Source organism: Suncus etruscus, chromosome 17 (assembly GCF_024139225.1).
Source record: "Suncus etruscus isolate mSunEtr1 chromosome 17, mSunEtr1.pri.cur, whole genome shotgun sequence".
In the NCBI taxonomy this organism is placed as follows: domain Eukaryota; kingdom Metazoa; phylum Chordata; class Mammalia; order Eulipotyphla; family Soricidae; genus Suncus; species Suncus etruscus.
In genome coordinates, this window is record NC_064864.1 from 64,810,606 (window position 1) to 64,938,816 (window position 128,211).

Sequence of the window (128,211 nt, forward strand, 5' to 3'; positions counted from 1 at the left end):
CACTGCTCTGCAGGTGCTGGAAAGGCCAGAGTACCCTGATATCTCTGTCATCTCCCTCCCCCTAACTCAGTTGGTTGACCCCACCCCCACCCTCAGGGCTTGCTTGCTCACTCCCACTGGAGTGCCAGGCTAAGGATGGGTGCTGCTGCTGGGTCCTTGCAAACCAGTGCTACCCTCTCCCCCAGCTGTGCTCTGTATCTCTTCCTCCACCTGCCCTCCCTTCACCTCTACTGTTACAAGCCTGGCACAAGCACCATGCTTCCTGGTTGGTGAACGGAGCTACTGCATGTGTCGGCAAGGCTGCTCCCCTTTCAGTGCTCACAGCCCACATGCCCTCCCGACTAACAAGTGGCATCTGAAGTTGGCATCTGTCTCCACCAAAAAGAATTCAGGCACTATTGCTGCCCCCCCATGTGTCACACCTGTAGCATTTCCTTCCCTTGTCATGCTGAGGGTGCCAAGCTCAGTGAAATGCTAATGCTCACCCCTTAATCTGTGTCCCCTTATCATGTGGTATAATAAGTCCCAATTCATGCAGATGGCATTGCCCTAGGCCCCCCACCTCACCTCCCAGATACCTTCCTGGGTCACTGCTAGGACATGCTCCCTAGTTCCTTGATTCTGAGTTCAGCTCACCTGCATGGGCCCCACTAGATAAGAGCCCAGGGCCTGCATACACAGGCCTTTCCTGCAGGAAAAGGCAAGTTCACTTTGGGCCACTGGCCTATGGGACTGCAAAAACTTCATGGGGTGTGGCAAAGGCACTAATCCATGCCTCAAGGAGTCAGCAGGTATAAACCAAACTGACTTGTGGGATCCTGGAATATATTCCTATCCTAAGATCCTCCCACATCAACCAAGAGACCCTAGCAGGGTCTTAAACTCAAGTCAAAGGGCAATATTAGACAGGGACACTGCCCTGGCTTCGAAGCCTAGAGAAAGACACATTTTAACCTCAGTTTCCCCTTCTGCCTGAAGCTTCACCCTTAAACCTGTAGGTGAGTCCATATGTTCAAGGCTGCAGAGATAGAACAGCGGGTACATGTCTGCCTTGCATGCAGCCAATTTGGCTCCATCCCCAGCACTTCAGATGGTACCCTGAACCTCACCACCAGGGGTGATCCCTGAGCAGATCCAGGAGTAAGGGCTGAGTACTGCTGGTGTGACTCAACATTCTCCCTCTCCCCTACTCCCTAAAATAGTGTGCCTCCAGGACCCAGAGCAGGAGGTGGGGGTGTTGTTCACTCTGGCACCTACCACCCTGCACACCAACCTTCCCTCCCGGCCCTGACCTATGAAAACTAGGCTGTTGTCTCCAGCCACTGAAGACTGGAGGCAAGAGACAAAGGAAAGTAATGGAACCCACGTAGACTAGGAGAAAATGAAAGTTCCTCTAGCAAGAGATAGGGCCCCGGGTGAACTGGGGGTGACCCAGCTCTTGTTTATCTTCCCACCAAGCCCCGAGGCCACAGCTCCTATCTCCAGGGTCCTCTGCACCTCCACAACCAGACAGAGACCCTCCTCCTGGGGCTCGCATATATACAAGCTGTTTCAACTCCCTCAGGTGGGTTGAGAGCTTGTCTCTCTTCCCTGCTCAGACCTACTTTTCCTTCCCCCACTACCCATGACCATGTCAGTGATGATGGGACTGGGACACCAAGATCCAGGGAACCCTGCAGACTGGCAACCTTCACATTCGCCAGCACTGACCCCCACAAAAAAAAAAACTTACGAAAACATGTCACTCAATTGCCCTCCTACATTTACATCTTTCTAATTTTTATTTCCCTTTTGCTTCCATCTCCTGTAAATTAGCAACAAAATACCCAATATAGGAAGATATTGCTTTACTATTAAAGAAATGAAAGCAATGACTAACTTGCTTCTCCTTGGTACTGAAACCCCACCTCTTAATAGTCTGTTCAAAACAAACCATTCACCCATTCTCAGTTTCAGTGGTACATCTCTTAGTTAAATGAAAGTACCATATTTTCCAGCATATAAGATGACTGGGCATTAAAAGACGACCCCCCCTACTTTTCCTATTAAAATACAGGGTTTGGGCTGTATTCATCATTTAAGACTACCTCTCTTTTAATGCACACCAAATGAAAATTAAAAAACGTAAGAGAAAAAGAGTAGAACCCTCAAAGGTTAACAGTACATGTTTAATAAAACTAGACTTTGGAGTGCCAACAATCATTTTACACTTGTCATTTGTAGTGACTGTGATTTTTTAATTGTGATCTACATTGAAAGCAGGAAGAGGGGGTTCCTCCAAGAGCAGCTGGCTGGGGTGCAGTGATTAATAGGACAGCTAGAGGAAGAGAGAGCACCTCCTCTGTGTCCCATCAAAGATAAACAGAGGACTGAGCACCGGAGCTGCATATCCAGTGGCTGGATGAGATGCGGCATTCAGTAACTCAGCTCTTCTGTGTGCCCTGCAAGATGAATCAGGTCAAGCAGAGGACTGAGCACCAGAAAGCTGCATACCAGCGATGACACTGGCTGGTTGGGATGCAGCGCTCGGTAAATCAGCTCCTCTATGGGCCCTAAAAGATTAATCAGGACAAGCAGAGGACTGATGACACCTGGCAGCTGGATGGGACACGACCTTAAGAGGGGGGTGGATCACTCATCCCTGAAGCTGGAATAAGTTTCAGCATGCTGTATACTGGCGCTGCCAGTGTACAAGATGACCCCTGACTTTTAAGAAGTTTATCATGGGTTAAAAAGTAGTCTTATATGCTGGAAAATATGGTAACTGTATCTAAATAACTACGTTTCCTTCAAAGACTGGTTAGTTTCCTGGCCTCTGCTTTCCTTCATGTGAGACTCTTGTCCACATCCATTTCTGAACTGAACTAAACTGGTTCTCCTTGGTTCACACTCTGCTTCTATCAGCTTCTCTCTGCACGTATGTAAGTTATCTTCGCTGTTAAATCCTTTGTTGGGTATTTGTGAATCCAAGAACAGTCCCCAGAATGAGAAATTACTTCCCATCCCCTTGTCCCCTTTCGGGGGGAGACCTTGGTAATATGTATCTGCAGCAAATAATAATCCACACAGACAAGAAGGATAGGGTGTAAAAGATTGGGCAAAGAGAGCGAGAGAATCCTCCTGCAGCCTGCAGCTTTCGAAAAAGGACCCCTCTCCCCTGTCCATTCAGCTATTTATTGCCAATTCCACAGTGCCCCACCTGGAAGGGCTAGGTGGGGCAATAGTCACAGAACAATCCTAAGGAAATACTTTTATATACAATAATTCCAAGAATAATCTTATGGAAACGTTTTCATATACTACACATGTACATGTAGGTTCTCTTGAGCCCAGCACTTGTTTCAATATTAAAGTCAGCTCTGACACTCTCTGGGGACAGTGCTCAGTGCCACAGAAAGTGCCACATCACACTTTCAGACAGCAGGCTTCAGGTTATCAATGTCCCACGAACCCTTCTTGAGTTTGAGAACTTCCTAAAACAAATCACGAAACTCAGGAAAAGTATTTCATCACTAAAGTGTGGGTCTATTATAAAATGACCTTTTTTGTGGACCTAATAGGACACAGAGCCAAAGGGAAAGATGATAAAGGTCACGTTTGGGGGAAGGTGCAGGTTTATGCCCCCTGCCAGGAATTTGTGAGATAAGCAACATGTCCTTTCTGAAGTGATGTGAAGCTCATGGTCCGGACTTAGAGATAAAGGTAGAATCATTGACGAACAGTGACTAAGTTCATCTTTAGCCTCCCAGAAGGTAGGCTGAGGAACTGAAAATTGGGCCTCTCTTACGGTGGGTTTCTAGAGTTTTCCAAAGTCACCTCATTAAAATCAATTCAGGTGTGCTTGAAAAGAAAGCTATAAGAATAACAAAAGTCCTTTATTTCACTTTCTGCTTCTGGGATTATTTCAGAATAAAAATAAATGACAGGGCCCGGAGAGATAGCACAGCGGTGTTTGCCTTGCAAGCAGCCGATCCAGGACCAAAGGTGGTTGGTTCGAATCCCGGTGTCCCATATGGTCCCCCGTGCCTGCCAGGAGCTATTTCTGAGCAGACAGCCAGGAATGACCCCTGAGCACTGCTGGGTGTGGCCCAAAAACCAAATAAATAAATAAATAAATAAATAAATGACAATAAAAATAACAAATTTCAACAAAAGATAGCTCTTCCCACTTAGAATCTTACTGAGAGTTTAGAGGCTCAGTGTAAGGAACTATGTCTAAAGAACAAAATATCCTTCCTTATATCATATTAACATTTTCTCCTCTCAACTTTTTTTTTTTTTTTTTTGGTTTTTGGGCCACACCCGTTTGACGCTCAGGGGTTACTCCTGGCTATGTGCTCAGAAATCGCCCCTGGCTTGGGGGGACCATATGGGACGCCGGGGGATTGAACCGCGGTCCTTCCTTGGCTAGCAGTTGCAAGGCAGACACCTTACCTCCAGCGCCACCTACCCGGCCCCTCCTCTCAACTTTTTATATAGATTTCTAACTAGTTCTTCAAAGTGTTTTCAGACACCATAATTTTCAGGCACCATTCTACAAAGGATTCACCCACAAGAGTCACATTATGACATAAGCCAAGAGTCACATTATGACATTTCAGTTTCAGTGTCAGTCTCCTTACAGTTTGATCTTTCTCAGCATCAATACAAAGAATTGTGTATCGGTGCCAGAGATAATACAGTGCCAAGAACACAGCTGACCTGGTACCATGTATGGTCCCCTGAGCACTACCAACCCCAGCACCATGTATGGTCCCCTAAGCACTGCCAGGAATGATCTATGGGCACAAAGCCAGGAGTAACCCTCAGCACCACTGGATGTGGCCACCAAACAAAGAGATCAGGAACGTAGATGAGAGTTCCAGGAACACACATTGGTCAGTGAACTACAGGACCAACTGGAAATGACATCTTCCCAGTGACAAGAAGGAGAGAACATCTTCACTCTATAGTGCTAACAAGGAGTATAAAATTAGGGGGAGTAAAGCACATGTGTGTCTTGCGATGAGGCTGTACTTTCTAAATATTCCTCCTATTTCCATGGAAATCCTTTGGTCGATGGTGTAACTGAAAGTTTTTGTCTTAGGTCAGCATCCTGGCTGCAGACCCCAGTGACTTGAGTGATGGGAAGTGAGACATGCTTAAGGGAAGGTCACTTTTCCACCATGGCACATGCTGTGTTGAATTTTTGTTTGGTTTTTTATTTTTGAGGCACATCTGATAATACTCAGGGATCACTCCTGGTTCTGTGCTCAGGGATCATTCCTGGTGCCCTGGGAACCATATGTGATGTTGGGAATTGAACTTGGGTCAGCCGCCTGTATTATTTTTTGGGCCCTCAGATGCTGTGTTTGAGGTCTTGACATCCAATCAAGTCGATGCCATAGCAATAGCAGCTGTGGTTTTCCAAAGCAGATGGAAGCAAAAGCATTGGGCATGGCCCAGCCACCAAGCATATAGTCCCAGATTAGTTGGGGCATTTGAGCCCTGGGCATGAGTCAAATCCAAACACTGAGAACCGGAGGAGCATTGTGCCATTCAGCAGAAGCACAAAAGCAATCCACATTTTTCAAAGCAGAGGTGCAAATTCTACATTCATACAGCTGCCTTTGCAATGATGAAAAACAAGTGGGAAACCAGAGATCCCTGCACTCAGGGAGCCTCCTTTATACCTCAGGAGATGCTCTTTGCAAATAAAATCACCTTCAAGGCCAACACTGCTAAGCCAGCTGTATTGAAAAGCCTGTGACAACAGGCAGATGAGAAGATTGTCAACCAGGACTTCTTTCTAACACGGAGAAAGCACCAAGAAACTCTTGCTCAGAAGACACTGGAGAGTCTACTGACTGACAGTTGCATTGAAATGCAGAGCAGAAAAGGGTGACAAAAACACTGACCAACTCTGTCACTCCCTGGCCTCCCTCATTTTGCATGGTGGAGAGAGAATGTCTGTCCAAGAATTAGCGAGGGAATCTTGTGAAAAGTTTGGGCTGGTAATGTTTGGCCCTTCTCTGGAACTTTCTCTCTTTATTATTTATTTATTTATTTTTTGTGGTTTTTGGGTCACACCCGGCAGTGCTCAGGGGTTACTCCTGGCTCCATGCTCAGAAATTGCTCCTGGCAGGCACAGGGGATCATATGGGATGCCGGGATTAGAACCGATGACCTCCTGCATGAAAGGCAAATGCCTTACCTCCATGCTATCTCTCCGGCCCCTACTTTCTCTCTTTCTAAAACACATAAAAAGCAGCTAGCACAGTGAAAGGTCCATGGCAAACACACATGGATGTTGGCTTTCTTTCATAAGAACCATAACAAAAGTGCTAAATGAGGTGTAGGATTAACAACCTATCTCCAACCCTCTTCATGCTTTGGAACTGAACAAGTCAAGATGTGTTCCTGTAAAGATGACATCATAATCATGACACTCTTGACTAAACACACATCTTGACTGTGTAAGATCATTTTATTTACTTCTCCTACATCTTGCAAGGGAGATGATATTAGCTTCTGTTTAAAAGATGACAAGGCCCGGAGAGATAGCACAGCGGTGTTTACCTTGCAAGCAGCCAATCCAGAACCAAAGGTGGTTGGTTTGAATCCCGGTGTCCCATATGGTCCTCTGTGCCTGCCAGGAGCTATTTCTGAGCAGACAGCCAGGAGTAACCCCTGAGCACCACCGGGTGTGACCCAAAAACAAAACAAAACAAAATGACAAAAGTAGGATTAAATTTTGCCTAAAGTTGCATAGCTTATAAACAGCTTGGCTTTTAAACCAAATCTCTTCATTAAACCATTGAAATAAATCACCTCTGTAAAGAGAAAAAGATCTCAGCAAAACAGTCAAGGACAGATATAGAAACACCAAAACCAAAGGAACAAAACTGGGGCCCAGTGCTGCAGGCATCTTGCGTCCCAGCAATTCTAGTGGGACGGAGTCCTTTCACGTAGGAAAACGGGTAACACAAGTGGCCGAATATGAAATATGAAATAATGATGCCACACACAGTGTATGTGGGGTCAACACACTTCTGGCAGGAGTGTGACAAATTTAATCTTCAGGCAAGGGAGTATATAAAGAGTAAAGAGAGAATCATATCATAAAAGGAATGCCAACATTTGTTTCTTTCAAAGTATAGGAACTATCAATGTACATTGTTTGATTTTAAAACAAATACACATAGCTTTAGGTGGTTTGTAACCTTAGAATAGAATAGGTTTCAGTTAGGAGTCAGAAGATAAAAGGAAGGCTAATTTCTTACATATCAAAGTAGATCCTGGCCCTACGTGTCATTACTGATGTAAATTAAGGGATAGCAGGAATCCTGGTTTTCTCCTAATAACAAATATCCTCAATCTGAGGGAATAGTATTCTAGCTAGGGTATAAGACCCACTTCCTATGATCTGGTAATAGAAAGATAAAACTTATGAAAGGGGTACAGAATTATACCTAGTAAAATAGCCTAATTCTACACTGGCCAAACCTGTTTGTAAGCAGGTATTCAAAGTGACAGGGAAAGTTCCTGAGGCAAAATCAGTTGCTGTGGTGCTCAAAGGCAAGGAAAGAAGACCATTGTCTTGAAGATGCTAAGTTTTGACTTGGCCTTTAGAAGTAAATAGGCTGACAGAGAGGTAGCTGGCTGGACTTTGAGTTGCAAATATACTTAGCCAGCAGGGAACTTCTAGCAACTTTCTTTGGTACTGAAATTTCTTTAGACTGCAAGAATAACTGAGGCCAAATTTCTGTGTATTGGAAGGGAGACAAAGTCAAATAAAAGGAAAAGAGAACTATAATGTCACAGCCATGTCAGAAATATAGCCAGTAATCCACACAGGGGTTATAATTGACTTCCACCGACAGGCCTTCTGGCTAAATTATTTCTTGGGGAAAATTAGGCACTTCACCAGGAAAGCCAATAGACACATCTGGAGTGTGCTTTCCCTTTATAAAGGAGACATGCATACTGCATGCCTTGACAGCCCAGAAATGAATTCAAACATCAGTGTCTACTGATCTTCAATAAGGATATCGAGAATATATAAAATAGTAAAGAGAATTTTAATAAATGGTCTTTGGGGTCCAGACAGATGGTACAGTGTGGATAGTTGCTTGCTTTGCACACAGCTGTACTGGGTTCAATCCTCATGACCCCAGATTGCACCCCAAACACTGCCAGGAGTGGTTCCTAAGCATAGTCAGGAATAAGCCCTGAGCATCACCATCAGGGAACCAAAAACACAAAAATGAAGCCAAATAAATTATGCCTGAAAAAATACACAAAGGAATAAAATGCAACCTCTATTTCATGCCATATAAAAATCAAACAAAAGTGGATTAAAGACAAACATTTACCTGGAATTATAAAACTACTATAATAAAACACATGGTAGGAGAGACTTGATCTTTGTCTGGGTAATTTTTTCTTTTTGCTATGATACCGAAGAACAGTAAGAAAAGCAAAAATAGACTAATGGGATTGCGTCAAGAGAAACCACTTCTGTTCAACAAAGGAACAAATCAATCTAGTGAAAAGATACCCCATGGAGTGGAGAAGATATCTGCAAGCTATAAATCTGATAAACAGTTAAAGTCCAAAATGCAGAAGAAATCTGTCCACTTGTATAGAAAAAGAATTAAATAACCCAGTTTTTAAATGCACAAGAAGCCTAAATAGAAATTTCTCATAAGAAGATGAACAAAGGGCCAATAACTATATGCAAAGGTGCTAAGTATCGGTAATCATCAGGGAAATACAAACCCAAACCACAATGAGACATTCTCTCATACCCATGGGAATGCCTATTAGCATAATGATAAGAAATAAATGGCCCTAGGGTCTTAAACTGGCACAACCACTATTAAAAAACAATTTGAACATTTATCCAAAGCATGAAAAATAGAACTATCTTATGTTCCACCAAACTGATCTCTGGGTATATATCTAAAGAAAGTGAAATCAGGAACTCAAAGATATCCTCATTCTGGGGGGCAGGGTAAAAAAAAAAGATATCCACATTCTGATGTTCACTGCAATATTAGTCAGAATAAGCAAGACATGGAAACACCCTAATTATGTCTCGATAAAGAAAATGTATGTGTAGATACATAGATAGCAGAAACATTCATCATCCTGCCATTTGTAATATGGTTGAATCTGTGCATAATGAAGTTAATAAACCAATCACAGAAATGCAAGCTACACAATCTCACTTATATATGGAATCAAAAATAGTCAAACTATATGAGCAGAAAGTAACAGTGATAGCTGTGGCTGGGGAACGAAGGAAGTGGAAAGGCGTTGACAAAGGGGGCCAGCTTTAGGTTAAAGATAATTAAGTTCTGGTGATTTCTTGAACACAATGTCATGAACATGAGTCTGGTGATTTCATGTTCATGGCAATGTCATGAACATGAGTCTCATAAACATGACTAGCTCATTCTAAAAGACATAAAATAACTAACTGTCAGAGTGTGCAGATTAGCATTGTGATGATTTCACAATAAATACCTAGTATCAAAGTATCAATTTATAGTTCATAGACATTTTTGTCTATATCTTAAGATATTTGAAAAGACATTATTATTATTATTATTATTATTATTATTCTAGACCTTATGTGACCACACTTATAGTGTGAAGCCAAACATTTCATTGGTTGATCACTTATCCTGGTTTGCCCAAACTGAGATGTTTCTTAGTTCAAGAAACTGGGCTAGTCTTATAGATGAGAAGAATCAAGTCCCTTGACTTTTGAGAATTAAAGGGAATATCATTAATCAATCCTTGTAGGGATCTATTCATGCTTTGCCTGTGAGAGGTTCTGGGTTTGATTGCTGGCACCATAAACAAAATAAATGTAGTATTTAATTTTCAGACATTTGAAGATATTCTAGCTATCTTGCTGCTTTTTTTAAAAAATAGAATTCCATTTCAGCCAGAAATAACCTTTGTTTAGGGGATGTCCCACAGGCAGCCAGGTGGTATTCCAGGGGGTGGTACTGGGGCTCAAACTTGAGGTTCATGAATGCCAAAAATTTATTTCAGCTCTTTGAGATGTTTTCCCATGTCCTGGGAGCATTCTTTTTATGATTTTTTGGGAGGCTGGGTCACAACTGGCTGTGCTTGATGCTTACTACTGTGGAGGTTACTCTGTGCTCAGGGATGACACGTAAGAATTGGGGATCAAACCTCTGTCTGTTGAGTGCAGAACAAGACCCTACCTTCTGTTCTATCGCTCTGGCCCTCTTTTTTATGATTTTCAGGTTATTTGAGACGTTTTTGTTTTGTCTTGTTTTGTTTTTGGGTCACCAAAAACCGGCAGCGCTCAGAAGTTACTCCTGGCTTTATGCTCAGAAATCACTCCTGGCAGGCTCAGGAGACCATATGGGATGCGGGGATTCGAACCACCGACCTTCTGCATACAAGGCAAATGCCTTACTTCCCTGGTATCTTTCTAGCCCAAGACTTTTGACTTTTTTTTTTTATTAATTTTTTTTAATTATTTTTTTATTATTTTAATTATGACAACAAAGATGCAAAGAAAGAGGACTGGTAAAGTTACAGTGGAAGCCCAATCACCCATAAACAGAATTCTCGGTAGTCCCATCGATGATATCCCAGCCTTGAACTTTCAGCCAAAGAACATTAAGAAAAACAAAACTGAACCCATGTACAATACAATTACTTTGTCCATCAAATCCCCAGTTGTAGTACATACTATTTCTTAGCAGCCCACAATATAATCTAAAGACATTAGACTTATGTAACTCCTTAAACATTGAGGGCAAAGTACATTTATCTAGTTTCATGCACATGCTTACTAGTTTAAGTTAACCTCAAAAGTTTTAGTGGGTTGTTTTTCTTAAGGATTGGAGTCAAGGGAACATAGTAAAAAATGGTGTTAGAGTGGCATTTGTTTGCATAGGCCCACCAAAATATAAGGGACATGGAAAGAAAAATTATGGTCTAAATACAAGGAAACCCTACCCCTGAAGTTTCCTGGCACAGGACTGACTCTAGGCTCCAGGCAAACTAGTTTGTCCAATCCAAGTCATCGTCCGTAGTGGCAATACACCTCCATTCCTCACATAGTCTCTGTTGTTGGTATCATGCTTCTGTATTAAAGATCCTGGAGTCTGAATATCCCATATGCAGTCAGGATGGTGCAGAGCATCCTCTCGTTTCACCTCACACTTAAGGGGGACTAGAGAGAACCATGTCCTGTAGAGCAGGTCATTGTTACTGTCAAGTCTTCTCAGTGTAAACGGAAGTCTCTTTTTAAGAGGTCGATGTCAGACCCTTGGTAGTGTCTTTCCTGGTAGAGGACTGCTTCCAGCTGTTGCTGTAAAAGACCTTGGATGTTTCGTAGATAGCTTGCCTGGTTCCGGCGTGAATGGAGGATGCCCATTCTTCTGAGGCCTGTGCCAGGTCATTATATCAATGTTCAGGGTGTAAGGTACATTGTACTGAGATTTATTAGATAAGAACTTATCTGTATGTATGATGTTTTCCCATTTTAATGTGTCTATGCAAACAAGAATCAATGCCATGGGGCGTTATTGGTGCCTCTAGAGGCACTAGGAACAAGACCAGCAATTTCCATGACATAGTTCAATCATAGGCATCAAACTGGGGGACAGTTCCAACAACAATCCTTACTGAACAGCTTACAAAGAAAAGACAAGATGAAAAGTGAATAGAAACATCATGGTAGAAGACTATATAGAGTGTTACATCAGCTAAAGAAAATACCATTAAAATATTCAAAAGATATATGTGTTCAATTTATGTCCTTCTAAATAGTTCTGGGATTTGTTCAATATACTGTATGTCTTAGGTCAGAGATTAGAACTATGTGTTACTGAAGTTAAGAAGGGTAAATCTGGGGTACTGATGGTTGGAAGGAGCAAGTGTTAGCGCGGGGGCGCTAGCCCCCGCGCGGTTTGCAAAATGTAGACTGGTATGAAATTACCAGTGACAGACTGAGTATAACTAAGCAGCTATCTGCCACCCACCAAATCAAACTCCACCCCCTAAGCCCCACCCTAGGCCTGTCCATGCCGGCTAAAAATCCTGCTCCAGGAAGGGAGGGAGACCCTCCCAAGCCCGGAGTTCAGGGATTTGCTCCCCACCCTAGGCCAGGGACCCGGCCCGGCCCGGCCTGGGAGTGGGGAAAACCCCGGGTGCCCCATCAGCTCCTCCCAGGAACCCACCTGGAGATCTGGAGGAATGGGGGAGGGGGCTCGGTTGACCCCGATCCAAGCCCCCTACCCTAGGCTGGACCATGCGGCCGCTGGCATATGGGGGGGCCTGCCAGCTGCCTGTCCATGCCGGCTAAAAATCCTGCTCCGGGAAGGGAGGGAGACCCTCCCAAGCCCGGAGTTCAGGGATTTGCTCCCCACCCTAGGCCAGGGACCCGGCCCGGCCCGGCCTGGGAGTGGGGAAAACCCCGGGTGCCCCATCAGCTCCTCCCAGGAACCCACCTGGAGATCCGGAGGAATGGGGGAGGGGGCTCGGTTGACCCCGATCCAAGCCCCCTACCCTAGGCTGGACCATGCGGCCGCTGGCATATGGGGGGGCCTGCCAGCTGCCTGTCCATGCCGGCTCGACTTTTTTTTTTTTAAGGCTAGTCAAGTGAAGCAGTGGGAGTGGATTAGGAATAAAGAAATCTGTAATTGGCTGTGATCAATTAATTGTAAACATCACTACACTCGGAACAGCTGAGACTTTTGACTTTTAACATTTTTTTTAGTATAGTCTCTGGCTGATCTTCGTGAATGAATGTTCTATTTGCAGGAGAAAGACTGTTTTGAGTACAAGAGTCCAAAAAAGTCACCCAATTCAAGTAGGCCAACACTTTTATCCAGATATTCCATATCCTTTGTTTACTTGCTCTATTGATTACTCAACTACTATGTGGAGTGACAGAATCTCCTACCGTGATAGTATATTTGTTTGTTTCTCCCTCCAGTTGTCAGATTGATTTGCTCTGAGTAGTTCGAAACTCTATATGGGCTGTAATATGTTTTGGATGCTATAACTTTCAATGAGTCAGATTGGGGCTGATGTGATAGGACAGTGAGTTGTGCATTTGCTTTGCACGCTGTCAACCCAGGTTTGATCTCCCACATCTCAGGGTTCCTCGAGCACTGCCAGCAATGATTCTTGAGTACAGAGTCAGGAATATCACCTGAGTATGCCCAGATGTGGCCCAAAAATCAAAACTTCAAAAAAAAAAAAAAAAAAAAAGAAAAGGAAAAAGAAACTGTTTGTTTGGTTTAAACTTACCCTGCAGCCCAGGGGAAAAAACTGTTTTGTTCTGTCAAAGAGCTGGTAGGTCTTCGGTCTTGAGAAAAAGTGGACACTGGCTAGCTTAGAGGCTCCTAAATAACTGGCTCTGAGAAGGCAGATGCCAACACTGCCCTTTACATCAGATGATTTCTATCCTGATGCTCAGCAATTCTGGACTTGTGTGAGGATTAAGCAAATGAGTGGGATGAGGCAGCTGGAAACAAGCTCTGCTTCTGGCTCTCTTCCAGTCCTGTTTTCCCTGAACACATATTTCCCTTCTCTCTCCTTGCACATTTTTCTAAACAAGATTTAGTCCATAAAAGGCTCTTGCTTCATTCAAAATAAAAGAAAATAAAATGATCACAGCTTCTGCTCCTGATTGTACAAGTCTTCCCTGCTGTGTGAATGTGTCTGTGCACACGAGTGTGAGTACGAACATGCATGTGCCTATGTGAACATGTGTAAATGAGTGTACATATGTGTATTTAAGTGTATGCATGTGGGTATGTGGGTAAGTAAATGTGTTTATGTGGGATGAGTTGCATGTATATGTCTGAGTACATGTGTGTACATGTGTGAGTGTATGCACTTGTGTGTGCACACACACATGCTCAGCACACTGGGGCAGGGGCAGAGGCCAAGTCTACTGCTACCCCCAGAACAGGAGAAGGGGTCTCTGGGTCTGTGGTCCTGTCCAGCCCCTCCCCAGAGTTCCCAGTAAGCCAAGTCTGAGGGCATGAGAAAGGAATCCTGCAAGTCATTCTCCAGTCCAAGCCTCCCCCAGGTGCAAGGCATACCCCAGACTCCTTCAGTAAACTGCTCCCAGGACAAGCGGATCTGGGACCACACAGAATGTACTTGCTTAGAGAAGACTTACCCCTTGGGCCTCTGGACAAGTCTGGGGTGGGGGGGTGACTCTGGGTACAGACAAGGGCACAAGGCCTGGAGAAGGCCAGTGAGGAGGAGACCAGGAAAGAATGTTCATTCATCCATAGCAGTGATAAGAAGCTAGAGAAAAGGCAACAGAAGAGGCTCTGAACCAGGAGTCTGGGCAGGGCTGGGGCCAGACTGAGGCTCAGAGGCCCTTGGAGGGGCCTGGAGAACTTGGCATTGGCCTGGTCTGACCATATGATCCCCTGATCAAGGGGACATCCACCCTTTCCATGTGGCTTGCAGTGGGAACAAAACACCCCAAAGGGAACCGGGAACTGTGTGTGACAGAGGGAGCAAAGGCCCCTCCAAGGCCCCGCATCTTTGTACCTTATAGTCCCACGTCTGAGAGCATGGCAAGGGACACACAGTACCCCAGAGCCAAAGCTGGCCTCAGGGCACTCTCTGAGCCAGCCTCTGATGATGCTGTTTCCATAACTCTCGAAATCTTCTCTGCCTTCTTGCCCAGATGGAAATTAAGGCCTCGACCCAATGCACCACTCACTGCTATGACGTGGGGCACCCTTGGGCAGAAGGGCCCCACTCCAGCACGGCTGCAGATGCTCCTTCCCATGCCAGCTGGCAGGAGGACGTGCCTAGGCCACACAATGAGGAAGCCCAGGAGGACCAAGTCAGCTACTACGCAAGGCAGGACTCGGGCCGGGTGTGCAGAAGTGCCCATAGATGTTGTTAGGGTAACTGAAGAGCGTGAGACAGCAGGGCCTGCACTGCTCCCAGACCCCTCTTCCTGCATGGCCCCCCACAGTGAGGAGATCTAGTTTGGGTGGAGTGGAAGCTTCCAGCAGAGCTGCAATGGCCTGTTGGTTTCTTGAACAAGCTCAGATCACACGTGAGACAAGCATTTCGGAAACTTCTCTGGGTCATCTTGTCAGCGTGAGAAGAACCGATGTTAGGCCAAGCTGTTCTCCAAGAGAGGATAGGAAGAATGGGGTGAGGGGTGGGGGGATGTTGTGTTCTAAATCTGTAGAGGCCTCTTCAGCCTGAGGCTGTTTGTAGCAGGTGCACATGGGTCTGCATGCTGGATGGAGGACACGCACCATGTGTGTTGAGTGTGTGGGGGCTGTCCGGCCTCTGCAGTTAACTTTTGGGGCTGCGCGTTATAGGGAGGTGTGTGGGGCGTTGAAGGGTGGTCAGCAGTGTCTCCTCCCTTTGGATACCAGGAATGCCCTCATTTCCATCTCTTACCCATCCCAGCCCCACCAAGGCAACCCCACCCTATTACAGCAATCCATGACAGCTGGGTCAGAACTGGGGCTTTGGTTTATTAAAGCTTTGCCATCTATAGGCAAAATGGGTTCATCCCCACCTCTGCCTCCTCAGGACGCTCAGAAAGATATCCGGGGGTTCGGGGGACAGAAGAGGATGAGGAAGAGAAATTAATGGGGTACAGGAGTCAAGGGTCTTGGAGATATTAGTAATGGGGGTGCAGTTATATCCGAATCAGAGTCAACAACACTGAAAACAGAAGATCCAAATTACAGGCCTTCAAATCCACCTGGAGGCAGGTGGGAGATTGTGAGAGGGAACTTGGGGACATTGTGGGAGGGAACTGGGGAAATTGACACTGGTGGGGGGACTGGTGCTGGAACATCGTCTAAAGCTCAACTATTTCGGATGATCACTAGAACTAGACAAGAACTGGGTGCTGAAAGGATATGAAAGTGATATGCATGTTACCCCTTTATTAACAATATTACCAACCATAGTGTCTAAAAAGGATAAAAGAGAATAAGAGGAGGAGGAGGAGGAGGAGAAAGGGGCCATAAAGGCAAAGGGGGAGGGCGAAGGGAAACTGGGACATTGGTGGAGGGAAATGAGCCCTGGCGAAGGGTATTGGATACCGTATATCTGAGACTCAGTCCTGAACAACTTTGAATTGTGCATCTGATGGTGATTCCATTAGAGTTTCACGATCATCTTTCTCTTCATCACAGCACTGGAACATGGGTGACAGAAGCACAATTTCCCCCAAGGGCAGCAGGGGAAACTGAGGCCCTTAAAACATTATGTCCCCTCACCCCAGTGCCCTTATTCAAGTTTGCTCTGGGTTCACGCCACAAACGAGAGCCCAGAGGAATGTGCCGTAAGGTGCTCATATGGACGAGGAGCACGGCAGGATCCACCGGCATTCACCACAGTCGGGATGGGTATGGTTCCCCCTCTGGCCTGGGGATGGGGCGGAGTTAGGGGAGAGCCAATGGTGTGCCAGAGAACTGGGGTCCTACATGGCAGAGCCATTGTACTTCACACACACCCCGAGGAGATCCCAAGAGCAGGCAGTGAAGGATATGCAACCCAAAGCTCCTCAACTCCTACCAGGAAGCTGCACCTCTCAACCCCATTCATGTGGCAGGCCTGGTCGGGTGCCCCATCTCTTCCTGCCCTCTGGTCTGTCTGCAACTGAGCCAACCTCCCAACCCCTCCCCAGACTGACCACAGAACAGATTATATCAGGAAAGAATGAGCTGGTTTGCTGCTGGAATGATGGCCCCAAGTTCATTTATTAGAGGAAAACAAGACTCTTGTCTATGGCTTTAATCTATGAACAAGAATCCCCATTGCCCAGGGCAAAGCCCCCAGCCACTCCTGCTCAACCCAACTGAGTTATAGACAGCAGACTCCTCAGAGATGAGCAGCAAACTCCAAGGAGGTGAGGGTTCACCGACCGTTGTGCATCCCATTTGACCCCCACCAAGGTGCTCTGCAGTGGGTGCTCTGGGCATATGGGGATTTGAATGTTCAACATAGCTTGGGAATCTCTGACTTCTAGAAGTCAGAAGACAACTTAGAAATGGGTGTCCTGGGCCCGGAGAGATAGCACAGCGGTGTTTGCCTTGCAAGCAGCCCATCCAGGACCAAAGGTAGTTGGTTCGAATCCCGGTGTCCCATATGGTCCCCCGTGCCTGCCAGGAGCTATTTCTGAGCAGACAGCCAGGAGTAACTCCTGAGCACAGCCGGGTGTGACCCAAAAACCAAAAAAAAAAAAAAAAAAAAAAAAAAAAAAAGAAATGGGTGTCCTGTCAGACAATGCAGAAACAGGGACCTCTCAGCTCTCCCCCAGCCTTCCTATGGGGGTGTGTGCAGGGGGTGAAAACTCACCTGATGAAGCTGTCACCTCCTCTTCCTGCTGGAGGCCAGAGGAACAACCCTTGTCCATGGCCCCTGCCAGGTAACAGTCAAGTGGGGTGGAGTGCACCATGGGAAATAAGCCTTGGCTGGGGAGGAACCACCTCTCATTTTGGGGACTGGGCAGAGGCACTGAGCTTGGGCAAAAATGATGGAGCGCAGCTGCATGTAGGGGCCCTGGTTCCAGGCAGCTCTCTGCAGTCTGATAGACACAACATCAAGCAGGGCAAAGGGGGTGTCAGGAAGCTGTGGGCTCACTGGCCTGGGAGCTCCAAAACCAGAGTGGGGTTTGGGCTGAGTCTAGCTAAGACTCTGCCTCCTTCTGCTTGGATGGTTTCATCCCAGGGCATGAGCTGGTCGGAGCTCACATGAGCTTTCTGTATCTGAAGAGTCTACAGTGTGGCCAGGACTATTAGGGGACAACCCATGCTGTGTTCAACTCTTGCTGGGCTAGATTTGGCATCAAAGACTATTTCCCTGAACCTCCCTTACCCACCCAGGAGGGCAGATCCAGCAGCTGCTTCTCTTCCCCTTCCATGCTCCATGCGGCCCCGTGCAGAAGGGGACAGACGGCGCTGCGGGGACACATTCAGTAATTTAAAGTGACTGTTCCCCTCCACGGATCCCATCCGCAGCTCAGCCTAAGGAAGCACCAAGATGCCTCTGATCACCATGGAGATGGGCTAATCGAATCCTGGGAGGCTGCTCAGAGGCTGCTGATTGAGTTAAGGGGGAGCAGGAATCCAATTTCAACCCCTGAGAGGCGATGAAAGGCTGCAGGAACAATGGGTAACAGGAGCGGGGCTCAGCACTTACGGCTAACAGCTCTTTCAAGAACAAGGATGCCAACTTGTTCTAATGGGCACCGCTGTCACCGCCCAGCCACTGCCAGCCCCAGGAATCCAGGGAACTGTCACTGGGCTATCTTGGGGTTCTGACGCCCGCCCACCTGGTCTCCAGAAAGAGTGTCAGGCTAACTGCTCAGTTTCACTCCCATCCATCCAGGGGTGGCCCCCCGGCAGGTCCCCAATAGCCCACCCAGGTGACTCCCAGGTTGCCATGGGCAGGGGCTGTTGGGGATGAGGTCTGGAGGGTGGCTGAGACCTCGGTCTGTCCCCTATTCATCCCCTTTTCTGGGAACCAACCTCACAAAGAAAATGTGATGAAGGCTGAAAGGCGCTGAACGTCAAGACAGTAAAGACCTACGTCCACGTTCACAGGGCCCAGTGGCCCCAGTGTGGCCTCCCTACCCACCCCACCCCCACCTCCCTGGCAGGTCAGCAGGCCCCATGGGCTCCCACTGGGTTGTGCAGATTGGAATAGCGCTTTCACTGTCCAGGCAATTTGCAGCCAGTGAAAAGGGCACATGGCATTTGTCATAACACCCAACGACCGGACACCGCTTCCTGCTGGGAGTTACTTGAAGTAAGGGGGCAGCTCAGCCAGCCCACTCACCAGCATGGAACCCCCTCTTGCTCTTCCTAAAGAGCAGTGAGGACTCCTGGGTCTGAGCACAGGCCAAGAACTCCAGTGAGCTTCTGGCTCCAGAGCATGGCTTGGGAGACCTCCCCCCAATAAGACATTTAAGTCACTGTCATGTATATCTCCTCACTGAGCACTTGCCCTAGTGGATACACCGGTTTCGCTTCCCACAGCTTCTCTGCAGCCAGGGCTAGAACCTTTCCAGCTGCGAGTTTGCTCTCAGTCTAGCCAACTCCCCAGGTACAGCCAGAGTCCCCAATGGGGTCACAGGACTCGAGTGACCTTCCTGCATATTCTTCTCCAGTCTTGCCACAAGCTGTGTCCTACGCCTGTTTTCTCAGGTGTAGATGGAAACAGTGGCTCAGACCCTTGTGCTCTCAGGCTCTCTCACTTGCTCCCCCCTTCCTTGAGTGTCTGCTCCTGAGTGTTTCTAGCAGCTGTTCCATGGTGTCCTAGCGCCGTTATGGCTCTACATAGAGAAAGGCAACCCATTCCCCCATGCATGGTAGGATGGCACCCAAGTGCTAAAACCTCATCAGCACCTACAGATTTCCCGAGGGAATGGCATAAAGGGACATAGTCAAGGGAACACTCAGGCCAGAAACTCCTCGGCGGCCCAACTTCAGTCAGCTAAGCCCCCCGCCCATCTATGTTAGCGTGTAAAGGACGCTACCTCAGGATGCCAACCACTGACCACACTGCTTCCTTCCACCTCCTTCAGGCTCCTGCTCATCCATATCAACCGGCCACACCACTAGGACAGAGTCCACAGTACGAGATGGGGCCACCCCAGTCTAGGGCCACCCGGCTAATCCCCCCACCAGTTAGCAATTGGGAGCTTTCATGAGTCCCAGTTTCGTCCAGGGAAGTCAGGACAAAAAAAGATGGTGGACTTCTCAGACATTCCTTCAGTGGGGGAATGGGCAGGGACCTGAATCCAAGCCTCTGGGGATAGCAGCAGAATGAAGCTCGTGTGAAGGTGCGAGGCTTCGGAATGAGGTCAATGAACTATCAATTTATCCCCCCGCCCCAGGGACCACACAGCCAAGGGGCTGCTGGGCTAAACTCTCCTCTTAAATGGCTAAGCCAGGAGAGCAAGACCTGGAGAGGGGCAGAAGTTCCTGGTTCATCAAAACACAAAGAGCATGGGCAGGACAGATAGCAAAGCAGTAGGGCATTTGCCATGCACACAGCCAGCCTAGGACAGATGGTGGTTCAAATTCTAGCATCCTAGATGGTCCCCCGAGCCTGGAAAGAGATTTTTGAGTGCAGAGCCAGGAGTAACCCCTGAGCACCAACGTGTATGACCTCTCTTCCCCCCTCCCCCCCCAAAAAAAAACCCCACAAAGGGCAGAGGACTGTGGTGTGGGTGGAAGTAGGTAGTGAGGTGGGCATGGGCATGGGAGGGGCCAGGGCCAGCACTTCCAGCTTTAGAGAACAGGTGGTAATACCTGCTGTGGGTCAAATCCAGCCCTGAGAAGAATGGAACTTGAACGAAACGGAAAAATGAGCCACAGCAGGACTTGAACCCACTTGACAGAAGGGAGAAGAGCCTCTCCCAGTGACTGAGAATAAGGCAGACTGTGGGAAGATGAAGATTTCAAGAAACACTAGTGGGTGGAAGAGAGAAGTTACAACAGTTCTCTAAAAAGCTGCCCTGGGAACTGCAGTTTCAGCAGTAACAGCTGTTCAAACCTCGTTTTTAAATAAGCTTATCTGAGCCAGACATTAATTTTTATGGGGTGGTGGTCATCCCTAGCACTTCTTGTGGTTATTCATGTGGTGCTAAGGATTAAATAAAGCCGGGACTCCCACGTGCAAAACACACACAGACACAGTCTCCTTTCTCTCTCTCTCTCTCCTCTCTCTTTCTCTCTCTCTCTTTTTCCCCCCCTTCCTCCCTCCCTCCCTCTCCCCCCCTCTCTCTCACTCACTCCGGCCATTTGAGTCATCTCTAAACCCAGACTTCTAAAAATTGTTAAAATGAGTGATTTCAAAAACAAGGGATTACAATTATGAATCTCACTAGAACATTTTTAGAAAGAGCAAGTTTTCACTACAATGAGCTAAAGCGCTTTATCTCATTTATCTTTCCTTCAGGTACAATCCACAAATTAAAAATATGTGGTGGGCCCTTTACTAAGGGCAGAGCTTGCCTGCCGGGTGCATCACTGGTTCTGTCTCATGTCTGAGACATGAGTATTCTCATGTCAACGTATTCTCAGAGTCAATGTCTCCAGTCCCAAGAAAATATTCACTATATTACTGTCTCATTTTATCTTCTTTTACATTTTTAGCTCATCTGAAACTTTTTGATGCATGGTATGACAGGATCAATTTTTATTTTCCCACTGATACTACTAACATCTTTTATTGAATAATCCATCATGCTTGGAATTATTTCAAAAAGCCACCTGTTACATACTCAATATTCTTATAAGTATTTGAGTCTGTTTTTAAAACTACTTTTCATTTCTATTTTAATACAGAGCAAATTTAATTGCACTTGAAAAAGTCATTTGTTTCCTGCTACTTGCCTCAACTTTTCACCTTTTCAAGGAATATTCCCCTATTTTCATAAAAACATTTGGATTTTTTAATTCAAAATTACTATTACAGTTGAATTAGTTTTTGCCCTGAATTTACATAGTAACTCAAGAACCAACATGTTTACTAAGATCAACAAATATTTAATTTGGGGGGGGGGCCCCACACCCAGTGGTGCTCAGGACTCAAGAATTACTTCTGGTAATGCTCAGGGAACCATTTAGGATGGCAGGGATTTAACTTGGGTTGGTTATCTGCAAGGAAAATGCCTCCTCCCTGTACTATCTCTCTGGCACAACTAATAAAGTTTATGATCAAAGATCTGAAGAGCGCCTGCATATCCTTCTCAACCACCCCCAAGGATCAATGACTATCCATCAATGTTAACAGATTCTCTGCTTCACTCTCCTATGGTTCTTGCTAGACCTTTAGGTCTCCAGAGCGACAAGATTCTTACCCTCCTACCTCCTATTTTATCAGCATGATTCATCTCCATGGCTAGGAAAGCTAGCACCGAATACAGCTCCCAGAACCCCCTGCCCACATGTACTTGCACTTCCCTGGAATCCCACTCTGCATACTCCATTCACTCTTCAGCTTATGTTGTGAGTTGATAATCCTTCCTGGGCTCAGGGAAATGAAAAGTGAAAGTCAAACAGTAAAAGTTTCTCACATTCCACAAATTGTCAGCGAAGTCATGAAATACAGATGCTTCTGACGGGGTCAGCCCATGTTGTTTCTCGGGTGCTAAGGGGTGAAGAGTGGAAAAAGTCTAAGATGTCCAGCTGGGGGGTGACCCCAGGCCCTCTTCTTCCCACCTTTTTAGGATTACGGTTAATAATGCTATGTGAGCACGCTCTTGTGGGTCCAAACATAAGTTTCTCTAGGAGCACAAATCCTGGACTACTAACCTTACCCAGTACTCAACTGCCCTGATTAACACGCCATCAGCAGCAGATAAAGTTCCTGCTGTCAACTATCCAATTACTGGTATATAATTTTCTGACGCCTTCACTGCTGCCAATTTGGTGGAGACAACGCAGAATATGAAATGGTGCATCTTTGCCATTTCAAAACACAATTCCTGACAGCTACCCGTCTTCTGTTAAATGTCTGCTGTACTGTTTGCCAGACTCTTCTGAGTCATTTTTATGGTTGATGTACACCTACATGCTCTGCTGACATGTGCATTGGGATTATTTGTATCTGGTCCCAGTTGACTTTTTAATTCTATGGCAATTTTGGAAAGTGCAAGTACTATCCACGCAGCCAAGTTATCTTGGTTTGGGGCCATACCTGCCAGTACTTAGGGGCTACTCCTAGCATGGTGCTCCATGGTTTCTCCCTACAGTGCTTAAGGAACCATGGGGTGCTGGGGACTTGACCTAGGACATTCACATGCAAAAATTGTGCTTTAGTCTTTTGAGCCATCTCTCCAGACCCCCAAATTAACTTTTAATGAATGGTCTGCACAATTTTATTTACAAAATACCCCCCCCCCTTCCTGGAAGTCAAACTATTCTATATTTCTAAAAATTTTATACTTTTAAACTTTTCTATGCAAATATTTAATCCACCAGGGATTGCCTTTTGGACCCAATGCAAAGTAGAGGTCCAATTCATATTTCTCCTGTTAGTTACCGAAGTTCCACTCTTAAATTCACTCTTCTTCATGAAACAAAATGAATGCTGGCCTTTAAAAATCAAGACATGAATAACTAACTCCATTCCTGAGCCTTTCACTCTTTCCAGTTCAATTTACATAAACTTGATACCAAATACATGGTTTTGACTAGTTATACTAAACTTTGTAATGTAATGGTGCTAGAGCCACTCACATATCACATGCCATATATGTTACACACACACACACACACACACAGACCATGTCTTAAATACCCTTTCCTTGATTCTCTGCTTGTCAACTAACAACTAGGATTGGGGGGAGGGGTTTGGGGATGGAGGGTGTTGGAATTGCATTTGTCTGTTAACCATTTTATTGAACATCTTTTCACTTTCTTTGGTCAATAAAAGGGTTTTTATTGGGAATTTCTTGACCACATCCAGCTGGCTCTGTGCTCTGGAATCATTCCTAGAGGAATAATAAAGGGACCATCATATGGGGTGTCGGGAATTGAACACAGGTTGGGCACAGCAAGGCAAAAAATGCTCTACCTGCTGTACTATCTCTTTATCCCTGAAGTTTTTGTTTAAAGTTAGTACTTAATCTGTTTTTTGGTGTTTTTTCGTTTTATGTTTTTTTGTTTTGTTTTGTTTTGGGGCCACACCTGTAGCTGCTCAGGGGTTACTCCTGGCTCTGCAGTTAGAAATTACACCTGGCAGGCTCAAAGGACCATGGAGGATGCTGGGGATAAAACCTGGGTTAAACACATGCAAGGCAAACATCCTCCCGTTGTGTTATTGCTTCGGCTCCTAAAGTTCTTACCATTTTTTTTTTTTTGGTTTTTGGGTCACACCCAGCAGCGTTCAGGGGTTACTCCTGACTCTATGCTCAGAAATCACTCCTGGCAGGCTCGGGGGATCATATGGGATGCCGGGATTGGAACCAATGACCTTCTGCATGAAAGGCAAACACCTTACCTCCATGTTATCTCTCCGGCCCCAAGTTCTTACTTTCTTAACTAAAGTCTTGTACAACATTCGGTAATTTTTTTTTTTTTTTTTGTGGTTTTTGGGTCGCACCCGGCAGTGCTCAGGGGTTATTTCTGGCTCCACGCTCAGAAATTGCTCCTGGCAGGCACAGAGGACCATATGGGGCGCCGGGATTTGAACTGATGACCTCCTGCATGAAAGGCAAACGCCTTACCTCCATGCTATCTCTCCGGCCCCAACATTCGGTAATTTTATTTTAGGTACTTGATTTTTTTTTTTGGGTAACTACCGTAAATTAATTTAATTACATTAAAAATATCACTATGCATAAACATAAAATTGACATTTGCATGCTGATTTTGTTCCAGCAACCTTGACAAATTTTGAAGTCTTCTAATTTTTGCAGATTTTCAATTTTATCAGACAATAAACCATCAATGTTAGTCATTGGTTTTCTTTTCTTTTCTTTTTTTGGCTTTTGAGTCACACCCAGCAGCACTCAGGGGCTACTCCTGACTCTATGCTCAGAAATCATCCCCAGCAGACTCTGGGGACCATATAGAATGCCAGAATTTGAACCACCATCCTTCTGCATGCAAGGCAAACGCCTTACCTCCATGCTATCTCTCTGGCCCACGAGTCATTGGTTTTCTAACATAAGAGATCATCCCTGAGATAAATCACTTTTATACTTTATCAGTGGTACTCAAACTATGGCCCGCAGGCCACATATTGTATTTGTATCTGTTTTGTTTCTTCATTGCAAAATAAGATCTATGCAGTGTGCATAAGAATTCGTTCATAAGTTTTGTTTTTACTATAGTCAGACCCTCCAATGGCCTGAGGGACAGTGAACTGGGCCCCTGTTTAAAAAGTTTGAGGACCCCTGCTTTAGATAATTGTTAAGATTGTAAAAAAGCAAAACACATCCCTTCTCTTATTAGAGTGCAACTACTATGTACATGACATACATACAATCTCCATAGAATTCTTGAAATTTTTAATGCTCCTAACAATCATGATTGTCTCCTGTGTGATCATTAAAGAGGGCTTTAGATACACCACCAAATGGATATTTCTCATTGCAGTTATGCCATTTTTTCTTTATTACATTTTAAAGTATGATAGCTTAAAATAATTATATTCTTTCGGTGTAATAAACCATTTCCCGAATGTTGATGCTATCACTAATAACAGGGAGGAAGGAAAAAGCATTAACAATACAGTAAATTTAAGATTTAGCAAAGGAACCTGTTCAAGAATCTTGATCTAGTTACACTGACCCAAAGACTGTCAGATTCTGTGCCATGTTCATTCCCTGATACCAAGCTTTAAAGCTTTATTGCATGTTATTGATATATGATAATTTCAGAAATACAAATGCATGTAAACACAAAGAAATGCTTATTGTAGAAAAGTTTTGTATGCAATAAAAAATTTTGCTAAGATTTAAATGTTGAAAATGGCAACTGCTGGGTGATTGAAATGAAAAGAAAATGCAGAGCCAGTGAATCCAGCTGTGTGTGGTAATGAGAGAATCCACACCAGCACAGCACAAGTCAGCCTACAAAGGAGGATGAAAATGAGCACTGCAGACCCCTTTGGAAGGACACTCTTCCAGAGAGCAGACAAACCACAATCGTCAAGGAAGATTACTAAAACCTTGGGCGACTGTTCATTTTATAGCAAGAAATCAGTTATTTTTAAAAGGCATGGTGTAACAAAAGCAAGATAATCCCAAGTCTGATTAAAGATCTATAAAGCACTGTTCAAAACAATTACTAGAGGGGCCAGAGAGATAGCACAGCAGCAGAGCATTTGCTTTGCACGCGTTAGATCCGGGACGAACCCGGGTTCGAGTCCCAGTATCCCATATGGTCCCCTGAGCCTGTCAGGGGTGATTTCTGAGTGCAGAGCTGGGAGTTACCTTTAAGCGCCACCAGGTGTGGGCCCTCCCTCAAAAAAAGCCAAAACAATTTCTGAGTGCAGAGCCAGTAGTAACCCCAGAGTGCCACTGGGTGTGACACAAAAAAACAAAAACAAAAAACAAAAACAATGAAAGCCAAAACAATTACTACACGGAGCGGGAGCCACAGGAAAGCGAGGAGGGCATTTGCGTTGCACACAACCAACCCAGGGGTTTGATCCCTGGCATCCCATATGGTCCCTGAGCACTGTCAGGGTGCAGAGCCAGAAGTAATCCCTGTGCAACATTGTATTATGGCTCCCAAAGAAATTAGCACATACAACACACATACACAGTGTGTAACTGTCCAGTTAAATATACACTTTTTTCCCCAAGGACAGGAACAGGGGACGGGCTGAATGACTACTCACACTGCGGGCTAATTAACTACAGTGAATCAGACATGCGCTAAGCATGGTTATATCCAAGGTGGGATTATACCTATACTGTAAGCTAAACCGTATGTTCTCTAATAGAATAACATTCCAGTGAACAAGGCCAAGGATATCTGTACAAGATTTATTTCAGGAACCACAATGTTTTAGTGTTGGCATTCACCCTAATACAGAAGGATTGACTCAAAATTCAGTTAAAGAGTCAAAGTGAGTGGCTTTGAATTCTGGGTGGCAAAGTCTCATCCACCCTCTTTCTTTGGAACTAAGAAGGAGCTGATTCTGAAACACCCTAGCCTACACCCCATGTGTCCAACAACCAAGCAACACGGCTGTCTTACCTTTAGTGCTTCCTTCTCACTCTGGCAGTGTCGGATAGCAAAGCCTTTCTCAGATGTCTGCACTTGACCTCCCACCTTTGGCATTTCTGCTTCCAAGTACCATTCTACAAGGTCCTGAAGGTAAATACCTCCTCCGAACTGCACAGCCAAGGGTAGACGGGTACGAGGAAGCTGCCATCAGCTTAACAAAACATTCCCATTTAAGGGAGCAGCCACACAATCACAATATCAAAATGAAGTGCAAATCAATATAAAATATTTTTTTTTTCAAACCGTAGAATTCACCCCAGAGCCAACACTATAATTGTAAACCATTACCATCTTTCTGAATAATACAGTCCAACCAGAAATGAGATGGTTTCCAGCCAGTAGGGTGCAGAGCGCAAGTACCCGTATACCGCTGAAGGCATGTTCTAAACACCCCTTCAAGGAACCCAACAGAAGAGCAGAAGTACTGGTACTGCCCACTTGCCTCTGGAAAGAGCTTCAAGCCAGGGTCTTGGCCAGAGGACGCAGGAACGTGCCAATGACTCAGTTCGACAGACACGGAAGAGGAACCATTTATCCTCCTTAGGAAAGAAATGGGGTGTTCTCAGACACACCAGGGGCCCTAAACTGGAGCATATTTCAACAAGGTAATGAAAGGGATACCATGTCCTAAAAACTCCTAGGACTGCAAGTTCACTTTATGATAAAGGTGAAGCTTATCCCATAAAAAAAAACTTCCAGCCAAAAAGGTCCTAGAGGTGCCAGGTGCCAGTCACATTCTGATCTTAGTCAGTCTCCTTTAGAGGCACAGATCTGGATTAAAGTAAACATAATACCTCGAGCTAAGAAGCTCTATCAAGTTACCAAAACAAAACAAAACAAAAAGCAAAAAAAAAAAAAAAAAAAAAAAAAAAAAAAAAAAAACAAAAAAACAAGGGCCCAGAGAGATAGCATAGCAGCATTTGCCTAGCAAGCAGCTGATCCAGGACCAAAAGTAGTTGGTTTGAATCCTGGTGTCCCATATGGTCCCCCTTGCCTGCTAGGAGCTATTTCTGAGGAGACAGCCAGGAGTAACCCCTGAGCACTGCCGGGTGTGGCCCAAAAACCAAAACAAACAAACAAACAAAAACAAAAAACAAAAAAAACTCCAAACAAACAAAACCACTCAACTCGGGCCAGAGCAGTGGCACAAGCAGTAGGGCATTTATTTGCCTTGCACGTGCTAACCTAGGAAGGACTGCGGTGTCCCATATGGTCCCCCAAGCCAGGAACAATTTCTGAGTGCATAGCCAGGAGTAACCCCTGAGGAACACCAGGTGTGGCCCCAAAACAAACAAACAAAAAACCAAAACACTCAACTCAAAACATTCCCCCCTAAAATGATGGTTGCTGATAGTTTTAGCTGTAAAATCTAAAAACAAATTTCATATTAGTGTATTTTTATAAATATTGTTGTTTTAATAACTGCTTATTAAGCAACTGAATGTCTGCTCCAGGGCAACACACCCTACATAAGGATAAGGAAATTACTTACAATGAAACTGTAAATAGCGGGCTGGAGAGATAGCATGGAGGTAAGGTGTTTGCCTTTCATGCAGGAGGTCATCGGTTTGAATCCCTGCGTCCCATATGGTCCCCCGTGCCTGCCAGGAGCAATTTCTGAGCCTGGAGCCAGGAATAACCCCTGAGCACTGCCAGGTGTGACCCAAAAACCACAAAAAAAAAAAAAAAAAAAAAAAACTGTAAATAGCCTAGAAAAAGAAAACAGCCAGCCTCAGATAGAGATGGAGAGAAACCTGGGAGGCCACCTGCGAGGGGTTCCGTGTACTGAAACGACAGATTCCCTTCTGGTCCCCTCATGAGAACTGTCCCATTCCTAGCTCAGTCAGAATAGAACATTTGGGGCTCCATGATGACACAGGTGCAGACTCTTTCTGATGAATCTTCCATGTATGTAAATATGCAACCTGAGAGAGTCTGGCAGACTAGGGCGTCTACTCTGCAGGCTCACCCACTCACAAGATCTTTCCCCGGACACCACAAAGACGAGGGGAGAGCAAAAATTATTTTTCACAAACTTTAATAACACTCACGCATCTCGGTTTGAGGTTCTTATTAACTCTACCCAGGCCCCAGCACCAGGCTTTACTTTTAACTCCACAGAAAACCCAAGCGGCAGTTCAGTCCCTGAGGGTTTGGGGAAACACTAGGGCAACAGGACAGAGCAGATACTGGCACAGAAGTTTTAAGGCCCAGTACAAGGTAAGTCCAATTTCTCCAAACAATGAGCATCTTTACACCCTCGGCCTTTCTTTGCAGAAGACTGAGCTGCCTTCTTGCTGGCTTCTCTCAGGCCAGGCCCCACAACCCACCCCATCAGGATCAGCCAAGGCAGCCCGTGACAACCAAGACAGTCAACCTGTACCAACAACTGCATGTCTCCAAGGACTGGGCCCCCCAAAGACGCTGGCATTTTGCGGAGGGTGAGGAAACCGTACACTGCAGTGGCAAGAAAAAGACAATTAAACAAGGGAAGGAAATACTTTCTGGTACACACAAAGTGGAGGACACATCTCATTTACGCTTGTGCCGTCATCTGAGAATTTCGGTCAAGAATTCCAACTAAACAAGCAAAGTTAATTTCCATTAATTTATGTAAATAAAGATATTCTCCAGGGGCCGGGCGGTGGCGCTGGAGGTAAGGTAAGCCTTACCTGCGCTAGCCTAGGAGACGGACCTCGGTTCGATCCCCTGGCGTCCCATATGGTCCCCCAAGCCAGGAGCGACTTCTGAGCGCATAGCCAGGAGTAACCCCTGAGCGTCACCGGGTGTGGCCCAAAAACCAAAAAAAAAAAAAAAAAAAAAGAAAAAAGATATTCTCCATAGCATAATGTACCTTGAGAGAAAAAAAAAAAAAGAAGAAGAAGAAGAAGAAGAAGAAGAAAGGAAAAAAAAAGAGTAGCGGCCAGGTGAAAATCACAGAAGGGGAAAAACCGCGTCGATGCTTCTCCAAAGGTTGTTCCGTAGGGCCATACTTGGACCCCGACTTGAACCAGGAGGGCCACCATCACTGCAGACCACTGACTGGAACTGCTTTTTGCACGCTTGATTCTGCCCACTTTTTTGTTAACACATATAATAAAAGACAATATAAAATCTTTCTTCATTAAATAATGTAAAATCATCCAAAGATTTTAATGCCAATTCACATCATAATACAATGCTTTTATAGGGAAAGTTTCTGTTGTTGGCCAAAAAGAAAAAGAATACTTCTTCCCCAAAAAAACACTTGGGTATATTATTAAAGATACTGAAAAAGTCATCCACATTGAAAGAAAGTTCCACTGTATTCCTTTCAGAAGCCTCATTAAAACCACTGAGGAGAGACTTCAGCTGCAGAGCTTATTTCTAAGCCCGTGATGAGCATTCCATGGAGAATGGTAAATCAGGACTTCATGATAAAAAGGAATTCTTCCTTAGGACTCGGGTGTTACTGGTGTAGCAAAACAAAATGTACAGCAAGGGAGAGCCTGTGTACATTCTTACAGTCACTGAGTGTTTATCAATACAGTCGAAGATGTTCACAGTAAACTGAATCCTATTCAAAGTCCTCCCCAAACCCAACTTGGGTCGTTATGTACTTAAAAAAAAAACAAAACAAAAACAGCTCTTGACCACCATTACTTTCATGTTTCTGAATAGACATTGTACACAGAGAAGATTTCTATTGCATGACTTATTTGTTCCCCAGTATTACACACCTAATCCTCCACTCACCACCAGCCATAGTGGGCAAGACCTGTCGGCTGCAGCAGTTGGAAGAATAGACATGCAAAAGCCAGAGGCCTGGACAGTTCTCTGGGCACAGGTAATAATGATCACCCAGAGACAGAAAACCCAATAAAGACTAACTGGCAGCCACTTCTTTTAATCAAGCAAAACTGGGAACAAACTTGGTGTCTTGCCACATCTTGCAATTCTTCTTTGTCCTTCAAAACCAACTAGAGTCTGCTTCAGGTTCTTTATAAGAAACAAATCACAGGTGCAAGTAGAAACACAGAAACTGTAACATTGCCATAGTGGGGAGGGGCCAGAGAACAGCAGTGTTGCTCCTCTCCCCCGACCCTCAGGTAAAATGTGTTAGAGAGACTTATTTGTGAGTACTTATCTCAACCATTTAAAATGAAAAAGGTCAGGGATACCACTGTATTAACTGAATTTAGGGGTTAGTAACCGTATCTGCTTCCTAGAGCATCACAGGAGCCAGCTTTCACCGGCAGGTACAATTCTCTAGTGCTAAAATTCCCCTCCCCATCCCTAAACTAGCAGCTGGTGACATCATGGTAAGTGACAAGAGGGAATGGAAATGTTCTAGAAGAGTTGGTCCCCAACGTTAGCACAGACAAGCGACAGGAAGCAGAAACTCAAACCAGTGTACAGACTGTTTCCACCCCCATTAGCATCCCGCCCGGATGCCACACTGCCTGCTAGTAGGTGAGTCTGTCCTGCCATTATGTTTCCCAGGAAGCATCTGTGAGCTTGACAACATGGTCACAGACTTGCAAAGTGCACAAAGCTCAAGGCACAGAGTAGAAAAAAGTCATGAACTGGGGGGAGGAGGGAGAGTTACAGTTAAAGCAAACTTAGTATTTACTTTCAACAAGACTAATGCTAAACAAAGACCAACTCTTTCAAAGGGGTTTGTTTTTGGTTATGGGTGAAAAACACTGCATTACACCGAACTGCTTCCTTTTAAAGCAAAAAGATAATCTTGACATGTGAAACCAATATGTCAATGTGCCAAGTTCATAAATGAACAAAACAAGTGCTTTTAAAGGATGAAAAGATTCTTCTGCTCTTCTGTTTTTGGAGGAAGCTGCTAATTTTGGCTGCTGGATTTCACACAGAAATGGTCACTTTTGGAGACAACTGTTCCTCAGAACTCCGTAGACACGCTCACTCCAAGATTGTCCCATTTCAAAACCTCCCCCAATCTAGCAGCAACTGACCATTTTTGTTTTATTAGTTTCTTGTTTTTCAAAATGACAAACCAAAGGAAGAAGTCCTGTGTGATCTTCCAGAATAGCTGTGTGGCAGAACGGGTGTCAGCAGGGCCCCGCTGCCTCTGCCTGCAGTCTGCAGCTCGCTCCTCAGCTCCGGGTGGCCTCTTGGAAAGGAAAGCACACCGGACCATTCACTATCTGTACCCTCGAGAGCTCGCACATGTGGATGAGCTGTCTGAAAAAAAGTCCAAACGAGATAAAGCATAAATAGCCAATATCCAATTTTAACCCTCGCCCAACTCCACATCAAAGGAGATTAAAACAAACAAACAACAACAAAAACCACACAACCCTCCAAGTCATATGGCCTGAAGTAAAGTGAAAGGAGCTAACTTACCAACAACAAGGATGGTCACTGCTGTGTTCTAGCAGAGACTAAAGAAACTGGGCGCCTCTTTAGTGAGTGCCCCAGCTCTCCTGTTCTCCAGAGCTACCACATCTGAGAGAGGATCCTAATCCTCACCTCACTCACAACATGCCTACGAGACTATTACAAGGATAGTTTTACAACAGTGTCAGTGCCAGAGGCAGCCTGCTACCACAGACACATCAAGTGGAGGGATGTATGGTTAAAAAAACCACCACTACTTACTATATGCCAACTCTTCCCCAGCTCTCTTCCGGGACTGGTCACCCCTGGGGATAAGAAAAGAGAAAATCAAGAGCTGAACTGACAGGACCAGAGTGGTGGTGCAAGGGGTAGGGTGTCTACCTTGCATGCGCTAACCTAGGACGGATCGCAGTTCAATCCCCCGGCGTCCCATATGATCCCCCAAGCCAGGACTGATTACTGAGCACAAAGCCAGGAGTAAACCCCTGAGCACCACTGGGTGTGGCCCAAAAAACAAACAAACAAACAAACAAACAAAAAAGGTCTAACTGACATCTTCATATATCGAAATAGAAAAAATGAGCTGATATAACAGAAGCATTAGTGAATATTTCAACTTGAGGCATCTATTTTAAAATAATTAAACAAAATATTTATAACTAGAATACTATCACTTTAAAAAGTGCAGCCTCCAGAATTGGAGTGCTAATACAGTGTAAGGTGATTGCCTAACACAAAGCCGACCTGAGTTAGATCCCCAGCATCCCTCATGGTCCCCCGAGTACCTCTAGGAGTGATCCCTGAGCAGAGCCAGGAAGGCATAAGCCCCAAGTTGGGTCTGGCACAAAATTAAAAAAAAAAAAAAAAGGCAAACCAAACGTGCTTTCTCAAATACAGAATACTAAATGAAGAAAATAATTATCTATAAAAATGTCTTAGAAGATAAGCCTGGCTCAGCTAGCAATACATCTAGTATGGCAAATTTCAAATATGAACTTGAATAATTAGACCTTTCCCCTGTAGACTTATTTCGAGACTAGAAACTGCTTTAAGGCTTTAAGTCCTTAAAACATCAAAATATATATTTTTTGTTTTTGGTGAGGTTTTTTGGTTTGTTTTTGGGCCACAACCGGTGGCGCTCAGGGATTACTCCTGGCTCTACACTCAGAAATAGCTCCTGGCAGGCTCAGGGGACCACATGGGATGCCAGGGATCGAACCCAGTTCCAACTGTGTTTGGCAGCGTGCACAGCAAATGTCCTACTCTGTGCTATCTCTCCAGCCCCTAAACATCGAAATCTTAATGTACACGAATATCTGTCTCACAGATATATATGTCTCACATATCATTCCCATTTCATCTGCAAACACCAACAAAAGTTCTAGTCTGACTTCAAAGGTAAGAAAAGAGAGCTTCTAATTAGGGCTTATGTTACCTACAAAGTCTTTTTGTCTCTCTAATTTCTCAGACAAATGACTAAACTGCCAACATGCAATAATGACCATGTCATTAGCTGTTTCTTTTTTTGGTTTCTTAGCAGCCTTTGCACTGTGTTCTTTTCCTTCCCGAGACTACTGACTTTGCTCAACACGCTGCCTTCAGCCACTTTTCTCATTTATGCATATTTTCCAGACTCTAGGAACTATCCTCAACTACATTCTAGTTCATTTAAGTTTCATACTTGAACCCTCCCTCCATATATATAATAGCCCTTACTAGATTGTTCTAGCTCCTACTTTCTTCCCTGTTTTATCATTCATCACTGAATGATTTTACATACTGCAAATTTACCATGGCCAGAATGAACCCCAGACTCCTTTACTTCACCCCATGACTTCCTTGGTCTTCCTCAATCAACATCAACCTATCTATCCAATTCCTCAGGTGCAAATCCATTCCTCTCTTCCCTCCCTCCAACAGCTGGTCCTTGATCCTAAATCAGCCTCCTTTCACTGAGTTAAGACTAAAATCCCAAGTCACTATCTCTCCTTTACACAGCTTAGTCTTATTATTAACACTCAGATGAGCCAGAGTGACCTTATATAAAAATAAAAACAAACAAAAATACGTAAATAGAATTTCATGCCTGATTCAAACCCTCTGGTGGCTTTCCATTAGAGTTAAGATCCATTCAAATTCGCTGTCTGGCCCTGTGAGATGCAACTCCTGCCTGCCTCTCACCCCTATATTCTTGTCTGTTCACTAGAACTTCAGCCAATCTAGCTTTTTTCCCTGCAAACTCCCCAACCCCAGATGGTTTGGTTTCTACAGTATTCTGTCCTCCTACTGGCTTCACAGCTGACCCCTCATCTGTGTTCTTGCTGGGATGATGACTCTTCAAAGACATCTCAGTCAAAATTCCCACAGGCCCTATTCCTCCACTCTCCATCCTACTTGCAATGACATGTTTAAGATGTTTCTTATCTCTGCCAACCTGAGTATCAGTTCCACTGGCAGGCGCTCTGGTGCTAATTCATTCCAGTGCACAAAGCAATGTCTCTCATGCTGCAGACAGTAGTTACTCGCTGAGTTAACAAATCAAGACACTGATTTGTAAATGGCATTTACAGATGGTTTAGTAATGTTTTATCAAGGAATTATTTTTTATTGATTTTGAGTGATCTTCCAGACAACCAAACTTTCCCCTGTTCTTTTTTCCAGTTATGTCTAGGACTGGAACTGAAGTCTGAGCGACTGATAGGAAAAGAACATGCAACCTCTGGAGGGTGGTTTCCACGGAGAGAAAAATAGCCCCCCAAATTTAGCCCAATGAGCCTCAAGCAGCCTGCTCTAAGAATGTGCGAGTGCCCTTTACACTATAAAAAAGCAGTGAGGGCCGAGTGAGATAGCAGAGGTAGGGCATTTGCCTTGCACGCAGAAGACTTGGGATGGAGCTGGGTTCAATCTCTGGCATTCCATATGATCCCCCAAGCCTGCCAGGAGCAATTTCTGAGCACAGAGCAAGGAGTAATGCCTGAGTACCACCAGGTGTGACCTAAAAATCAAAGGGGGGGGGCAAAAAAAAGCAGCAAGAACCTCACTACTATTTATCCTGCCCCTTCCAATGACAGCAAAGAAATTAGTGCTAATCAACATAATTGGATATTAAAGTGTATAATCCACCATGACTGTGATGTCCACCCCTCTGGGATTAGATAAAACAGGTAAAAATAACAGGAGAAAAACACATCCATGAAAACTAAGTGGAAATACGATGTGGAGTGGGCAAGAGGCTGCAGCAGACTTGAATTAGCTCTGCCACAACATGAAGATAGACACTGTGCTAGAAGCCAGACCTATGATCTTAAATGGAAAGGTGCCAATTCGAGAGAGTCTCACAGCTAAAAAACAAAACCAACACGACTTCATGGGGTTTTAATTTGTTCCCAAAACCCAGGTGACACTCACGCAGAAAGAACACTACCTTTCAGAGATTCTTGGCACCCCCTAAAGAGGATGGCAGGCCATTTCCATGGTTTACCCCACCTGAGCGTACGCAGTAGGGAGTTCCCCATAACCACAGAGTAGAGACCAAGTGTCCTCCCTCAAATCTTACCATCAGCTCAGACAGGTAGGCAGCAGGGAAAGTGTTGCTCTTAGTTGACAGGTTAACCTGACTCCCAGGCTTCCCTGATTTTCATGCACCAAGCTCCCTAACTACATGAACCCAGTGTCTGTGATTGCATTCTTAAGGCACTGGGTCTGTCTGACACTCTCCTTGCAGGATTTCAGAAGCTCCAAGAAGTCTTAATCTGTGTTATGTTGAGACGAGAGCTACGTATTCAGAATTCCCTGCTTTATGTCTGTAAATGGAATATATTTCACATAAAAAGTAGCTTGCATCTACGAAACATCCAAGGTCTTTTACAGCAACAGCTGGAAGCAGTCTTCTACCAGGAAAGACACTATCAAGGGTCTGACATCGACCCCCTAAAAAGAGACTTCCGTTTACACTGAGAAGACTTGACAACATCAATGACCTGCTCTATAGGACATGGTTCTCTCTAGTGCCCCTTAAGTGTGAGGTGAAACGAGAGGAAGCTATGCACCATCCTGACTGCAATATGGGATATGCAGACTCCAGGATCTTTAATACAGAAGCATGATACCAACAACAGAGTCTATGTGAGGAATGGAGGTGTATTGCCACTACAGACGATGACTCGAATTGGACAAACTAATACGCCTGGAGCCTAGAGTCAGTCCTGTGCCAGGAAACTTCAGGGTTAGGGTCTCCTTGTATTTAGACCATAATTTGTCTTTCCATGTCCCTTATGTTTTGATGGGCCTATGCAAACAAATGCCACTTTAATACCATTTTTTACTATGTTCCCTTGACTCTAATTCTTAAGAAAAACAAGCCACTAAAACTCTCGAGGTTAACTTAAATTAGTTTGTATGTACATGGAACTAGAGAAATGTACTTTGCCCCCAATGTGTAAGGAGCTACATAAGTATAATGTCTTTAGATTATATTGTGTGCTGCTAAGAAATAGTATGTACTACAACTGGGGATTTGAAGGACAAGGAATTGTATTATACATGGGTTCAGTTTTGTTTTTATTAATGCTCTTTGGCTGAAAGTTCAAGGCTGGGATATCGATGGGACTACCGAGAATTCTGTTTATGGGTGATTGGGCTTCCACTGTAACTTTACCCTGTCCTCTTCTTTACATCTTTGTTGTCATAATTAAAATAAAAAAAGAAATTAAAAAAAAAAGTAGCTTGCAATCTCAGCAGCAATCCTTCACTTCAGCATAAATGATAAAATGACCATTTATATAAGAAGAGTAATAAAATTTTTGTTAAATAGCCATTCCTCGGGCCGGAGAGATAGCATGGAGGTAGCATGTTTGCCTTGCACGCAGAAGGACGGTGGTTCGAATCAGGCATCCCATATGGTCTCCGAGCCTGCCAGGAGCGATTTCTGAGCATAGAGCCAGGAGTAACACCTGAGCACTGCCAGGTGTGACCCCACCCCAAAATAATAAAAAATAAATAGCCACTCCTATGTTTTCGATTTGTTTTGTTTTGAGTTTTGCTCTCAGTGGACATCTCCCCACCCCCACCCCCCACCCCCGATCGTATGCAAGATCAGGCAGAACAGCTCAAGGGCAGCATGTGCCAGTCCAGGCAGCAGGCATGACTCTCACCTGCCCAGCACAGGTGAGGGCCTAGCCTTTCTGGTCCATTTGGACAGTTCAGTGAAGGGTGGAAAAAGCCTGAGAATATCCGTTTGGGCACGGCACACATACAGAATCATTTATGAAGCAGACTTTAATGCTCATAGGAAGGATGTAGTAATAAAACTGGCCATTTAATCTAGAAAGGCTCAGGCCAGTTTGTAAAATAAAACAGTCAAGTTTCATTACCACTTGAAATATTTATATCTAAATATTTAACCATTTAAATTTAAATTTTAGGCAGAAGTGGTTCAAAAGAATTCAACTAAAGGACACACACAAAAAAATTCCCATTTACTTAGCATTACTGGGAAATAAGGCATTTTTGTACTAAGCCATTCCTATACAAAGGCAGTGAAAGGTCCAGGAGTTATGGAAGGGGTCGGTTGCTCATCTCAGCCTAGTCATATTTTACAGAGGTTCCACACTACCCAGGTTCTCTTTCTCCACTTTCAAAACCAGGAGTAGGAAAATTTCTCTGGAAGTGTTTAAGTAGTTCCACACACGACTGTAGACGGTGAATTCCAGATGGCACCCTGAGAAATTCACAAGAGCTACTAACTTCCAACATATTTCATAGAAATAAAAGCTTTCAGAAGACTTCAGTTTTTCAAAAGATACCAAAATGTTCATCGTAGGAATGAATAAAAGCACAAAAGATTTTAAATTATGGTGAGTCTACACAAAATATAAACATTTGTACTCATTATTTTACACTTATTTAAGAATTAAGGAAAAGGGGCCGGGTAGGTGGCGCTGGAGGTAAGGTGTCTGCCTTGCAAGCGCTAGCCAAGGAAGGACCGCGGTTCGATCCCCCGGCGTCCCATATGGTCCCCCCAAGCCAGGGGCGATTTCTGAGCACATAGCCAGGAGTAACCCCTGAGCGTCAAACGGGTGTGGCCCAAAAACCAAAAAAAAAAAAAAAAAAAAAAAAAAAAAAGAATTAAGGAAAAAACTTGTAAAATATAAACAAGCCAGAAAGAAAAATATCATGGTACAGTTAGTTACACAAAAACATGTGTAAAGCTACCACAGGCAGGACTGGGGCAACAAATAGTCCAAGGGATATGGAGTTTGCTTTAAATGTGGCCAAGCTGGACACCCCGGACGGACGGTTCCCTGAGTACTGCCAGGAGTGATTCCTGACTACAGAGCCAAGAGTAAGTCCTAAGCACCACAGCGTGTGGCCCTAAAGCCAATCAAACTAAACAAAAAGTCACTCCAAGCAAAGCCAATTTGAAAAAAATAACTCTTTAATATCTCAGAGCAAGAATCAATCTCACTACAGGCAGAACTTTGAGAAACTAATAATCAAATGGGGGATGAGATGGGGGGGATGAGCAAAGAACATAAACAGACCATTTTCAGAAAATGAAATATAGGAGTGGCGATTAGAAGGGACACTTGACTTGCATACAACTAGTTGGAGCTCAATTCCGGGTACCTTATATGGTCCCTGGAGCCTGCTAAGTGATCCCTGAGCTAGAGCCCCAAGCATGGGAGGGAAAGGGAAAATAAAAGGCAGAGGGAAAGAGAGAGACAGAGACAGAGAGGAGGGAGGGAGAGAGACAGAGACAGAAACAGAGAGAGACACACAGAGAGGAAGGAGAGGGAAAAAGACAGAGACACAGAGAAGAAATACAAGCTAGGCAAGAGAGATAGCACAGCAGTAGGGTGTTTGCCTGGCATGCAGCTGGTATGAGATGGCGGTTCAAATCTTGGCATCCCATATGGTCCCCCGTGCCTGCCAGGAGCGATTTCTGACTGCAGAGCCAGGAGTAGCAAGTGCCACAGGGTGTGACCCAAAAACTAAACAAACGAAAAGAAATACAAGCAGGGGCCAAAGAGGTGGCGCTAGAGGTAAGGTGTCTGCTTTGCAAGCACTAGCCAAGGAAGGACCTCGGTTGATCCCCCAGCATCCCATATGGTCCTCCCAAGCCAGGGGCAATTTCTGAGTGCTTAGCCAGGAGTAACCCCTGAGCATCAAACGGGTGTGGGCCCCCCCCCCAAAAAAAAGAAAAGAAAAAAAATACAAGCAAAGGATAAGGAAGCTGGAGAGATTTTAAGTACAGGTCCTGACCCCAGTAGATTCCCAGGCATCACATGGCTCCCCCGAGGATCTGGCCCTAGGGAATCCAGGGAATCCCAGTTACACAGGCTGAGTAGTCCTGTGTTCTTGGGTCCTCACACTGAACCTCCTCCACCCAGGTTGCGTGGGAACCGCTGGAAGGGGCCCCCAGATGCCCTTATGCTATTTGGTAGGACCCATCTTCCAGAAATGTAAGCGTACTCTTAGCTTTACCCATAAGATAAATGGGAATTCAACCAACTCTGAGTAATTAGTTTTCATCTGCTTGATCGGCAGAAACCCAAAAGTTAACATCCTCAACAGACAAACCATGAAGATACTTTCTAACTCTGCTGATGGCACAGCTGATAGAGAGCAATTTGGCAACTTTAGTCAGAACTCTACTGCAGCTACCTTGAGCTGGCAATTCCACTTACGGGAACAGATTCTCCACGTGTACCTGCAGTAGATGATCTAATGTGGATGCGCACAAGGTTATGCAGTGCAATGTCCTCAGGACAGCAAAGGACTGGAATCACTCTTGATGCTATTGACCAAGACTGATTAAGCCAGTTACAGCATTTCAACATAATGGGGTACATAAGAAAAAAAAATAAGAGCATATACTTTACTGACCTCAATGTATTTATTTATTTATTTTTAGGGTCACACCCGGCAGCGCTCAGGGTTTACTCCTGGCTCCACACTCAGAAATCGTTCCTGGCAGGCTGGGGGACCATATGGGATGTTGGGATTTGAACCAATGACCTTCTGCATGAAAGGCAACGCCTTACTTCCATGCTATCTCTCCGGCCCCGACCTCAATGTATTTAAAAACTTTAACAAACTGAAAATAGTCACCTTGTACAATAGGAAAAGGCAGAAAAAGAGGGAGAAGCTAATTCATAGAAATTAATAAATATGGGGCCCAAGAGAGAACAGACTACTCTGCTTTCTTCCCTAGTCTCTGCTGACATGATCTTGATCAACAGTGGTACATTCTGAGGTTTCAGCTGATCTTAGGATCATGAGAAAAATTCTCACCCAACCAGTTGTGGTTCTATTTATCCTAAGTGAGCAGCCCTGCAGTCCTTCCACCACAGCTTCCCTTTAATATCAAGAATTCAAATGAAAGGAGATGTGAAAAAGCACTAAGAGTAAAAATTATGAAAACACAGGTATTAAGGCAGCTGCTGATGATCTGGTAACATAATAGTGTTTTCTCACAGAGCGTCATGTTTTATGTAATTTATTTCAGTAAAAAAAATATGTATTTTATAAGATTTTCTTGGATATAGGTATAATTTTAGAAAAGTCTTGTAGAGGTAACACATACAAAGAGACACTTTACTTTTTTGAGGAAACAACTAGAATTTCAGGCAAAGTGAAAATATGAAAACAGAATGTTAAGCCTCTTTCTTACTCCTAAAACTAGTCATTTGGTGGTTTATTCGTCGGAGCATATACATCACACTTCTATAATTCCATATGTTCAAGACAAAAATTGGAAGAGTTTTGGGGACTACAAGGTGTAAGTCTCCAGCATAAAGAAACCCACTGAGTGGTGAATGGCTGCCATAGAGCCAGACCCCAGCTGTAGCCCACCTGAGATGGGGACAATACTTCCCGCATCTGGACTTGCCTACCATTGATTTCCATTGCAGGAATCTTAGCATCCCCCTCCCTAGACCAAATGGGGCTAAGGAAACACCTTTTATTCTGAAAGGTAATAACTTGCCTTGTAAAACCGTTCTGTATAAGTTCTCTCTGAAGTTTCTGATCTTGGGCAGCATATTCCGAAAGTTCAGATTCCACTGCCGGAGGGAGAATGTTTGGAATAAATTTAGAAAACAGAGTTGGAGCCATCTGAACCCACTCTGCAAAGGAAGGAAAAAGCCATTAAGAAACTCACATAGATTAAATGGGAAAGTGACATTTTCTTTTGTTCAGAGGACAAAAAATGTACATATTAATCCAGACTTAAAACAGGAAAACTAGTGCAATCTCCTTATTTTCTTCATTATGACTATTATCATTCTCAAGTACCAGAGACTGAACTCAGGGTCCCACACATAGGCATGCACTCCACCACGGAGCCCAATCCCAGCTGTAATCTCATTCTCATCTGTTGGTTTGTTTTTCTGGTTACTCCTGGCAGTGTTCATAGCTTACTCCTGAATGGGGTCAAGGATCACTCTTGAGGGTGCTTGGGATACTATCTGAGGTACTGAGGATCAAACCTGTGTTGGCTGGATGTAATGTATGTGCCCTGCCCACTGTACTAGTCCTTCTGATAAAGAACAGATCAAGAAATTAAATTTTTCTCTCTCCTATAGTGAATTTACAGTCTAGAGAAGGCAAAGGTTCATACTGTATGAATTAAACAATATTTAAAAGAAAAATCCCTAGAGAACTTTTTAATAGAACTTATAGAAAATTCTGAATATGGAGAAAAACATAAATGAGACAACCAAGGAATTTTGAGTGGGAAGAAAAGAGTTTGGGGCCCGGAGAGATAGGCACAGTGGCGCTTGCCTTGCAAGCAGCCGATCCAAGACCAAAGTGGTTGGTTCAAATCCCGGTGTCCCATATGGTTCTTCCCCCCCCCCCCCCCCCCCCCCCCCCCCCCCCCCCCCCCCCCCCCCCCCCCCCCCCCCCCCCACCCCCCCCCCCCGTGCCTGCCAGGAGCTATTTTTGAGCAGACAGCCAGGAGTAACCCCTAAGCACTGCCGGGTGTGGCCCAGAAACCAAAAAAAAAAAAAAAGAAAAAAAGAAAAGAGTTTGGTGGAAATACCAGCTCAAGTAATCAACATCAATTAAAACAATATGTTGATACAAGAGACTAATAGAGGTAGCAGTAAATAGACATAAACAGAAGTGCCATAATTTACTAATCATGCTTTTAAAGACACTGATGCTTTCAAGTTTGGTTCTGCTACCTTATCTCATGCCTCACAGAATCATTATGAAATGAACTTTATCAATATCCAAGTTTGATGTAAGTTATGTACTAGGACTAAAAAGATGGAGTTGTGAATATGTATGTAGAAGCTGGTGTAGATTTGCAGTGTGGAGGAGAAAAAAGGAGAAACACTGCAACACTGCAACAAGAGAGATTTGGAACCGAACAGGAGAGTAAACTTTCCTAACTTCTATAATTTATTTCTATTTCCCAAATTCACTGTCTTACTAGTAGAGAAAGAGAGCCCTGAGTCCCAATGATAAATACCTACTCGATATTTTTGTTCCAGCAAATCCAAATAGCACACGGCTTTACCACAGTCCTTCTGACAGGACTAGAACTGCCATAAGCAAACAGTTCCAACCCCGACAGGAAAGATGGATGTTTACCTGGTCTGAGGGTGTACAGGCCTTTCACGATATTTGCCATAGTTGATGGTGTGACCTGAAATGGTGTTGACTGAGCTTCTAAAAGTAAAGCTGAAATATAAAGGAAAAATGAGTTAGAAACATGACTGAAATGACTTGTTGTTCAGGCTCGTTTATTGCTACCTCTCCCAAAGACCAATGAATAAACAGGAAGAGAACAACCTGAGAGAATATCAAGTTATACTCTCAAAAAGTTTTATTTTTTCAATCAAATGCAGCAGCACTTCCACTGAAGGAGTAAATATGTGCAGGCCTGCTGAAGCTCTAATGAAAATGATTGGATTCACTGAAGTTCTGGAACCAACAGTATTCATGGACTTAAGTGAGTGGGCAAATACAGTGCTTCCCATTAAGTTCATGACTCATTAAATCTCCATCTGAAGAATAAAACGTTCTGTCAATTTTTAAATGAACCCCCTTCTATGTCCTCCTTTTCCTCCCAAATCACCATTATTTGGTGCTTCTGGAATTTTATTAGAGATATATTAATAGTGACTTTAGTAGCTGCAGTCAAGTATTCCAGTTCCTTTGCTCAGAGGTAAGACAGCGATCATGCCAGTTCACCCACCCCATTTTCACAGTTCCATTAACAGTCGGTCTAGACTGAACAGGCCAACAGTTTTCTTTTAGCAGTCTATTTCCACACAAATATTCTATTTAAACATTTTTAGATGGCTAAGGATGATTCCCCTTAACATCATCATTAATGGGTACAAATAACTTTCAATATTGAATGCAGGGATGGCCAATCTTTATTTTTCGCCAAGGACTATTTGAACATTTAGCACACATCATTCATGGACCACACTACATAGGCAGGTGGGCTGCAGGCAGCTAATGAGGAGCAAGCGTGTTTGGTTTGTCATATACCAGAACTAGATCACAGGACTTCATGGGCCTTAAATGGACAGCTGGACATTTCCTATCTCTGAATGAGTGGGCTCATCTTTAATTTGTCAAACACCTGTATTTTACTCACCCCACTTTGTATAATCTAATCAAAAGTCAAATTTGTAAAACCATATAAAATGAGTAACAGCTGGAGTAAAGTTAGAAAATACTGAATAGATGCTAAGCTTCCTTATTTGTTATTGATTAAATCTCCTAATATTTAGTCCATTTAAGAATTATAGCCTCACACTTAATTATCATGTACTTTCTCTTACAGATAAGGAAATTGAGGCAAAAAACAAAACACCCAGAACAAACCCTCCAAAGTCATAGAGCAGCAAGGACAGCAAGATCCAAGATCCTGTGTTTCACCAGAAATCCTATATTTTTGCTAGGTTGACCTAGTCCACCACTGTGGAAATGCTGATTTTACATGTAAATTGGTGCTAGTCTAGGATTACTCTCAGGATTTTCTTTCCAAAGTAACATCATTTAGATTTAGAAGAACCAAAAGGATCGGCCAACAATCCCACCAATTCCCTCACCGTGGTTAGGTGGGTAGACAGAAAATGGTCAGGGTGAGGTCACGAGTTTGTGAGACAGAAGGAGACTGGAGGCCTTGGTAACAGCCTACCTGGCAAGAGGAGTCTGGCAAGGTTCGGTCCAAACTTACAGCAGTAAAACACTTGCTGAAGTTTTGACAACACACACACACACACACACACACACACACACACACACACACACACACTTACAGCAGTAAAACACTTGCTGAAGTTTTGACAACACACACACACAAACACACACACACACACACACACACACACACACCTCAGTCCCAGGTGACCACCAAGTAAACATTTCTTAAGCAATCATTATAAAAACCATCTTTAAGGGGCCAGAGTGATAAGGCATCTGCCTTGCCAGTGCTAGCATAGGACGGACCACAGTTCGATCCTCCGGCGTCCCCCAAGCCAGGAGCGATTTCTGAGCGCATAGCCAGGAGTAACCCCTGAGCGTCACCGTGTGTGGCCCAAACAAATATGCAAAAAAATCTATTAAAATTCACAGCCACCAGCACCATGATAATTTACAATTACAATGAAAACCATGGGAAGTAACAAATATTGTCAGGGTTTTAGAATAACCACCCTCCCCATCTCACCCAGGAATCCCTGCGAGTTTGGGACAAGTGGGAAGAAACAGAAAATAAAGGAAGTCTGAAACCATCTGGGAGTGGCCACTCCAGAGACTGCAGCAAGGGAGCAATCACCTTGGCTAAGCCCCTCCTGTCAGGCGATGGCAGCCATCACCATACTGGCACCTACAAATGCAACCCCACTACCACCAGTGATGAAAACTGGCAGTTGGACCTCTGCTGGCTGGCTATACACTATCAGTTTTCAGTTATTGACCAGTTGGTGGGACTTGGACATCACAAAAGCTGACAGCAGCAGTCATTAGGAATCTGGGCTAGAGCACAGGCCAGCTGGACCCTCATGCTACAGCAGCCACACAGTGCTGGTGACCAGAGACCCCAAGCTGTCAAGAAGGTGCACACAACTCAGGCCCAAAGGCCCAAAGGTCATGCAAATGTTCAATGCTTAAAAGGCATCTGTGGCTGCCAGAATTCATTAGAATCACATGGACCAGCCTGATCTTACAAATGGGCACACCAGCCAGCTAGAACTCTGGTGACCAGAGGCAACAGGACCAGGCAATCATCATCCTAGAGACCAAGAGGCAACAGAAATAACAAAAAGCAAAACCCAGAGAAACTCAGCAGCACCTGTAGTTAAAACAACAAACTCAACTACATCAGAACTTTCTAAGTTGACCAAGGATGATTTCAAAGCAACAATCCTCTCACTGTTAACTTCACTGAGAAAATCACAGGAAGAGTGAATAAGTAAATTAGAAAGAAAACTGATGAGGGAAAAAAACGATAATACTCATTCAAATACAAAAAAAAAAAATACAGTAGCAATAGCAGACCTATGGAATGAAATGAAATAAGCTGAAAAATTCAATTAGTGCCTCAAAGACAAAGTAGACAATATCATAAAGAGGTAACTTTTCTGTTGTGATTTTTTTTGCTGTTTTGTTTTATTTCGTTTTGTTTTCGGACCACACCCAGTGACTCTCAGGGATTACTCCTGGTTATGCACTCAGAAATTACTCCGGGCTTGGGAGACCATATGGGATGGCAGGGGATGGAACTGAGGTCCGTTCTAAGTTAGCACATATAAGGCAAACATCCTACTGCTTGCACCACCGCTCCGGCCCCTCTTGTGATTTTTAACTCTGGGGAGAGGCATCCCACATAGTGCTCGTGGGCCTCGGGATTCCTATCAGAGCTCCAGAGCTACTCCTGACAATGCTCTGGAGGTTATCTGATGACAGCAATTAAACCTGGGTCAGATGTACAACCAATGAACTATCTCCCAACCCCTAGAAGAGATTTCTTTTAATGAACAGAATTTGATACCTCCAATAAAACTGCAAAATAAATAACCTGATGCCTCATAGAAAATGAAAAAAAAATTTTTTTAAATACCAATAGATGAAATACAGCTGATAAGTTCCCCAAAAGAGACATGCACTGATCCTGGAGAGGCTCAGACTACCAAACAAAATGAACCGTAATAAAACATCAAGACACTGTCTTCAAAATGGCAAGAATCAGAGGCCAGAGCAATAATACAGTATGTAGAATACTTGCCTTGCATGCTACCAGACCAGGTTCAATCCCAACATCCTACATCCTATCTGCTCCCAAGCCCATTGGGAATGATCTCTGAACAGAGAGCCAGGAATAAAACCTGAGCACCACCTCTGAACATGTGGATCCCCACCCAAAAAAGAACAAGTGCCAAAAAAGATTCCTCAAAGCAGCACAATACACAAAGACTCCAGTATGAGGAAATAAGGCACTGTAAGACTCAAATAGGACTTCTCAAATGAAACTCTACATGCAAATTGAGAAGGGAATGATATAGTCAAATTCTAAATAACAATAAAAGTTCAACCAAGAATCCTCTACCCCACAGGTTATCACTCATATTTGAGGGAAGGATTAAAAACATTCCCAGGCAAGTAACAGCTGAGGGCAGTTCTTGTCAGTAAACTAATTTTACAAAGAATACCAAATGTCTCCTATGAAAATCAAGGCAATTCCATTTGCAAGCAGAAAAATTCGTAGAAGTCTTAAAAAGATGCAAAGATAGAGTGTACATAAGGGAATCACAGACAAGGTTCTAAACTTATGTGTCTTCAACTTAAAAGTGGAAATGAACAAAGGACAAATGTAAACATATGTCAATCTCGAAGCAAAATCACTTAAAAAAAAGTGAGGAGGGGCAAATGGAAGCAGGTTATTTACCCCCCAAAAAACCCACAAAAACCGATCAGATTATTACTTGCACAGGTTCAAAATCAAAGTAGAGAAAATAAGAAAATGCAAAGAGCAGAAACATCAAAAATTTCCATTAAAATAAAATGGGTACAGGGCTGGAGCAATAGCACACCAGGTAGGACGTTTACCTTGAATGCAGTCAACCCGGGTTCAATCTGGGTCCCTCAAGCCCACCAGGAGATATTCCTGAGAGCAGAGCAAGGAGGAACCCCTGAGTGCTATCAGGTGTGGCCCAAAATAAAAATAAATAAATAAAAAGGTTACAAAACTCTTTCATATTAGTATTTTCTTAAAATGTCAATGAATAAAACTCACCTATCAAAAGGCAGAGAGGCTGGATGAATGAGGATATAAAATCCAACCCCCTGTTGGTTACAATGACACTGGAACAGCAAACTCAATACAAAAATATGAAAGCCTTCCTTCTGAGATCAGGCACAAGGGTGTCCATTTTCTCCACTATGTTTCAATTAGTTTTAGAAGTCCTCACCACAACAACTGGGAAGAAAAAGAAATCAAAGGCATCCAAATTGGGAAAAAAAAAAGTTAAATTATTGTTATTTATAGATGAAATAACATGCATAGAAGACCCTAAAGACTCCACTAAAAAAGAAACCTCAGAAGCAGTAATATAGTCAAGTGGCAGCCTATAAAATTAATACACAAAACAGTGCATTTCTGTATGCTAGCAACTAGAAGGAAAAGACATTTTAAAAGAACTCTACATGACCCTTCTCACACACACACACACCCTAAATGCGAACTGTTACATGCTATCGGATTCAGCTCCAAAAGGACCCACGGCTCAAGGACACTACCTGATCCCTTACTGCTGCAAATTATTTCTCAAACTCAACAAGACCACAGTGTAGGATGAAAAGGTGCCCTGGATATCACCTCCACTAGAATATCTCAAAAGACTAAATGGGGATACCTATATTTCCTGTGTATGTTTAATACCTCCATAGTAATACCTCTTAGTGTGTTAATTCCCAAATTTAAAGGTAGCCTCCTCCATCCTTTTTATTTCTTTAATTATTTTTAACTTATTTTTTATTTATTTCTTCTATTTTCTATACATATATATTTTTTTCTGTTTTGAGGATTCTGCCTGGTACGAAAACCTAGAAGAAAATGTCTTGCTTGGGATAAAAGCTCATGTCAAAACCAGGGCACAGAGATTGTGTAGCCTGAGATTCTTACCCCAAAATGCAACAGCAATATAATAGGCACCATTTCCTTTTGCAAACGCATACTAAAAAAGGGGAATTTTATGTATAGAAACAAGCTCTTATCTACTAGAGATAAGAACCCATACATTTTAGAAACAAGCACTAATCTACTAGGGATAAGAACTCATACACTTTACAACACAGGGGCACCTCCCACGTTGAACATATGTCATGTGGACCCAATTTAGATTCCAGGTGATAAGACAGCATCCAACCCTGAACCCTAAATCCCAAACATAGAACCGACACAGTTCTCCACAATAGCTCCAGGAATCAATCTCCCTCTGGGACATTCTTAATACTGCTCTGACAACAACATGTGCAGGTTTTGATAAGACATCCTGACAATGATGAAACGGCAACAACGTGGTCTAAGAGCAGGTTGTCTTACCTCACCTCCTAACGATAAGATGAAATCAGAAGATATGTCATCCTTTGATTTGTATAAAAGCCAAGTTCGCTATCTACAGAAGACTGACTGTGACAACCATGACTGGGCAGAACTTATCGTGGGATCAATAAAAAAGATCCTAGTCTAGGCCTTGGCCAATGATCTGTACAACCACCAAGATCTCTAATTCCAGAGGTCTGACTGAAACAACTGCAACTGAGAAGATCTTCTGGAAACAATGGAAGACTCTCTCCTAGGCTTCGTCCTACGATTGGCACAAAAACCAAGACCACCAACTACAGAGGACTGTTTAAAACAACAGGGATGGAACAGAACTCCTAGAACCGTAAAGAAAGACTCCATCCTAGGCTCCATCCTTTGACCGGTGCAAATATCAAGATCTCTAGCTACAGAGGCATGATTTTATCATCCATGACGAAGCGGAAAGTTTCCAGACATCACAAAAGGATCTAGGGGAGAGTAAAAGAACATGTACAGAGCCTGTAGTTATTCCCATGACGGTATACTTCAAGGGCGGAGAAACCCTGTATCTCCCAGTGGTTGGCAACCTTTTTTTTTTTTTCAACTGAGCCAAATCTCGCCAAAACCACGACTGAAATTTATTTTGAGAGCCACACAGGGCGCGCACTGACAGAGGCTAGGAGAGAGTCCTGACTCCTGGAGCGGCCGCCCGGCACACAGAAGAGCCAAATTAAAAGTGGAAAGAGCCACATGTGGCTCGCGAGCTGCAGGTTGCCAACCACTGTCTTAGGCCAAAGGAATTCCCTTTCTAATCTCCCCCAATATTTACTGTGCCTATGCCAAAAAAAAAGAGAGAGAGAGAAGCACAAATTAATTTTTTTTTGGTTTTGTTATGTTATTGTTTGTTTTTTCCTGTGTGTGTGCTTTGTTTTGTTTTAATTTCAGTATCGTGGTTATTATGTGGTTGTTGTTTTTATTGCTGTGGTGCTTTTTGAGTTTTTTGTTTGATTTTATTGTACTGCTATTATGTTTTTTTTCTTTTTCCCTTTCTTCTCTTAAATTGGTATTTATAGCCTCTAGTCTAGAAGGACTCCTTCCATTTTTTGCTTGTCTGATTTTGCCTCATTTTATTTTTTTTTTCTTTTCTTCAAACAGAACCACATAACTTGAACCATCTTGTTCAGCCTCACAAATTGAGGGGGAAATAATGGAGAGTACCAAGACCAAACAGTCATATGAACATTAAATAGAAATAAAAAAAATTGATCAGACTTAAACATCAAATCCAAAGCCAATGCCAACAGAATCGATACCCAATCTACAACATGCTAGACACAGAGGAACCACTTATACTAGCAGTCTGGGGGGTAAAGAAGGGGAATATGGGATGCATGCTGGGAACAGGGATGGAGGGAGGACAACAATGGTGGTGGGAATGCCCCTGATTCAATGTTGCTATGTACCTAAAATATTACTGTGAAAATTTGTGATCCACTTTAATCAAAATAAAAATTAAAAAAAAAGAACCCATACATTTTATAATACAGGGGCGCCTCCCACCCTGAACATGTGTCATGTGGACCCAACTTAAGACTCCATGTGATCGGATAGTGACTGTCCAACCCAAACATAGAACTGGCACAGTTCTCTTACAACAGCACTAGGAACCAAACTCCCCCTGGAGAATCCCTAATACCGCTCTGGCACCAACTTGCACCAGTTTTGATAAAACATCCTGACGAGATGAGGAAACAGCAACATCTTGATCTAAGAGCAGACTGCCTTACCTCATCACCTAACAGTAAGAAGAAATCATAAGACACGTCCCTTGACCTCTGCAAAAACCAAGATCACTAATTACAAAAGACTGATTTTGACAACCGCGACTGGGCAGATTTCATCCTGGTATCAATAATAAGAAAGATCCTAGCCTAGGCATCGGTCTAGGATTTGTACAAAGATCAAGATCTCTAATTCCAGAGGTCTGACTTTGACAAATGCAACAGAGCAGAACTTCTGGAACCATAATGAAAGACTCTTTCCTAGGATTCATCCTAGGATCTGCACAAAAATCAAGACAACTAATTACAGAAGACTGATTACAACAACGGTGATGGAACAGAACTTCTAGCATAAAGGACTGTATCCTAGACTTCGTCCTATGACCTGTGCAAATACCAAGATGTCTAGCTACAGAAGATTGATTTTATCATCCACAACTGAGCGGAACATTTCCTGGCACCATAAAAAGACCTTGAGGTTGGATAATGAGCGTATATGGAGCCTGTGGTTGTTCCCATGACAGTATGCTTCAAGGGCAGAGAAACTCTAAGGAGAAATCTCTTAGGCCAAAGGAATTTCCCTTTCTAATTTCCCCAATACTTACTGTGCCTATACAAAAGGAAAAAAAAAAGCACAAAACCTTGCCACACCAGCCCTCCTTCCTTTGTTTCCTTCCTTCCTTATTTTTATTTCTTGTGGTTGTTGCTTTATTATTGCTGTTATTTTTGTTGTTGCTACTGTGCCTTTTTGTAGTTGCTTGGGTTTTTTGTGTTTATTTTTGTTATATTTTTCCCCCTTCTTTTAAATCGATATTTATAGCCTCTAAGACAGACTCCTCCCAGCTTTCTTTTTTTTTTTTTCCTTTTATCAACAGAACCACAGAACTTGAATCATCTTGTTCAGCTTCATAAAGCGAGGGAGAAAAAAATGGATGGTACCAGAAGCAAACAGTCTTATGAACATTGAGTAGAAATAAAAATGATCAGATTTAAACACCAAACCCAAAGTCAAAGACAACAGAATCGATACCCAATCTACAACAAGCTATACACAGAGGGGACCAGTTATACTAGTAGTCTAGGGGACAAAGGAAGAAAATATAGGAGGCATATTGGGAATAGGGGTGGAGGGAAGACAACACTGGTGATGGGAATGGCCCTGATTCATTGTCACCATGTACCTTAAAAGTTACTGTGAAAGATTTATAATTCACTTTGGTCACAATAAAAATTATTTTAAAAAAAGATAATTAAGATAATTTGGGGGAGAACCACATCCAGCAATGTTCAGCAATGATCAGTAACTCCTGGTTATGTACTCAGAAATTACTCCTGGTGGTGCTTAGGATCCATATGGGATGCCAGGGAATGAATCTAGGTTGGTCACTGCAAGGCAAGCACCCTACCTGCTGTCTTATTACTACTTCAGCCCCTCCAAAAGACAATTCTCAAAATAGCATCTCATAAGATTAAGTACTTAGGAATCTATTCAACAATGAATGTGAAACAAGTCACTAATGAAAGAAATAAAGACCCTGGAATGAATCAACCTAGATTATCAAAACAACTGTCTTGGGCTGGAGAGACAGCACAGTGGTAGAGCGTTTGCCTTGCAAGCAGCCAACCCAGGACAGATGGTGGTTCTAATCCCAGCATCCCGTATGGTCCCCGAGCCAGCCAGAAGCGATTTCTGAGTACAAAGCCAGGAATAACCCCTGTGCCGACGGGTGTGACCCAAAAACAAACAAAAAAATAAAACAAGAAAGTCTTGCCCAAAGCACTATAAAGATTCAGTGCAATACCTGTCAAAGTTCCAAAGACATTCTCAAAGACTTTAACTACCTATATACTCAGTATAAGCCAACCTGAGCATAAACCGCCCCCCCCCCTAACTTTACCCTACAAACTGGGAAAAAAAAAACTTAATGACTCGAGTATAAGCCATAGTGGAAAAATGTTACCCAAATAAAAAACAAAACAAAACAAAAAGAAAAAAAACCTGCAGTATCAAGCAGTGGGGAAGCCAGGTAAAGGAAGAGGCAGAGCAGAAATGACTTAATGACTCAGGAGACTGTCGTGGGCACTATGGTGGTGGTGACGGAATAGTGACCATAAACAATAGCAATTCATAATATTACCTAAATATAATAAAAACTTGAAACAATAAAAATTTTAACCAAGACAAAGTAAAATAAAATATTCAACTTAAAAAATTTCAAGCTGTTACGACCTGCACAACAACCATGATCCCCAGTTCCAAAGGTCTGGCAGAGACAACTGTAACGGAATGGGGCTTCTGAGAACGCAAGGAAAGGCTCTAACCTAGGTGCCATCCCAGGGCTAGTGCCAAGACCAAGACCACCAACCACAGAAGATGGACTGAAGTGACACAGAGGGAACAGAACTTCTACAACCACAAAGACTGACTTCATCATAAGTTCCACCCCTGTAACTATGCAGATACTGAGATTTCTAAATACAGAGGTCTCACTATAACACCCAGGATGGAGCAGAAGCCTCCCAAACTCCACAAATGCACCACCGGGAGATAAAGGATCATGAACAGAGTCTATAGTTGATCCCATGACAATGTACTCCAAGGGCGGAGAAATCCCAGATATCTTAGGCCATGTGAATCCCTTTTTGAATGACCCCAATATTTACTGTGCCTGGGCAGGAGGGAAAAAAAAAAAACACATTGTTTTTCATATATTACATTTTATCCTCATGTACTACTATTATTATTTTTATTTACCTATCTATTTTTGGTCGATTTCTTTGTTTTAGTGTGGTTATTGAAGTTATTGCCCCCCACTTATCTTTTTTTCTCCCTTTTTTTTTTTCTTCTTTTCAGATTTCTGGGTGGCACCCGGCAGTGCTCAGGGACTATGCCTGGCTCCGGGCTCAGAGATTGCCCCTGGCGGGCATGAGGGACCATGTGGGGCGCAGAGATTCGAGCCGATGACTTCCTACATGAAAGGCAGACGCCTTGCCCCCATGTGATCTCTCAGGCCCCTTCTTTTCCCTCTTCATGGTCTCTGCCATGATGCCTTTCTCAAGACCACGACATTTTTTTTGTTTGTTTGTTTTGTTCTGTTTTTGGGGTGCTTAGCGTTATGGTTGGAACTCTTAATAGATATTTGACACTTCATTTCGTAGGGGTGGACTGCTTCACCTTTTTTTTTTCTCCTTCGTCTCTCAAACCGATGGCGAGAGCCTCTAAAAGAACTCTGCTTATTCCCGGCGTATTAGACTTTTACCCCAGTTTATTATTTTTCTCCTCTTCAAACAAAACCACATAACTTGAACTAGCTAGTCCTGCCCCCCAATTAGAAGGGGAAATAAAGGAGGCATCAGGACCAAACAGGTGTAAGACTACGAAGTAATAGGATAGGTACAGAGGGGACCACATATTCTAGTAGCACTGGGGGTGAGGGAAGAGGATATAGAAGGTAGGACAAAAAAGGAGGAGTAGGGAAGACAAACCGGTGATGGGAATCCCCCCTGATTTTATGTAAATATGTACCTAAAATATTATTGTCAACAATATGTAAGCCACTATGATCAAAATAAAAATTATATTAAAAAAAATAAATAAAATTTGTTTAAAACACACAAAAAAAAATTTCAAGCTGTGTCTGCTCAAAAAGGTTGAAGATGAGTGTAAAGGTGAGAAACTGAATTGAGGTAAGGTTCAAAACCCTTTGTGTGACTGAACTATAAATCTATAACAGCCAACTTACTGTACTTTCTCAGGAACTTTTATCAGTAATTAAATCAAGGCAACAATATTAGTGATAACGTAATTAATGTCAATTCTAGTACTCCAAGGTTTTCAAAGGAAAAAATAATTTACTAGCCTAGTAAAATCAATTTACTTATGCACTGATATTATATCAATAATATACAGTATCTTTTTATAAGTATATGAGAAATCTCATGAAAACATGTCGCTCTATCTAGTGAGAAGACACATCCTCATTCATACAAAAAACTAATAGATAACTGGCAATCAAGTACCAGTTAATTACTAGGTAAATGTTCAGTTTTTCCAGATATATTGGTTTTAAAATACAATGTTCCAAATTTTTTTTGCTGGAGGGGGAAGGAATTCGACCACATTCTGAGCTTAGTCCTGGTTCTGGAGTGCTGAGGAGACCTATGTGCTGCTGGGAATCAAGCCCAGGTCGGCTGCATGCAAGTCAGGGCCTCATCTTTGGAACTCTCCCTCCATTCTCTGGCCATGCCTCCCACTGAGAGTCGTGTCCTACTTCTTACACCGGATTTGTGTTCTGCAGCTAACTGCAGAGAACACAGCAAAAGTCACACTGGTGTTTTCCATTTGCTGTATCATACTGCTCAGTCCAAAGGATCCAAGCAAAGTAGAGATCAGTACAACTGGCTCAGCAGGTGAGTCAATCAGAGCCAAGATGCCTTGCTAACTCACACCAAGTGATGCTGGCTAAGGTAGAGAGAAATTGCCCTTCCATGCCCTGACCAAACTTTAAAAGTGTTTTAAAGCCACTATATTTTAGGGCCATTTGCTAGGCAGTAATACTAAATAAGACATGAGTATTTCTTCTCTTTTTTGGGGGGAGGAGGGTGGTCATACAGGAGGTACTCAGGGATCACTCCTGGCTCTGTGCTCAAAAGTCACTCCTGGCAAGGGGCCGGAGAGATAGTATAGCGGTAGGATATTTTCCTTAGATGCAGAAGGACAGTGGTTCAAATCCCAGCATCCCAGATGGTCCCCTGAGCCAGCCAGGCATGATTTCTGAGCATAGAGCAAGATGTGACCCCAGAAAACAAACAAACAAAAAAAATCACTCCTGGGGCTGGGTAGGTGGCGCTGGAGGTAAGGTGTCTGCCTTGCAAGCGCTAGCCAAGGAAGGACCGCGGTTCGATCCCCCGGCGTCCCATATGGTCCCCCCAAGCCAGGGGCGATTTCTGAGCACATAGCCAGGAGTAACCCCTGAGCGTCAAATGGGTGTGGCCCAAAAACCAAAAAAAATCACTCCTGGAAGGCTCAGGGACTACATAGGATTCTGAGGATCGAACCCAGGTCAGCAGCTTGCAAAGCAAACTCTCCCTGCTATGCTATCACTCTGGACCTAAGGCAACAGTGTTTCTAGATAGATCTGAAGACAGAAGGAAAATATTAATCAGATTTTAGAAAAATTAAAGAAATGGAATATAATAAAGTGATGCTTTGGGAGATAGTATAGAAACACATGTAGAGATTTCAGTTTTTAAACTATAAAATGGTGGTACTATAGGAACTATAGTTTTTAAACCACAAAATGGTGGTACTGACAGTGCCCACCTTTTAAGAAGAAACAAACAGAAACAAATTTATTTTAATAGAAACAAATGAAGTTCATATTTGTAAGTGTCTAGGACTGGTCCTACAAAGAGTAAGCAGTACCTGTGTTTGGGATGACCAGCTCCTAGCATAACTAAACAAAGCCCCTCATTGTTAAAGTCTGAACCAACGATACTAATGTGGTCTTTCATCTCTCATTCAAGCACAAATCCCAGTGACTGTTCACCATGTAATTCACTTTTATCCAATTTGTGAAAGCATAAAAGCCTTTTGTAGTTTACTAGGAAAAGAAATTATGACATTTTCCAAAGTAATTTTTACTGTAAATCAAACTAGGTAACACACAAAGGAGAACATAATTTATCTTTCTCACCACATACAAACTAATATGCCTATCTCTGAGACTGGCTTTTGCCTATGTCAATTAAATTCATTTCCAAATTACCAACATATAAATATCTATTTGTTTGTTGAATAGGCTTTCCTCCAAGTCACAGCAATTATCTAAAGGATATTAATAGGAAAGACTCCAAAAGACTGTGCTCTATCTGAAAAGAAAAGCAAAAGACAGCACCAACATCAGACAGAACATTTAACTGATGGTAATCAATAGCTGGAATAGCTATTAGTTTACAAAATCTGCAAACATTTGTCCAACCTATGGTGGGGAAAAGCTCTATTCCCAAGATCTGGGGCTCAATTATGACCATAATCTCTTGGGAACATAATGATGAAGCACATTACCTTCACCTAAAAAACTACATGGGGGACAGGAGCGGTGGCACGAGCTGTAAGGCATCTGCCTTGCACGTGCTAGCCTAGGGTGGACGGCGGTTTGATCCCCATCCCATATGGTCCCCCAAGCCAGGAGTGATTTCTGAGCGCATAGCCAGGAGTAACCCCTGAGCATCACCACGTGTGGCCAAAAAACCAAAAAAAAAAAAAAAAAAGGAAAGAAAAGAAAACTATGTGGGGGTAGTGTTGAGTTTGGAAATGTTTGATTTTTCAAACGTTTGGCCTTGAGTCCAGATTTAGGAATAGTAGATATAAGCTCTTAGTTTAGAATAATATAGTAAGCAAGAAACTAGTTTTCCCTCTGACAAAGTTTGTGTTTTCCCTTTTTCATACAGCTTAGAAAACCCTCTCCTTGACTTGAAAGTTGTTTTTTTCCTCAGCAAGTTATTTCAGAACCCCTGACAGGCAGACAGACCCACACTACAGGATGGGCCCCAGACTAGCTGGTTACCTGGCCCAGAAAGATAAATACTCCTGCTCACACTCGGGCCCTGCATTTTAAATTTTTGGTCTTAAGACAGCAATATCTTCAAGTTAATACTGATGATACAACAGAGGTTTAACATCACTCTGCGGCCAGGTATGCAGTGGGAGAGCCCTCCCTACAAGTATGGTCTCACTCAGGGACCTCCACAGAGATATCCTGGCATGGCAATCATACGCCACTAAGCCTTAAAACGGCATGCCAAGGAACACTACATGGCCTGAGGGTCAGCCTGACTGGCAGGGTCAAGCCTGTGGCAGGGGAGACAAAATGCTTTCACTGTTTGTGTCCTTCTTTGCTTAAGAGAGTTGCTCACCATTTTCCCCTGACTCTCAGGTGGAACCACACCCTGGTCCCACTGGGTGTCAGGGACCTCAGGTCCCAAACATGCTCCCACCATCTGTTAAAGCGACCCGGGAATATGACCCCAACTAAAACGGCTAGTACTTCCTCAGATCTGTAAGGCTTGGGAAACAGACAAAACTAAAAGTTTGAGCCTCCCTGTTCAGCACCCCCCCCCCAATGACCTTAGCTTGATTTGGGGAAATTTCTCTGACCCCACCAAGGGAACATTGGCTTTCTTCAGTCATACATGGCCTGACGTAATGGAATAAGCCTGATCCTGCAACAGACACTCCACATTCCATGATTTGAATGGTTCCGTTAGAAAAGGGAGGAGATGTTGAGTTTAGAAATGTTTGATTTTTCAAAAGTTTGGCCTTGAGTCCAGATTTAGAAATAGTAGATATAAGCTATTAGCTTAGAGTGGTAGGCAAACCGTGAGCCGCATGCTTGCCGACTGGCTTAGAATAATATAGTAAGCAAGAAACTAGATCTTTCCTCTTACAAAGTTTGTGTTTTCCCTTTTTCATACAGCTTAGAAACACTCTCCTTGCCTTAAAGTTGTTTTTTTCCCCAGCAAGTTATTTCAGAACCCCTGAGAGGCAGACAGAGCCTCACTGTCCAAGGGGGCCCAGGCTAGCTAGATGACTGGCCCAAGAAGATAAGAATTACTCCTGCTCACTTGATGCATATTGAGGAAATAACAAGATCAAAAAGACATCTAGGCACTTTAAAACATAACCTAATAACTAAGAGTAAAACGTTAGGTCAAAAGTAGTTATGAGTCAAGAACATGCTAAATTTGTTTCTGTCATTTGCTGGCTAAAAAGTTCTAACAGCCCAGAGTGACACCTCCACCCAGTACATAACTAGTACATGATAAGACACTCAAACATCAAGCAGGAAAAGCAGACTCTGAAACAGTTTCAAAAGGAAATCAAAGCACTATGAAATACAGCATAACAAATATGGAGTGATATAGAAAACATAAAAATAGCTAAGACTAATGCTGATCTTGCTTCTGTCACTAGCTTGCTAGAAGATTTTTCTTTAACAAAATAACTTCATGACCTCCCCCACAGTCAAGCTCACAACCCCAGTGACAACTCCACCCTGGCACAGGGGACCTCCACCCTACCAGTTAAGGGACATTCCCCAAGCCAAATCAGTACACACTTAGGGACCACCTGGGAGGTCATGAAAGGGCAGGATTTGTGCCATTTTCTGAGATTGTCATTGGTAAAATTTAAATTCATACAATTTGTACAACCTATGAAATGCTTTGACCTGTTTGCTAATTATCATGTAAAACTCCTTAAAAACCTATTTGAGGAATAGCTCAGGGTCTTACTACAGACCGAAATTCCCACTTCGTCAGGTGGCTGTGATGGACCCAGAGCTCCGTAATTAAAGTAAACCAACATGTGATTGCATCCTCCAAGGTTTGTGTCTCCTCAATTGAGCAGTGGGCTTTCCTCGGACCCTGGGCATCCCCAATTCCTGGGACCTCTCCCCAGGCTCGGGCATCTCCAACCCCAGACCCCAACATGGGTCCAGGCCAGCTTTGGTCACCTTTAACAGTAGCAGCAATAGTACAGTAGGGAGAGCCCTTGCCTTGAATGCAGGTAACCCAGGTTTGACCCCAAGCAACCTACATGGACCCCCAAGCACTGCGAAGAACAATTCCGAAGTTCAGTGCCAGGAGTAACCCCTAAGCACTGCCTAATGTGGTCCCAAATACAAAACCAAAACAATAATATTATTATAATACAATAATATATGGAAGGCTGTTTTTCTAAAATAAAGTGACCCAAAATGTTTAATACTTCCTGTAATTTAAAAAAAGTAATAATTCCTTTATAAATTCTGGTAAAAGTTCAGGGCAACAGGCACTAATTATTACTGTTATAAATGCAAAAATAAATATTGCAAACCTGAATAAGTCATCAAGTTCTTAAAAAAGTGACTTCACAGGGCTGGAACAATAGTACAGTGATAGGGCGTTTGCCTTGCACATGGCTGATCTAGAATGGGACGCTGGGGAGTGACTTCTGAGCACATAGCCAGGAATAACCCCTGAGTATCAATGGGTGTGGTCCCCCCCCAAAAAAAATTGCTGAAACAGGATCAGAGAGATTGTACAGCAAGGAGGGTGCTTGCCTTGCTAGGGTTGACCTGGATTAGATCCCTAATACCAATAATGACTAATTCCAATAATCCCTGAGCACAGAGGAGTCAGTCCTGAGCACCTCTGGTATGATGCCTCCCCAACAAAAAAAGCTGCTGAAACAGAGCTTCAACAAAAAAAATCAAGCTCCTTAATTTTGCTTGGAGAGCTGTATTCCTGTAGATAAATGATGCCACATATTGTGAGGAGGCAGGGATCTGAAGCAGAAGTCCTGGTCCAGGAGAGAGCACTCTGATCTGCTTCTTATTCATCTACATAGCCATGTAAACTATCTACAAAACCCAGAATGCAGAAGAATGAATGCAGGGTCCAGGTTATGAAGCAGGAAATGAAAAGTCAGATCAGAGAAAAGTCCTAAGGGTGAAAATTAGATTCTTTACTGCCACTTCCAAAATAGAATAGTCCAAATCTTCTGTAGCTATCAGTCACAACGTTACTATCAGCATAGGTTATTCAAGTTAGTAGTAAATAAACCCCTCAATTATATTTCTCCCATTGTGGGGGCAGTAGGGGGTAGGGAAAAATAGCAACTGTCAGGTCTGATACGAAGACAGTGTCCAGTTAGCAAACTCACTGGGTGACTTTTAAGTCCTATTTTCAGTTCTTTCTCTAGAAAACTAGCCTTTAAGACTTCTGGCTACTTGATTAAAAACATACAGACTTTGGGATTTATATGCCAGTGCATTCTAGCCCCCCAAAAAGAGATGCTTGTTCTCTACCCCTTACTTACGCATTAGGCTATAAATGTGCTTTTCTGCAACATGTTCCGTAAACAGCTTTATAAGGTCATCTTTTAAGTCTCTGTTAAGCTTGGTTTCGATGTAAAACTTATTCTGAAAAAGAAAAGTTATTTTTCATTGCATCAAGTAGGAATATATATCACTAATATGTTTTATTGTTTATTCTTTTCTAAAATATTTTTATTTAAGCACCATGTAATATTCTAATGAAACTGAAGCATAAAAAAAGAAATATTTTAAGAAATTAAAATAGGCATTAATTAAAATATGAATATCAACTAATAAGAGACTCTACCACTACTCCAGGTTTCTGTTGTGACTTATTCCATTTTTCTGTGTCAGGGCCTCATGAATGCAAGACCTCTGTTCCACCAGAGCCACACTGTATCTTTCTGGCAATTAAAGGCAACAAGATGACACCCATGACCCATACATAAGAACACAGAATATACCTGACATTAAGCAGACAAGGGTGCCCAGAACAGGTGATGTGATAGGCGCCAAATGAAAGACAAGTAATCCAGGGCAGCCCAATTAGAATGACAGAGAACTTAGAAAGTTTTGGAAGGAAAAGTTTCTGATGAATGATCTTATGTTCATTTCATGTAAATCTTTTTTTTTAATTTTTTTATTTTGAATTATGAGAACAAAATATGCAAAGAAAGAGGACAAGGTAAAGTTACAGTGGAAGGACAATCGCCTATAACATAATTCTCAGAAGAAGTCCCCTCGCTGATATCTTAACTTTGAACTTTCAGCCAAAGAACGTTAAGATAAATAAAACAGAATCCATGTACAATTACTTTGTCCCTCAAGTCCCCAGATTGTAATACATTATAATATTTCTTAACAGCACACAAGGCAATCTAAAGCCATAAAACTTACGTAACTCCTTAAACATTTCCATGTACATACATATTAGCTTAAGTTAATCTCTAATTTTAAGTGTTTTTTTTTTTTTTAAGGATTAGAGTCAAAGGAGCACAGTAAAAACGGTACTAGAGTGGCAATTGTTGTTTGCATAGGCCCACCAAAATATGAGAGGCATGGAAAGGAATAACCTTGGCCTAAATACAAAGAGATCCTACCCATGAAGTTTCCTGGCATAAGACCAACTCTAGGCTTTAGGCAAGTTATCGTCCAATCCAAGACATTGTCCGTAGTGCCAACACACTTTTCACACAGTCTCTGTTGTTGGTATCATGTTTCTGTATTAAAGATCCTGGAATCTGCATATCCTACATTGAAGTCATGATGTGGAGCGTCTTCTTGTTTCACCTCACCATTAAAGGGCAATGCAGGAAGCCCTGTCCTGTAAGCAGGTCGTTGTTGTTAAGTCTTCTCAGTGTTAAGGGAAGTCTCTTTTGAGCAGGTCGATGTCTGAGCAGTGGTAGGGTCTTCTGTGGTAGAGGATTGCTTCCAGGTGATGTTATAGACAAACCTCACAATTAAGAGGCAATACAGCAAGCCCTGTCCAGTAAGCAGGTCATTGTTCTTGATAAGTCTTCTCAGTGTTAAGTCTCTTTTGAGTAGATCGATGTCAGAACAGCTGTAGGGTCTTCCCTGGTAGAGGAATGTCTCCAGGTAATGTTATAGACAACCTTGGATGTTTTGTAGATGTCTTCTCTAGATCAGGGCTGAATGGAGAATGCCCATTCTTCTGAGGCCTGTGCCAGGTCTTTATGTCAATGTTCAGGATGTAAGGTCCCATTGCACTACAAGATTTGTGTGTTCCCATCTCTATTAGATAAGAACTTATTGGTATGTACAGTATTTTCTCGTTTTAGTGTGCCTAAGCAAACAAGAAATAAAGCCACGTGGCACTATCAGAGTTATGGGGGCGTAAGAACATTTCCAACAATACCCATGACTTGGTTCAAACATAAGCATTAAACTGAGGGATTCTTTCACACCAAATTCCATATTGAGCAGTTCACAAAGAGAAGATAAGGGGCCGGAGAGATAGCATGGAGGTAAGGCGTTTGCCTTTCATGCAGAAGGTCATCGGTTCAAATCCTGGCATCCCATATGGTCCCCCGTGCCTGCCAGGAGCAATTTCTGAGCATGGAGCCAGGAGTAACCCCTGAGCACTGCCGGGTGTGACCCCCCCCAAAAAAAAAAAAAAAAACCACAAAAAAAAAAAAAAGAGAAGATAAAAAAAATGGGTTGGGGGATCGTCACTGTATAAGAAAATATTCAGCAAAAGTTATAGCCATCAAAGAAAACACCCATAAAATGTTGAAAAGACATAACTGTCCTTTTTATGCCTTTTTAAATAGTTGGGTGGGTGTTAACTCCAGGGCACCACTTTGGTCTGTGACTTAGGACTCTACAGTACTTAAGTTAGAAAGGGTAAATGAGGAGTAATGATGATAGGAGTTAAGGAAGTTAAAGAGAAATATGATCTCTTAAAGGGGTATGCAAAAGGGCAGAGTACAAAATGGACATTCTGCATACATAAAAACATAATTCAATGAAAGTGAGTACTATTAATGTTTCTTGTGCGATTTTGAAAATACAGACTGGGGCCCGGAGAGATAGCACAGCGGTGTTTGCCTTGCAAGCAACCGATCCAGGACCAAAGGTGGTTGGTTCGAATCCCAGTGTCCCATATAGTCCCCAGTGCCTGCCAGGAGCTATTTCTGAGCAGACAGCCAGGAGTAACCCCTGAGCACTGCCGGGTGTGACCCAAAAACACCAAAAAAAAAGAAAATATAGACTGGAAAGAGATTACCAGTGACTTCAAGAAGCTGGGAGGCCAGAAGTTCAGAGCCCCACCTAGACCCTCCCTAAGGAGCTGAATGGATAATGGGGGAAAGCCTAGGGTACCTTCAAGCTCCACCAAGGGGCCAACTCACTGGCTTACCCAGGCACGTGGCCCGGGGAAGCCCTGGAGATCTGGAGCAAGGCTGTAGAGGGGTGCTGGGGTTACCCAAGTCCTGCACCCACCCCAGGCCTGGTTAAAGCCTCTGGCATGGCGGGGGCCTGCCGAACCCCATACTGCTAGACTCCCGGCTCCCAGGAAGAAGCCATTTCATGTAAATCTTAAAATGCATTGGCATGATAATAATTTTTAAATTACCTACAAAATAAGAAGATACAGTTTTTGGGGGGAAAAGTATCAATTCTGCAGAATTCCAGTTTAGTTCCATTCACCTATGTATGTAGGTGTCACCACTTCCACAATTAAAACAAATTTTTATGAGAGATCTTGGGCCTGGAGAGATAGCACAGTGGCGTTTGCCTTGCAAGCAGCCGATCCAGGACTAAAGGTGGTTGGTTCGAATCCCAGTGTCCCATATGGTCACCCGGTGCCTGCCAGGAACTATTTCTGAGTAGACAGCCAGGAATAACCCCTGAGAAAAACCGAGAGAGAGAGGAGAGAGAGGAGAGAGAGGAGAGAGAGGAGAGAGAGGAGAGAGAGGAGAGAGAGAGAGAGAGAGAGAGAGAGAGAGAGAGAGAGAGAGAGAGAGTAGACAGCCAGGAATAACCCCTGAGAAAAACCGAGAGAGAGAGAGAGAGAGAGAGAGAGAGAGAGAGAGAGAGAGAGAGAGAGAGAGAGTAGACAGCCAGGAATAACCCCTGAGAAAAACCGAGAGAGAGAGAGAGAGAGAGAGAGAGAGAGAGAGATCTAACCCAAATATATCTTGCAAGATAATACATAGTGGGTGGGGTTCCATCCTGGCATCCATCCATAAGCACCAACAAGAGTAATTTCTGAGTGAAGAGCCAGGAGTAAAGCCCTGAGCACTGGTGGGTGTAGCCCCAAAACCAAATATAAGATATAAAGAAGCGGGGCCGGAGAGATAGTATGGAGGTAAGGCGTTTGCCTTTCATGCAGGAGGTCATCGGTTCGAATCCCGGCGTCCCATATGGTCCCCCTTGCCTGCCAGGAGCAATTTCTGAGCATGGAGCCAGGAATAACCCCTGAGCACCACCGGGTGTGACCCAAAAACCACCAAAAAAAAAAAAAAAAAAAAAAAGATATAAAGAAGCATAGTAAGGGCGCAACAAATAGGCAAAGCCATCAGAACTGCAGCCTCTGCAGTTCTCAGCCATGGAACTCCACTGTTTACGGGGGTCCTTGGACACAGGTGAAGATGAGGCTCCTGTGACAGATGTAGTGCTGGAATTACATCTCCAGAAAAGGTAAACTGCCAGTAAATTCCAATACAGCAATAAGAGTGGTTTGGGAAAAAGAAAAGTTACCTTATAACTTGAGAACAAGATGAAAAACTCTGGACAAGCAAAGAAACACAAAAGAGCCCAAAGAAGACTTCACACCACTAAGGAAGCCACAGAACAACCAAGCCTGGAGATGGTTGTTCTAGAGGTTTCTTTTACAAGAGACAATAATACTTCTAGTTTACTCAAATAACTTCAATTAAGGCTCTGTTTCTTGTTAGCCAAAGCATCATGATTAAAATTAATGACAAGTCAAAATAAAACTTTTTCATTTAGATGTTAACACAATTACAGAAATGAGAAATGAAGAAATTTTAACAAGCTACTTGATTTAGAAATTTGACACATTTTCTTCTTCTTTAAAAAATGTATAAAAATATGGGCCAGAGAAGCCAGAGAGATAGCATGGAGGTAGGGCATTTGCCTTGCATGCAGAAGAATGATGGTTCAAATCCTGGCATCCCATATGGTCCCCTGAGCCTGCCAGGAGCAATTTCTGAGTGTAGAGCCAGGAGTAACCTGAGTGTTGCAAGGTGTGCCCCAAAACAAAACAAAAAAGGGGGGAGGGGCCGGAGCAGTGGCACAAGTGGTAGAGTGTTGTCCTTGCATGCACTAATCTAGTACAGACCTCGGTTGGATCTCGAGGCATCCCATATGGTCCCCCAAGCAGGAGAGATTTCTGAGCACATAGCCAGGAGTAACCCCTCAGCATCATCGGTGTGGCCCAAAAACCAAAGAATATATATAAATAAATAAATAATAATAATATACATGTGGTTATAAATAAAACTATATAATAAGGTTATCAAGAACTGGACACTGGAGAGAATATTTGCATTCTTTCTAAAATGCTGCCTGTTTGTTTTAGAGCCACACCCAGAAATCCCCCAAAGCTCATGGATCATTTCTAGCAGGACAACAAATTTTTTGGTCAAATGCACAGTAAGCACTCTACCCTCTGTACTATCTAGACAAAGTTTATTAGTTTCATAATTCATAAGCACTCAGAAACTTTAGCTCAAAGAAAATGTCTTTTTAAATTCACTTCCAGACGTCTTGGTAAAAAGGTCGAATTCCTTTCTTCCAAATTTAATGTTATCAATAGCCAAGAAATAAATGAATTAAAATAAAAACATTTTGGAAACACCTTTCTAAACTGAAGAAAGCTAGAGACAATTTTAAAACATTCTTAATACACTGTATATTACAAAGAACTAATCATTCTGAAAACCTGTATTTCAAATATGATCTATGCTACAGAACATAGGATCATTCTAACAGTCTACATCCTTAAAAAATTAAAAAATAAAACACTTTATTTGGGGGCCAGAGCAATAGCACAGCAGTAGGGTGTTTGCTTTGCATGAAGTTGGGAAGGACTGGGGTTCAATCCCGGGTATCCCAATGATTCCCCAAGCCTGGCAGGAGCACAGAGGGTGTGGCCCAAAAGCCAAAAAAATTTTTAATTTAATTTTAAAACTTTATTTAATTGCTGGTTTGCATAGCTGCTAGTAATGCAATTATTTCACATTCAATATTCCAGCACCTATTCCACCACCAGTGCGACCTTCCTCTATCATTGTCCCATTTCCTACCGAAAGCCACACCTCCCTTCTTAGCAAGCATAAAATAATGTATTTTCTATTGCTTTTATACAACAAAATGGCTAATGAAATTTCTGAGACTACTACAGTAAAAGAAAATCTGTGAAAATTGTTACATTCCACATGAGGTCATTGAAGTTATTGTCTGAGTGTTTACTGAGCTGTTTGCTGCTCAGTTTTTGTTTACTGAGCTTAGATTTTATGCTACTTTCTTATCTAATTTGATGTCTAATATTGTGGAATATGGAGGTGTCCACAGTCGTTTATGTGGACATAAGGCTCCAGGAACTCTAGAATCTGTAGAACTTGGTCCACCCTATTTCCAAGAAGGCCAAAGTTTACAGCCTCAAGACCAGTCCCGTGAGTTTCAGTGGCTTGTCTTGCACTCTTCTGAGATTAGCTTTTGTTTGCTTGTTTAGGTTTTGGTTTTTGGGCTACACCCAATAGCGTTCAGGTTTTACTCCTGGATCTGCACTCAGAAATCGCTTCTGGCAGGCTCGGGGGACCATATGGTATGCAGGGGATCGAACTCAGGTTCATGCCGGGTTGGCAGCAAGCAAGGTAAACATCCTACCATTGTGCTATCAATCCAGCCCCTGAAATTTTGAAGTTTGAAGTTGGGGTATTTAGGACCACTTTTCAGTGTAAAGACTTACATGGCATTTAATGTAACAACATATATTTAGACATATTAAATTTTAATGTTTCACTCTCTGAGGACAAGATGCATTTTTATAACATATCTTTATATTCTAAGCATATGATCTAGCAGTGTCTTCTACTTGGCAGGAATAAAATGCCTAGTGGGCAACTAATTTCTAATGCCTGTTATTGTGTCTACTCAGCTACTTGTGAAATTTTTTAAAAAAGGTAAATAATACTTATAAAGCAACACTATCAAACATTATTGAAATAGATTATTTCCTATCTACAGCCATAGCACCCTGAATGTGCCCAATCTTGTCTTAAATAGATTAATTTCCACTTGTAATATAATACAAGAAAGCCTTGCATCTGTGCTAAGATCAATAATCCTAGGGATTTGAAAAGGAGAACAGTGTAAACTTACCATATATATGAAAAGAGGCACAATGCTCTGCAATGCTCCCATATATTGTCCAAGAGCTATATTAAATCTTTCAATATAAAGATCTGGAGGGCTGGCCTATGGAAAAAAAATTGAATCACGTTGGACACAAAGTACAAAAATTATCTACTACAAACTAAAATACTAACAGACTCCAAATTCATACTCAATTTCACAATAAAGTGAAGGTTTGTAGCCTCTAGTTTAGATTTTTTCCCAAAATACTAACACAAATCACTTTACTGAATGCAATCTGTTCAGGAGAGAAAGTAGGAGAAAACTGAGGGAGCGTATAAAGTAAAAGGAAGGAATGTTCCAAGAATGGGATGCACTGGTGGCTTTTTTTTTATCATTATCTTAAGTGAGTAAAAAGAGTTGTATTCATAATCGAGATAAACATGAATTTAAAATTATCAATGAATTATGTAGACATTTTTTTACAATTTGTGCCTGGATAGGAAAGAAAATTTTTAAAGAAGTAGAATACGTTTACTATACTATTAGAATGCCTGCTGAGTTTTTGTGACTATCTGTAAATGTAAGCACAGTAATAATCTGAGTTCTATATTAACTTGGCTTTGAACTACTTTTATAGTTAATTATAAACATTATTAGTTAGAAAGCAGGTATTAAAATAAATCGTATGTGCCTGCAATTGTGGAGAGCAGTAAATTAAATATAAGATTGACATTGCATGCAATTATTCGTAACTGAAGACTGTGTCTCAAAGTCAACGAAAGAAACACTTGATTTGGGCCCGGAGAGATAGCATAACGGCGTTTGCCTTGCAAGCAGCCGATCCAGGACCAAAGGTGGTTGGTTCGAATCCCGGTGTCCCATATGGTCCCCCATGCCTGCCAGAAGCTATTTCTGAGCAGACAGCCAGGAGTTAACCCCTGAGCACCGCCGGGTGTGACCCAAAAACCAAAAAAAAAAAAAAAACACTTGATTTCAGTGTTTCAGGAGGCAAATGCTCTCCTACATGTCTATGTTGAATCCTCAAGACCCAGTATTTGAATTAAGGGAATAATGAAGTCTCATGTGAAATCTCAGAGTGAAGACCTGATCTACACAATTAGCATCCTCAAAAGAACAAGAAAGATTTTGACTCGGCCCATCTCCAATAAGAGTAAAGGTCAAAGGAGCAATAAGTTAAGCTTGGCTTTCTGCAGATGGATCAAGCCCATGAAAAATAAAATAAGCTACAACAGGGCCCGGAGAGATAGCACAGCGGCATTTGCCTTGCAAGCAGCCGATCCAGGACCCAAGGTGGTTGGTTCGAATCCCAGTGTCCCATATGGTCCCCCGTGCCTGCCAAGAGCTATTTCTGAGCAGACAGCCAGGAGTAACCCCTGAGCACTGCCGGGTGTGGCCCAAAAACCAAAAAAAAAAAAAAAAAAAAAAAGATCAGCTACAACAAACACATTCCTGTTTGTGGCATTTTGTTATGGCTGCGCAAATACAGTAAGACACTGACTTAAACTGGTCTATCCAGGGGCCAGAGTGATAGCGCAGTGGTAGGGCATTTGCCTAGCATGCAGCTGATCCAGGATGGACCTCGGTTCAATCCACAGTGTTCTATATGGTCCCCCAAGCCAAGAGTAGTCGATTTCTGAGGGCATAGTCAGGAGTAACCCCTGAGTGTCACTGGGTGTAGCCCAAAACCCAAAAAATAAAATAAACTGGTGTATCCAATAAGCCTAGCTCCTCATTTCCTGAACCCCAACTTGATCCCCTATCCTCCAAGGTGAAATCAGTCTGCTGCTGACATCTCTGGGGCCTTTTGGGGACCAAGGTGGCCCTCCAGGTGACCTAGCACAGATCCAGTTCCACAGTTCCTGAAGCTCCTGAAACATGCAGCCTACTTTCTCATCGAATCTCACACTGCTCAGTTATACTTCCTGTCACTTGGGGAAGAAAAGAGAAAGTGCTCAGGGACTAACCCCTCACAAGAGTCCCAGGAGGACTAACTACAGAAATTTGCTGTCGGCACAGCAGTCCAATGGACAAGACTTGCAGAAGCCCACCAAGCTTAGTGAGTGAAACTAAGGCAGATGGCTCAACCAGCACCAACCAGATCTGTAAATTCTCGGAGAAGGACTTTAGTGACACCGTGTAAGGATATTCGATGAGCTCAAAGACACAATAACATAGAATAACAGCAAAGCACAAGTATAAAAGTCAAAATGAGAAAACTACAGTCAGAAATGACAGAAATAACAAATACAGTAGGTGATATAAAATTAAAAAAAAAATTTTTTTTGGATTTTGGGCCATACTTGGCAGCACTCAGGAGTTACTCCTGGTTGTGCTCAGAAATCACTGTGGCAGAAATGGGGGACCATATGGGATGCCACGAATTGAAACCAGATCCATCCAGAGTCAGCTGCGTGCAAGGCAAACACCTACTGCTATGCTATCTCTTCAGCCCCAAACTTTAAAATTTTATATAGAGGCCTAAGTATCAGAATAGTTGCAACTAAGAAAAGATCAAGAAACTTCATGATGAGATGTAGAAAACCTCATATACAGAGATAAATACAACAGACAGTAGAAAAATAAACCTGAGAACAAATTTAGGTCCTTAGACATGTAATGAATGTGTCTCTGACTAGAGCTATGTGGTCAAGGCAGGTGTCCCCTGTCCCTCTAGTTTCTTTTTTTAAGCAAGTAAAAGCATACCACATTGTATTTTCATTGTCTTACATACTACTTTCTAATAAATTACTTTTTAAGAAAAAAAATCTACATTAGTGCTTCAGTTTATTCTTATAAAAGAAAAATATCATTCTAACATTGAAGAAACAAGTAATTTGCCTATAATGAGAGTATTAGAAACAGTAAACCAAAATATGTCAATACAATTGCTCCTAGATGAGGGCTATTTCATAGCAGCTTCTCTCTCATCTGACAGCCCTATCTTACAAACCCTTACTTTCAAAAAAGGATATGAAGACGTGCTACACAGAAAATGTCTGTCAAACAGGTGAAATTATAAAACCATTCTAAGTTTTTTTTCTTTTTTTAGAAATGTTGTATGTTCCAATCTTATTGTGAAACAGTACATTTCCCATTTGCTTCAGTCCTACTTCAAAGCAGAAAATGTGTGGTAGTCTGTTCTATTTCATCCATAATAGCATCTTTCCAGGCTTGGTGTTATCTATTAGCTGCTTTCTTTCCATAGAACTGGATGCCTAAAGATGAATGTTGTTTTCATCTTACTTAGGAGTGTCTGGGCTCAGAAATGTTTAGTCTCTAGTCTCTAATTAGTTCCACACATAATAAACCTAAGAACGAACACTCAAACCTGGTTTAAAGTTTGAGTCCTTCCAAATATTGTGTTCTTTTCTGAGAACCCCTAAATCTGAGAACAGTGCTGACCCCCAGTGGAGGGCACTCAGTACAGAGCTCTGCTTTCATTTCCTTTTTTGTTTGTTTGTTTTGTTTGATTTTTTGTTGTTGTTTTGTTTTGGGGGTCACACCAGGCAGTACTCAGGGGTTACTCCTGGCTCTACGCTCAGAAATAGCTCCTGGCAGGCTTGGGGGACCATATGGGAGACAGGGATTCAAACCACCGTCCTTCTGCATGCGAGGCAAACACCCTACACCTCCATGCTATATCTCCGGCCCCTGGTCTCACTTCTTGTTCCTTAAAACATGTGGTCCACCAGCTGAGTGATTAAATGAGGTTATAGATCAAATAAATTAAGTTTCCAAAACACCATGTGGTTTTAGAATTCCTTATCTGCTCTTTCTACCTCAACACTTTAATCCCAACTCCCTAAATGACTGTTAACTTCTATTTGCCCTCAAAAGCTATCACTTCCTCAAAACAGCTGGTCTCTGAACAGGGTACCCAGGAACCGTCCCACACTTTATTTACTCCTCCCACTACAACGCATGTCCACAGAGGGTAAGATCTCTGTATGGCCTTTCTTTTTATTAGTTTTTGGGTCACACCCGGTAGCACTCCGGGGTTACTCCTGGCTCTGTGCTCAGAAATTACTCCTGGCAGGCACGGGAGACCATATGGGATGCCAGGATTCGAACCACCATCCATTCTGGATCGGCTGCATGCAAGGTAAATGCCCTGCCCCATGTGTGTTGTCTTTCTATATCGAGAACCAACCACAAAGCCTGAAACAAGTATAGATAATTGCATCATTTTTTATAAATAGCCCATAAATAGACTTTCCCAAAATTCCATTAAATTATTAAAAGGATTTCCAATTAAAGAAATTTGCAGAAGTGGTTTTCAAACAGCTGCAAAGAATTCTGGGTGAGCCAGAGAAATAGCATGAAGGTAGGGCTTTTGCCTTTCATGTGGAAGGATTGTGGTTCAAATCCCCGGCATCCCATATGGTCCCCTGAGCCTGCCAGGAGTAACCCCTGAGCGCTGCTGGGTGTGACCCAAAAACCAAAAACCAAACAAAACAAAAAAAAGAATTCTGGAAATGATATTTTAGTATTCAAAGAAACATGTTTTGAGAACTTAAAAAAAAATCACAGAACTTTTTACATTAAAATAATTTTCACTTTTCATAAAAGAACACTTTAACCAAAAAGTAAAAAAAAAAAAAAAAAAAAAGCCTAAATGATCAAAAAGCACACTTAAAAGCAGAGAGAATAATAAAATTTAATTTCTGAGTTAGTCTCTCCAAGAATTCCCAAAGTCTCAAAGGTTATGAATAGTAAAAGTACTTTTTGTACTAAATCAAATGTCTGAGCATTTATTTAGCTTTCTTACTTCCACATTTTAGACAGCACTTATTCAAAACGTTTTAGATAAAACCATCTTATTACTAGGAAGCTAGCAATCACTGCCATTTAAAAAAAAAATCAAATCACTCCTTAAGATTTAAATTCTAGTGTACTGTGGGTCCCACCAGGGAAATTGCTACCTATTTGATTTACATTATTTCAACATAAATGTATTTGACTTGGACGGCAAATGGAATTTTTTACCCTTAAAAAAAAATAAGCTTCATTTTCTTCTCAAACTAAACTTAAAAATGCAAGTCATCAGAAAAATATTCATTACTCTAAACTTATTGCAACTTTCATGAGAACAACAGTTCCCTGGAATTTTTAATAAAGCAGATGAGAATATAATGATTTCTGAAAGAAAAAAAAACATATTCACTGGTTTTAAATATGAGTTCAAAAGGTTTTTAAAGAATTTTCCTTCTTTTCACTCTTTTTCAGAATGAACAATCTCTTCCTATCATTCCAGGAAAATTTTATATAACAACAACAACAAAAAAAAAAAACACAAATATCCTATATATACCTCTTCGTATATAAACAGTGTGTATAATCATACTAACCTGTTCTTTTCCCAACAATAAATCTTGTTTAGGGGGCTGGGGAGAGGAGACAATTCTCAACCAAGAATTCTCACCGCTCAAGAATGCGGTGGTGATCCTGCCCTGAGGTGCCAGTGTTGGATGCTCAGGAGGCTGTGATGCCAGAGATGAACCCTAGTCAGGTAAAAGCAAGCCCAATGCCCTACACCCTGTACTATCCTCATGGTACATGGGAATAAAATGTATCTTATAAACCTTAATTTTGGTTCTAGAACACTGTAGTCCCAGGAACCCTGTTTTTTTTTTTTAAGGTTTACTGGGCTATTTTATTGCTCGTTGTTATTGGTTTTGCTTTTTTTATTATTATTATTAATTTATTTAAAGAAAATGCATTACATAGTTGACATAACTGATAAAATACATTTGTTTTATAAAGACTAAAAGCAACATGATTTAAAAAAATAGAAAATTGAAAGAAAAACTAGAGATGGAAGAGAAAGGAAAGAATAGTTTTGAAATTTATTGAATCACAATGAATTATTTGAAGCACCAGCAGAAAGTTTAGTAAGCTAAATTTTAAATTTTAAAATAATTTTCATTTTTTATAAAAGAATACTTTAGCCAAAAAGTAAAAAAGCAGTTAAAAAACAGTTTAAAAAATACAGTAATAACAGTGTGAAAGTGGCAATTGTTGTTTGCATAGGCCCAGCAAAATATGGGAAAAATGGGAAGAAGAAGAAAAGCCTTGGCTTAAATACAAGGAGACCTTTTTATCCCTGATGTTTTCTGGCAAAAGACTGACTCTGGGTTCCAGGCATACTAGGTCATCTAACCCCTGAGTCATTCTCTGTGGTCCCAATGAAACTTTTTTTGCACATTAGCCGTTATTGGTGTCAGGTTTCTGTAGTTAAAGATTCTGATTTCTGTGCATTTCCTTCATCAAAGTCAGGATGATGTGGAACGTCCTCTAGTTTCACCTCATCATTAGATGCAAAGAGTCCTGCCCTGCCCTGCCCCAGGAACCCTTTTGTCTATAATGCTGGTTTATCTATGTTATAGGTTAGAAACTAAAATTGGGGGCTGGAGCAATAGCGTAGCAGTAGGACGCTTGCCTTGCACATGACTGACCTAGGACAGACCTCGGTTCAATCCTCTGACAGCGTTCCATATGGTCCCCCAAGCCAGGAGCGATTTCTGAGCGCATAGACAGGAGTAACCCCTGAGCATCACTGAGTGTGGTCCAAACAAAAAAACCATAACTTTATTGATTGGTTTTTGGGGTCACACCCAGTGATGCTCAGGGGTTACTCCTGGCTCTGCACTCAGAAATTGGTCCTGGCAGGCTGGGGGACAATATGGAATGCCCGGAATTGAACCCAGGTCTGTCCCGAGTGGGCCATGTTCAAGGCAAATGCCCTACCACTATGCTATCTCTCTGGCCCTGATACATCGTTTTTGAAACTTGACACAAGTTTGTTGGTTTTTTGTTTATCTGTGGGCCATACCCAGTGGTGTTCTGGGAACTACATGAGCTACTGGGGACCCCTGGCCATTCATGTTCAAGGAAAAATACCATGCTATATTAAATTGAACTGGGCCTATATGGTAGTTTTTTTGTAAAGGTAATGGCAAAATGACTCTGAAACTACCAGTGAATTCTTTTTTTTTTGGGGGGGGGGCCCCCACACCCGGTGGTGCTCAGGGGTTACTCCTGGCTGTCTGCTCAGAAATAGCTCCTGGCAGGCACAGGGGACCAACCACCTTTGGTCCTGGATCGGCTGCTTGCAAGGCAAACGCCGCTGTGTTATCTCTCCGGGCCCACCAGTGAATTCTTTGTTCTCCATCACATTAAAACTCACCAGTCTGCTGCTTTAAATGGGTCTGACACATCATTTTTATAACACCATAAACTGTTCACTGAATCATGGAGATCTTCCAAATAACATGCTTTGCTCTGTAGCATTAAAAAAGATTCTATTTCCTAGTATCAGCTGTTTAGCTAATCATAAGAGCTTTTAAAGTATTAATACACAACTGAGGTCAGTAGTAAGTAGGCATTTCTACATTCCCTTTTTTTTTTAATATGGAACGCTTCACGAATTTGCGTGGCATCCTTACGTAGGGCCATGCTAAACTTCTCTGTATCGTTCCAATTTTAGTATATGTGCTGCCAAAGCAAGCACCTACATTCCCATTTTTACCTCAAAGCTTGAATTTCACCATTGGCCAAAAAAAAAAAAAAAAAAAATACTGTCAGTTGTTTTCCTTGATACAACCTTTTTTAAGGAAACTGCCTATCAAATAAAATCTAAAGAGCCATGTTTTATTAGTCATTCTTTCAAATTAAAAGTGCTACCTAGAAAATAACCCAACAGGTTTAGCTCAAAATTCTGCAATCTCATATGTAAGTACTTTTTCAAAAAATAGCCCTAAACTGGAGCTGCAGCTCCAGGACACAGTCCTAGTCTTGTATGTTTACAGTTCTAGGTTTGATCCCCAGTGCTGTAAAAGCAAAATAAAAACAATCTTCCTGCTTTGGAAGACAGCTTCCTATTTCTCATATTTTAAAAATATTCAGGGGCCGGAGAGATAGTACAGCGGCATTTGCCTTGCAAACAGCCGATCCAAGACCAAAGGTGGTTGGTTCGAATCCCCAGCGTCTCATGGTCTCCCATGCCTGCCAGGAGCTATTTCTGATCAGATAGCCAGGAGTAACCCCTGAGTACTCCCAGGTGTGGCCCAAGCCCCCCCCCCCCAAATTCTCATAGCCAAAATTATAAATTTACTAAAATTATAAAATTCCTTCATCTGAAATTTGCTTTGGTGAGCCAGGACTTTGGTGTGTTTTTTCTGAGTTATTTTTTTGTTTGTTTGTTTGTTTTTGGGTCACACCGGTAATATTCAGGGGTTACTACTGGCTCTATGCTCAGAAATCGTTCCTGGCAGCCTTAGGGAACCATATGGGATGCCAGGATTCGAACCCCATCCTTCTGCATGCAAGACAAAATGCCCTACCTCCATGCTATCTCTCCGGACCAAGGACTTTGTTTTTGAAGAGTGAGGCAGGCCACAAAGAATAGTAGAGTAATGTTAAAGTACCAAGTTTGATCACCCTCTGTACCACCAGAGAAAAAAGGCCACAAAGTGAAAACGACAAATATCATCCTGCTGTTTTACAGCAGTTGGAATCCAACTTTAACAAATCTACTCTTTTGCTCTTTTGTATGTGTGTGATTTTCAGCCACATCCACTGGCACTCAGGGGTTACACCTGGCTGTGCACTCAGAAATCTACACTCCATCCTGGTAGGCTTGGGATGCTGGGGATCGAACCTGGTCAGCTGTGTGCAAAGCAAATGCTCTATTACCCACTATGTTATATCTCCTACTCTTCTGCTATTAACTCTTCTGCTACTAACAACTTGTTGCTAATATGTTATTACCATGAAGAATATTTAAACAAGTAACTTTTTATACATGGTTATTTTGTAGATAAAAGCTTTAAAGAAAATTGTGTTAAAAGAGTTATAACTGGGACTGAATGATTGCATAGCGGATAGAGCCTTTGCTTTGGATGCAGCCATCAGGAGTTCAATCCCTAGCATCCTATAAGGTTCCCCCAAGCACAATCAGGATAATTCCTGAGCAAAGAGTCAGGAGCACTAATGGGTGTGACCACAAAACAAAACAAAAAAAAAAGAAAGAAAAGTACAACTAAGGGACCAAGGCAGTAGTAATTGAGTACTCAGGGGCATTGTTTCCATATGTAGAACTGAGGTTCTATCCTCACCACCGGGTGTGGCCCTGTTGGCATAAGATCAAATCTACCCAGCCTTAGAAGCTGAGAATTTGGGGTGTGAACACTCAGACCCCCACATCCTGCTTAGGAGCAAACCCTCTCATAAAAGAGAAAGGTACATCCATTACGTGATAATTGCTTATGTCATTATATAAAAGCAAATTCATTGTTGTACCTAGGTTTTGAGTGGGGTGTTGTTTGTTTTGGGGTCACACCCAGCAGCGCTCAGGGGTTACTCCTGGCTCTACGCTCAAAAATCACTCCTGGCAGGCTTGGGGGACCATATGGGATGCTGGGATTCAAACCACCATCCTTCTGCATGCAAGGCAAATGCCCTACCTCCATGCTATCTCTCTGACCCCGTTGTTGTACCAGGTTTATTGGAGAAAGTTTTGAAGAGAAAGTAATTCTTGGTACCTAGCCTTTGCTTTTATTTTAGGGCCACACCCAGTGATGCTCAGGGGATACTCAGTGATGCTCCTGAAATCAGGAGACTTTATGGGATGCTGGGGATTGAACTCAGGTCCATCTGGGTCTGCCTGTGCAAGGCAAATGCCCTACCGCTGTGCTATTGCTCTGGCATCTTAGTGTACCTTGTTTTAAGGCACCAAAAACATAACAAGAAAAGCAGAAAAAAGCAAAAGGATATAATTTGAATTCCTAGTATTATCTGTGATTTTAAAAATCTATTATTTCTATATTGATACCAAAATGAATTTAAATGGCAAAAAATAAAAAAATAAAAAGTCAAATTTGATCTCAAAGCTCCACAGGAGAGAAGGTGAAGGAAAGCTTAACATGTTTAACTCTAAAACCCAGTTTGGTCGGTCATTCTAATTAATGCACATTCATTTTAGAACAACATGACCCTGGTTATTAACACACAATAGAGATGTTCTTTATCTGGACTCGCCACCTACTAGCCATGTATACTTACTGAGTACAGACAATTTACTTAATTATATCAAGAACTCAAGTTTTATTTTTATACTAATAATTACAGGAGCTAGTAACTGCCAGAGTGGGTAGCTGAATGCAGGGCTATCACCTCAGCCCTCTGTGATATACTACAGCTATGTACTGCTGTATCGTTCTGCCCACAGGACAAGTGTAGTGGAACAGGGTGTTCTAAGAGTAAAGGCTAAACAGGAGGGGGCACTAAGACTAGAGGAGCCACCACCACCACCAGAGGAATCACCACAGTGAAACTCAAGCCCTCAGCAACTGAGCAGGCTCCAGTGCTTGGGTGAAGAGCAGAGAGGGGCTGTGCTCCCTGCCTCCAGCCAGCTCCATAATCCTCATCAACCAACCATGACTCTCTCCTGGAGTTCGGCTCAATGTTAAACCCTAGGAGGGAACCTTACAAACCCAAACAGGTGCTGCCTTGAAAAGCTAATGGTGAATACACTGAATTCTGGTCTGAACATGAGTCTGGCACGAGGTGTGTCACTGGCAAACTCTCGAGGACAAGAACTTTGCCAATACTGCATTAAGTTCTCGTTCAGATTAACAAACAGATCTCTAAAAGTATTCAGAAAACATTTTAGTAGAAGTTTATCAATTAGAAAATAAATGGTATTTCTTTTATTCAAAATCTACATAGAAAGAAAACAGGCACTTTCTTATCATCTATGATAGCAATGGTATTTCTTTTATTCAAAATCTACATAGAAAAACAGGCACTTTCTTATCTATGATAGCATCATTTGGGTGGAATCAAAGTTTATAAAACACATTTTGTATTTCGTTCTAATTTTAGTTTATGTGCTGCCAAAGCGAGCACTATTTTGTATTTCAATAGATACAAAAATTATAGCTTTTAACAACCACACAGCAGCCTAGCTGAGTTATGCTGCCACTCACTGGATAAAACACAAACAGCAGGACACAGGCACCTATTTCAAAGGAAGGAAGGTTTGTTGGCAGCTTGGCACTAAAGCTTGTATCTAAAATATCAGGTAGCTCTCCAGCTTCAGGAGAACTTTGACTCAAGAATCCTGAGCATGAAAGGACCATAGGACAGTTCTGGGAGTCTAGGACATTGGCCATTAAATTCCATGATTCAAAGCTGGTAATGAGATAAAACAGTAGTCAAATGATATTGGTTCAAATATGTATCCTCTCAAACATTCCAAATTCTCAGTGACTTCAAGTAAAGTTGGGGTGAATTGGAAAAAGAGCCTTGTCTCAAAATGGAGACCACAATCCAAAGGAAACAAAATCAAAATACCCTGGATCACTGCTTTGAGCCTTGTAAAACATTCAGAGAAACAGGGCTCACTTACATACAGGCTATGTGGTGCTGGGAGACACCCCAAAACAGAACACCTCAGGGCTTTGGTTTTCTGGAGTGTGCTAAAGAGGTGGATGGATGCAGCAGAGTGAGATTGAGAACACTGGCTGAGGGGCATGAAGGAGATGTTTCTAGAGTAGAATCTGTAAACCACCAACACTTTAGGAAGTTTTGGGTGGTTGGTAGTAAAGAAGGGTCAGAAGAATAACAAGTGAAAGAATACACTGGAAAATATGGATAAACTGAAACCATCAGTTATAGAGATAAGAAAAAAGAGGATTTTCTTCAGTAACTTTTGATCATCAGGATACAGTGGGCATCGAACTGTTAGCTGTCCAAAAATACCAGAATAAAAACACAAGTTTTGAAGGGAAAGGGCCCTTTCTAAACCAGAAAGGCAGTCTGCGGGTCATAGAGGTCACTCTGGAAGTAGTGAGGAAGTTCTAAGGTAGAAACTGGAAGAGACCATGGTGATGGCAGCAGAGGTAGGTGTGAAGGAGGTGATGGCGATCGAATGGCTTTGGAAGAAATAAAGGCAACTATGACGGAAGTCCTGATTAGAGAAAAAAAAAAAAGATTATGGTGGGGGACCAAGATGTAGAAATGAAGACAAAAAGAAGAAAACAGAGCTTGTACTATTGATATTATATATAATATAATATAATATAACTATACAATAACATAATTAGTATAATATGTTCGTATGTGTGGAGTATTAGTCATAAAAAAGAAGTCTTAATTGTGCTAAGGACCATAAGAAAGCCTTGAAAACATTAGCATGTCATAATGCCAAATATAAATGGTCACAAACTGTATTTTACCAAGTAAGTGATACCAACTTAATTTTTGTTTGTTTGGGTTCTACACCCAGCAGTGTTCAGGGTTGATTCCTAGGTCTACGCTCAGGAATCACTCCTGGCAGAGTTTCAAGGATCAACTGGAGCACTGAGAATTGAACCTGAATTTACTTTGTTCAAGGCAAGTGCTCTAACTGGTATCCCATCACTTCAGCTCCACTCTTTCCCAAAATAATTTTCAAAAAGCTTCACAAACCCTTTGCTGTTCTTGTTCACTTTTAAAAAAAAGTGTTTTAAGGGGGGCCACACTCAGCAGAGCTCAGGGTTTACTACTGGCTTTGGATTCAGGGGACCATGTGGGGTGCCAGAGATAGAACAGCCACCCCACCCCGCCCACTGTACTATTTCTCTAACTCCCTCCCACAAGTTTTTTTGTCATAAAATCTATGACAACTATCTTGTGAAATGCAGTGTTATTGCCTTATTCCACTGAGACAGAGATAAGACTGCCAGAAGTTGAGAGGAGGTAGAATAGGAAGTGACTGCTAATTAGCCCCAGGCTCTATACAGGGGTGAATGAACACTTAAATGCACAGCAAAACTGACACAACATTTTGATTACTTAAAGTTCACTGAGTGGTACAAGTTCAGAAGGTCATTTTAGGGCACATAAATTGCATCGTGATAAAATTAACTAAAGGCTTCCAAGTGGGTTAAAAATCAGGAAGAAATGCTAATCAAGTTCTCTCCCTCGATCATGTCACATGTCTATCTTGAGGGTTGCTCCCTATCGCTCACATGAAGTGAACCTCTCCCCATGAGAAATGTGCTTAAAGGCTCCAGATCTTAGGCTGGAGCTATGTACAATGGGTAGGGCATTTGCCTTGCATGCAGCCATTCAGGTTCAATCTCCAGCATCTCATATGTCTCCCCAGCCTGTCAGGAGTAATTCCTAAGCACAGAACCAGAAGTAAACCCTGAGCATGGCAAGGTATGGCAGGAAAAAAAAACAACCAGGGGCTGGAGCGATAGCGCAGCAGTAGGGCTTTTGCCATTAACACAGCTGATCCAGGACGGACCTTGGTTCGATCCCCACTATCCCAGATGGTCCCCCAAGCCAGGAGCAATTTCTGAGCATCACCGAGTGTGCCCCCCCCCTCCAAAAGGGCAAACAAGCAAACAAAAAAACCTTCAGATCTTCGGGCATCCACTTCACCATAGACATTTTGTTCTCACGATTCATAGGCCAAAGCAAGTCTCTTGGCCAAATGTTAATTTACATGGGCTAGAGGGCTACAATCCTACCATGTTCCTGAAGGAGAGAATTAGAATGTGTGGTCAACTGCACTAGGACTAACATGCCAGGACCCAATGAGAATTTAATTTGATGCTCCAACAGAGACACTGAACCTAGTAAGACAGGATTTGCATCGTTACGTAGTGGCACAAGCTGGACATTCTGCTGAATGAACACAAGCCCAAGTACTCAGGACCACAGCTGCCATGCAAACAAAGCACTGCCAAGTAAAAAAAATGCTTCATGAAGCTGGTGAGAAATAGTGAAACAGAAAGCAGAGGGAATCCTCCAGGATAGTAAATGGCCATTTGCAGCGGGCTATTAGTAGCAACAGAAACTTGTGAGAAAGACAAAGATGAAAGGACACAATCCAATACATTTCAAAATGTGTTACAGTAGATTAGCCTGCTGTGCCCACTGTGTGAGGAAACTGGAACTCCCATGGTCTTGGCTCACTGAGGAAACAGTCAAAGAGATTAAGAAAATGGATGGCCTGGCTCAGCCTGGAAAAATACAGTAAAAAAGCATAGCAGGATAGCACAGGGCCAAGGCACAAAGCAGAAATTACAGTTATTGTTCAGTAATTTCCAAAGAGGACCTGCGGGTGGGGATGAGAGGGCGAAGCAAGGGTGAGCATATATTTTTAAAAGAAAAATTAGTGACTCATGTTCTCTTTCTCTTTCCTTTCCCCTGACCATGCTCGAGAATCAACCACTCCATCCCCACCACCTAGGTGATGCATGAGCACCAAAGACTGTGAAATGGGACACTCAAAAACCACAGTCATTTCTCCTTCCCTCACTCCCAAGTCTCCTCTATTTTATTTTTTTTTTGGGGGGGGGGGAGAACTTTTGAGTCCCATCTGGCTGTGTTCAGGCTCTGTGCTCTTGGCTGTGTACTCAGGGATCACTCCTGGAAGGCTTAGGGGACCAGAGAGGGTATCAGGGATTCAACATAGGTCAGCCGGGCACTGGGTCTCTCTGAACCCTCAACTTGTAACATTCCTATTAAAATCAAATAATCTCTAAATCCTCTCACCTCATCTCTCCCCCACAACGAATAATTATTGTCTCACCTAAACTGCTTCATTCATCCCTGCAATGTGACTCAAATCTCTCTCTAAACAGGTTTTATTTTGACATTCTGAGAAAGGGAAGAGGAGAGGGAGTCAAGAGAGAGAGAGAAAGAGGGGAAGAGATGAGAGGAGAAGGAAGAGAAAAAGAGAGAGAAACATGCTCAAGAGAGGTGTTTTTTTTCTCAGAAGGAGGAAAAAGCCCCAGGACACATCCCAATGCAAGTCTGCAAGTATGACAGATCCCATAAGTTTATTTCTGGGAGAAAATATATGAAAGCTCCCCCTAAGTTCCTCGTATGAATTTAGATTAAGTTACATAGCTCATGAGTTTGGGATATGTAAACTTCTGGAGTAAAGTTTCATTTTCAAAGTTATTTGAATTTCTGAATTGCAGGTAAAGGCCTGTTATTTTGAATCCAGCCAATAGACTACAATCAGTTTTCTTCATCTCGAGAATGTTTTCCTACTCCAACCTGGGATTATCGAATCACAAGAATCTTTTGAAGAAGCAACTCCAGGCATTTGAGGGTTTCTACAGATGGGCTCCAAAGAATCTCATCTCCAACCAATCTCCCTCAAAAACCTTCCATGCTATTCTCAAAAAAGCACTCCCTGTTACCTAATTCTCAAAAAGGTTTTCTTTCCCTAGAAATTTTGCCTTCAATTCCCCCTCCTAAGCTTTTACCATAACATTCTCTTTTTCTGTATGACATATTCAGGGATTGTAGTCTGTGCTGGGGATGGAACCCAGACTCCATCTGCCAATAAGTCCTCTTCCTGACCCCGTGACATCTAGATATATTCTTCTCCTTCCCCTTCATTCTGCTACCTGGATAGATAGATCATTCACCTTTATGCAGAAAAGGCTGCCACGTGCCATAACCCTTTGAATACTTCCCATTTTCCAAAACTATACTAGCAGAAATTGTGACCTAATTACATTTTTTGGAGTTTCATTTATTACTCATTTTCTAATTTCTAGAGCAAAATGCTAAGTCACTGATGTGTTAATTTCTATGATTGTGGGTTTGCTTCTTCTCTCCATCTGTTCATTTTTGTGGCTCTATTATTGGTTGCATAAAAAAATTTAGAATTGTTATTGTCCTCTTAACAGCCTGTTCATAATAAAAGGTACTCTTTTTACCAAACAATACTTTCTGCTCAAAATCGACATAATAGCAATGTAGTTACATTACCTTTCTTTTGGGCTTATTTTTGCATGTTATCTTTTTCCTTCATTTACTTGGAATCCTTCTGTATCCTTAATTTAGAGAGGTCTCACAGTAGCAGTATCTTATTACAACCTGGGAACTGCTTATTTAAATGTAGTATTAGTCTTTTTTTGTTTGTTTTGTTTTGTTTTTGGGTCATACCCAGCAGCACTCAGAAACTACTCCTGGCTCTGCGCTCAGAAACTGCTTTTGGCAGGTATATGGGATGCCGGAATTTGAACCACCATCTGTCCTGGATTGGCTATGTGCAAGGCAAACACCCTACCACTGTGCTATCTCTCCAGCCATAAATGTAGCATTAGTCTTTTAAACATTTTTCCACTGGTAAAAGTATAAATCTTTTTTTTTTTTTTTTTTTTTTTTTTGGTTTTTGGGCCACACCCGATGGTGCTCAGGGGTTACCCCTGGCTCTGCCCACAGAAATCACTCCTGACAGGCTCAGGAGACCATATGGGATGCTGGGGACAGAACCAGGATCTGTCCCCAGTAAGCAGCATACAAGGCAAACGCTCGCTGTGCTACGGCTCTGCTATGGTTCCGGCCTGTTATAGTATAAATCTTAGCTATTTTCCCTGTCTCTGGGATCTCCTTTTCTATCTTTTTTTAAACAAATTTAAAGGGGTCAGAGAAAGTACAGCAAATAAGGCACTATCTTGAATTTGATTCTCAGCACTATATATGGTCCCCAGAGCGATAGTAAGCCATAGGGAGTAATCCCTAAGCAAAGATCCAGGAGAAAACGCTTAGCATTGCCAGGTGTAGCCCAAAAATTAAAAAATAATAAAGAGGGGCCAGTGAGGTGGCGCTAGAGGCAAGGTGTCTGCCTTGTAAGCGCTAGCCAAGGAAGGACGGTGGTTCAATCCCCCGGCGTCCCATATGGTCCCCCCAAGCCAGGGGCAATTTCTGAGCACTTAAGCCAGGAGTAACCCCTGAGCATCAAACAGGTGTGGCCCGAAAAACCAAAACTAATATAATAATATAATAATAATAATAATAATAAAGAAAGAAAAACAACCAAAAGTCCTTTAATTTCCCTATTATATTGTCAATTATATTTTCTGTGTTTTGTCATTAACTAAGGATACAGGCAGTGTCCTTAACTTATCAGAGTCCATAACTAGCCCTTTTTACCTCCTAAAAAATGCAAAAACTTTAGCATATTTTAGACTCATTCATTCCCTCCACATTCCATCTAAGTGTCTCAAGTATTCTAGTTACAAATTTTATTCCCTTTAAGACATTATCTTTGTTCTAGAATTATCATCTCTGCTGTTCCTCATTCCTACTGATTCTCTGAGTCTATATTCAGATCTTTCTATCTAAAAAACACTATTCTGTGTTTCTTCTAAGTGAGATAGTATAGCAATGGTGCATAATTTGGGGAGGGGGTTGGGCCACACCCAGTGATGCTCAGGGCTTACTCCTGGCTATGCGCTCAGAAATCGCTACTGGCTTGGAGGACCACATAGGACGTCAGATATCAAACTGAGGTCCATCCTGGATCAGCTGCATGAAAGGAAAACGCCCTACTGCTGCACTATTGCTCAGGTCCTATTTCTCTCCACTTTTATCTTTATTTTATGACTACTTCCTCTCTTAATATAAATGGTGCTTATGATGCCCAGGGTAATGTTCTTTCTCCAGTGAGAATTTACTTTTTCTTCTGTAACTACAGATACTACAAAATAGGAACATTTCAGTTCAGTCAGGACTTGTGTTCTAGCTATACAAAGACAGTATATGTCATGCTTCCTGCCTTTCCTAAGATATGACCCTGGTAAGTTTTATGGACCCTAAACTCAATGCCATCTGGGAACTTTCTGTTCCCAGAATATATTACTGGCCTCACTCAGCACCCAACCTAGTGATGCAGTGCTTCTTGGGGTCCCCAGGCTATACATTGCAGTGCTGGGGGCACTCAGTACCTCAAACTGAGGCCTCATACGCAAAGCCTATGAACTATCTCACAGGCCCAAATGCTTCACTTTTTTATGGTCTCCCTGATTCTTTTTTTGTTCTGTTTTTTTCTTTGTTTTTCTGAGTCAGTATCACCTGGCAGCGCTCAGTGGTTACTCCTGGCTCTGCACTCAGAAATCGCTCCTGGCAGGCTCGGGAGACCATATGGGATGCCGAGATTCAAACCGCTGTCCTTCTGTATGCAAGGCAAATGACCTACTTCCATGCTATCTCTCCGGCCCCCGATTCACTTTTTGGTCCATTCAAATTACCAGTAATTAATCGATCAAATTAATTACCTAATCTCTCATCTCTACTGATACATCTTGTGTACTTGGATAGGAAAGTGCAAGGTGTATCACGGTTCCCACCAGAAACCCCCTCCGATCCATCAATTTGCTCTGATTTTTGCATTGACCACACAACTAAGAGTGAGAAAGACAACTGAGTGAATCTTTGACATTTTTGTTTTGTTTTGTGTTTTTCAGCCGCACTTGACAGTCATTCCTGGCTCTGACTCAAAAATTACTCCTTGCAGGATCAGGGGACCATAAGGGATACGAAGGATGGAACCCCATTCAGCCAGGTGCAACACAAACATGCTTCCTGATATGCTATCACTCAGGCCCCAAATCTTTGAGAGTTCTAGAGCAGAAAGTATGCCCATCTAATTTTCATCTTAAGGTGATTACTAAGCAACAATAAAGGGAAGGGGCTGGAGTGGTAGCGCAAGGGATAAGGAATCTGCCTTGCCCACGCTAGCCTGGGATGGACTGTGGTTCGATCCCCGGTGTCCCATAAGGTCCCTCAAGCCAGGAGCGATTTCTGAGAGCATAACCAGGAGTAACCCCTGAGCATCACGGGTTTTGCCCCACCCACCCACCCCAAAAACAGACAAGGAAAGCGAAACCAATTACTGCACTAATGGAGGCATGAGCCAATAATGATACAAAAAAAGAGTGATAGCAAGCATATCATTGGGAACAACAGCAAGTAAAATTACAGACTAGTCAACTAGGCTCTCTCATAAATGAGAGGTAAAAGGGGAAGAGGCAGCAGAGAGGAGTCACAAAGAACCAAGAAGTCTGAGCCTGAGAGTGAAACTGTTGGGGTGAAGAATTTGGAACCAGGCCTAAATATGAAGCATCCATAAGAAAAGCCCAAGTTTAAATGTTCTACAGAAAGTAGAAAAACGTGGTGCAATCTTTCATTAAAAGTATAGTGACAAATTGGGGCCAGAGAGATAGCATGGAGATAGGATGTTTGCCTTCCATACAAGACAGTGGTTTGAATCCCAGCATCCCATATGGTCCCCCGTGCCTGCCAGGGAAGATTTCTGAACGCAGAGCCAGGAGTAACCCAAGCGCTGCCGGGTGTGGCTCAAAAAAAAAATATAGTGACAAATACAAGTTTCAACAGTATTTCCCACGATAGATCAGATTATCTTCAAAAACCTAGTAAATAGTAGCCATCTATTTCCATCGGTATATTTTAAAAAAATAAGAATGTACATTTGGAGGTGTTAGGAGCATAGAAAGCAAAAGAGAATATAAATCAGGGGTCTCAAACTCAATTTACCTGGAGGCCGCAGGAGGCAAAGTCGGGGTGAGGCAGGGCCGCATAAGGGATTTTGCTTACTGAATATTCACAATAAAAAATCGCATTAAACATTTGCATACCCTGAATGGAACTGCTCATGCAAATGTTTAATGCGATTTTTTTCTTACTAATGCGATTTTTATTGTGATTATTCGGTATAGTGAATAATCGCGACTACTGTGATATTTGAAGGCCAGCCGCGGGCCACAAAATGTGCGGAGGGCCGCAAACGGCCTGAGGGCCGCGAGTTTGAGACCCCTGATATAAATGAAGAAAAGACATTTGCATCTGTTTCCTGTAGCACAGTCCATAATAGCCAACAACTGGAAACAACACAAGTGGCCAAGAACAGAGGAGTGGATAAAGCAACTATGGTACAGACACTATGAACTACTATTCGGCCATAAGAAAAGATAAAGTCATGTGATTTGATGTTATGGAGGAACCTGGAGAGTGTCATGATACTGGTCAAATTTCTACAAGTGAAAGCAAAACAGTTTAACACACATTACGAAGTTTCTAATGCATGTCCAGAGAACTTTTATCAAGAAGGTTCACTTCTTGATACCTTACATGCTCACCCAGCACTGCCAGGAGTGATCCCTGAAATCTAAGCCCTGAGCAACACTGGGTGTGTAGAAAAAAAAAAAAAAGAAGCCTGAAGAAAAAGAATATTCCAGGATTAAATAAACATGACCAAAGTTAAGAGATGATAGAGTACAGAAATGTTCAAGGAAACTTAGTATGCAGAAGTACAGAGGAAAATGCCAGGCTGAAGAAACAAACAGGAATCCTAAAGAAATGCTTCCTAAGTCATACCAAGAACTTTAGAATTTATTCTACAGAAATAATAACCAGACTGGGGTGTTAGAAACTGTCACTGACTCAACAAGAATAAGTTAAAAAGATAGCACAGCAGTAGGACAGGTTGCCTTGCATGCAAGCAAACTCGGGACAGACCAGGGTTCAATTCCCAGCATCCTATATGGTTCCCAAGCCTGTCAGGAGCGATTTCTGAGTGCAGAACCAGGAGTAACCCCTGAGCACTGCTGGGCATGGTCAAAAAATAAATAAATAAATAAATAAATAAATAAATAAATAATAAATTAAAGATGTTGAAACTAAAGGCAGAACAATCAGCTAAGATAAGCATTTCAATAAAACACTTGAGATGACGGTGGCCTGAATGGCAATACAAAGCAGGCAGGAGTCAAGAGAGAGGAAAAGAGGAATAAATATTTGGTAACAAACTGGAGGTGGGAATTCAGGGAGACAGTGAAGTCCAGGAACAGTGAGCAAATCATTCAAAGATCTGAGGTCCAGAGAAATATGGAGAGTCTGGCACTTGCCTTGCACATGGCTGAGCCAGGTTCAAACCCTGGTTCAACCCCCTTGAGTACCCTGAACATACCAGGAGTGATCCCTGAGCACAGATCCAGGAGTAAGCTCAGCACTTACTGAAACTGCTGGGTGTGGTCCAGAAACCAAACTACAAATAAATAGGTATAGATCTTGTAGATAGGCATCTATAACTTCTATATAACACCAAGGAATTAAAGTGTTTAAATGAATGAAGATTTCTGAATTTAGTGGCAAATAGTTGAAGGAAGCAACTTAACTAAAAACAGGAAAAATATTTGTTTTACTATGATAAAACCTGGCCATGGCCATGATATTTTTAACTACTAGTGCAGCAGCCATTAGGGATAAACAAGATGAAGGGAAATGAAGAATATCCAAGTTCCAATCATAACCAGCACTAATTCAAAACTGGGTTATTTCAAAATACTGAGCACTCTGGTAATCGAACAACAGCGCAAGCGAAACCGGCCTGCACAAAGTATACAGAAGCCACATGGTGAGATCAGCGTGGAACAAATTAATCATCTGGACTTATGATTTTAAGTGTAGGGACTAAGCAGGTAGTCATATATTTCACTCATAGTTGGTGATGGGATAAGTTTTAGTGAGTTAGTGGTTTAAAAAAAAAAATAGGGAGGTAATACAGCTTAGCCCAACTAAAACATCTAATTTCTAACCGCCTGCATCTTTGTCTTAAGTCATTTTCTTTATAATTTAAATGTGTTTTGTTGTCTTTCATAGTTAATATTTTCAATTGCAAAATGTTTTACTGTGTGTATTTTAATGTACTTAGCCTGTTTTTAAAATGTATGTTATGCATTTATGCTGTAGTACTTGTGTGTAGAAAAGGTTAATAGGAACAGGAAGTTCCCCCAATATAGTTTAAAAGTATAGGAACATGAAAGTTCCAAAATAGTGCTTGGTAAAAAAGCATTAAGAAAATGTTAAGTTACAGGTGTATAGTATATTTTGCAAAAATGTTATGTTTTTGAAAAGGGCTGGTATATTAATTTTCACTTTATTACGTTGTTGTATGAAAATATTAACCCACCTTTGGCTAAAGGTGGAGTCAGAATTACAAAAGGGTCTTTATAATTCAGAAAGGGGGGAAATGTAACTCCACCCTGGATTTAGGTGTTCCTATCTGAGACCCACCCATTTCTGGGAGGGGTCTTGGGAACCAGATATTAGGTGTGACCTTACCTGCAAAACCCGGCCCATTCCTGGGAGGGGTCTTGGATTAGGGCGATAAACCCTGGAGCCAGGAGATTAGGGCTCTTTGCCCTTTCTGTGCTGCTGGGCGCTCTGGCTTTTGGGTTTCTGTGTTCTGGTCTTTAACCAGCATGGAGCCAAAAGGGAAGATGGCTAACAGGAGATAAGACGCAGGGCTAGCAAAGTATTGCTGTGCTTGAAAGGTTATGAGTAGGCCACACACATGTGGTGGATAGGGCATGAATAAAGTTGTTGCTTCCTGATGCCTGCCTGTGAGTCAGTGATTTCGCCTTTAACCTGGGCCTGGGACCCGCCGGCTGAATGGGGTTGCAGAGCCACGTGACTTGGGGTGGCAGAGAGAAATCCTTCACCATCCATCGCCATCCAGCCCCATCGTTATTTATTTGATACAACAGAACATGAACTAGCTTTTCTGTACCTTGCACTTCACTACTCTACTGCAGAATGGGAATGTGATCTGCTTCTGGCATAAAGACAGTAGCTGGCCTACATCACTGCAAATCTCTGAAGCAGAGTGAGGAACAAAAGGTGGCATGCTTCTTTAAACAGACCATTTTCCACACTTGCTCCCCATAACTGATCACTAGAATGATGGTCATCTATGAAAGATTCAACAAGAGAAAGCTAACTTGGCTGTTCATAGGAGTAAAACTTAGAAATTATCTGAAAAATCACCAAACACAGTTAAAAACAATTGGCATAAAAACTTAAAATATGGGGGCCAGAGCAATAGCACCCAGAGGGGCTAGAGTGATAGTCTAGTACATAGGGTGTTTGCCTTGCATGCAGCCATTCTAGATCTGATCCCTGGTATCTCATATAGTCCCCAAACAGAGCCAGGAATGACCCTTGAATGCAGAGCCAGGAGTAACACTTGAGCACTGCCAGGTGTGGTCCAACTACCCCCCAAAAATAACACCACCAAATTTAGGCACAAGAGAAATAGTACAATAGAAAGATAAGGGCACTTACCGTACATGTAGCCAACCTGGATTCAATCCCCAGGTTAAGAGCCAGGAGTACTATTTGGTATGGCCCACACATACACACAAATATTTACATACATTTATATTATAAATATCACCAAATACTGAAGTGAAATCATCAAAAAAGAATGATAAAAGAAATGGGATCAGTTTGACTTTAGAGTAATTCCAATCTACAAACTTTTTCAATGTATAAAGTTTTTAATTAAATTTAAATGATCATGGGGCCGGGCGGTTGCGCTAAAGGTAAGGTGCCTGCCTTGCCTGCGCTAGCCTTGGACGGACCGCGGTTTGATCCCCCGGTGTCCCATATGGTCCCCCAAGCCAGGAGCAACTTCTGAGCACATAGCCAGGAGTAACCCCTGAGCGTCACCAGGTGTGGCCCAAAAACCAAAAAAAAAAAAAAAAAAATTTAAATGATCAGGGACCAGAGAGGTGGCGCTAGAGGTAAGGTGTCTATCTGCCTTGCAAGCGCTAGCCAAGGAAGGGTCGCGGTTCGATCCCCCAACATCCCATATGGTCCCCCCAAGCAAGGGGCAATTTCTGAGCGCTTAGCCAGGAGTAACCCCCTGAGCATCAAATGGGTGTGGCCTGACAAAAAAAAAAAAGATTAAATGCTCAATACTAACTTAGAAAATATTTATAAATTTATTAGCAAGGGGGCCAGAATGATAGCACAGCAGGAGGGCGTTTGCCTTGCACAGGACTGACCCAGGATGGACCTTAGTTTGATCCCCCTGGCATCCCCAAGCCAGGAGCGATTTCTGAGCACAAAGTTAGGAGTAACCCCTAAGAGTCACCGAGTGTGGTCCAAAAACCAAAAAAGAAAAAAAAGAAGAAGAAATTTATTATCAAAATAAAAATAAGCTTCCAAATGAATATTAGGTAGCTGGCAAACCCCAAGGAGAGAAAAGCCTGTCTTTACCTGCAGCTCCTCTGAGACTCTCTGTAAGTGACTGGTTATCTTCTTAATCAGATCACTATACATCTGCTCCGAGTGCTGCTGGCACACACATTTATACACACAACTGTGGAAAACGACAACAGAAAAACCCAGTTAACAATCGAGTGCTTCATTCAACCTAAAGTGAAATAATGATTTTGATAAATAAATCACACACATAATTTGAGCCTAAAGTAAATGACCAACCACAATCTGGTTGTCAGGTCTAATCACAGCTACACTTTTTTTTTCTTTTTTCTTTCTTTTTTTTTTTTTTTTTTTTTTGCTTTTTGGGCCATACCTGGTGATGCTCAGGGTTTACTCCTGGCTATGCACTCAGAAATTGCTCCAGACTTGGGAGACCATACAGGACACTGGGGGATTGAACCGGGATTCATCCTAGGTTAGCAAGTGCAAGGTAAACACCCTACCACTTGAGGCCACCACTCCAGCCCCCACAGCTACACTTTTAAACAAAATTTTACCTGCCTCATCCTTCAGATATAAAAAGAGATTCCGGGGGCTGGAGCGATAAGGCAGCAGTAGGGCATTTGCCCTCCGGACCTCAATTTGATCCCTGGTGTCCCATATGGTGTCCCCAAGCCAGGAGTAATTTCTGAATGCATAGACAGGAATAACCCCTAAGCATCACTGGGTGTGGCCCAAAAACCAAAAAAGTAAATAAATAGATTCCCACAGAAGCAAATTCTCTGTGCACTCATTTTATCAGTATTCAACAACACAAAATTGGGTAATAATCTGAGCCTTTACACCACTGATAAATCAGCTTCTTTCTTAGGGTCTCATATAAATTAATGGCAAATATGAAAGAATCAGACAATCAGCACAAAATTTCAAAAAGTTTGCAATATAACATCAGTGTGCACTACTTGTGTAGAAAATCCAACTGTCACTTCTTCCTCTTGTACTGGCTAAACGTGTACTATTCCCTTTTTGCTGCTTATATTGACCAGGAGCTGAGGGGGAAAATACCTAAAAACCAAACTAGGGGCCAGAATGATAGCACAATGGTAGGGTGCTTGTCTTGCATGTGGCTGATCGATCTTCTGAGTCCCATATAGTCCCCCAAGCCAGGAGCAATTTCTGAGCACATAGCCAGGGTAACCCCTGAGTGTCACCAGATGTGGCTCAAAAACAAAAATAAAAATAAAAACCAAACTGTTTGTGCCCAAGCTGAGGAGATGAACTTCAGTGGTAGAGAACAGACTTCAGCAGAACCAGGCCCAGGGTTCAATGATATCCCCAAAATACAAAATAAAACAACCAGTAGGTAAGCTGGGAACTTACTAACAGAATCCAAATATGTATTACTACACCAGCTTCAGCAATTCGTGCTTGTCACTTACACATCTCCATGATTTCTGAGTTAAGTCTGATGGATTGTAGATCATTTTATATCTTGATATAAAACCAATTCTGAAGCAAAATATACCAACCAAACCTCTAATCATACAAATAAATTAGTCTCATATTATATGAATACTTAGTGTCATAATTTAGGTGTCCAAGAACCTGAAAATAGTCTTTTAAACTCAGGGAAATTAGAGGGCCAGAGTAATAGCACAGTGGATAGAGCTTGCACCGGCTGACCCACATTCAACTTCCAGCATCCTATAGCCCAGTACCCCAAGCCTTCCAGGAGTAACTCCCAAGCGCCACAAGATGCGGCCCAAAAATAACCCAAACACCCAGGGAAATGAAATCTTGACTTACCTGTATATCTGTTCATAGGATATGGGGATATAGTCACCAGGACTCTGGGTTAAAAGCTGATCTATGGCACCATCCAATTTTGGCCAGTATGTGCTCTTATAATCTTCAATGGTTATAACATTCATCACTGAAAGCAAAAAAAAAATTAAAATAACTGTTACTGTATGTCAAAAATCAGCAATTTTGTACTCAATTATTCTTTTTAAAGTTTTTAATTGATATTCTTACTTGAATATAACTATTATCCAATTTCCATTTTTTAATTTAATCTTTGAAATTTTAAAGTAATTAGTGGGGCTAGGGAGATAAAATAAAAAGGGGGGGGATAGAACATCTTCCTCAGTGAGGTCACAACTTTATCAATCCCTGGTTCCACCTGGTCCCCTTCTCATGCTCCTCCCACCCCTGGTGAAATCTAAGTATCATTGAGAGGGGCCCCCAGGACCCTCAGCAACACTGGAGTTGTCCCAAAAAGTGATGAGCAAGAATCTACATCTTGAACAAGAAAAACAGAAGGAGCAACTATCAATGATTTCTTTTCCCGTGTTTTGCAAGTTTCTACTATAAAGAGTATTCTCAAAACACACACTCACAGTTACAACGGTCTGGTCAGAATGGGTCAGAGTCCAGCAGTGACAGTGAGAAGGAGGATGTTGGACAAGGGCACCACAGCCCTACTCAGGATAACCACTACTATCTTACACTTGGCTACGTCATCTGAACAGACAAATTGGACAAGACTGAAGTGGTTTCTTCACTCAGGTCTAAGAAAGCATCGAGAACAGTGGGTAACAATCACCTTGAAATTCAGGGTGATAACTGCTTAACTGCGGTGGAAAGTGAACATTAAAAGGAACTATGCAGGGCCGGAGAGACAGCATGGAGGTAAGGCATTTGCCTTTCATGGAGAAGGACGGTGGTTTGAATCCCGGCATCCCATATGGTCCCCTGTGCCTGCCAGGATCGATTTCTGAGCAGATAGCCAGGAGTAACCCCTGAGCGCCGCCAGGTGTGGCCCAAAAACAAAACAAAACAAAAAGTCTTTTTGTTTTGGTTTGGCTTTTCAGTTTTTGGGCCACACCTTGTGATGCTCACGGATTACTCCTGGCTATGTGCTCAGAAATCGCTCCTGGCTTGGGGGATCATATGGGACACCGGGGATAGAACTGAGGTCTGTCCTTCGTCAGCCTCGTGCAAGGCAAGTACCCTGCCGCTGAACTAAAAAAAGCAAAAAATTGAGGTAATCTTAACTAAGCAACTAAGTGGGGAGGGAGCAGAGCAGGACAGAAAGTCATAAGCTGATGGTGTCTGTCTGATGATAGACAGTAACAAATATGTCAGATTCTGAGGGTAGGACAGACAGTAGCAAGGATGACAACAGTCAGATTCTGAAGATATATCACAGGGAGAGCCAGCAAGGTGTGCTGGTGGGTTGCATGTGAGACGTAAAAGGGTAAAAGGGTAACTGCGAGGTTTGGGGCTGAGCACCAAAGGCTGTAGTTACTATTTTAATGAGAAGAGAAAAATGCTGGGAAAGCTTCCACTTGACAATGTAAAGAAACTGTTGGGGCACACCCATTTACTCTGTCCACACAGTTGTCTGTCTACACCTTCTGTTGTTTGCTTAAGGGTTTTCTCTGGATGTTCTCCTGAAGGTGGTGCCTTGGAGGTAACGAGAATCCAAGGAAACTGCCTCACGTCTCCTTCACTCCAGCTCAGCCACAAACACTGCCTGGCTCCCCTGAGATGATGTCTTCTGAGCCCACAGTGGACACTTTTTCACTCGTTTCCTTAAACTTAACCTTGCCCCATCCCCTATATAGGTCCCGTAGCCTCATCCCCTTGCAATAGACTTGACATATACTTAGTATTTTGTAAAGTCACCCATCAAAAACAGAAAAGCAGGGCCGGAGAGATAGCATGGAGGTAGGGCGTTTGCCCTGCATACAGAAGGACAATGGTTCAAATTCCAGCATCCCATATAGTCCCCCAAGCCTGCCAGGAGCAATTTCTTAGCATAGAGCCAGGAGTAACTCCTGAAAGCTGTCGGGTGTGACCCAAAACCCCAATAAAGAAAAAAAAAAGAAAAGCGATGTCATTAAGCCATTCATAAGCCATATCATAAGCCATATCATAAGCCATTCAAAAGAAAGAAAGAAACTGATACAATAGTATCAAATCTGAGTTAGCCCCAAACACCAGCAAGATTGGCAGGAACTGAAAAGTTCCATACCAACCCCAAAATACCACCCTCCTGCTTTCAGGATTAAAATTAAAAATATATATTTAAAAAAGGAAACGGGGGGGGGGGGGGCCTGGAGAGATAGCATGGAGGTAGCACATTTGCCTTGTATGCAGAAGGATGGTGGTTCAAATCCTGGCATCCAATATGGAACCCTGAGCCTGCCAAGAGCGATTTCTGAGCGTAGAGCCAGAAGAAACCCCTGAGCTCTGCCGGCTTTGACCCAAAAACCAAAAAAACAAAAACAAAAACAAAAAAAAGGGAAGGGGGGCTCTGGAGGGATAGTGTGGAGATAGGGCATTTGCCTTGCATGCAGAGGGCCCCCGGGCCTGCCAGGAGGGATTTCTGAAAGTAGAGCCAGTCGTGAGCCCCTGACGCTGAAAGCTGCCGGGTGTGACCAAAAAAAAAGGAAACAGGCTGTAGCAGTGGCACAGCGGTAGGGCGTTTGCCTTGCATGAGGCTGACCTGGGTCGCAGTTCGATCCCCGGGGTCCCATATGGGTGTGGCTCAAAAAACCAAAAATAAAATAAATTAAAAAGGAAACAGCTGAAGGAGAATCAATTTTCTACAGTGTGATTCTAGGTCACTGAAACCCCTTATCATTACTACTAAACCATGCAGATGCCTTCTCTCCACAAAAGGTTAGTGACAGGTCCAGAAGGAAAATTTCCAAGGCCAGGCAAGAACTATGGGGCTCTGAGCTCCTCCTCCTGAGACCAGGCTTCCAGTGGAACCAGCAGGAGGAAGAAAGCCAAAACTACAACTTCTACCAGTAACTACTGAGCCCCTCTTCCCTCTCCCCTTCCCTCTCCCTCCTTCCCCCTCCTTTCCCCACTCCCTCTCAGCTTTTTCTTTGAAAAGCAACTTTAAAATGTAAAGGGCCAGAGCGGTGGAACAATGGTAGGGCATTTGCAGTGAACACGGCTGACCTAGGATAGACCATGGTTCAATCCCCAGGCATCCTATATGGTCTCCCAAGCCAGGAGTGATTTCTAAGCACAAAGCCAGGAGTAACCCCTGGGCGTCACGGGGTGTGGCAAAAATAAAACAAAACAAAACAAAAAAATAAAATGCTAAGGGCATGCACTTATTGAAAAATAATTAGAAAATTCACTATAACTTTATTGCTTTTATTTTAGTTAGGTTTGTTTGTGGGCCACATACAGCAGCGCTCAAAGGGTACTCCTGATTCTGCACTCAGAAAGTATTCCTTGAAGGCTTGGGGGAACTTACGGGATGCACCCAGTTCGAGCTCAGCCTGTGCAAGGCAAATGACCTACCTGCTGTGCTACCACTTTAGCCCCGAATTTTATTACTTTTAAAGCTTATTTTTATTATAGTTTTTAACAATGTGGTTGCACAAGACTAATGTGTATGGTTTGACATGGAAATAACTTCATCCTTACCACTAGCACAGTGCCCAATGTCCCAGTGACACTTCTACTCTTTGTTCTCAATGGTTTGTCAACCTCAGTTTTATAGGCTAAATCATCACCTGATACTGTCTATCTCCCTGTTCTGTTTCTCATTTTGGACACGAGTCAGAACATCGGCTACTTGTCCTTCTCCCCTATGATTTACGTTACTTAACATGAAGCCCCACCCCACCCCCAGGGCCAACAGTTGCTGCGGCAACCTACAGCCTTCATCTTCTTTTAGCTGCCCTATACTCCCTCAGTAGGTATCCCCACAGCTCCTTTATTTATCTGTCACTGGACATTCTAGTTGTTGCTCTATCCTGACCTATTTTTCTTTGTACCACAATGAGTATTAGTGGCCATACATCTTTGAAAGCTGCTATTTGAGAGTATTTTTGTTCTTGGAATTGATGCCAAGAAGTAGAATCAATGAATCGTATGAATGTTCTATTTTCATTTCACAAGATGTCACCATATTTTTTTTCCCAAAGAGGCTGAACCAGAATCTATAAACAGTAGTTACATGAAGTGGAGGAGGGTCCCATTGCCACATCCTACGGATACTATTGTTTGTGGTCTGACATATGCCATTCTCACTGGTGTGAAATGCTGTATCACTGACTTTTGGTCTGTATTTCCTTGATAATAAATGATGGACATTTTTTCATATGTCACCTATAAATTTCTTCTTCTAAGAAAAGTGTCTGTTCATCTTTCACCATTTTTGGATTTGAAATTGTTTTCCTATTGTTTTGTGAATAATTTACATATCTCATATATTAACTTTTATGAAGTATAGATATTTTATTCCAATCAATCTTTCCCTTTAGACAAATGTGTAATCATTGTGTAATCATTTTATTTTGATATAGTTCTCATTTGTTTTTGCTTTCTTTGCCAAGGGAATTACATTATTGAAGACACCAATGAGGTCCATATACTAGAGTTCTGTTTTCCTAGGTGTATTTTATGGATTCTGATCCTATCTCCAGGCCTTTAAACCATTGGTAATTAACTTTAGCATATGGTGTCCAGTCTCATTTCTTTAAATGGGGATCTCAAGCAGTGGGGCCTTAGGTGTCTAAGGCCCCTGAGCTGAAGGTTCAGTATAAAGCCACAAGGATGCCATGCTGCCCAGGCACTGTGGTGCTGGGGTTACCTGGAGTAATCACCCCCATGATGCTCAAGGACCTCCAGGGCCATACCTGGAGGTAATGCACATTAATCCCACTGTATACTCTCTCTCTCTCTCTTTCTCTCTCTCTCTCTCTCTCTTCTCTCTCTCCCTCTCTCCCTCCTTCCCTCCCTAACTACTTTTTTCAAACATGTGACTATCCATTTCTCCCAGCACCATTTGTTTAAGACTTTCCTAGCTCCATTTTATGCCTCGAGCTCCCCTTTGTTATAGATTTATTATGACAGTTTATCTTAGGGCTCTCAATTCTCTTCCACTGATCCAAGTCTGTCTTTATCCCAGTACCAGAGTCTTCATTTTGATAGCTTTCTAGCATGATTTGGGTTTTTCTTATTTTGGTGGTGGTAGGAATCAAACTCAGGATTTCACACATATAAGGCAAATGTACTAACAGTCACATCTCAGTCCCTTTAGCAAGGGTCCTCAAACTTTTTAAACAGGGGGCCAGTTCACTGTCCTTCAAACTGTTGGAGGGCCAAATTATAGTAAAAACAAAAATTATGAACAAATTTCTATGCACACTGCATATATCTTATTTAGAAGTGAAGAAACAAAATGGGAATAAATACAATATGTGGCCCGCGGGCCGTAGTTTGAGGACCATTGCTTAGAGCATGATTTAAAATCAGGGACTATTAGCTCCAACCTTCACTTTTCTCAGAATTATTTTGGCTATTCAGGAGTTTCTATGATTCCATATAAACTTCAATAGCATTTAAGTTATTTAAGTTCAAAGACTGTCATTGGCAATTGCATTGGCAATACAATCTGGATTGCCCTGAATCTGTACAATAATACATGAGGTAGGATAGTATTTTGACACTATTAACTCTTCCAATCTATATGATATTCTATTTTTCTTTCAGTGACTTACAGTTTTTGAGAAATACATTTTTTTTGAAAAATACATCTTTTATACCCTTTTTGAGCACTAGACACTTAATATCTTTGGGCACTATGTATAATACGGTGGTCTCTTTTGGGGGTGAAGAATCTTCCCAAGCAGTGTGGTCCCCTGAGGCATCAGTTAATGTAAACTTCCTTCTCTAGAGAACAAACTTCACCACAACATAAGAACTTTTACATTTATTTTTCTTTCTTTCTTTTTGTTTTGTTGTTGTTGTTGTTGGACCACATCCAACTGTGTTTGAGACTTGTTCCGCCTCAGGGGAACACATGTGCTGGGGATCAAATGGAGTTGGCAGAGTCCAAGGCAAACACCTTGCCCACTGCACTGTCTCTCTGATCTTAGTATACACTTTTTTCAGGGGCAACCTAGCTGTACTCAGGAATTACTCCTGGTTCTTTTCTTAAGAAATCACTTCTGTCGGGGCTTAGGGACCATATGTGGTGCCATGGACTGAACTGAGTCTGCCACATGCAAGGCAAGAGCCCTCCCCACTGTGCTCTATTATGATGCTCCATCCCCCTTGTGCTACTGCAAGACAAACCCATTACATTGCCTGAGTGGTTTACAAAACTGTGGTACCTAAAGCAGCGACAGCATCATCTATCAACTTTGACTTATCCCAACTGAAACCTCAGAAAGTGAAGAAAGGAAGCAGAACAAGGAAGACACAACTGAAACCACATATGACTGGACTGTTTGCCAAGCCAGGTGACTCTATGCTACTAAAGTTTGAGAATCATTGTTGACAATTTTGTTGTTGGTTGTTTTTTGTTTTGGGGCCACATCCAGTGGTGCTAAGAGTTACTCCTGGCTCTACACTCAAAAATTATTCCTGGGGCCGGGCGGTGGCGCTAAAGGTAAGGTGCCTGCCTTGCCTGCACTAGCCTTGGACGGACCGTGGTTCGATCCCCCGGTGTCCCATATGGTTCCCCAAGCCAGGAGCAACTTCTGAGCACATAGCCAGGAGTAACCCCTGAGCGTCACCGGGTGTGGCCCAAAAACCAAAAAAAAAAAATTCCTGGCAGGCTCAGAGACTGTTGTTGTACCTGAGACCCTAGATTTGGGTGTGGCTACCTAAGACCCACCCATTTCTGGGAGGGGTCTTGGGAACCAGATATTAGGTGTAACCTTACCTGCAAAACCCCGCCCATTCCTGGGAGGGGTCTTGGAATAGGTAGATAAACCCTGAAGCCAGGGAATTAAGGGTCTTTGCCCTGCTGCGCTCGCGGGCTTTAGGTTCTTTGCCTCTTTTGGTCTTTGACCAGGATGGAGGCCAAAGGAAGATGGCTGAATTATAAGATGCAGGGCTAAGAATGGCCGAATGCTTGAAAGGTTATGAGATAGGCCACACACCTGTGGTGGTCAGTGCATGAATAAAGACGATGCTTCCTAATGCCTGCCTGTGAGTGAGTTCAATACCCGTTGCTTCCCTGAACCCCAGACCCGCCGGCTGGATGGGGGTTGCGGAGCCACGTGGCCTGGGATGGCATCCACTTCCATCCAGCTCCATCGTTAATTATTTGATACTACAAGAGACCATATGGGATGCCATGGATCAAACCCGGGTCAGCCACGTGCAAGGCAAGCGCCCTCCCCTCTGTGCTATTGCTCTGGTCCCGTAAGAATTATTGCTTAGGGGCCGGGCGGTGGTGCTAGAGGTAAGGTGCCTGCCTTGCCTGCGCTGGCCTAGGACGGACCGCGGTTCGATCCCCCGGTGTCCCATATGGTCCCCCAAGCCAGGAGCGACTTCTGAGCGCATAGCCAGGAGTAACCCGAGCGTCACCGGGTGTGGCCCAAAAACCAAAAAAAAAAAAAAAAAAAAAAAGAATTATTGCTTAATGCCAATACTACAATGGCTGAGAACTACAGTGTTCCTTCAATTCTCTACTGCTAGTTCATGTTTGGTTTTTTTGTTGTTGTTTTGTTTTCTTTTGTTTTTGGGTCATACCCGGTGGTGCTCAGGGGGTTACTCCTGGCTCTGTCCTCGAAATTGCCCCTGGCAGGCATTGAGGGGGGGAACCATATAGGATGCCAGGATTCAAACCACCATCCTTTCTGGATCAGCTGCGTGCAAAGCAAATGCCCTACCGCTGTGCTATCTCTACGGCCCCCTGCTAGTTCATGTTAAAACTTTCTATGTGAAATAAAAATATAGTATATCAACAGTAAATTTTAAATAGCAGCCAGGAACTACCTTCATGTCAAAGATCGTTAGTTCTGGGGCCAGAGAGATAGCACAGTGGTAGAGCATTTGCCTTGCACAAGGCCGGCCTGGGACAGACCAGGTTCCATTCCCAGTATTCCATGTGGTCCCCCAAGCCTGCCAGGAGTGATTTTTGAACGCAGAGCCAGGAGTAACCCCTGAGCACTGCAGGGCATGCCCCAAAACCCTAAATAAATAAATAAATAAATAAATAAATAAAGCCTTGCATTAAAAAAAAAAGTCATTAGTTCTACTTTTCCTGGACTAGAGATGGTACAGGAGGCAAGGCACTTGGTTTGCATGTGGCTGATTCAGATTCATCCCCAGTACAAGATCCCTTAAGCAGTTACCAGGAGTGATTCCTGAGCAGAGAGCCCGAAAGCTTTGAGCATAGCCAAGTGTGACCCAAACAGTTCCCTTTCTCCCCTCCAAAAAACTTCTACTTTTCTCTTCCCATCAAAATAAGCAAATTTCATTCAGGACTGACTCCTAAGGAATACAGTAATAATAGTTATAAATGAATTAAACCAATTTAACAGATTGAGTAGATTTTAAATACAAGGTACTTAGCAATAATATTAATACAAAAGAATGCACTAGGAGAAAATTTTTCAATCACATCAACCTAAATAGTTAATGCTGATGTTTTGTTAAAAAGCTCATTAGGGCCGGAGAGATATCATGGAGATATGGCATTTGCCTTGCATGCACAAGGACGGTGGTTCGAGCCCAACATACCATATGATCCTCCCGAATGAGCCTGCCAGGAGTGATTTCTGAGCATAGAGCCAGGAGGAACCCCTGAACGCTGCTGGGTGTGACCCAAAAAACAAAAAGCTCTCATTAACACAGACTCTTTTAAGGGTTTCTATGCTTCCCATTCCAACTTATTTTATCAGTCCGAAAGGGTTATATTGACATTGTTGACCCAGATAGACTATCACATATTAACAATGTCAATATAACCTGCCTTGCATTGTTTCAAAGTACAGGTTGCACCAAAATACCTTAAAACTTGTAAAGGAGGGGGCCGGAGAGATAGCACAGGGGTGTTTTTGCAAGCAGCCAACCCAGGACCTAAGGTGATTGGTTTGAATCCTGACATCCCATGTGGTCCCCTGTGCCTGCCAGGAGCTATTTCTAAGCAGATAGCCCTGAATAACCCCTGAGCAACACCAGGTGTGGCTTAAAAAAAAAAAGAAACAAACAAACAAAACAAAACAAAAAAAAACTTGTAAAGGAAATGCACTTATCATAGCTTAATAAATCTACACATTTCCCAATTTAAGGAAATGTAATAAAATATTTTAGAAACTTCCCTGTCAATAAAACTGACCTCACTATTCCTTTAGTTACTATACATTGCTATATAATTATGTCATGTCGTATCTCTGCAACCATTCTCAGAATGAACTATTTAGTAAATCAGCAGGATCTAACGAGCCTAGAAAAATCCCAATACTCACATCAAAATCTACTCAACTGAGATTATCTAAGTGTAAACCATGCTAACTGCAGGTCCACGACTGAATTAATAACTGCGGTTTTCTGCAAGAATCAACAAACTTAGTTCTTCGTGCCAGTAAAGAGAGTAGTAGCTCACAAAGCAGTGTACTGGCTGTGAGTCTTTTTTTTTTTGTTTTGTTTTGGTTTTTGGGCCACACCTGGAGATGCTCACTGGCTATCTGCTCAGAAATAGCTCCTGGCAGGCACGGGAACCATATGGGGCACCGGGATTTGAACCAACCACCTTTGGTCCTGGATCGGCTGCTTGCAAGGCAAACGCCACTGTGCTATCTCTCCGGGCCTGGATCCTCAAACTTTTTAAACAGGGGTCCAGACCTCTGTCCCTTGGACTGTTGGGAGCTGGACTATAGTTTAAAAAAAAAAAAAAAAACTATGAACAGTAGTGGTCAGTGGGCCGTAGTTTGAGGACCCCTGGCCAAGATTTCGAGGAGATGAGACAGAAAAAAGGGGAATCGGAGAATGCAACACACATTCCACACATGCACACTGTGGGCCTAAGACGAGTTGGCTGCTAAGCAGAACAAGTAGTGGCAACAAGTAGTGGCAGCAAAATCACCAGTGTGCCAGATAAATGTCCTGGCTGGCCACTTGTGGCCCATGAGTCATAGTTTGAGGATCCCTGGATTAAACAGTTTGAGGGGGGGAATAAAAACCAAACAGCTGGTGATTCTATCGCATTTGGTAGATTAAGAAAAATTCAAAAGACCACTTAAGATATGCTCCACTTCCTCTGTTCTGCAGCAGACTGTGGCAAATGCATTTACATTTCATGTTCCACCTATCCACTCCCAACACTGTACCAGAAGAGAAGACATTTCCCAACAGAAACTGAATCTCCCAAGAAAAAGACATTCACATAGTTATCTGGCAGTTTCCCAACAAAGTAACAGCTCTGCATCCAATTAGCCTAAAGTGAATCCTAACACTTCAACTTTGGCAAGGACCCTGGTAAACAGAGAACTGCCAATTAGTCTTTTTCACTTTTAAAAGGATTGGAAAGGTCTGCAGAAATTCTCAGACACCTAATGATCAGAATAAACATAAAGTGAGGCTTAAAACAAAAATAATTGAAATTTTTAAAGAAAAGCAAATGGGGAAATGCCTGTAATTATCCTCCAAAAGAAAGATTAAAATTGAGACTGTTATTGAAAAAATCCAAATATTCTTAAAATTGAAAAGTTAGTCATTAAAAATCCAGAAGAAAACACCAAGGATCTCTCTGGAATAGTTTTTTAAGTTAATAGATTTTAAGTAGATAACATAATGTAAAATAGTAAGCATTATTAATAATACAGTTAAAGAGAAAATCTAAGGACAGAAAATACTAGCATTACTATTCCAGAAATGCTCCAAAGGTCACATGCAATGTGTGATAAAAGGTCAAACACAAATGAACACGAAATAAGGTCACAAACAAAAAAACAAGAAGATGGCACCTGAATTCTTCATTGCAAGAACTGAGTGCATGAGGCAACACTTAAAAAATTCAAGGTAAAAAATGTGCATAGAATTTCTGAGAGATTTCTATACCCAGGCTGGGGATGGGATGCAGTATCTAGATAGTAAATCTTGCATATGGAGGAAGTGAACATCAACCCAGCAAAACCCAAACAGAAAAACCTGCATCCAATCTGAGTGCTGATCAAGTATGAAAGTGCATTTCACTTGCAAGATGTAAAACATTTTACTTAGAATGAGATGTTACAAAGAGAAAAACAGACATCGAGTAACAATCATGCCAGCTATTTGGGAAATCCCTTAAGCACCTATGCAGTGGCCCTAACCAGGGGTCTCAAACTCGCGGCCCCTGGACCGCAAGCGACCCTCCGTACAACGTTTTGTGGCCCTGCCCTAGAGGAATCTTTTTTTGTTTTGTTTTGTTTTAGTTGTTTGGGTCACACACCCCCAATGTTCAAGGCTTACTACTGACTTGGCACTCAAGGATCACCCCGACTTTGCCTCCTGCGGCCCCCAGGTAAATTGAGTTTGAGACCCCTGCGTGGCCTAAGCAATAAATAAAAAAAGACCAACCAACAGCTTCACAGTTAAGACAAAAATCTGACTGAGGGGCCGGAGAGATAGCATGGAGGTAAGGCGTCTGTCTGCCTTTCATGCAGAAAAGGTCACTGGTTAGAATCCCAGCATTCCATATGATCGTCTTCCCCCACCCCCACCCCCCAGTCTGCCAGGAGCGATTTCTGAGCATGGAGCCAGGAGTAATCAATCCCTGAGCACTGCCCGGTGTGACCCCCCCCCCCCACCCAAAATCTGACTGAGCATTTGAAGAACAAAGGATAGAAGGTACATTGGATGAAGTTGTTGACAAATTCTAAGAATTACATTAACCAAAATTATACAAATATAAAGGCAACTAACTAAACCATAGAGGCCAACTAAATCCACACAGTCCTATATGAGAGAAAATATAATCTACGTACAATCTTGGCCATTCAGCAAATATCTACTTAGCCTCAATGTAAATATGATTTATTGACAATAACAACTGAAGGGCTGGGGGACTACCCAGTGTTTGATCACCAGTACCATAGTTACAGCCCTGCTAGCTCCAGAGTTCTCCTGTTCAATGTGGCTCTGGGGGGGCTCCAGCATTGGCAAGTGGGGCCCTTGTGGCCCAGGAACACCAAGTACTGGAGGCTGAGCTCCACTGGGTCTGACTCCAATTAGGGAGGGAGGGAGGGAGGGAGGGAGGGAGGGAGGGAGGGAGGGAGGGAGGGAGAGAGAGAGAGAGAGAGAGAGAGAGAGAGAGAGAGAGAGAGAGAGAGAGAGAGAGAGAGAGAGAGAGAGAACTGAAGAGGTAAGAAAGGTTCAGTAAACAGTTGGTGAAGTCCTCGCTCTTTTGTTTGTTTTTGGACAATACCCAGCGATGCTCAGGGGTTGCTCCTGGCTGTTCTCAGGAATTACTTCTGGAGGGTGCTCCGGGATGCCACAAATCAAGCCCAGGGTGGCCACATGCAAAGGCCTGAGGCGCTGCACTATCTAGCACCGTCTAAGCTTAAGCCTATACAGAATAACACTGTAAATACTGAAACAAGAATTTAATTACAGTAAATTTCTAGTGACAGAAGATTCATTAAACTCTGGCCATAAAACAAAACTTTGTCCTATTAAAATACAGGGCTACAATTTAAAATGAACTGTAAAAAGGCAATGACAGTCAGGGATCCCACCCCTCCTGCCCTTTTCTGTTCCGGCCATTTGACCAGGATCAGTGACTTCTAATTCATTCAGCGATTTATTGTATTTATCCATATATTTATCCTCACACCACAAGTGTTACTATTGTTACCGCTTTATTTACCACTGAATTATCTCCCCAACAAACTTCATTTTCATGGATTCTCTTTATCCTCTACACTATCCGGTATATACCAAACTGTAATATAGAATTTTATCACACTGTATCATAGTGTGCTAAAAATCTCTCATTTTTCACTAGGGACTGAAATATTACATACAGAACATAACATACTATAATTAGTACACAGAATACTAAACATTCATAAACAAAAGTGTCATCAGATGTGTGGTCAGGACACCTTCAAATACAACTTGCTAATGTCTGCAGCTCATAACAATCAAATGTCCACAAGAGGAGGAAGGAACCTGGTGTAAGTGGCTAAAACCTACTACAAACACTTATCACTGTTTTACATAGCACCTACCATAAAAGAAATACATATTTTTAAAACCATCAAAATAGTACTCAATCACAAAAGTAGTAACTGATACATACAAGAACCTGGATGAATCTTTAAAATACAGTGCAATAAAGAAACCAGCTTCCACTGACATGAAAAACATAAAAAACTAGCAACAGAAAGCAGCTAAGTGGATGCCTGGGGCCAGGGTTAGAGATAGTGGCTACAAACAGGCACAGGGAGTATCCCTGGTACTGGAACATTCCATTTCTTGACTGTCTCAATGTTACAGTAGTGACCTGGGGAGACTCTCCTTCAACTTCTTAAAACTCCTACATGTCTTAGTGAGTGTGTTGTGACTTGCAGTTTCTAACCAGCTGCTTCGAACCTTGCTCCTCCATACAGGTAGCCTTAAGATTTAAGTGAAGTGGTCCTGTGACAAGAGCAGGTTGCTTACTCACTTCTACAAAGGCAGTGGATTTCCCCAAGTTCAATATTCTTCAATGTCAACACAATTCCACTGAGGGAGCAAATATCTAAACTCTTAAGGGTTCCCTGCAAATTCAAAGTCTCACGCTGGTTTCTGTGATGGGAATAAGATAATTCTCTCTGACCCAGGCATCTCCTAATTTCTGCACATTCAGTTGCTACACTGATTAGATTTAAACTGGCCAAATCCCAGCTCAGATATATGACACATGGGTCAAATACACCTATAGGAGGCACAAGCAATGGGGGGAAGGGAAATGATGTTGCAGAAAGGAGGAAAAAGAAAAACTAGGAAGAGAAGGAAAAGAAGGGGGAAGAATATGGGACACTGGGCATTTCTAGTATGCAGAGGAATGAATCCAGATTTTTAAAATGACAGAAATGTTAGTGGTTCGGTTTTGTTTTGGGTATCTATTCAAGAGACAGTGCATCTGGGACACAGGATCACAGAGCCTTTTTAGGGGTTAGTAAACTCTGGCTCTAAGCCATTTCTGACCTTCAGGGATTAAAATGGCAAGCCAAGCAGATCAGAAGCTGTGGAAGTCACAATGAAAAAAAAAAAGTATGTTAGCCTCAATCCTTCTTACAGTGGCAGGGAATCTGAAGTCACTCTAGTTCCCCAGAGTTCCTGAGATCAGAGTTAAAGGCCCCTCCATAAGAAAGGAGTGGGATATACATGAACACATGGGGTCTCCTCCCACCAAAATAATAAACCCAAGATAGCAGCATATATCTGTGGAAACTGCAGAGCGTACCCATTTCACAGACTAATAAGGTGGTTGGTGACTATTGAGACATTCTAATTTCATCAGTCAGTGCAAAGAAATAAGGCAAATCAAGCGCCTCCCGCAGTTGCTGTTCCACAAAACATTACTGACCCACACCTAGAATATATTCAAGTTCTTTCTTATTCCATACACAGGCCACCAGGAGCACTTCACATCTTACAGCCCAGAAGTACCCTTCACTATCACAGCTCAGAGATTATCAACAATACATGCTATCTGATCCAGAATCTCTCAATCTTCAGAGGAGAGATAATGGGAGTGAAGGGGGGGGAAACCTCAGGCTATCAATGAAGGGAAGCATGCATGCACTGTGGTGGCATGTTGCTGAAATGTTGTATGCATGAAAGTAATTACTATAAATCACAGTGATCCAAAAGAAAAAAAAAACACAAATACATCATTTTTAATCTTTCATTTCTCTCATTACTTAATAACTCCAAACAACTTTCTATACACCAGGGGTCCTCAAACTTTTTAAACAGGGGCCAGTCCACTGCCCCTCAAGCCAATGGGGGATCTGTAGTTTATAATTTACTATGAGGGGACCTGAGAGATAGCATAAAGGTAGGGCATTTGCCTTGCATGCAGAAGGATGGTGGTTCAAATCCCAGCATCCCATATGGTCCCGAGCCTGCCAGGAGCGATTTCTGTGTAAGAGCCAGGAGTTACCCGAGAGCTGCCTGGTGTGACTCAAAAAATAAAAAATTCACTCATCGATGGGTTTTAAGAAAAATGAAAGACATCCTTGCAATAATAATTTTCAGACACAAAAGAGAAAAGAGCTGGAAGTTCCAGCTCACCTCAGGAAGCTCACCACAAAGAGTGATGAGTTTAGTTAGAGAAATAACTACATTTTGAACTGTCCTAATAATGAGAATGTATGAGGGAAATGGAGAGCCTGTTTAGAGTACAGGCGGGGGTCGGGTGGGGAGGAGGGAGACTTGGGACATTGGTGATGGGAATGTTGCACTGGTGATGGGTGGTGTTCTTTACATGACTGAAACCCAAACACAATCATGTATGTAATCAAGGTGTTTAAATAAAAAATAAATAAATAAATAAATTACTATGAATAATAGTGGCCTGCAGGCTGTAGTTTAAGGACCCCTGAGACTAAAACTGAGAGTCAAGGAAAGGAAGAAGGGAAGTCAGAGTGTGCGGCACACATCCCACACATGTGCTCTGGGGATAAGTGGATAATGTGCCCAGGATAAGTGGGCTAAACAGGACAGGCAGTAAGGGCAAAAACAGCTGGCTGGCAGGGATAAAAAGCCTTGTAGGGCAGCATGTGGTCCTGGCCCTAGGGCTGTAGTTTAAAGACCTCTACTCTACACATTAGAATGTGTAATTCTATTTGTTGTATAAACTACTTATTAGTATCTTTTTCCTATTAGGGATAGTTGCCCTCTTTCTTGATGCAATGCCCCCGGTCTACTCTAAAAGATAATCCCTTATCATATTTAGACATGCAAATATTTTGTCTTTTGTTAAAAGAAAATCTGTAACTTTCATGTATTCAAAGCTATTGCCTTTGATCACTGATAAGAGTTACCTTTTATCCAGTAGAAAGGCAATAAGAAGTACTTCCCTACCCCTAGGAAAAGAGCAGCTTCCAGATAGCCTCCCACCAATTGTAGTTTTTCCTTTTATTTAGCTCTTTAATTTATCCAATTAGCCAGGTTAAGGTGCTGGGTTGGGTTTTCCTCCAATGAGCTACCTCCCTCACAGCAGGCCTCTCTCCTAATTCCCAATCCCATTTTTAATTTCCATTCCTGAACAGGATAAACTCTGCCCCTAATTTGTGCCCTGATCTATTTTTCTGTTCCTTCATTTTTATCAGCTTTTATTACTACTTCCTTGAACCAGTGCCTTCTGATAAGGCAAATCCAAGACAAGAAAACTTGATACTGACTTAACTATTCACAAATGTGATCCCGCTACAGAGCTTGTCAGATTAACTGGAATTGTGAAACATTTTAATCTGTAAATCCAAATGAAAATTTGTGGGGCTAAAATGATAGTACAGCAAGTGAGGCTTGCACACAGCTGCGCTAAATTCAATCTCTAGCACCCCAAGTCCTACCAAGACTGATGCCTGAGTGTGGACACAAGAATAAGCTCTCAGTACCTTCAGGTATGACCCAAACCAGTGCCCTCCAAAAAAGAAAATTGAAATTTCTGATAACTTTATCATAAGAACACGGCAAGTTTCTCATTATTTAGACGTGCTTCTAGTTCCTTATATTGAATATTGGGGTCTGACCACTGGTTGTTAAGGAGATGCCCCTGGCTAGATGGCCAGGGCCCAAAAATCTGTATTCTTCAGTTAAATCCTAGAGACTTTATGTTTTTGTTGTTATTACTCTACATAGTATTTATTTTTCTTATTTTTAAAAACTAAACACTCACATTGGTGTAGTAAATGCTACTTACTAGCTTTGCTAGGCTACTCTTTAATCCAGTAACCCTACTAAACTCTTACCAATAGTTTCTCTCAATCCTAATGGTTCTTGCAGGTGATACTACATGCAAATAATTGGTTTTGAGAACAGAACTAGTAGTTTTCCTAGCCTATCCTATTTTTATTTCCCTCTTACAGAGTTGGCAACATAGTGTTTAACATATTCAGTAGTAAAGAGGCATCTTAGATTTATCTAATAGCTTTCAATTATCTGCCAAAAGTTTTCATAGGATCTTTACCTTGTATTGCGCTTGCTAAGAGTTTTAATAATACTTAGTTGAACTTTTACTATATAGAGATACTCAAGAGTTTTGTCTTTAAGTCTATTGAGATAATTACATCTGTTTTCTTTTTTGGTTTTTGGATCAGTCAGATGTTCAGGCTTTGCACTCAGGAATTACTCCTTGTGGCTTTTGTGGTACTACTTGGAAAGCTGGAGAACAAATCTGGATTAGCTGCAGAAAAAGAGAAGTACCCTACCTGCTGTACTATCTCTCCAGCCCCAGAGAAAAATTACATCTTAAAAGTTAACCCATACTTAATCATCCTAAAATTCTGGTTCATGATTCCTTTATGACACTTAGCTTTGATAAACTTGTATTTTGTGTAATATCTTTTGTTTTGTGTGAATTAAAAACTGAAACACATCTTAATTTTTAAATCATCTTTTACAATTTGATTGGGTTCAAAACTTCATTAATCCTTAAATAAAATTAAAACTAGTTTTGTTTTTCCTATTTGAAGGAACTGAGTGTTAGTTACAAGTCTGAATCCCTGGTACTAGTGCAACATAAAAAAAGCCAAGTAAATAAAATACAGGGGGGAGAGAGGGTGGGTGTTAAGTAAATCTAGAGGATAAATTCGAATAGTATCGAATAGAAGAGAAATTTTCAGTGGGGAAATTAATGTTGACTTTACATACTGATTTTCAATGATATACATCTGAACTGTAGAGTATTATAATGCAGTATTACTTCCAAAACAGTTGCAACAAAATCGTTGAGGTCCAGAGTTTCTGAAAGGGGAGGTCTGTAAAATCTGAGCTACTAATCCATTATCAATTCAAGTTTTCTGATTCTTCTGTTATCAACTTTCAAACTTTGTAGTTTTCTAAGAGTTCCTATATTTCATCTAAGCTTTCAAGCTAATCCGTTTTACAAAATATTTTAATTGTCATTATTTCCCACTTCTTAGCGATCATATCTGCATCATTTTTTCCCGGACAATTATACTGACGATCTGTCCAGCTTACCATTCTTCAAAAACGAATCTTTGGCAAATCCTCCTTTTAATTCTAATTTCATTAATTTCTGCTCTTAAAGGTACTTTTTGGGGGGAAAGGGCCACATCCGGTGAAGCTCAAGGGTTAGGTTACTCATGGCTATGCGCTCAGAAATCGCTCCTGGCTTGAGGGACCATATGGGACGCTGGTGGATGGAACCGTGGGGCACGCAAGGCAGACGCCTTACAGCTTGCCCCACCGCTCCGGCCACTCTTAAAGGTACTTTTATAAAAAAAAAAAAAAAAAAAAAAAAAAAAAAAAACTCTTCATTGAGCTCTTAGCTATTCCCATCTCTTTTCACTACATAGATTTGAACACAAAACTACTCAATTCGAACATACTCCTCCTGTAGTCAAGCATGGGGAAATCATAGGCAATGTTTACAAGTACATAAAAAAGTCTTTTTCATAAGCAATATCTCAGATGAAGATTCGGGGCTACATTTCCACACAAATGTGCAAGGCCTGACTCGGACACACATCTGAATCAAGACAAATATTTCCCCTGTACACCTAATTGGACAGTGACTGCTACAGCTGGATAAAATTAGTAACCGAGAATGCAATCTCCAGTTGCTTTACTAGATGCCATTCAAAACTTGCAGTTATTAATAGGAGAAATCTGGCTGCGGCGAGCAATTTTCATCACCCACCAGCTCCAAGCAAACCGTAGCTCAACGGGGCTGGGTGGATAGATAGCACAGCGGGTAGGGCGTTTGCCTTGCAGGCAACCTATGCAGGTTAGAAAACCCTGGCACCGCTTGAGCCTGCCAGAGTTATTTCCGAGCACAGAGCCACGAGTAACCCCTGAGCACCACATAGTATACCGACCCACTCTGTCCCCCCCCCAAAAAAAAAACCCGCACAAAGCCAAAAAAAATTTTGCTTTGCATTTCCTAGCCGCGGAGGAGAGGCGCACAACCTAGCAGGGTGGCGTGAGGGCAGTTTGGAATATCCAAAACCGATTTGGGATATCGATTTCTTTTTTTCCGTTTTGGGCCTGCCCGTGAGCGTTTGCTCATTCAGCAGAACCCTCCTATCCAGTCCAACAAATCAACAACAGAACCAGAACCTTGGCGAAAAGACGTGCGCTAGGCCCTAGCATGTGTCCCCTAGAGCTAAAGGATTCTTCCTGCCCGAGTGCAGCAGGCTCAGAGGCCAAGAAGTCTTAAAGTGTCTTCAGCATTTAAGTCTCGGGCTCCTCCAGCTTCGCAAACGACGGGGTCAGGCCACCGCGGTGGCAACAAGGATTATTCAAAGCACACGGGGAGGGGGGCAGGCAGAGGGCCCAAGAAACGGGTGTGGGTGTGTGGGAGTGTGTGTGTGTGTGTAACGGGTGTGTGTATGTGGTGTGGTGTGTGTGTGTAGGGGATCAGGCAGACGGCCCAAAAAACAGGGTGTGTGTGTGTGTGTGTGGAGGGGGTCAGGAGGTGGATGGGTGTGTGTGTGTGTGTGTGTATGTGTGTGTGTAGGGGGTCAGGCAGACGGCCCAAAAAACAGGGTGGGTGTGTGTGTGTGGAGGGGGTATGGGGTGGATTGGTGTGTGTGTGTGGAGGGGATCAGGCAGACGGCCGAAAGAAAATGGGTGTGTGTGGAAGGGGTCAGGCAGACGGTCCAAAAAACGGTGTGTGTGTGTGTGTGTGTGTGTGTGTGTGTGTGTGTGTGTGTGTGTGTGTGTGTGTGTGTGTGTGTGTGCAGCGCCTACTCCAAGGGCCAACTTTCTCATCCTGCAGGCTTAGAGCCCCAGCACACGCGCTTGCCTGGCCGGGTTGCTTCCTCTGTCGGGGGCTGCAAAAAACAACCCAAAGACTAAAGCGAGAGCGGGGGGGGGGGGCGGGAGGCAAAATAAACCCCATTTTAAAATAATGATCACAGTGTTAACACATAAACATTAAGAGATCAGTCCACCAACAACCCCTGATCGCCTCCCGCAGTGCCGGGCGCGCCAGCAGCCTTCCTCGCAGGAGCCTCGCAGGTCCGGCCGGCTGCAACTGGCGGGGCGGGGCGGGGCGGGGCGGGAGGGTCGGGGGCGGCGGGCCGAGGTCGGGCGCACTCACAGAATTTGGAGGCGGAGGTGTTGATGTTGCCGGCGGGGCCGGGGCCGGGGGCGGCGGCCTTGGGCCCGGCGGGGGCGGCGAGCGCGGCGGCGTCGCAGCCCTTGAGCAGCGCGACGACCCCGTTGTGCTCGGGCGCGGGCCCGTCCCGGGGCAGCGCCTTGCGCGGGGCGGGCGCGGCCGGGGCCGGGGGCGGGTGCGGGCGGGCCGGGGCGGCCAGGCCGGCGGGCGGCGGGCGGAAGCCGGCGGCGGCCTCCCAGTGGTTGTGGTTCTGGTCGTCCATCATCGCCTCGTAGCCGCCGCCCTCCTCCTCCTCCATGCTCTCCTCCATGCTGCGGGCCCCGCAGGCACCTGCCGCCCGTCGGGCTCGGGGCCCCCCGCCACCTCACATCGCCGGCGCGGCGCGGCGCGGGGGGACGGCGCCGACTCGCTCCCTTCCGCCCGGGCTCACTCGGCCAACGCCGGCGGGCGCTCCCGGGCGCCGGGCGCGGAGGAGGCAGTCGTAAAGCAGCGACGGGCCTCACGACATTTCACAGCAGCTCCCACTCGGGCTGTTGGGAAGGGCCGCCGCGGGGGACGGGAGGGAGCGCAGGGCACGTGGTGCGCGGGGCGAGTCGCGAGAGCTCGCCTAGCGACTGGAGGGAGGGAGGCGGAGCGACGAGCGGTCGGGCCACAAGCCGGCACCGCCGCCTCGACGCGCCTGCGCGATAGGGTGGGGCTTCCGCCCGGCCGGGCCTCACGTGACAAGGACTTACTAGTACGCAGGCGCGTTCTGCTGCCGGTAACCAAGGCGACCGCGCGGGTCTTCAGTCTTCGTGAAAGGAACGCGCGGCTCGGCAGTCTCCCCACAACTGGGTTTCTGGAAATTGCCGGGGGGTTTTTCTGTTCGGCCTCGGTATCAAGAAGATCCCGTTAGGGGAAGCTCAGGGGTGCCTCAGACATTTTTTAAGGCAGGGCCTCCCACTCCTAGCAGCCACCCCCAAGAAACGCGGAGCTGCGAAGAGGGAAAATTCCGAATTTCTTCCCTCGCTCCAGAGCCCGTCAGAGGACCTGCTGTAATTTATCCTGGAACTTATTCCAGATGTCTGAAGACGCCTTGATTACTTTTCTGCCTGCAAGCCAGGAGCCTTTCTTGATTTCCACCCAGAGGAAATCGGGGTGAGGAATTGCTTCAGACCCAAAACAGAAATGGTCTCTTATTAAATCCACACGTGTCTCTGCTTCTCGATTTTCCCCAATACGATCTAAATGTTTGTTTATTTTTTTTTTACCAATCAGAACCATTTCATTTCAGACCTTAGACCCTCATTTTAATTCATGCATATTCACAGATGTTTCAATCCTCTAACCTTGAAACAGATTTTTAGATTCTGCAGGACAGTTGAGGAATAGTTTTTTTTTTTTTTTCATGTTAAAGGGGGAGAAATGTAAGCTTAGAATTCAGTGTTCTGCCCCCCCCCCTCCCAAAAAGTGGAGGGGTGAGAGGTGGAAGAAAGCAAACTGCTTTTAAAAGCAGTTCCCCACTGATAACTTTCTAGGTCATTTGGGTGGATTTGTCCCAGGAGACTAGAGGTCTGCGTAGTAAAAGGATCGACCCTCAAGAAAAAAAAAATCATTAATGTTATTTTATTTTATTTTATTTTTGGTTTTTGGGCCACACCCGGTGACGCTTAGAGATTACTCCTGGTTCTGTGCTCAGAAATCGCTCCTGGATCAGAAACCATATGGGATACCGGGGAGAGAACCGCATCCAGCCTTATTCAGCCTCCTACAAGGCAAATGCCCTACCACTGTGCTACAGCTCCGAACCCAGCTTAGGACTTTAAACTTTTTTTTTCTCTCCTATTTTGGATCCCATGAGCAGTACCCAGACTTTACTCTTGGTTCTGTGCTCAGGAGATCATATAGGGTGCCAGGTATTGCACTGGGGTTAAATGCAATACTTGTTGTATTACCTCCTCTGGCCAGGACTGAATTTTGGGAGGGGAGGGGTGTTGGGTCATACCCGGAGGCACTCAGGAGTTTCTCCTGGCTCTGCGCTCAGAAATCGCTCCTGGCAGGCTCGAAAGACCATATGGGATGCCAGGGATCAAACTGAGGTCCTTCCTGAGTCAGCCTTTTGCAAGGCAAACGTCCTACCACTTGCAATTGCTCTGGCCCCTCATTAATGTTGTTCTAGTAATGTTAAAAATAAATGCAACCAAAAAATCATTGACAGAATGGGAGGTTTTTTTGCATATCTCCCTGTCAGGTCACATTGGGGTGAAGAGTAACCCACAAAGAGACTTTCTTACCGTCCTCCATGGAACCTGTGTTACTAGAACTGTAATTTGGTTAAATCTCTGTGAGCAGCCAAGGAGGTCAGCAATAGGCCCAGAAGTGTCATCAGAAAAAGGCAGTGGGTGCTTGAGATCAAGAATATGGAAGCAAAAATAAATAAATAAATAAATAAATAAATAAATAAATAAATAAATAAAAAGAATATGGAAGCAAGAGAGACCAAGAGATTAATGTGGCCAGAGAGACAGTGATTGGAAGAAAGTAGCCACTAACTCTGCAAGAAGCAAAAATAGATTGTGGAGGCTTCAGGGACAGTCGCTGTGCTAGGTTAGATTCCCACTGCTGTCAGAGAATACTTATTTTCAATCACCCTATTTGTGGTCATTTGTGACGGCAAACACAAGAAACTAAAAGGCATTAATTTCAACCCCCAATCCTGAAAAAAAAAATTCTATAAAGGACTAGGAGAATTGAGTGCTAATTACCAAACTTAATTGATGAGCACGTCAGGAACACTGCATTCAATTGCAGAACACACTTCTTTCAAGAACATGTGGAAAGAAAAGGCAGTCTCTCTACATGTCTAATGACTAGTATCATAGCAACCATATTCTCTGACCACCATGTAGAAAATCAATAACCAAAAGGCAGCTGGTAAACCACTCAATGTCTCTTCCTATCAACTCAGGCACCCGAACATCATAATGGAAATTGGGGAACATTTAGAGCTGAAAGAATGGTACTGGGGCAATGTAATAATGCCATATTCCAGAGTTTTTATCCTACACACAGGTGAACAGTAAACCCATCATATGTGTGTTGTCAAAATGATCAGTGTATGGCTATTTATACTATAATTGCTTAAAAAACATCATTATGGGGGCCCGGAGAGATAGCATAGCGGCGTTTGCCTTGCAAGCAGCCGATCCAGGACCAAAGGTGGTTGGTTCGAATCCCGATGTCCCATATGGTCGGTCCCCTGTGCCTGCCAGGAGCTATTTCTGAGCAGACAGCCAGAAGTAACCTCTGAGCCACGCCGGGTGTGACCCAAAACCCCCCCAAAAAAATCATTCTCGAAAAAAAATCCAATGAGGACTGTGCCAAACAATAACTGATTGGCTACAACAGCATAAGAATATGGGGCCGGGGTGATAGTGTAACGGGGAGGGCATTTGCCTTGCACCTGGCCAACCTATGTTCGATCTCTGATATCCCATATGGTCCCCCAAGCCTGCTAGAAGTAATTTCTGAGCACAGAGAAAGGAGTAACCCCTGAGCACCACCAGGTGTGGCCCAAAAAATGAACAACAAAAAGAATAAACATCAGAGCGAGAGAATGAACTGGTAAGGCACTTGCCTTGCATGTGGCTAATCCAGATTTGATCCTGAGCACAGAGATTTACATCCCTGGACACTGTAAAGTGTAGCCTCACCCCACCCCAAGAAAAAAGAATAAACATATATTGGGTGAACCAAATAAACTGAAGAGAATATATTTTATTAGATATTAACTTAAAATCTTGGATGCTTTGTTCTGAAATGTGAAGATCAGTAATGACATTATTAGTGACCATAACTCAACACTGAACAAGTTATAAAACAGGTTAATAGTTAGAACAACAACCATATTCACAAATAGTAATCTGGTTATATTTCTTTTTCTTATATTCATCAAAGTGGTATATACAAAGTACATACATATATATATATATATATACATGCAAAATACACATGTAAATTCTGAAGATAAATTCAAAACAATAGTTAGTTAAAGATAATGGGACCCTACATGGTTTTAATGAGTCTTCTTTGTGTTTTTTTTTTGTTTTTGGGTCACACCCAGCAGCGCTCAGGGGTTACTCCTGGCTCTATGCTCAGAAATCGCTCCTGGCAGGCTCAGGGAACCATATGGGATGCCAGGATTCCATCCTTCTGCATGCAAGGCAAACACCTTACCTCCATGCTATCTCTCCTGCCCCTATTTTTTAACTTTTTCTATTCTCACTCTTAATGAGCATGTATTTTTAAAAATCAAGGGCAAAGTCCCAAATTTAAAGAATTAAAGACAAACAATAAAAGAAAGTATAAATTGAGCTTAATTGGGATTATATATATATTAAAATGTCTTTGGGACTTCTGGAAACAAAGCTCAAGTAAAAACTTGATTAAATTTCGAGGTTATTCATTGGCTAATACACCTCTAAGGCCTAGAAAGGGCAGAGGTGAGGCCAGCTTAGTCAAAGTGGCAGCACTGGTTCTCAGCGACTCTCTTTGTCCTGATTGCTTTGGCAGGTTTCCATCTTTGAGCAAAATAGTTCCCACAGCCCCTCAGCCTCTTATTCATGGTCAGCAGTATTCAGTAAAAGAGGGCCCCCTGACTTCTGATCAACTCTCTCATATGCATAAACAGTTCCTTTCCCAGAATCCCTCAGAAGCCTTCAGATCAGATCAGAAGCCTTGGTCTACACCTGAGTAAAGCCACTTGGCCTGCATTCCTGAAGCATTTATTGGAAGGGGTATAGATTTATTCATGAAAAATAAGACCACTGCTGGAAACCAGAGGGTATCAGCTTCCCTTTAAAGACAGACACTGGCTGAAAAAGAAAAAGTGGATACATGAGTAAAAGAGTCAGGGTCAGAGACCGGAGCAGTAGTGCAGCCGTAGGCATTTGCCTTGCATGCAGCTGACCCAGGACGAACCTCACTTCGATCCCCAGAGTTCCATATGGTCCCCCAAGCCAGGAGTGATTTCTGAGTGCATAGCCAGGAGTAATCTCTGAGCATCACCAAGAGTAGTCCAAAAACAAAAACAAACAAAAAAAAAATAGAGTCAAATTGGGAAGTTTAAATGGGCGATGGATAGACAATAATGTCCACTATAGATCCATGTGTTTAATTTCCAGCTACCCATTACTTGAATTCATCCTATCCTCTCCATATCTTCCCCTTTATAAATTAATCTAAATCAATATATTTATGCAAAATTGTATTCCCTGCTTAGACTCAAGAAGCTGGGGCCGGAGTGATAGCACAGTGGTAAGGCGTTTGCCTTGCATGCTGCCAACACAGAAGGAATCCAGATTCGAATCCCGGCATCCGATATGGTCCCCCAAGCCTGCCAAGAACGACTTCTGAGCACAGAGCCAGGAGTAACTCCTGAGTGCTGCCAGGTGTGACCCAAAAATAAAAAATTAAAAAAAAAAAAGATGCACATTTTGTTAAATTACAAAATAAATATATAACTAATGGTCTAATGGTCTAAATTAGGGGTCTCAAACTCGCGGCCCACATGCTGTTTGCGGCCTCCGTACAACATTTTGTGGCCCTGCCCTAGAGGAATCTTGTGTTGAGTAATTGTTGTAATATTGTTTTTGCCTGTCATCCCACCTGGATCTTCCAGGTGGGGGTGATTAAGGAATGAAATAAAAAGCTTGTTGGGGAGGCATAGGGAGCTCTTTTGCCAGAACTGACTGCTGGTTCGGTTTGCCTTTTGGAGCTGGCTGCAACTGACAAAAGACTTTCTTTGCTGAACCTTTGGTCCCCTATTCTTTTGCATTCGTTGATTATTTACTCCGGACATTATTATCAAAGTCTCCCCCAAAAGGGGGGACGGAAGAATGGGATTCAATTTATCTTTTTGGGAATCATTCTTTGACTTGGAGACCATCAACAAGGGGTTTGACCTCCCCCCACATTTGGCGCCCGGAACAGGTGAATCTGGACCCTCTGGAACTGTAAGTGACATGTTTTATTGGAAATCACCTCTGGAGATCCTTGGCTGGTTATTATGGATACTCACGCTCACTATGCCATCTGTTATTAAATACATCGGTTCGGCATTACTCAAGTGCATTACTCTGCTTGGATATAAACCACTTGGTTTGATACTAGTAAATATCATTGTCATTGGATGGTTGCTGCTTACAATTCAATCAAAAATTTCTACTCCAATATTTGCATTGCTTGAGTGGTCTCCATTAGTCATAGTTTGTGGAATTTCTGTGTTGGCTAATATGACTACCATATACATAGTCATTGGCTGGTGGTTAGGAAATAGACAATGTGGAAATTGTAAAGTGATGACCAGTATGGACAATAAAAAAATTTTTCCTACGAAAATTCAGACTAAGATACAGGCTGATAAATCTAACACTGGCAGCAAAAGTATAGGTATTTTTGCCGGTAAAAAATCAACTCGGACACGTAATTTAGATACTCATAATCCAAATCAAGATCTTGACACTGATGATCAGCCTCCAGTGCTAAGTCCACAAGAGAGTCCTGATTCTGTTCACAGTATGGACTCACATGTTAATGCCAACTCAGACAATGAACCACATTCTAGTATTCCACACCTCAGGCATCAGAGTCCTGTGCAAGGTACTTCTGCTAATCCAGCCTCAACTCCATTTCAAACAGTATATGTTTCAAATTATGAACCTCTCAAAATGGAGGATGTGGAACGGTTTAAGAAAGCATGTAAAGAATATGGGGCTACCTCTCCATATTGTCAGGAGGTGCTAAGCATGTGGTGTCGAAAATCAATTTGGACTCTGCATGACTTTAAAAAACTTGCTGAAATATGCCTGCCATCTAAACAGCGAACTGAATGGGAAATGTTATATGCAGAGGGTGTGAAATCCAAACTATATAGTCCAGATGGAACCAAAAAACGAGTGGCAGGGGTTAATCTCTCATATGAATTATTAATGGGAGAAAATCAATATTCAGATATACAGACACAAGCAGCTTTACCAAAGGAAATCTCAAAAATAATTAAAGACATTGCATTATCTGCATGGGAAAGAATTGATACTAACAGTACTGGTGAGGGAACCTTTCTAAGAATCATCCAAGGTCCCCAAGAGCCTTATGTAGAATTTGTGGCTAAACTCAAAGATGCTTTAAAAATACAAGTTAAAAATGATGAGGTGAGGAAATTTCTAGAAAAATGTTTGGCTTATCATAATGCTAATTCAGCTTGCAAATTGGTATTGGCTCCATTGCAGGAAAAAGCTGATTTAAATGGATTTTTATATGCATGTAGGAATGTTTATGATATACCCCATTCATTAGTAAATTCAGATCAGGTGCAAACCTTTGCAATTACTAAAGGAAATATACCTCTTTACCAAAGGGGACAAAAACTTGCCCGAAAACCAGGTCTCTGCCCAAAATGTAATAAGGGTTACCACTGGGCGAAAGACTGTAGATCTGGAAATCCCCATAGTAATAACATAGGAAGAACTTTTAATACAAACCCTAGAAGACAATTTTCCTGTTACCATTGTGGAAAACAAGGGCATATTAAAAGGAATTGCCATCTTTTGTTAAATTCAGTTCCTCCAGGATCTACAATTAAAAAACAGGGAAACGGCTACAGGGCCAATCCCCAGGCCCTTACAAATCAGGGGCAAAGTCATCAAACCATAATTCTCCCCAGCCCAGCCCAAGAAGATTAATTTCAATCAGTGAATTAACACATGCCACTGTGGGCAGTGCTGGGCTTGATATAACTTGCCCAGTGGACATTACAATTTATCCAGGAGAATGCCCTTATATGCTACACACAGGCATAGTGGGACCACCACCCCCAGATACAATGGGTTTGATTCTGGGCAGAAGTTCCCTTAATGTAAAAGGTATATCAGTAATCACAGGTGTTATTGATTCAGACTCAAAGGGAGAAATTATTGTAGTTATCAATGTGCCTGTTACTTGGACTTTCAAAAAAGGGGAGACAATTGCCCAAATAGTAATAATACCTTATGTTAAATTTGGGACTTCAGATAAGATAAGAACTGGAGGTTTTGGAAGCACAGATCCAGGGGCTGCCAAAAACCCATTAGTGGCTCTGATTACTAAATGTAAAGATGAAAATCCAATGATTAAACTTAATATAGAAGGGCAATTCTTCAATGGAATGATAGACACAGGTGCTCAGGTCACTGTAATTTCTGATAAAGAATGGCCAAAAAATTGGTCTCTGCAAGAAATTCCATATTCATTAAAAGGAATAGGAGGCCTGAGTTCTTGCTTGTTAAGCACAAGAACCATGGTATTTTATGGCCCAGAAAACCAAAAGGCTATAATCAGACCTCATGTGGGCCCATTTTCACCATCCCTGTGGGGCCGTGATTTGCATAAACAATGGAAGGCAGAATTCCATATTCCATTAGCTCAAGGTGAGCCTGAACCTTCTTCTGAATTAAAAACCCAAAATTTTTGGTAGGGGCCACTGCCAGAAAAACCCCAGCACCAATAAAAATAAAATGGAAATCTGATGAACCAATTTGGATAGGCCAGTGGCCCCTTAAAACTGATAAATTAAAGGTGCTGACAGAATTAGTGGAAGAACAGCTAAAATTAGGACATATTGAGCCTTCGTTTTCTCAATGGAATTCACCTGTATTTACCATAAAAAAGAAATCTGGTAAATGGAGATTGTTAATGGATCTGAGAGCTGTGAATTTATCTATGGTACCTATGGGAAAATTACAGACAGGTTTACCATCACCTGTAGTAATCCCTAAGGAATGGCCACTAATTATAATTGACTTGAAAGACTGTTTCTATCATATTCCTATTCACCCAGATGATAAACACCGTTTTGCATTCTCAGTTCCTTCTATTAATAATACTCACCCTTGCAGGCGTTTTCAATGGACTGTTCTCCCTCAGGGCATGCTAAATTCACCAACTATGTGTCAATATTTTGTGGACAAAATTTTGAGCCCTGCTCGTGAAAGATTTCCCCAAGCTATAATTTATCATTACACTGATGATATTTTAATTACAATGAATAATGAAACAGATTTACAGAAATTATATGCTTATGTGATCAATTGTTTGCAAATGGCAGGACTGAAAATAGCTTTAGAAAAAATACAGACCATGCCACCATATCAATACTTGGGCTTTATTTTGGACAGAACATCAATACGTCCACAAAAAATTTCCATAAAAAAAGAGAACCTTAAAACGCTTAATGACTTTCAGAAACTTTTGGGTGATGTAAATTGGCTCCGCCCAGCATTAGGAATCTCAAATGCAGAGCTGTTTAATCTGTTTAAAACTTTGGAAGGTAATCCTGCATTAGATAGTCCCAGAAATTTAACACAAGCTGCTAAAAATGAATTGGACATTTTCTTGAACAGACTGCAAAAATCATTTCTTTTAAGATTTATCCCTGGAGAGAAGGTATTTTTATTAATTTTCCCTACAAAAGAAACACCTACTGCGGCTTTAATGCAACAGGCTGGTCCTTTGGAATGGGTGTATTTACATAACAAACAGCCTCAGTCTGTGATATCTTACCTGCAACTAATCTCAGAATTGATTATCAAAGCAAGACTCAGATCAATATCTTTGTTAGGTTTTGATCCAGATATAATAGTATTGCCAATACCAAAAAAGGAAATTGAGTTAATATTGCCTCTTAATGAATCTCTACAAAGGGCTCTCTCAGATTTTACAGGAGAGATTTCTTCTCATTATCCAAAAGGAAAGACCTGGGACTTTTTGAAAAAGACTCAGTTTGTTATATCTTCAATTGTGAGGGATTCTCCTATTCCCAATGCAAAAGTTTTTTATGTAGATGGATCAAGTGGGGGACGAGGCGGAATAACTGGAGAAAATATGAATATAACGATAGAAACCAAATATAAGTCTGCTCAGAAAGTTGAATTAGCAACATTAATTTATCTATTAGAAAATGTATCTGAAGCCATGAATGTTGTTTCTGATTCATTATATGTTGTAAATTTATGCCCGGTGATAGCCACTGCCTCCCTCAATTCTCATAGTCCTATTATACAGAATTTATTAAAAAAGTTACAACACATTATTCAAAAAAGAACTGAACCTATCTTCATCACACATATTAGAGCTCATTCAGGCCTTCCAGGGCCAATGGCTCAAGGAAATAAAACTGCTGATTTGTTGGCAATGCCTATATTTAAATCACCTGTAGAGGAACATTCAGCCTTACACACAAATGCTCGTCGTTTACATGTAAATTATCAAATTCCATGGAGGCAAGCGAGAGAAATTATAAAAAGATGTAACATATGTGCCCCGCTAGCACAAAAGACCCATATAGCAGGAGCAAATCCAAGAGGCTTGCAGTCTAACGAATTGTGGCAAATGGATGTAACTCAAACAGACTTATTTCCCAAAAAACCATACCTTCATGTGGTAGTGGATACATATTCTCGATTTATTTGGGCAATTCCTATGTCTTCCCAAAAATCTAAGGCAGTTTGCAGTTTTCTTTTACAATGTTTTTCTGTTATGGGTATTCCGTATTCTATTAAGACTGATAATGGACCCTCTTATATAAGTAAAACTTTTGAATTTTTTTGTAATGAATGGCAGATAAAACATCTTAAAGGAATTCCCCACAATTGTCAAGGACAGGCAATTGTGGAAAGAGCCCATAAAACTCTAAAAACTCAATTGCAAAAAAATAAAAAAAGAGGTTTAATGCCAACGGAGCTGTTATCTTTGACTCTCATTACACTAAATTATCTAAATTTACCTCAGGGAGAGAGCTATACAGCAGGGGAAAAACATTTTAAAGAAGATAATCAGAGACAAGAAACAACAAATATTCCAATTTGGATAAAAGAGGATAAAAAATGGATTGCTGGTTATCTCCTCTTGAGAGGGAGGGGTTATGCTTATGTTTCTACAAATGACAACCCTCCTAAGAAATTTTGGGTCCCCTTGCGTCTCGTTAGAAATCGGACTGGCACTGATGATCAAGGTCAGGTTGCTGGGACTATAGACTCCTCCCCACATCAAGTACAGAGTGCTCAAGATATTGACAGTTGTGGTGCTGCTGAGGTGACTGGGAAAGTAAGTGAAGGATCAACTTTCATACCTCATATTCTCAGTGAATCTGACAAAAGTGAAAAATCCTTACAGTCTGGACTACAAACAGAAAAACGGAAACCTGTTTTCACTGGATTACAAAATTTGGGTAACTCATGTTACATGAATTCAATATTGCAATGCTTGTATAATATTACAGACTTGACTCAGTATTTTTATCAAGATTATTATAAAAAAGATATTAACAGAGAAAATCCAAAGGGACATAAAGGTAAATTAGCAGATGAATTTGGTCATCTTATCAAAATCATGGGAAATGGATGCCATAAGTATTTCAATCCTGAAAGTTTCAAAGCAACAGTAAGTTTACTCAATGACCAATTTGCTGGACACAACCAACAGGATCCTCACGAATTATTAATGTTTCTTATAGAAGGACTACATCAAGATTTGCTTAAAAATTCAATAACAGATGAAACTGTACACTTCATAGACAATGATAAATATGAACAATTTAGAGTTTGCAAATCTATTATCTATGATACCTTTCAAGGACAGTTTAAATCTATACTACAGTGTCTTGCATGTTACCAAAAGTCTGAGGTTTATGAAACATTTGTTCAGTTGTCCCTGGCTGTCAAGTCTGCAGATAAATGTACTTTACAGGAATGCCTTGTTGAATTTTTTAAAGAAGAAGATTTGAGAGATAACAATAGAATTCACTGTAATAATTGCAATACTAAAAGAGATTTTTCAAAGAAAACATATTTATGGAAAATACCTCCCATATTGATAATTCATTTGAAACGTTTTGCTTTTGATGGAAAACAGATTAAAAAATTATACACTTATGTGGATTTTCCTTTGGAAGACCTTAATTTAGCAGAATTCACTCAAGAAGATAATAACAAGATTGAAAAATATAATTTATCATCAGTATCAAATCATTTTGGTCAAGTTCATTATGGACATTGTACTTCATATTGTAAAATTGCCACAGAACAGTATTGGATCAATTTTGATGATAAGAAGATCAAGAAGATCCCTATTGCATCGGTAAAATCTACAGCAGCATATATCTTGTTTTATATTTCTCAGAGATCTACTATGAATACTTAATGATCATTTCCTTTATTTGTTGATTATCATTGATGTTTTACTGGTCATTTTTTAGGTATGATTGCTTAATAGGAATGAATACGATGAATCCCCATTGTGGTTGTTTGTATGATGTATTTATGCCTTAATTTCAGTATTGTTTTAGGTCACTATTAATTAGAAGATTTTGCAATATATTGATGTTACTTAAGACCTATATGAAAGAAAGATACTTAATCATGTTAATGTTGCTTTATGATTGTGTATTGATATATGTTCATTTGGCAACTTTTGACTTTTCATTGTAACATCAGTGTTTTATTGCTCTCAACATAGATTTTGAGAGGAAGGTATAATTATAGTTTTGATATAACCATAATTTTGGGTAGACTCTGTTCACAGTGCTCATTATTGATGACTGATTATAATATATTTATTGTTTCATATTTGCATTATAGAATGTTATGGTTATGGTGTATATGAAATTCTTGATCATCTAGATTCACTCGACTTTGATTTAAATTTTTTTTTGTTACTATAATTTTTTGTTATTTTGAAATATTCATTTAAACAGTTTTTTCATTATTATATTTTCAAAGTGTTTTTTCTTTTTTTCTTTTTTTGATTCAATTCAAATTTTTCTTTGGCTTTATTTTGATTCCTGTCTAATAGATATTTTTGGCGATTATAAATGAGTGTTATTCCCATAATTTTGTATAGTATGTATTTGCATGTTTATCAGTTTTCTAATTTTTGTTTATAGTTTTTTTTTCCTGACACTTTATGCCTTAATTTATTATTTCTCATAATTCCCCTTTTCTTCCTAGTTCTTAATGTTTTATTTGTAGGAATCTCATCACAATTGCAAGCCTCCTGATATCGAACTGAGGAATACATCATTAACTGTTCCAGTGCTGTGTTCTATATCAAGTTACAACTCGTCTTTCCTGATTCATCAAATGTCTTTGATTGGACTTTTAGGAGTTCTATACTCCTTATTTTTTGAGAGTAACTTTGAACCTAGTAAAAAAAAATTTAACTTATATATTTGTATTTTTTTATGATTAAAATCTTTTAAAGTATATTTAATTTATGATTAGTGTAATTAAATGTTTTTAATTAATTGAAATTAATGTTTTTAATTTTATAGTATTTAATATTTTATTAAAGTTTTGTAATTATAATTATGTAGTGTTGTATTGTATTGTATATTATTATTGTATTGTATTGTATACTATTATTGTTTGCTTACAAAAAAGGGGGAATTGTTGAGTAATTGTTGTAATATTGTTTTTGCCTGTCATCCCACCTGGATCTTCCAGGTGGGGGTGATTAAGGAATGAAATAAAAAGCTTGTTGGGGAGGCATAGGGAGCTCTTTTGCCAGAACTGACTGCTGGTTCGGTTTGCCTTTTGGAGCTGGCTGCAACTGACAAAAGACTTTCTTTGCTGAACCTTTGGTCCCCTATTCTTTTGCATTCGTTGATTATTTACTCCGGACATTATTATCAAAGTCTCCCCCAAAAGGGGGGACGGAAGAATGGGATTCAATTTATCTTTTTGGGAATCATTCTTTGACTTGGAGACCATCAACAAGGGGTTTGACCTCCCCCCACATCTTGTTTTGTTTTGTTTTGTTTTATTTGTTTGGGTCACACACCCCAATGTTCAAGGCTTACTACTGACTTTGCACTCAAGGATCACCCCGACTTTGCCTCCTGCAGCCCCCAGGTAAATTTGAGTTTGAGAGCCCTGGTAAATAGTTCATCTTGGTGGGCGCACACATAGACTCTGTCTCTAACCATACATCTTCTTGTAACTTTAAATATTCTGATGTTGGGTCGAGGAGATATATATATATATATGTTGTGTGTGTGTGTGTGTGTGTGTGTGTGTGTGTATAGTAGAGCACATGCCTTGATGTGTGAGCCCGGGGTTCAATCACCAACTCCACAAAAAGAAAAACATTATGTGTGTGTGTGTGTATGTGTGTGTGTGTGTGTGTGTGTGTGTGTATAATGCTACCTTTCCTATAGGACTATTTTATTATAACTTGATGTTTTCATAGGTAAATGCATGACTAATTCAAATCTATTTGAAATATTACTTTATAGCTACAATCTTTTTTTTCCCTCTAGTCAACTCTTAAAACATTGCTTATACTATGAGACACATTTTCCTTAGCAGAAAACAACTTTTATTTTTGCTCTTTTCACATTTTTTCCATCTAGCCTATCCATCTGTTCTTGCATTATTAGAAAAGCAAGAGCTCAAAGTTGGGCAAGAGAAAAAAAGAGATGAAAACTAAAACAAAAGCATGCCTCGTCTAAGTCAGGGAATAACTAAATCAGAGAAAACTGGTGGGGGCCGGGTAGGTGGCGCTGGAGGTAAGGTGTCTGCCTTGCAAGCGCTAGCCAAGGAAGGACCACGGTTCGATCCCCCGGCGTCCCATATGGTACCCCCAAGCCAGGGGCGATTTCTGAGCACATAGCCAGGAGTAACCCCTGAGCGTCAAACGGGTGTGGCCCAAAAACCAAAAAAAAAAGAAAACTGGTGAATAACATAGATTAATATATTAATTTTAATACTAACTTAGTTTTACTTGTTACTTTACTTATTACACTTATGACTTTTATGAAGGTATTTGCCTGAAAAAACTCAAAATCCTAACTTTGATAAGCTATATCAGAATAAAGAAAACTGAATACCTGTTTTTAATCTCCAGGAGATGATAATGGTACCAATGTTGCATTCAACCAAGAATACATAATGCAAGGCCGGTGAGGTGGCGCTAGAGGTAATGCTGCCTTGAAAGCACTAGCCAAGGAAGGACCACGGTTGGATCCCCCGGCGTCCCATATGGTCCCCCCAAACCAGGGGCAATTTCTGAGCGCTTAGCCAGGAGTAACCCCTGAGCATCAAACTGGTATGACCAAAAAAAGAGAGAAAAAAGAATGCATACTGCATTCTTGTGAATGCATAACGCA

General features: G+C 42.3%; 1 protein-coding gene and 1 non-coding gene across 2 annotated transcripts; both read right to left on the reverse strand.

Moving 5' to 3' along the window:
- Window positions 1-31,751: 31,751 nt before the first annotated feature.
- Window positions 31,752-113,343, reverse strand: CACUL1 (CDK2 associated cullin domain 1). The gene is made up of 9 exons (XM_049764506.1): window positions 113,016-113,343; window positions 92,786-92,912; window positions 91,034-91,136; window positions 67,157-67,252; window positions 60,289-60,391; window positions 42,696-42,785; window positions 41,083-41,221; window positions 32,355-32,398; window positions 31,752-31,937 (listed from the first exon to the last, which is right to left on the reverse strand). The coding sequence occupies exons 1-9, from the start codon at window positions 113,341-113,343 to the stop codon at window positions 31,897-31,899; spliced, it is 1,071 nt and encodes a 356-aa protein (XP_049620463.1). The 3' UTR covers window positions 31,752-31,896.
- On the reverse strand, window positions 74,558-74,663 carry LOC125995419 (U6 spliceosomal RNA). Its single transcript, XR_007490954.1, has one exon. It is a non-coding gene; the product is annotated as a U6 spliceosomal RNA (small nuclear RNA).
- Window positions 113,344-128,211: the final 14,868 nt, after the last annotated feature.

Excerpts from the sequence above, each read along its gene's own strand:
- CACUL1 (XM_049764506.1), bottom strand. The coding sequence starts at position 113,343 with ATGGAGGAGAGCATGGAGGAGGAGGAGGGCGGCGGCTACGAGGCGATG. Across the intron at positions 32,399-41,082 it reads ATACAGAACGGTTTTACAAG|GGGTGACCAGTCCCGGAAGA; the intron begins GCAAGTTATTAC and ends TCTTATCCCCAG. Across the intron at positions 31,938-32,354 it reads TGGGGAAGAGTTGGCATATA|ACAGCTCATCCACATGTGCG; the intron begins GTAAGTAGTGGT and ends ACTTTTTTTCAG.